The sequence below is a fragment of the Berghia stephanieae genome, chromosome 3, assembly GCF_034508935.2.
Source record: "Berghia stephanieae isolate SIO BIC M18660-M18661 chromosome 3, UCSD_Bste_1.3, whole genome shotgun sequence".
NCBI lineage: Eukaryota > Metazoa > Mollusca > Gastropoda > Nudibranchia > Aeolidiidae > Berghia > Berghia stephanieae.
Window position 1 is genome coordinate 61,572,004 of NC_088362.1, and position 135,000 is coordinate 61,707,003.

The window sequence follows — 135,000 nt, forward strand, 5'->3', positions numbered from 1 at the left end:
CCGTTAATTTGTACCACATGTCACCAGTTTGATGCAATTTCTATTTGCATATCTGAGGTGAGAGAGCGTTTCCTCTAGAGCTCCCAGCACATATGTGTGGCCAACGTGAGATCCAGGAATTTGCTGAAGCCTGTAAGGAGATTGGTGTACAATTTGTTGGACTTTGTTGTGGTAACTGCTCTCATTACATCAGGACTGTCGCTGAGGTAGCTGCCAAAATACAAGCACACACACATACACACACACACACACACACACACACACATGGACATACAAAAAGAAGTACAGAAATGTTTTACTTCAATAAAAAACGGATCCGTGAGGCACCCATAAAAAAGAAAAAAGAAAAAGAAGATGAAGAAGAAGAAGGAGAAGAAGAAGAGGGGGAGGAGGAGGAGGAGGAGGAGGAGGAGGAGGAGGAGGAGGAGGAGGAGGAGGAGGAGGAGGAGGAGGATGAAGAGGAGGAGGAGCGGGTGATGATGAGGAGGAGGTGGAGAAGAAGAAGCAGAAGAAGCAGAAGAAGAAGAAGAAGAAGAAGAAGAAGAAGAAGAAGAAGAAGAAGAAGAAGAAGAAGAAGAAGAAGAAGAAGAAGAAGAAGAAGATAAATAATTAGAATTACCAGGGACATGGCTGATTCTAACATGAGTGTTACGTTTTTTACCCCTTGTAAAGCGCTTTGAACACGTTTTGTGGATATTGCGCAATATAAAATCTCGATTTTTCTTCTTTTTTAATTCTCTTTTTCTTCCTTCTTTTTTTAATGCTATAGTAAAATCGGTTTTCCCCCAAACCAAAGGGACGTAAAAAATAATTTGCATAGGTGCTTGTGTGAAATTGTTATTTCTGTGCCCCCCTGTCTTTCCACAGGTGTATGGCCGGAGACCCGATGCAAGCGACTATTCGCCAGATATGTCCAACCATTACACCTACGGCGACCCATCCAAATTCAAGAGTTATCACACAGATGAACTCTATCGATGGGAGACAGGGGAATAGGGAAGAAAAGTCGTGACAAAAAAACAAAACACTATTACTCTTTTGGTTACTAAATCCTTGGGAGTGTGTATGTAACCAGAGGAATAATAATGAATAGGTTACGTAAAGGTGGCATAACTATTTCAAGTTGAGAAACTAGAGGTCAGGTAACGGTGAAAGATAAAGATCTGAACGAGTTGATAGGTTACAGAAAGAAAAATACAAGGAAAAAACATCCCAAGAAGTTTTTATTCTCTGTTGTCTTCTGGCACTTTCCTACTCACTTCATTTCTTGTTATTATCAACATAAGTGCCTGCTCCACTCACTTTTCTTAATTAAAAATTCACCCCAAATATCGGAGCATACTCAATGTCTCAATCGTTTCTGTTACATGTTTGTGTTGAGAATATTGGCTATTTAGCTTAAATGCTTGCCAACGAACTTCGAGACGTTTGTGTGTGTTGAACCCGTGACCTAAAGAAGTCGGGGAGAACTGGTTCTCCATAGACTAGAATTTGAAGCGACCTTTTAGGGATCGTGGATAGCTCATACGGTAGAGTACGATCTCCCCGGCCAGTCGGAGTTGTACCAGTAAGGTCGCGGGTTCGAGCCCCTATCGCCTCCGCGAAGTTTTTATTCTCTGTTGTCTTCTGGCAATTTCCTATTCACTTCATTTCTTGTTATTATCATCCCAAGAAATCCGTCTGCCTTAACTGGTGATTGATCCTCAGACTCTGAAGAATATAGGAATTAAAAAATTTCCCAACTATCAGGAACCTCTGTGGTGTAATGGTAGCACGTCTAAAGGTCTGAGGTTCGATCCCCAGAAGAGGCAGACTTTTTTCTTTCTTGTATTTTTCTTTCATGCTTTGTCTGGAACCTTTCATTCACACTTGTTCAGATCTTCATCTTACACCGGTGCCTGCTCTCTAGTTTTCAAAAATATAAAAATGGACCAACTCAAATGTCTTTGTCCTTGTCCTCTCGTGTTCAATGTATGTGTTGTTTGATGCACGCGAGGGATCACAGCGTAAAACGCGTACCCTTGTGAAGAATAAAGGAATTAAAATTGTCCTAACTATCGAGAATCTGTGTGGTGTGATGGTAGCACGTCTGACTGGTAATCAGAAGGTGTGAGGTTCGATCCCCAGTTGAGGCAAACTGATTTTTTGGGGGTAGACTTTTTCTTGTATTTTTCTTTCTTGCTTTGTCTGGCATCCTTCATACACATTGTTCAGATCTTTTATCATAACGATTTCAGTAGCACAGTGTATTGACAGATTCTCCGGATGAAGGGACGCAAAAGAGCGAGGATGGATGATCTTTATTGACGACCAGAATACCATCACTCTGAACATTATCATAGCTTGTCGCTCCAACACCGAACCCAATCCACATCATCTGGGGAGGAGACTCTTAGGTTTTTCCCCAACAGTTGAAGAACATCTGTCATCTGATCAAGCTGGTTTCCAGTTTCCACCCTGGAAGATCATGCTGTGACCAACTTCCTGAACTTGACACAATACATCTAAGATGGTTACGAGAATAAACAAATTACAGGGGCTGTGTTCGTGGACTTGACAGTTGCCTATTAAAAACAATTGAGCTTTTTTTACATAGCGCAATATCCGCTAATCGTACTAAAAGCGCTTTACAATGGGGTCCCTGGCCAACAGCAACATTTACTATTTAGGAAGGAACATGACGCCTGTTAGGCGATGTTACAATTTTTTCGTACAGAGACAATGCTGTTAACGACTAGGTACTCATTTTACACCCGAGTACGGTGAGAGAATGTGAGTAACGAGTCTTCTCCAGGACTCAACTATGCGCCGAGCAAGGCTCGAACCAAGGACCTTCCGATCCAACAGCGAGTGTCATCCCACAAGACCACATAGCCTGTGGCACAGTAAATCACAGAAGACTGCTCCTAAAGGTTGCAAGGATGACTCATAACACAAAAGTAGTTGCAATAATAAAATCCCCTATATCAAGCCAGCACTCTGACACAAAAAAATGAATTACACAATATATTTATCTAGTCCTTCGGAAGAGTGGATTTACACTTCCAATAACTTAGAAACCAGTTTTTTGACATCACACTTTTCTTCCCTATTTTGATACCAAATTGGGTAAATAAAGCTTGAGCTTTTATATAGAGAAATATCCACTAAACTTGCTCAAAGCGCTTTACAATGAGTCCCTAGCCAACAGCAATATTTAACATGAAGAACGTTACATGGCGCCTAACTGGCGATATTACATTTTTTTTCGGACAGAGACAACGCTGTTAATGCCCGGGTACTCATTTACACCTGAGTACGGTGAGGGAAGTGAGAATACTACAGAGAATACTTTAGAACCTTTTCCAAGGACTCCACTATCCGCCGAGCGAGGCTCGAACCCAGGAGCTTCCGATCCCAAAGCGAGTGTCATACCACAAGACCACATTGCCGTTGCATTGTCTGATCGCTATGTTAAGTTGTCTTGGTTAATTAATTCAGATCGTGCAAAGTGCTTTATTTTTGCGTTCTATCCAAAGGACAGCAACAAATTGTAACGGCCTATATAACCCTCTCCTTACCAACCATAGGAAAATCGTCAAATTCCTTACGATGCAACCGACATTTTTTTTTCATTCTGATTTCTCTTGTACATCACAAAATGTAAAGAAATGCTTTGATTACAGCTAAAAATACTAAACACTGTGTTGTATAGCTCATTTTGCTGAACAAATTCTTTATAGAATGTGCGTTTTACTTTTGTGTGTGAGTAAGAAAAGTTTATTTTAATGTTGGGTGGTTGTGAATCTTCGGGGGAAATTCTAAAAGTGGCTGGTAAGGACAGAGATAGATCATGGGACAGAAACCAGGATTAACCGACTCCATGCGCTTTATAGCTCTGAATGACCGTTTTATTTTGTCTGGTACTGCACAAAAAATTTATCCGACAAATTTTCTGCTTATTGAAATGCTATCGGTTTTTCTTTTTGTTTCATTGAACTTATTTTATGAATGTAAAGGGCCTATAGATCCAGTATATTTAAGCTAAAAAATCTAAAGAAATTGGTAGTACCAAGCTAAATTTAATGTATTTGGTTGCACATGTTATACTGATTATCATACTAAAAATCCACAAAAAGAAGTGGGAAAAGTTATTGATGGGTGTCTATATATCCCATCAAAATGCTTGTGATAGTCAGTGTTTCGGAATTGATTATATAGATAATATGCACTTGTCTTAGAAGCTCACAACATTGTCATCCGAAAGTATAAAAAGTATAACGGACCAACACACAAAACTATGTGTTACCTTAAACGTTTATAGTCTGATTAATATAGTTAGGTGAAAATTGTTCATAAACGCGGATGGCAAAAAAGTATAGCAAAGATCCGAGTGACGCCAACTTCATTCTATCTATAAATGATTTCCCCTTTAACAATGGAGGAGAGTGGGGAAAATGATAATGAGTTGTTTTTTTTTTCAATTCATTTTTCATTTAATTATTTATTTTATAGAAATGTATGCTGAACCACCTGGACACAGTATATTTTGATCTGTCTTCAGCCTTGCAATTCGCCCCCCCCCCCACCCCCACCTTGAATCATTCCCCCCTTCCATGTGAATTTGTCTTTGATTTCTTAATGTAGGGATGCCTAGTGCCCCACACTGAACACAATTAATTAATATTAGGGAATGAAGATATAGCAAGGTTACAGACTTTAAATAACTGGCCTAGAGAGGCAATGCTTCCTCGTCCTCAGGGAAATTCCACTCAGAAATCCATAAGATAAGAACTTGTCAGTGCATATTATATTCATTTTTTTTCCAAAACCATTTTTCTATACTATACAAACGAAACTTTTTGATTCGTAACAGTAACAGTTCTGATTTTCTTTTCTCATTCATAGCAAAAATATTTTTGTGTCAGTGCAAATGAAAGGGCAAATATATTTGATTTCAGACGATGTGTACTCATATGCAGGTCTGACATCCGAATCCACTGAGGGGCCTAGTTTAACATTTAAGTAATTTGTAATGGACAATATTATTTTGCGTTATTTTTTTGAGATGCAAAGTGAGTAAAAGCCACGGCGAGATATATGTCAGGGGAAATAATCCAAGAAGGTAAGCTTTAATAATTTGAATTATTTCCCTTTAGCATTTTCAGTCAAAACTTTTTCCAATGACACTGTATTACCTATATTATATACCTACATCACTCCATCGGGTTCACTGAATAGTTCAGTTGGAAGAGCCCTCGATTCACAGGCGACGTGGCCGGTACGAATTGAACTTGGATGCCGTCGACAACCCCCCCCCCCCTCCCCCCACTCTTTCTCTTCTGGCCCCATTCTCTACCCAGCGTTGATTGGTTAAGCTGGGTACATGCGATCTGACGTACCGTACTTTGCGTTTGCGTTTGACTCTGAAAGTAAAGATGACTTTCGATAATTATTTCCTTTTAAAACCACTTACATTTTCTACTCTGGAAAGGCGCGTATTTCAAAATTTGGCCAGAAAACTCGTCCTTCAAATATAGATCTATTTAAATTACCCTCAGGGCAAAAACTCTCAAACCTGGAACCTCGCTAGGTCTTTAATTAAGTCCCAGGTTTGAGAGATTTTGCTAAGATGAGGGTCACTCGAATGGATTGATATTTGTGGGACGGGTTTTCTGGCCAAATTTTGAAATACGCATGTTTCCAGATTTCGGTATTTAACTTGTTAAAGCGGGCAATGATAGACAATGAGATTTCTTTGGATGAAATTTTAAGAAATAATTGAAAACTTTTAATAGCTTCAAGAATACAATAAAGATTTTAATTGTTTAAAAACCAAATTGGATGAATTACAATGACAAATAAAAGATAAATTATTAAATTATAAAAACAAAAACCATGAAATAATAGTGCTCAACTTTTTGATAAAAGGAGCTATTTATTAAACGTTTCAAGTATAATTATGATCAACTTGTACAATATTGTTTTACAAATATATTAAGTTCAGTCTGAGGAGCCGTCGCCTTATATCTATAAAAACAAAGACAACACGTCACCTTAATTCATTTGTTGCCACATGGTGTTCGATTTTTTAACGGGCAACTGTGATTTAAATTAAATATTATCTTTTAAATATACACACACAAGTTCGGGCTAAAGGCCGGAGGTATGGCCTATCTCAATCTATCAAATTAATATATAAAGTGTTGCTATTGGTTCTTGGTTGTATATTTTTACATTTTTGTACATTTGCATATATTATGTATACATCTTCGCCATATATTCTCAACTGTGTGTTTATACATTTTCATGCATGCCACGTCTGTAAACGAATTTCCATTTTTTTGGATGAATAAAGTATTATTATTATTATTATTATTATTATTATTATTATTATTATTATTATTATTATTATTATTATTAAATTATTATCATTATTATTATTATTACTGGGTGGGGTTCCTGACCTCCCATAGTGGGCAGGGAGGTACTTGCTGTGTCTTCTATCCCCTATATCTGTTTTCCAACTTGCTTTCTGTCTTTGTCTTGGAATGGGATTACTTAGTTTTGTCCTGGCCCTGGCCTGAGTCCTACCTGGGAAGGAAACAGTCAAATGCATAGTTATTGTTTTGGGAGATGATATTTTTTTCCTTGTAAATAATCTCTCTGTTATGTATTATTATGTTTGTTATTTTTAATGTATAATGTAAGCATTTGAGTGTATTCCTCTTTGTTGGATTTTGTGCTTGTGTCCAGATGAGACTTATAGGTGATCTCAAACTAAGTACATTGATGGTTTGCTCTTGGAATCTGCATCTGATCCCTATTTGTTCCCAGTTTCCCTTTGTCTTCCTTTCTCTTGGGTGCTTTAATTGAAATTCTAGAACTTTTTACTATCCAATTTTCTTCTCTTTTACTGGCGCTGATATAATCTAAATGTGTTGCAAGCACCGTAAAACCCTTAAAAACAACATAAAAACAACAACAACATATTATATTATTATTATTATTATTATTATTATTATTATTATTATTATTATTATTATTATTATTATTATTATTATTATTATTATTATTATATTAATTATTATTATTATTATTATTATTATTATTATTATTATTATTATTATTATTATTATTATTATTATAATATTATTATTATTATTATTATTATTATTATTATTATTATTATTATTATTATTCATTATTATTATTATTATCATTATTATTATTATTATTATTATAATTATTATTATTATTATTATTATTATTATTATTATTATTATTATTATTATTATTATAACAACAACAACAACAACAACAACAACAACAACAACAACAACAGAGGACCGGGAGAAGATGGAGTATGCACTGAACTATTAAAATATGGGTCACCCTTTTTAGATGAACACAAAGCGGACATTTTCAATCAGACTTTCGAACATCACCAGAACCTGGATATTAATAAAGGGACCTGATATCAATACAAAGCCAGGAAAACCAAAAGACCCTCCATAGAATTTGAGACCAATTACTCTGCTTAACACAATTAGAAAATCGTTCACCCTGATCACACTGGATAGGATTAGACCGATTGTTGAAAATTATGTGTCACAGATTTAGGACGGAGAAAAGACTGCAGATGCAGTTTGGACCCACAAATGACTTGCTGTCATAACCCTGCCAGAAAATATCAAAATAGTTATAACTGGAATAGAGATGTCTGCCGTATTCGATACCATCAATCACCAATCCTTGTTAAAGATTATGAAAGGAATAGTTATGGAAGATGAAGTTAGATTAATAATAATAATAATAATAATAATAATAATAATAATAATAATAATAATAATAATAATAATAATAATAATAATAATAATAATAATAATAAAATAATAATAATAATAATAATAATAATAATAATAATAATAATAATAATAATAATAATAATAATAATGATAATGATAATAATAATAATAATAATAATATTAATATTAATAATAATAATAATAATAATAATAATAATAATAATAATAATAATAATAATAATAATAAATAATAATAATAATAATAATAATAATAATAATGATAATAATAATAATAATAATAATAATAATAATAATAATAATACTTTATTCATCCATAGGAAAATTTTTCTACAGACCTGTTGAGCAGAAATGATAATAAGTTAGCAAATGACTAGGTGGTAGAAGTATGGATAATGTGAAAGTAATAAAATGTGTAAATTGATTTGCATATTGAGGAGTATTATAAATTTGTGTAAATAAGATATATATATATATATATATATATATATATATATATATATATATATATATATATATATATTCGTGAGAAATTGATATATGTGAATCATATAGAGTGCTCGACAGTTAAGGAGCGCGAATTATATTTATTATCTCACCTTTTAAAAGATATCATCGCCAACAAATCTGTTACAGCCGGCGCAATGGATTGTTCGGGGCGGCTAAATAAGTTGCAGATCCATCACTGCACACCCATATATATATATATATATATATATATATATATATATATATATATATATATATATATTAATTGAATAATTGAATGCAAATCCGATTCCTTATACGTGAAACCTGAATAACGACCACAATAATCGGTGCCTCTGAGGATAAATCATTCCTTGCAACAACGGTACAGCACGAGGATACTGTTTGAGCCCTGCTTTAAAAGATGTGCATAAATCTGTACCTTCGGCCCAATTACGTTTTGAAAACGATCTCCCCATGGAAATTGCATATGCAGACAACATTGACTTTATTGCCCTCAAACAAGTTAGTGTAAAAGACATCCAAAACGCTTTACAAAATCACCAACTGTACGTTAATATTGACAAAATAGATGTAACAGTACTGTCAAGGAAGAAAGATGAACGGAGAGCCACGAAAAAAGTAGGATCATTGATAGAAGCCATGAATACTTTTTTCACCCGGCCTGGACACAAGAAATTTCAAGGTAGACCACCACTCACGTCAATTCACACAGTCCTGAATAGAGGCCTAAAACGCCTCCAAAATAACAAAGAATTAAAATCAAAAGAAGACCTTATGAAATTAGCATCCACAGCCAAAAGACAGTGAGCTGTGGAAGGAAATGACACAGATGATTAGAGAGGCAGTCGAGGCGTCCCGGTCGGATGATTTGGAAGCGAAGGGCCTTAAGTCAACAATAATAATAATAATAATAATAATAATAATAATAATAATAATAATAATAATAATAATAATAATAATAATAATAATGATAATGATGATAATAATAATAATAGTAATAATAATAATAATAATGATAATAATAATAATAATAATAATAATAATAATAATAATAATAATAATAATAATAATAATAATAATAATAATAATAATAATAATAAAGCAAGGACAGGCGAAATTAAAATCGCTCCTTGTTGAAGCACCGTTTACGAATCTTTCCCGTTTAGGAGATGACCGAATTCCGAATCAGAGCGGGAGAGCAGACGACAGAAACGACAGACGACTGTCGTAAAATGAAAGGAAATGGGCGAGGCAGTTTGTGTTGTGAAATTTTCGTAACGGTGTTTTTGTTGTGCTCGCGGTGAGAGAGCAAGAGTGATAACCTTCGATTAAGACTGACTATCTTTAATTTTAGACGAGGAAGTTAAGTGACCAACTGAGACAGGAAACAAAAAATACAAATATTTAAAACATACATTTTTCGTGGTTTTTAAATGGGGAAATGGTTCTTGGCGATTTGTGAAAAAAGGTAAGATAATCACAGAGATCGGGAGGGTAAAAAAAAAGTAAGAATAAGAGAGTCTCAAACAAGACGTCTTCATTCAGAGTACTTAAGGCTACTCTGGACATTGGCTATCTCTGTTTATGTGATTGTTTCATGTTTTAATTTTTAAAAAGTTGAGATATCCTACTGAGCATCATATTCATATTTATATGATGAGCCTGAATTCGTGTGTGATTGCTCACCTCCACTGTCACTGCAAGTGTCCGATCTTGGACTGGCCACCAACCGCATATTACTGTTCTTTATTATTCACTATCTAATCATAGCTTTTTTATATTAAAAAAAATTGCAATGTAATGTGTCTTGTAATGTGCGGTGTCTGTAATTGGCATGTGTGTTATTGATATTGTTACTTAATTTATTGATTTGCTGAAATTTTACGACACAAAAGTTTACAAGATATCTTCATGGCAGTGGCTATTTTTACACAGTCCTGTAAAGACGGTACTATTTTTACAGTTCTGTATGATTCAGTTTATATATCGCAAATCCATTCATGGTATTTCTCTTTTCTCTTAAATAAATCACGCACCTTGGCTCAGGCCTCCGCACTGAAGTCTGAAGTACTGCCTTGCCTCAGAAATGTCAACTTCCTGATCTAAGATCTGCATTGATAGGTCTTTTTTGAGGATGGAATTTATGAATATGACAGAAGACACCTCGCTGCCCCTCCACCCTTGCAATTCCTCTCTCATGAAACACGCAGTAAGCGTGAACATTATATTTTATTGTAATTGATAAGAGGAAAAATGCCTCAATAGTTTCTTTTTAAAAAATTAATTTTTGTCACAGATTCTTGTGATTGTTAACATTAGAATTAGATAGAAATGGCCTTCTTTTCTTCATTTTTTTCTGATGTAGCCTATTCACGAAATTTAATATTAACTTAATTGTGTTAGCAATGGTCCTTGGTTTCTCTTTAGTCCCTTATTAATATTAATTTTGTAATCCTGACATTTAGGTTGCGGCCATTCAGACTGAATATTAATATTATTCTGTGGTTATTCAGACTCAAATTCCAATGTGCATGTGCAACAGATTATTCTGACTCAGTCTGGATAGACTCTCGTGACTGTGCAGTTTTAAACAGATATAATTTTAATTATTGATAATACATAAAATCAAATCAAAATTAGCGATTTTAATAACTATCAACAGGCAGTCTAAACCCGCTTTTTTTTGATGAGAAAGACAAAATCTTAGAACTTGAAATCCAGTTAAAAATTTAAAAGAAAGTAGTTAAGACTCTTTAAAAGTTAGTCAGTAACATCATAACACAATGTCCAAACAAAATCAGGACAAAAATGTTTACATATTCTGTAAAGCTGGACAGTCAACAATCCCTCTACAGTCTGAAGCAAGTGTATGAGTTGAGTCAGAATCAAATTTCTTCTGAACTCTTTTTCTATTTCTTTAAATATCAGTTCCACCCTCTGCCCATTGCCTGCACTGTGTCTTCCATCCCGTGTCCCCAACCCCGTGTGTATGCGTACGCACATTTGAGGAAGGCTATTCAGACTCAATCCGAATTGCCACTTCGGACAATTTAAGTGAGCTTTGTCACTCCTATTAAAAAGACAATTCGGTTATGATGTTATGCTTTTAAGTAAGATACTCGCAATATCGACATTGAGAAATTCAGTCTTGCTGCTAAACGATTAATTGACGATGTTGATACAAAATTACATGGTGTATTTGAATTGGAAATGTTAATTGATTCACAAAATGAGTCCATGATAATCATTAACTGGATTGAATTATAACTCTTTAAAAAAATATTTTGTGTTATTTAATATTAAATGAATCTTGACACCCAGTTCCATTCATTAAAAAGTATATTTTTCTAACTTTACAGTTCTTCTCACTGGTTATCGCCTGTGTTGTCTTTTCTCAAGTAAATCCTTCCCCAAAAAAATAAAGGGATTATTTTGTTTATTTTTGTTTACTCTTTCAGTTCTGAGGTTATATTCACAATTCCATCTCAAAAAGACTGACACCTGATTGAGACAGCATGAGAATGACAATTTTAGTCAAAGCGATATTCGACGGCGCAGCATCTCAATTAAAATACCCCCCTAGGGCCAATTGAATATTCTGATGAAAGAAATGATACCATTGAGTCAATTTATAGTACTTTTGTAGAAAGTAGGATTGGATTTCATTATTGTTTTTGCCTTTCAAGACCGCCTGCACTGTTCGGCCATTTGCCAGTAGAACAGATTTTGCTCTGGCCGCACAGTGTGGTCAATGGCTGTGAGAGAATTAAAATTTGATAAGGATAAATTGCTAGATTAGAGGTAATGGTCCTTTCCCTACCACATGAATTTTACCCATTCATAGCAAAGAAAACGAAACTGCATCATCATCATTGCCTTTTTCACTCTGGGTCAGGGTATAGGCCACAGACAAGGTTTCCGTCACTCTCTATCTTGAGCTAACTTTTTAAAATCTCATTCCATGTCTTATCACTTCTCTGTATTATATCTTCTTTAACTCTTCTCCATGTTCCCCGTGGCCTTTCCCTTGATCTTCTGCCCTGAGGGTTCCAGTCCAATACTCTCTTTGTTTTAGTGGAGTCATTCTTCTAAGCGTGTGTCCAATCCACCTCCATTGTCTTCTTCCTATTTCCTCTCCCACTGGTTTCTGCTAAAGAAACTGCACTTAACCGTAATATAGTCATCCATCCTATCCATTGAATCGCAATATATGGATTTGAAGCTAATTACGGATTTTTATACAAGTACTATTTTGTGCAGCTTATTCCTAGCCGTGAGTTTTGCAATTTTAATATTAAATATGTTTCAAACACGCTAAACTCGTCTTTAATCTCGTACACATTATGTTGTTTCAAATCTGTTTCATATAGATCCCTTTTTTTCCATAAGCAATGGGTTCTGTATTGGTCCCAAAGACATATATAAGAATTTGATAATTGATGATTTGAATTTTTAAATGTATTTAATTCTCTTCATGTTTCCTTTTTTCTCAACAGAATGAAAGGATGATTTGAATTCCCAGGATTTTTCAATCTTATTTAGGATGCTGCCATTATAATTGCCTCAATACCTTGGCAATGTTGAATCTTGTTGGCTTACACCGCGTTGCCCTGGATAAGGAAGGAGTGTAAACATTTCTTGTGATCTGGATAATATTTCTCGATCAGTTGACATCTTCATCGAGGATTTTCATATATTGATAGGAACTATGTATTTTTCATCATCATTGTCATGGATTTATTATCCAGTGTCTCTTTTGCTGTTGAAGGTAAGTCTTGTTAACTCTAATCTTTAATGCAGAGAGTAGCAAGCAGTTATTACCAGCATTCAACTTTACATTATAAATGGGATAAATATGACATGATGGACCTTATTATAATTCACAAAGACTAATTTATATCCAAATATCCACTGTTCTCTAAATTTTCAGCATTTAGTGTCCATATCTTATATGCCAATAGAAATATAAGAATAAAGTTGTAAGAAATGTGCGGCTTGTGGTAAGACACTCACCTCCAGACCTGTAGGCCCTTGATTGGTTATTATGTCCCTAATTTTGGGATTGGACCGTTGGTGAGTTTTAATTCTGGTATCACTTTCGAGAAACTTGAGTTTAAAGGCTTAGCAGGTCAGACTTTATTTGATATTCATGAATATCATTTTTTAAAAGGCAGAACCTGATGTTTGTAGTATTTTTTTTCATTTAGACTCGACCTCCCCCCCCCCCCCCTGCAAAACAAAGTATTCAATATTCAATAAGTAAATGACGGAACGAATTACTCTGCGGTTATGCGGTCTTGTGGAATGACATTGGCTTTTGGACTGGAAGGTCCTGGGTTCGAGCCTCGCTCGGCACATAGTTGAGTCCTTGGAAAAGGCTCTTTACTCACATTTTCTCACCGTACTCATGTGTAAAATGAGTATCTGGCCGTTTACGGCGTTGTCTCTGTCCAAAAAATATCGCCTAACAGGCCTCATGTCCCTACAAACTTTTTTATCACCATGGATGTAAGAATATTGACTTAAAACATAGATGCCGTACATTATGTGAAAGGTTTTCAACCGTTTTGTTAGCTGCCATTTACAGGTCTGCCATCACTTGAATTCTAATAGCAGTTTTATCATAGAACACAAGTTCTTACCTCTCTTGTCATTTGTGTTCTTACCTCTCTTGTCATTTATCCATTCATCCATTCTTTTGTTCTACTTTCCACCTTTTTATCATCCCCTTCTCTATGGAAAGTTGAAAAATAAAAAAGCAAAAAACGAAACTTGAGCTTTTACATATAGTGCAATATCCACTAAATGTGCTCAGAGCGCATTACAAGGGGTCCCTGACCAACAGCAACACGTAATATGTAGAATGAGACATACATGACGCCTGTTGGGCGATATGAAATATATAATTTTTTCCGACAGAGACAATGTTGTTAATGGCCAGGAACTAATTTTACACCTGAGTATGGTGAGGGAATGCGAGTAAAAAGCCTTTTCCAAGGACTGAACTATGCGCCGAGCGAGGCTTGAACCCTGGGCCTTCCTATCCGAAAACGAGTGTCATACCACATCGCCACATAGTTCCTTGATTGATTGGTTCTCTAAATATGTCCATTTCCCCATCTCCTCCTCAATGTTGTTTTCCATGTAGTTCTCTATGTTTCTTAAATGACTTTGATAATGGCACATTCTATGTTTTTTTAAATGACTTTGATAATGACACATTCTGGTTTCACCCAGACCCCAGCTAGAGTTCTTCATCTGATAATGGGAAACAGTCAAATGTGTGTGTATTTACACGCTTGGTCAACAACAGTTTTAAAACAATATAAGTGTTGGTTGTACCAGATGTTCTAAAGTAACTTGAAAATATTGAAATATTTAGTGATATGAAAATCTATTACCTATATTATAGTATTTCTCTCTTTAGTATTCCTCTGTGATAATGTGGTCTTGTGTTATTACACTCGCTCTTGGACTGGAAGGAGTTCGAGCCTTGCATGGATAGTTGAGTTCTTGGAAAAGGCTCTTTACTCCATCCTTTCACTGTACTCGGGCTTAAAATGAGTACCTAGTCATTAACAGTGTTGTCTCTGTCTGAAAAAATGGTAATATCGCCTAACAGGTGTCATGTCTTGTTATACATGTTGCGTGTAGCTGTTGGTCAGGGGCCCTTTGTTTAAAGTGCTTTGAGCATGTACTGTGGCTATTGCTCTCTATAAAAGCTGACGTTTTTTAAAAATAAAAAATTCATATAGACTTAATCCAAGTCTTCAATTTTTTAAAGCTCTGTAATTTATGATTAACTCTGACTTAAGGCCTTTCGCTTCCTAAACATCTGATCTGGACGCCTCAGCTGCCTCTCTAATCATCTGTGTCATTTTCCTTCCACAGTTCACGGTCTTTTGCTGTAGATGCTAATTTCATAAGGTCTTCCTTTGATTTTAATTCTTTGTTATTTTGAAGGCATTTTAGGTCTCTATTGAGGACATTGAATTGACGTCGGTGGTCTACCTTGATATTTCTTGTGTCCAGACGGGGTAAAAAAAAGTATTCATAGCTTTATTAGCTGGTATATTTTCATCTCTTCAGAGTATATGCCCAAAAAGCGGTCATCTTGCTCTAGGATTTGAATGGATAAGGGTCTTTTGTTGCATTTTTCATACATGATCTATGATGATAAAATATTTTCACTTTTTAGCATCCAAATCACTTGGACATTTTACTGGTTTTACATGATTTATGACAATATCACCATAGCCACATTGGACCATTTGTACATTGTCTTTTACTACCAATAAATTGTCTTTTTCCCTTTTTTCAAAAGGTGAAATTACCAATTTGCATTTCCTACATTCATTGGATTTAATCCTATTTATTTATATTATATATTTGTTAATTTAATTTATTTATTATTATTATTATTATTATTATTATTGTTGTTGTTGTTTTTGTATATTATTATCATTGTTTATATTATTTTCATTATAATTGTTATCATGATTGTTATTAATATATTAATTATTATTATTATTATTATTAATTATTATTATTATTATTATTATTATTATTATTATTATATTATTATTATCATTTATTATTATTATTATATATTATTGTTATATTATTTAATATTAAAATTATATATTATTATTATTTTATTAATATTATTTATTTATTTATTATTTTATATATTATATATTATTATTAGTTTCTTCTTATTTTTTGTTGTTGTCATTGAATAACTTACAATCATGCTACATAATGGCTGACTGTGTACAAATTATATGTGTATTTCAAACTATCAGTTGCTGTCTTGTCCAAAATTTGATTCATATTGATCTGCTGCTATTTTTTTTTTTTATTTTAAAGCGTTTGAAAACGTTTTATAATATTATAATATTATTTACTCCATAGACGCGTCTCTATCTCTCAAACCAGTAACGGTTCATGACAGCTTTGTTGATTTCGTTGTCATTAAGGTTATAGAGTGTAAGATTACACATTGTGAAAAGTGTCTATTGTCGTGATAATATAGGTACAGTAATAGAATAGAAATGATTCATCAATGACGTGATACGGATTTGAAATGTGTGTCTTGGAAGGGGGGGGGGAGAGAGAGAGAGAGAGAGAGGAGAGAGAGAGAGAGAGGAGAGAGAGAGAGAGAGAGAGAGAGAGAGAGAGAGAGAGAGAGAGAGAGAGAAAGAGAGAGAGAGAGAGAAAGAGAGAGCAGTCCCCCATCGGCGTCCAAAAAGGGTTGTTCTCAAACGATTTAACAGTCACAGAAAGGTCAGAGGTTTAAAAAAAACACAAAGCCCAAAAGAAAAAGATAATTGCATTGGGACTAATGGACCATGTGTAGACTTCGTGCCTTATCCTGTACAGCTAGGATAAAATAAATACCAATATATGTATTATATTGTGTATACTTTGTAAGGTTGCCTTACCTCTCCGCCCCCCGAATTTACAGCGTACAGTTAAGATGCGTGTCTATTTACACATCTTAAGTTGAAGTACCTGTGATATTATTTACAGGGCATGTAATAATATATTACACTATAGTTGTCAAGGGTGTCGGATTGGGGCGAACCTCTAGTGGGGTTGTGGTTGTAAAAACTCCTTCTGCACAAGAATAATGATGGTGACACACGATAGTGGTGCATACAAACAAGCAAGTCGTGACGGTGATGCAGTCGTGATATTGATATTGGTTATGATGATGATGATGATGTCAAAGTGGAAACTAAGCTGCAAGAAGTTGTTTACTGTAAAAAAAAAAAAAAAAAAGAATGACGATTCGACTTAAAAAGCAAACAGACAACAAAACACAAACAAACCTAAAATCTAAAGAAAAAAAACAACTACTCGGCTTACAAAAGACAGTGTGTGTGTGTGTGTGTGTGTGTGTGTGTGTGTGTGTCGCTAAGGTTGTCAATTTTCCGTATATTTACGGAATTCGGTATGTTACAAACCCACAGTATGTTTTTCAATCACTTGCCGAACGGCAAAAAGTATAAGTACAAAATGTCTTTTTATATTTGCCTCCTGAATTGGCAACCCTGTATTGTGTTTCTCTGTAGACGTTAATATGAAAAAACAATGGAAGAAGTTGATCGCATATTATTTTGTTAAGGAATATAAAAAAGCTTTTCGAGGAATAATAAATAAATACGACTCATTCTTTAAGTGTTGGTCATGGTATTTTTCGGTCCTATTAAATCATCGCCCCCTCGGGTTTAAGTCGGTTAACACAGATAATTTATTTACTTCCTGATTAGCCGTTTACTTAAGTAGATTATAGTCGACTGTTTGTATCTATTGCCCGGCCGTTCATTCGACATCTCTCTCGCTTTCTTTTTCTATATATCTCTGTCTCTCTATTGCTGTCTTTCGATCTATCTTTTTCTTTCTATTTATGTCTCTCTCTCTCTCTCTCTCTCTCTCTCTCTCTCTCTCTCTCTCTCTCTCTCTCGTTCTCTATCTGTCTACTCACCTACTTCCTCTTTATCTCTCTACCCTTCCTCTTTCTTTCTTTACAACGGTCATACGATCATTTCTATTCGATCCATAATCTTTGCGACGTCATTAAAAAAAACAACAACAACAACAACAAAAATCAAGTAAAAGACATAAAACAAACAAGAAAACGGGGTACCGGGATTGTAAATTTGGCCTTTTTAATGCCACATTCCAAAAACTTGGCGTTTTCTGTTTCTGTTTATTTATTTATCTTTTTTTAATATTTTTTTTTCAGTTTTTTTTTCTATGGCCGTTTGTCATGGAAAATGGATTTGTTATTTTAGCATTTTTAAGCAGTATATTATAATCTCTTAAGTTTACCTATCTAATACACAACTACAATAATGGCACAGATTTTACTAATTTTCACTCCGAAACTAGCAAGGCGTCGTGTTTGTTGTTGTTGTTGTTGTTCTTCTTCTTCTTCTTCTTCTTCTTCTTCTTCTTCTTCTTCTTCTTCTTCTTCTTCTTCTTCTTATTATTATTATTATTATTATTATTATTATTATTATTATTATTATTATTATTATTATTATTATTATTATTATTATTATTATTATTATTATTATTATTATTAATATTTATTATTTTATTATAATTATTCTTATTATTTTTGTGTGTCTGTCTCTCTCTCTCTCTCTCTCTCTCTCTCTCTCTCTCTCTCTCTCTGTGTGTGCGCGCGTGTGCGTGAATGCCTTCGGTAGAGAAAGAGAGAGAGAGAGAGAGAGAGAGAAAGAGAGAGAGATGGGGGAGGGGGATACAAAAAGAGAAAGGATTGGGGATGTTGGTAATTAGTTTTACATCGAGTGTGCATCAAGTTTGCGAGTTTGATATATTTATTTTAGTATATCGACTGTCTGTGTCTTTTGAGCATTACCTACGTACCTATTTAATCTCTCCGTTGACGGGCGTTGATTAAATGTATAAAGACTGAATGCAAGCATATTATTTCTAATTACTGCAAGAGACAGCGACCATCAAGATTTGCGGCTTTGTGGTCTGACACTCGATTTCGGATCGGAAGGTCCTGGGTTCGATCCTCGCTCGGCGCATGGTTGAGTCCTTGGAAAAGGCTCTTTACTCACATTCTCTCAGGTGTAAAATGAGTACCTGGCCGTAACAGCGTTGTCTCTGTCCGAAAAAGATTGTAATATGGCCTAACAGGGGTCATGTCTCGTTCTAAATGTTAAGTGTTGCTGTTGGCTAAGGACCCCTTGTAAAAAGCCTTGAGCACGTTTAGTGGATACTGCGCTATATAAAAGCACAATTTAAATTTAATTTAAGATGTTATAATCTTAACTGCTATAGATAGAACGAAGTTGACGTCACTCAGGTCTTTGATATTGTTTTTAATTTTTTAAAATTCATTTTAAAATTTTTATTTTTTTAATTTTTTTGTGCCATCCATCTTTATGAGTAATTCTCACTAAATTGTATCAACCAGACTATATATAAACCTTCAAGGTTACACATCGTTTTGTGTGTTTTGGTCCGTTATACTTCCGGATCGCAATGTTGTGAGTGTGAAGATGGTTCGTAAGTGATTTAGTCACAATGATTTATAGTAGCAGCCTTTTACTGTCCTGCTGAAATATGACAAGCAAAAAACAAAACAAAAGCAATCAATTAGACATCAAAAAACAAACATAGAAAAATAAACATCAACAGCAAAAAATAAAACGATCGACAAAAAAAAAACAAAAAAAAAAAAAAAAAATCCACATTTTTTTTTTCTCGGAAGATTTTGACATTGGTGGACTCATTTTAATCAGTCGATAATTTGAAGTAACAATTTTCTGGCCGAAATGAAAAACAAAGTATTTGGGGTTGTGCAGCGGAGTATGGAGTATTTATCTTTTAGGAAATATGCATTCGTCTATTTTGCCTTGACCTGATCAGAAAGAAAGATATATATATAAATATATATATAAATATATATATATATATATATATATATATATATATATATATATATATATATATAGAGAGAGAGAGAGAGAGAGAGAGAGAGAGAGAGATTGTAATCTCTCTCTCTCTCTCTCTCTCTCTCTCTCTCTCTCTCTCTTTGACATATCTGTTATTCAACTGCACAAAATACTTACGACGCTGTAAATAATTGGACAAGACAGCAAGTGTAAACGGAGGAAGACTGCAGCGGGGGGTTGGAGCAATTTTAATCAGATTGTCAGTCCAGATACATCCTCCCTATGTCTACAGACATACTGTGCTTCAAGGGCAATTTATCCCCCCCCCCCCCTCTCTCTCTCTCTCTCTCTCTCTCTCTCTCTCTCTCTCTCTCTCTCTTTCTTCATTCTTTTAAAGCATATTATATATTTTTATCCCTGACACACCTCATTGACCACGCCTCTTGTCTTCAATTTGAGACAGAAAATAACAAAATAATCCTTTTCATTGCGATTTTGTGTGTGTTGCTGTGTGTGTGTCTAGATTGTAATTCTCTCTCTCTCTCTCTCTCTCTCTCTCTCTCTCTCTCTGTGTGTTTTGAATGTGCTAAGTGCATCACATGTTCTAAACGGATATTTCCAATAGGATTCAAATTCAATAGTCTGGCGTCACGTCCACCCAGCTATCAGCAGCTTGGTTCTAAACAAAGAAAATCTGTACTTTTTAATATTCATGCTGGCTAGAAATTTTTCACATGTCATGTGATCAGAATTTATAAAAGTCGAAACATGATCAGAGTTATAATGTTTTTCTCCTCTGGATACACTTTTATGCTCGTCGTAGAAGTATTTCATAAGGGCGTCCGCCATTGTTCCGATACTTTAGAACCAGTTACTATGCGTCATTACGATGGAAGTGACGTCACGACTATTGAAGCCTATTCAAAGTGTTTCAAATGGACACCAATTTTGCAGGTCGTTTTCTTTTTACTTTTACCGTCAAGGAGGAAGCGTGCAGGATGCGCCAGGGGCAAATTACTATAAGTATGTTTTTTTTAGTTTTATTTTTTTTTTACCGAGACACTCCACCTGGTCCAGTCGACAGAAAATGTTGCCCCGAAGGCTTGCCTCAGGGTAACGACATTTACTAGGGGGAACATCACTAAATATGTCGTCTGTGACAGATGCTGACTTGTTTGAAATTTCAGGGGAGTTAAATTTACTTAGGCTTTCTGCTTACTTATGCGAAAAATGCGGCTATCTGGTCTAGTGGTATGGCACTCGCTTTCGGATCGGAAGGTCCTGGGTTCGAGCCTCGCTCGGTGCATAGTAAATTCCTTGGAAAAGGCTCTTTACTCACATTCTCTCACCGTACTCGGGTTAAAATGAGTACCTGGTCGTTAAAAGCGTTGTCTCTGTCCGAAAAATTGTAATTTCGCCAACATACGTCATATCCCTTCCTATATTTTAAGTGTTGCTATTGTCCAGGGACCCTTGTAAACCGCTTTGAGCACATTTAGTGGATATTGCACTATATAAAAGCTCATAAAAAAAAAAAAATGAATGAAACGAAATGATCATCTTGATAGTGGTATTTTTCTGATATATTGGTGCACTGCGATGTCCATAACACCTTCTTTCTCTAACCTTTGTACAAATATATGCTTTTCTTTTTAATTCTCTAACAATGTGAAATTGAATGCAAGCTTCAATTTATCATCAAAACACGATGAATGAAACACTACAGAAAAGCAACATTTACATTACCCGTATTCTATTTGGATTCTGCGATTTTTGTAGAATCAGTTCTCAACATTTGACTGTTTTTATTCGGTTTCTCTAATACTTCAGAATTTTTTATTTTTTTAATTTTATATCAAAGACACGATTTTACCACCTATAATATATCAACAGTTCAGGTTCAGAAGCGTTGAGTGGTTTGTTACTATATTTCTTTACTTGGATATTTGTTTTTGTTTTTTTTTTTTGTTTATTTGTTTTGTTTTGTTTTAATTCTAAATACTTTTGGATATTTAAACGAAAATGTAATCTGAGAGACGACTGCAAGTTTACATTATCGGTATGTAAAATTCTTCTCCCCAAATGTCACCCCTTTTGAAAAGCAGTCTTATATTGTTTCTTATGTTGGGGTTGGCAGCCCTATATATTTGTATGTATTGCACCACTGGTCACACTAAAACGTGCACATTACAATGGGGTTCAACAGTCGTGACGTCACTTCCCCCGTAATGATGCAGAGTAACTTTAACTTAGTAACTGGCTCTAAACTATCGGAACAATGGCGGGCGCCCTTATGAAATATTTTCCGACGAAAGTGTATCCAGAAGAGAAAAACATTATAAATATGATCATGTTTTGACTTTTATACATTCTGATCACAAGACATATGAAAAGTATCGGTTTTCTTTGTTTAGAACCACGTCACCGTTGCTGGGCGACGTGACATCATACTATTGAATCCAATTGAACGTCAAAAGTCAAAGGCTCACCGACACTGTATTGAATTACCTTGTATTTATGGATAGAATGAAGTTGACGTCACTCGGGTCTTTGTTATTGTTTTTTTGCCATCCGCGTTTATGAGTAATTCCCACTAAACTATATTAACTTTTAAGGTTACACATAGGTTTGTGTGTTGGTCCGTTATACTTCCGGACGGCAATGTTTTGAGATTCTTAGCCAAGCGCATACTATCTATAGATGATGTGTGGATTTAAGATATGAAGAGATTAACATTTTTCATTGTTCGTTGAATGACCAGATCAGAGATGTTTGTAATGTCATCTTGGACATCATAGAGTACTATAAGTATTAAGCTTTGAGCTTTTATATTGCGCAATATCCACTAAACGTGCTCAAAGCGCGTTACAAGGGTTCCCTGGCCAACATCAACGCTTAGCATGTAGGACGGGACATGACGCCTGTTAGGCGATATTTTTCGGACAGAGACAACGCCGTAAACGGCCAGATACTCATTTTACACATGAGTACGGTGAGAAAATGTGAGTAAAGAGCCTTTTCCAAGGACCCAACTATGTGCCGAGCGAGGCTCGAACCCAGGACCTTCCGGTCCTAAAGCCAATGTCATTCCACAAGACCGCATAACCGCAGGGTAATTCATTCCGTCATTTACTTATTGACTAGTGAATACTTCTCGGCTAAAAGTAGGGATGACACCCCACCCCTCCCCTTTGAACTTTTATATAGAGCAATGTCCACTAAACGTGCTCACAGCGCTTTACGAGGTGTCCCTAGCCAACAACACTTTTTAGTCCACAGCTTCAAGCAGCTTTAGTTTCAATACTGCCTAATTTCATGTCTTTTAACCCGGTCTGTCTATAGTCTGGTCTCTTTCGAATGTCACCGTTTGTTTTTCATTATTTTTGAATTAAGTATTTGGGGAATTTGATTAATTTACGAAATAAAACAATAAAACAGAATGATATTCTACTTTGATGTCATCAATGCTAAATTGTTTCTCCATTGAGTCAGAAGTGTGACAGCGGGGTGACGAATTGGATTAAAACGAAGTCCCCCAATCTTTACTGAATTGATTAAAACCAATCCCTTCCTGTATCGAAAACCCTTTTTGGTTTATATTTTATTATTATTATTATTATTCTTTTTTTTTTTTTAATTTCGAGGCGATGATAGCCGTAGTTAAGTGGAAACATAGTGGAAGGGGTGGGGGGGGGGGGGGGGGGGGGGGGGGTTGCTGTAGTTGGGAGATCCCTAGTCATGTAAAACTGTCAACCTTATCAATCAAAACACGTATGGCTACTCCAGCCATCAATCAAACGCCCTCTTGACTTTTATTTATCCCAAAGCCTGTTGGATAATTCGTCCCGTCATTTACTTATTGGATATTGAATACTTCTCGGCTAAAAAAGTTTGAATGATCCCCTTCCCCCTTGATGAGAAAGACCGGGGAAAGGACGTGAATGTTACACTACATCAGAGCAGTTTAGGATGTTTTATGTCGTAATAGCGGTAGTTAGTTTTTGGTTTGTACGTCATGTTTTACATCTAAAAACTTTTTTTTTCTTCTTTTTTCTTTCTCTCTCTCTCTCTCTCTCTCTCTCTCTCTCTCTCTCTCTCTCTCTCTCTCTCTCTCTCTCTCTCTCTCTCTCTCTCTCTCTCTCCCCCCCCCCCCCTTCTGTTACAGCTTTTGTGCTCGACTTTCGGTATATATGTCACAGTTTTAAAAAAAAATCCACAAGGACTCAGTTATGCGCCGAGCGAGGCTCGAACCCGGGACCTTCCGATATGAAAGCGAGTGTCATACCACAAGACCACATTGCCGCACTTTGATGTCGATCATTATCCTAAATAACGATAAAGTAATTAAATCAAACAATCCTTTTTCCTTGAGCTGACATGTCGTAGTATACCATACAAGTGTCGCAAGCGCTACAAAAACCCTTAACCAGTTAACTTCACGCAGTCCCAGATTTGAGAGTTTTTTTTATGAGGGTCATATAAATCAACCGATTTATATTTGAATGCCGAGTTTTCTGGCCAATGTCTAAATACATGTTTTTTCAGAGTACGGCATTTATCTGGTTAAAAGCATATGAAAAAAACAAAACAAACCAAAATCCAAAGCGTTGAAACCGATCACCCACCATTCATTGTCATGACAATACTAGTTGCTGTCCCGTCGGTTCTGGAATAAAACAAATAATGCTGTATGATCGGCATGACATTGGCCTGCCTGCACATCGATTTTCAGGCAAAATTATTATTGCATGTCGTCATTCCATTCCACTGGGTGGGTGGCGAATAAAGCAAAAAGTCGATCCATGGATTCTGATTCTGATTCTATGAGTAGTGTAGGTGTTATAGGTGAGTTGAAGATCAACAAATTATTATTCTGTCAACATTCGCTATAACTTGAGTGGTGGATGGCTCATAAGGTAGAGCCACGCTCTCCCCGGCGAGGCGGAGTTGTCGTACCAGTAAGGTCGCGGTTAAGCCCAATCATTCTCTATCGCCTTCTGGCAATGGAGAGAAAGATAAAGGGGGTAAATGTGACTCATATATAAGGGAACATCACAAAACAAACGACGTTTCGGTCTTTTGCCTTTATCAAGTAAACACTAAATCTGATCTAATACATATATATATATATATATATATATATATATATATATATATATATATATATATATATATATACTTGTAAAAGGCCAAAGGCCGAAACGTCGTTTGTTTTGTGTTGTTCCCTTATATATGAGTCACATTTACTCCGATATCAATATCTTTCGCTCCATTTTATTGGCTCATTTAGGCATCTCTATTTTTTGTCTTCTGGCCCTTTCCCAGTCACTTCATTTCTTGTTATTATCACTATAACTACAGCATCGAGGTAAGATTTGGGTTATCAATTCTGATTCGACAAGTAGTGTAGGTATTAGAGAGGATTTGAAGATCAACAAATTATTATTTTGTCAACATTTACTATAACTACAGCATCGTGGTAAGATTTTGGGTTGTCAATTCTGATTCTACAAGTAGTGTGGATGTCATAGAGGATTTGAAGATCAACAAATTATTATTCTGTCAACATTTACTATAACTACAGCATCGTGGTAAGATTTTGGGTTGTCAATTCTGATTCTACAAGTAGTGTGGATGTCATAGAGGATTTGAAGATCAACAAATTATTATTCTGTCAACATTTACTATTACTACAGCACCGTGGTAAGATTTTGGGTTGTCAATTCTGATTCTACAAGTAGTGTGGATGTCATAGAGGATTTGAAGATCAACAAATTATTATTATGTCAACATTTACTATAACTACAGCACCGTGGTAAGATTTTGGGTTGTCAATTCTGATTCTACAAGTAGTGTGGATGTCATAGAGGATTTGAAGATCAACAAATTATTATTTTGTCAACATTTACTATAACTACAGCATCGTGGTAAGATTTTGGGTTGTCAATAATAGCGCAGTAGTTTATTTAAAAAAAATAAATAATAACGATAAGTATTGAAATGTAAGCTTATTCGTCCTTAGTATTTCATTCATCGTGTTTCGAAAAATCAACGTTTAATAAATTGAATCTTACTTTTCAATACACATCGTTATTTTTATCCTTAGAGCTTCAATCAGCAACATTTTTATTAACGGTTTTTAAATCAGTTAATTGTCATTCTGTGGAAAGACACGTATTTAGAAATTTGGCCAGAAAACTCGTCCAGTGTTTACAGTAATCTCAAAAAGATGGAATTTTATTTGTAAAAAAAATGTCGATGCGTGCGTTTTCTCAAATTTGGCTAGAATTTTTTTCTCGGTTCAGGAGGAATCATCGTAAAAAAAAACAAAACAAAAGAAAAATATTATTGTGATATCTTCCGACGTGTACATATTTGCAAGTCTGACATCCGAATCCAAGTTTAACATTGCTGTAATGGACAGTGTTTTGCGTCATATTTTTTTTTTTTTTTTTTTTTTTTTTTTGAGATTTCCAATGAGCGCATTAGGAATTGTGTTATCAGACCTGCAAATAAGTGCCCCTCGACGTCTTTCTTTTTGCAATTTTCCACCAAACCCCCTCCCTCCTCCCTCTCCCGGGAGACCGAATCCAGTGGATTATGAATTATGTATTAACGATGATAACTTGATTCCTTTGTCAACATTTGCCTTGATGTCCAGGAATGCTCTTTGTAAACAATGATGGGCTTAAATTTCAGCTCCAGAGACGAAAAGTAGGGACGTTTCGAGTTTCCCCTTTATATTATCAACAGACAATAAGACACAACACACATGGTCGTGGAGGATATTTATACTACGGAAAAACCTCGAGCATTTATATAGCGCAATATCCACTAAACATTCCCAAAGGGCTTTACAAAGGGTCCCTAGCCAACAGCAACACGTAACGTGTAGAACGAGACACCTTTTTAGACAGAGACAACGCTGTTAAAGGTCATGTACTCATTTTACACATGAGTACGGTGAGAGATTGTGAATAAATAACCTATACCAAGGACTTAACTTTACGCCGCTCAGAGTGGGACTGGAACCCTGGACCTTACGATCCGAAAGCGAGTGTCATACCACAAGATCACATAGCCGCAAATAGACGAAATATAGTATTATAGGTCCTTTTACACGTAGGTAAAACAAGTGCGGCTATGTGGTTTAGTGGTATGACACTCGCTTTCGGATTGGAAGGTCCTGGCTTCGAGCCTCGCTCGGCGCATAGTTGAGTCCTTGGAAATGGCTCTTTACTCACGTGTTCCCATCGTACTCAGGTGTAAAATGAGTACCTGGCGTTGTTCCTGTCCGAAAAAAATTGCAATATCGCATAACAGGCGTCATGTCTCGTTCTACGTGTTAAGTGTTGCTGTTGGCCAGGGACCCTCTGTAAAGCACTTTGAGCATGTTTATTGGATATTGCGCTCTATAAAAGCTCGTTTTTTTGTTGTTTTTTTTTAATTGTTTTTTTTTAGCTTTGCTTCGAGACGTTTTTTGACACTGCTCGCTGATACATGACATGATTTTTGATAGCCACCCTATAATAATAACTGGGGAAGTTTTCTATCAAGTGTATGGCAAGGGAGATAACGGATATCAGTCTCGTTGATCTGTATGACCCATAGATTAGTGAGAGGGTATGACCGCTGCACGGTTGGTTGTAAGGACCGCCGATTGTCTTTTATCAAGATAGTAGTCCCATCCTATGTCACTGTCCGCTCCCTAACTGTTTTCACTATTGATTTGTGTTACTTTTGTTTTTGTTGTCTTTCTTGTTGGTTTTATTTGTTCGTTTCTCTCGCGAAAAGGCCTCTTAAAGACATATTTCTACTTGCGGTGACTAAAAGGAGGGGGGGGGGGGGGGGGGGCAGGCACGGGGATTGCTACATTTCCCTGAGGTCGGGGGAACAACCATTTTTGCCTTTTTGTTTCGCCTATATCTTTTTCACTGCAATGCAATTTTATTGTTTCACATTGACCCTGGCGTAGATACTAGGTCAAATAGATTCTTCTTCTTCTTCTTCTTCTTTCTTCTTCTTCTTCTTCTTCTTCTTCTTCTTCTTCTTCTTCTTCTTCTTCTTCTTCTTCTTCTTCTTCTTCTTCTTCTTCTTCTTCTTCTTCTTATTCTTCTTCTTCCTTTTTTTTTTGAAAGGAAAACACATTTTTAATGGGGACAGGCCACACCCTCTCTCTCTCTCTCTCGCTCTCTCTCTCTCTCTCTCTCTCTCTCTCTCTCTCTCTCTCTCTCTCTCTCTCTCCCCCCCCCCCATCCCCTACTACTCTCCCATGTCAAATCATTACTCTGCTATTTACTCTAGGGTGATATTTACAAGTTATTTAGCTGGTTACTTCTAAGGTAAATCCCAGGCCTCCACTCCAATCGTATATTTAATTTTTTTCACATCCTGGAATTTAAGGCTCCCAATACGTCGTTTTAACCAGCTAACTGCCGTACTCTGGGAAAACTCGTAGATACCAATTTGGCCCGAAAACTCGTCCTTCAAATATCGATCAATTTAAATAACCCTCATTTTGGCAAAAACTCTCAAACCTGGGACTTTAATCAAGTCCTCGCGAAGTTCCAGGTTCGAGTTTTTGTCAAGATGAGGGTCATTTAATTCAAGCGATATTTGAAGTGAAGGAGGAGTTTTCTGACCAAATTATGGGCATTTTATCATAAACGCACAGCATGCTCGGGACCAGCGGGAAAGTTCCGTTTGTTTTAAATTACTTTTTTATATTTAAAAAAGAAATTGAGCTTTTATATAGAGCAATATCCACTCAACGTGCTCAAAGTGCTTTACAAAGGATCCCGGGCCAACAGCAACACTTAACATGTAGGACGAGACATGACGCCTGTTAGGCCATATTACAATTTTTTTTCGGACAGAGACAACGCTATTAACGGCCAGGTACTCATTTTACACATGTGTAGGTGGGAGAATGTGAATAAAGAGCCTTTTCTAAGGACTCAACTATGCGCCGAGCTAGGCTGGACCCCAGGATCTTCAGATCCGAAAGCGAGTGTCATACCAGAAGACCACATAGCTGCACACTCAAAGTGAGGTGGCCTGTTGCCAAATCTTGCCGATCGTTATCTCTGCACAACCGTACACGGAAGTTAAAAATCAGTTCATAACAATGCGGCCCGTCCAGCTCTTATCACATTACCATAATATAATGGTTAATTATTTTTTTACTCTTACTAGTCTCTCATCCAACAACCAGATACACAGTACAATATCGGGATATCGACGTGAACTGCTGACGTCATATTTATGGCCTTCGTAAACAATGGCATGTCGTATTATTACACACTGCCCCTCGATTGCCAGAATTTCCCGGGGATAAAATTGAGGTGGACAAGGAAGTTAAAAATTGCACTCAGGAAGTCACGCCCACCTGCAGTAAATTTTATTTATTAAAATACAGTGAATGACATAATCAGTCGGATTGTGAAAAAGTTTGAACTGAGATATTGCCAAGTTTAGTTAGAAAAGGTCAATTTAAAAAAAAAAAAAATCAAAAATGAGTTCTTGTCATAAATGATTAAATTAACCCTTTTTGTACAACTTCGGGAAATGTCAAAGCTTAATTTCACTTCTAAATGTTTTTACAGCTTGTCAAGTTAGTTTGAGAAAAGTTACTGGATACCTTTCCTATACATCTGACCATAACTTCATGAAAAATCACCCGATTTACTTCAAATAAAGATTAAAATGCCCTTTCCACCACCCTCCATCCAAATACTTATAATATGGTAACATATCTCTATCCCCCTCTATCTATCCATCCATCCATCTATCTTATATCTTTCATACAAACCCACTCCTAGAAACACACATGCTCAATAAACACACACACACACCTTCCCCCTTTCTCTCTCTCTCTCTCTCTCTCTCTCTCTCTCTCTCTCTCTCTTTCTTTCTCTCTCTCTCTCTCTCTTCTTTCTCTCTTTCTCTCTCTCTCTCTTTCTCTCTCTCTCTCTTCTTTCTCTCTCTCTCTCTCTCTCTTCTTTCTCTCTCTCTCTCTCTCTCTCTCTCTCTCTCTCTCTCTCTCTCTCTCTCTCTCTCTCTCTCTCTCTCCCTCTCTATCCGTCTACCCCCACCCCTTCCTATTTTATGTCATGCTTGGCAGAAAGAACATCATTTAGACTGTCAAGAGAAACATGTTCGGATTGGCGATCCCATCAATTTTTATACATGGGGTAAAAGCTAAATTGCTCATGTCTCATTGCGTCATCAGTCATTAGGTTAAGGAAGACATGCCTGTTTAATGTCTTTCCCAAGGGTGTACAATTTGTTTGTCTGGTCGATTTCAAACTCAGACATAAGCTCACTCAATATGGTCCCGGTAACCTTTAAAAAAACAAAACAAAAAAAACACACACACACACACACACAAAACAAACAAAAAAAAAAACCCAAAAAAAACAAAAAAACAGGGTCATATACTGAAGGGCAGAGGGTTCCAGTAGCTCAGTAAGTGATGAACTCGCTTTTTTTTTTTTTCTTAGGCAAGATCATTAACCCCCAATTTGCTCACTTGGACAACATGAGTAATTCCTGTTGACATCAGACATCTTGTTTGATGAATTATTTATATTCCTTTGTGGAATGCCTAGGCGACGGTATCTTATGATGTCATGATGTCGTGGCGGTAGGGTATAATTTAAAAAAAAATAATTAAAGACTCTGGGGCTCCATGGTCCTGCCTGAACTTGTGACTCCGGAGGACTACTTTGCAATTACCGGAGGGTTAGAGTCTATCCTGCCAATTCAGTTTTATTTTGGAATCTTGTTACACCCACCAGTTAACGTTTCAGGAGAAGTGATTGTGGCTTGTGGTGTCCGGGGTCCCTCAACTGAGAGGGTGCAAGAATAGCCAAACGCCAAGCCAGCGGGTCGTAAAAGGCGACTAATGGTGTGTGACTCCCCCTTTTCGAGTCACCTGGTCCTCCAGCCTGGGGGTTGTCGAAGGGTTAACACCCCTTTCATAAAACTCAAATTGTTACAGAAACACAGGCGGACAAATCATATCCTTTTTCTTAGCTTGGGCGACCGACGAGTTTCTGCAATGACAGAATTTATGAAGGAAAGTAGCTGATATACAGATAAGTGATAAGACATGGAACGAGATAAATAAGTTAGCTCATGATAGAGCAGGATCATGGCCGACTAGAGTTTATAGGTCATTGTTTATATATTTTCCAGTAAAAAAGTGATTTTAAGCAATATGTTGTATAGTAATGCTGCGACAAGAACACAGCGATAAGATTTAAAAAAAACAAATAACCCCCAAAAAACCCCAAAAAAACAAAACAAATCAAAACAATAACAAATATAATAACAATAACTTTAAAACAAAAACAATAAATAATAAAAGTAAAACATCAACAAAAATGAAAAGAAAATTCACTGTTCAATGTTTATCCATCCGTCCATCACTGCCATTTATGCGTTTATTTATTTATTTATTTATATATTCATTTGATCATCCCCGGTGTCATCCCCTGAACACCCTCTCTCCCACCGCCCTTTGGCATGATACCTAAAATACCCAAAATATATTCTATGAAGAGTAGAGAGAATGCACGGTTTTATTGGATGAATAATGCTTATGCCACTTACAAATATTTTTTTTACAAATTATTTATCTATTCCATTAAGATGTTAACAGCTGTCGTCTCCTCTTTCCCCCTAGGTCTCATTGTTATGGCCTTCCAGTTGTCTAGCCGACGTAAGGAATCCCGTGTTAAGCTCCACCACTTCCAGCATCAGTTTGAGTTTTGAACCCAACCCATCGGCCACCAACTACACAGCTACCTTCAGTGTGTTCAACAGCCCTTTCCTCAACGACATCGCCTTAGAACCGCCTTACAACACATCGGACCGCCTTAATGCCACCTACTATGCTGTATCGCCTGGATTGAATTATACAGTCAGTCTCTATGAGAATGGGACCAGCATGGATTCCATTGTCTTCAGCCAGTCTATATCCACTGGTAAATCCAATTGATTTATATATATATATATATATATATAATATATATATATATATATATATATATATATATATATATAATATATATTGTAAATCATCTCTCTGTTATGCTTTATATTATTATTGTTTTACATATATATATAATTTGTAAACATTTGAGTTTGTTTCTCTAAGTGAGGACATGTGCTCGTGTCAGGATGAGACATTTAGATGATCTCAAACTAAGTCCTTTGAGGTGTGCTCTTGGAATCTACATCTGTTATCTATTTGAACTAATTCCTTTATGCCTTTCTTTTTCTTGGGTACTTAAATTGTAAGTCTAGAACTTTTTACTATATCATTTTCTTCCTTTTTTTACGATATCATTTTCTTCCTTTTTTACTGGTGCTGATATGACCTCAATGTGTTGCAAGCGCCGTAAAACCCTGAAAAACAAACAAAAGTGTCTGTGATATTCCCGTCCTCCTTATCTTTTGTCTTTTTGTTCTTTTTTTTCTTTCCCATCTCTAGTGCCTTTGGCTCCAATCGACGTGAGAATAGAAGACAAAGGGACAAATTATCTCCTCATAGCCTGGAATTCTTACCAGAATATCACCTACTCTTCTCATCGGGTAAGACGACGCTGAAAAGGAAACTGGAATTGACGTGTTTTCATTATTAATACTTTTGCAAAGCTGAATTTCAACTTTGGAGTTAATTCTCAGTGACTTTTAGCTTTGTATTATTACTTAACTTACTTTCCCCCTAACCCTTTAAAAAAAATTAAAAAATTCCCTGTATTCATCCCTAAGGGGATCTTTTTCTTCAGGGTCTATTCCACGGGAAGACTAGAATAACCCAGGTGTCAGTACGGCAAAGTGAGCTAAGGGTAGGTGACTTGCTCAAGGCCACATAATGCGATGGGTAGTCAAACTCGGTACCTTTCGGGAACGAAGTAAAGACCATACCACTGAGCCACGCTGTCTCATAACTGAAACAACCAAAACAAAAAAACAAAAAAAAAAAACAAAAGCAAAGCCTCCTTCCCCCCCCCCCCCAACCAAAAAAAAAAAAAAAAAGCAAGAGTGAAAAAAAAAAAACAACAACCAAAAAAACCCCAACAAAATCAAAACAAAAAATAACAAGGGGAAAAAAACATTTTAAAAGATGAAGCAACAACAACAAATACAAAAGAGCAAGAAAATTACAGTGCATACAACACCCCCCCCCCCCCCCCCCCCTCCCCCCTCCATGAATGTACTCACACCTTTTAAAAATAAAGCCTGCACATCTATTCTTTCCCCACTATTCCCAGATGCGTTATTTTTTGCTTTAGCCAGCTTATTGCCAGTACAGAATACGAGTACTACACACACCTTAAAGTGTCCACAACTCTTAATGGAATTTGAATGTCAATATAAATTAAGCTATTTTTTCCCCCCTATTCACTCTCTCTAAACTATGTTAATTTTGGATTTTGCAACAGACATGGTTTTGCCAGACCAATGAGTTTACTTACCGGTTGCTGCTATTACTGCATTTGAGTCATACTCACATCTTTGATAAAAGCATACACAACTTTCAATGAAATATATGAATGCATATATAAATTAAGATCCACATTTCCTTCTTCACAATCCCTAAATCCCTTATTTTGAGTTTTTAAAAATAGATTTTTGCTTTCAACAGACCAATACGCCAACTTATCAGATTCTTACTGGTACAGGAAAAGAATATCACAATGCCTTTAAACAAAATAAAGAAACACAACTCTTGGTGAAATATTGGTGCCAAGATATTTTTTACCACTCACTCTCTCTAACATATATTAATTTTGGATTTTGCAACAGATATGGTTTTGTCAGACCAATGAGTTTACTTACCGGTTGCTGCTATTACTGCATTTGAGTCATACTCACATCTTTGATAAAAGCATACACAGCTTTCAATGAAATATACGAATGTTTACATAAATTAAGATCCATATTTCCTTCTTCACAATCCCTAAATCTCTTATTTTGGGTTTTAAAAGATAGATTTGCTTTCAACAGACCAATTGTGACCCATCATCTCAAAACAGTATTATGTCGGGATGAACCAGATACTAAAAGTAACGAATTAAAGCTAAACTGGTCAAATATTTGAATTATTGCTATTATCATTTTAAGATACGACATTCATTCTCTTCCATAAAACATACAAACTCATTGCAAGGCTGATATTTCTGACAATAAATTCAATTTTCAGCATCTTAATCATTTCGACATAATACCATTTTGAGACGAGGGATCACAATTTGTCAGCTTACCAGATTCTTCCTGGTACAGGAAAAGCATGACACAAAGCCTTTAACAAAAATTAAGAAACACAGCTCTTGGTGCCATATCGATGCCAATCAAATTTATATTATATGTCACCCCTCTACCAACCCCCCTTTTTGATTATATGATCGCCTAACAGGCATCATGTCATGTCTTATTCTTTATGTTACGTGTTGCTGTTGGTCAGGGGACCATTTGTAAAGCGCTTTGAGCACGTTTAGTGGACATTGCGCTATATAAAAGCTCCACGTTTTAACTTTTTTTGCTTTCTGTGTTTTCTACAGATTTGCTTTTTAGATTATGATATATTTTCCCCCTCCATCAACCCCACTTTTTTGCTTGCTCGATCTATATGATTTATTTCCCCCTTCTACCAACCGCCCCCCCCCCCCCCCTTTTTTTTTTTTTTTTCTTTCTTGATAAATATCCTTTTTTTTTTGTGCTTATCAACAGATATACTTTCGACAGCCCACAGAGTCAACTTATCAGGTTCTGACTGGGACAGAATACGAATCGTACACATTACGGGGGCTCCAGCCAGGATACTTGTATGACGTGTATGTCACGGCCATTGCTTTTGATTTCAAGGATGACAAAGAGAGTCGGTCCTCAATCTCTGTCTCTTCCCCTACCTGTAAGTTGTTAACTAGCAGCTTCTCTCTCTCTCTCTCCTCCTTCTCCTCCTCTCTCTTCTCTTCTCTCTCCTCTCTCTCTGCTCTCTCTCTCTCTCTCCTCTCTCTCTCTCTCTCTCTCTCTCTCTCTCTCTCTCTCTCTCTCTCTCTCTCTCTCTCTCTCTCTCTCTTTCTCTCTCTCTCTCTTTGAATTTTTAGTTATTTGTTCTGTACAAATAATTTGTTTTAGGTGAAGGCCTTCTGGATCTTGTATCTTCGTCTGGTAGGGAATTTTTTTCCACTTGTTTTTTAAAACTTTGGGCGAAATAATAATCTGCAAAAAATTCAAATATAACACTGGTTGTGAAAAGTTCCAGGAAATTTCACCGAGCTGATGTGGCATCTCTGTAGTTATGGATTTTGCGATTTTGATAGTTTTAACTTCACCTTACCTCCTCAGTGCCAGCCCCACCCACTAATCTGACAGCCAAAGCTGAAAACACCACACACATCACAGTCTCCTGGTTACCCCAGTCTTCATCATTCCAGGTTGGTTATCATTGAATATCAGTTGTCCTTCAGAACCATTAGTCACATGGATCTGCAGTTTATCCCGGTTTATATCGCATGAAACGGACAAAAAACAATTGCTTACTATCCTTTTGTTAGGAGGCTAGTCTATTGCAAAGTACTTTCCAGCAGATCTTACAGACCCAGCTACCCAATCACTGTTGGGTTACTTCCTCAGTGCCAGCCCCACCCACTAATCTGACAGCCAAAGCTGAAAACACTGCACACATCACAGTCTCCTCATTACCCCAGGCTTTGTCATTCCAGGTTGGTTATCATTGAATATCATCAGTTGTCACATGGATCTGGAGTTTATCCCGATTTCTGTCGCATGAAATGGACAATAACAATTGCTTGCTATCCTTTGATAGGAGGCTAGTCTATCGCAAAGTACTTCTTTCCAGCAGATCTAACAGACCCAGCTACCCAATCACATTTGGATGGGCAGGGAGAGGGGGCAGAAAAAAATTTCCAACTGCACTGGGGATCGATCATGGTCCCTTTGAGTGGGAAAAGAAAGTGCTCTACAAATTTACAAACTGAGTTATTAGCCATTGGGACCCATTTTTGCAACAGTTAACACAAAAAGACGTCGTTATTAAGTTGGGTTTTGTATTTTTGTTTTTGAAAGTTCTTTAGAAAAAATTTAGTTTTCATCAGTTTTTCTGAGTGAAATGATGAAAAATAATTCAAAGACAGACAGTCAAGCACTCAAAGAATAGCAAGAATAGCTCTTTAAAGTGTTTAAAAAGTGTGCACAATTTTGATAGACAGATCTCATGTTTTTGTTTTTTGTTTTTAAGAGTTTTACGGTGCTTGCAACACATTTAGGTCATATAAGCGCCAGGTAGACGGATCTCAAAGGAAAATTCCACTTGAAGATGAATGGTGGAATGTTTATTTATATATTCATGGAAGAGAAATTCTATCTTGTTGTCAATGGATTATGATAAAAAAAGTGTTTTTTAGATGGTACATATTCTTCGTAGATCAAATATGATATATGTAGACCTGAATGTTTGAAATGTAAATTTCCAAACTGACCATATAACTACCTGTTGTTCAAATTGTCAAAACTCGTGTTGTTTCCATGGAGGAAATCGAAAGAAAAAATATTGTCTGTAAAATAATGTCTATCCTCAGTTCATTGTTCCAAATGTATAAAAGGATCATAGTCTACAATCCGACATGCAGTAAAAGCTCTAGGCTTGATAGATAAAAATCTTATTTTTTTAAATTGAAATTATATTTATTTACTTAATTATTTTTTTATTCATTTATTTATTTATTTATTCATTTAGTTAATTAATTAATTGATTAATTTATTCATTTATTTACTTATTCATTTATTTTTTATTTATTTATTTATTTATTTATTTGTATATTCATTTATTTATTTATTTATTTAATCATGAAAAACAGGACTCGTTTGAAGTGATATATCTGGTCCAAGGGTCCAACACCACTGCCCCTTGTCAGGAGTCCCCATGTAGTGTTATACCAGGACCCCCTGCTGGCCAAGAAGTCATCGTTTTCGTGTCATCTGTCAGCCACGGAGTAGCAAGCATAGCAGAACAGATCAGAACCTCAACTGGTAAAACTCTTTGCTGCTTCTATTTCTGTGCGCGGAGTTCATCTACTTTTATTTATATATTTATTTGATTATTTTTGTATTTATTTGTTTATGTATGTATGTATTTATTTATTTATTTGTTTGTTTATTTGTTTATATGACTATTTATTTACATTTTTATCTGTCTCATTTTTTGGGGTCATTTTCAGCTTGATGGCCATTGCTGATAAGATTTTATTTATATTGTCATTTTTTTTTCCATCATATATTTATTTTTACATTTCAGTTTTAAGTCTTATTTGATATCTACAAAGAATAAAAACAGTTTAGTGAGCAGTAGCAACAAACAACTGCTGCAAGCTGCAGCCGCATACTACCACAACCAGCACGAGCACAAAAACAACAATATTAACAACAACAACATCAATAACAGTATCATTTGCTACAGCATCAGCTACTGTGACCACTACCACTGTGATCACCACCTTCACCATCTCTACCACAACAACAATATTAACAGCAACAACAATAACAATAACAACTCCTGCAGCAGCAGCTACTGTGACCACTACCACTGTTACCACCACCATCACCATCTCTACCACAATAGCAATATTAACAACAACAATAACAATAACAACTCCTGCAGCAGCAGCTACTGTGACCATCACCATCACTACCACAACAAAAACATTAACAACAACATACAGACTATACTATAAGATCAAAATCATGACCATTGACATTTTTCATTGTGCTTCTTCCTTACAGAACCAGATCCTGTGGCCGATTTGAAAGCCAAAGAAGGTGTCCGGTCCTTAGAATTGTCCTGGAAGGTTCCCGTCAACGCAGCCATCACATCCTTCCACATACGAGTGGTCAACATACCAGACAACTCAACCAGAGAATTTACCAAGGGGGCCACTCAAGGCGAAACCTTAGTCACATTCCCCTTGACAGCCTTGATAGGGGGTAGCGTGTACAAGGTTTATGTCGCCGCAGAGACGCCTTATGCAAGAGGAGAACCAAAAACAGATGCGTTCGAAACCAGTATGTTGATTCCTGCTATGTTGAATTGATTTATCAGGGTTATGATTTTATATATATATATGTGAAATATCATCCCTAAACAATTTATTTTTCTATCATAGTGGAGATTAAGCATTGTTGATGTCTTGTGTCCATTTCCTTTGAATAGAAAGACTGTGGTTTCAAATCCTGCTTGAAAATAGATAGAAGTAGCCACTTTAATAATAATCTCTATTTTTATGCGGAGAAGGGCATTAATTGAAACATAAATTTAAAAAAAAAAAAAATTACAAAGGAAGGCTTTTAAATTGAACAAAAAATCCAAAGCACTTTCATTTCTGGTTTAAAGGATATTTTGCTCAGCATCTTTTCAATTTTTTTTTCTTCTATTTTTTGGGGTTTTTTTTTCTTAAAGAACAGCGGAGCACGGTTTTTGACTGCTTTCGGTTCATTGTTTGATTGTTCCGCTTGCTATTTTCGTTTTAAGCAGTGTAAATTTGAGTCAAATTCCTGTAAACTGGTATTATTTTGATTAATGTTTTCATTCAAATATTTTCTCGTATTGGCATTGCGTTTTTTCTTCCTACGTTGATGTCACATGTTGAAAGCAAAATTGAGGATTAAATATTTGGATATTATGTTGTGCAGCTCACGCAAAGAGACCAAGATCGAGATTTTGTTCTGTGATTGGGTAGCTGGGTCTGTTAGATCTGGCAGAAATACTTTGCGATAGACTAGTATCCAATCCAAAGGGTAGCAAGCAATTGGTATTTTCCATTTCATGCTAAAGAAACCGGGATAAACTCTGGCTCCATAGGCCTATTTGCTCTGAAGGGACTACTATATTGTTCAGCTATGTTGTCTTGTCGTATGACACTCATATTTTGATCAGAAGGTACAGGGTTCTATTCCTGCTCTGAATGGCGCATTGTTGAGTGCTTGGATTAGATCCTTTATTTACATCCTCTCACCATATTTAGGTGTAAAATGAATACCTGGCCGTTAACAGCATTATCTCTGTCGGAAAAAAAATAAATTATAATATTGCTTAACAGGCATCATGTCTCATCCTACATGTTAAGTTTTGCTGTTGACTAGGGATCCCTTGTAAAGCTCTTTGAGTATGTTTAGTGAATATTGCACTTTATAAATACTCAAATATATTTTTTTTTAAATATAAAAATATGTACTCATTAACTTTATTACTTATAATCCTATCCTAGTTCCATCCTTTAATATGCAAATATATAATTACCTTTATTACAGTTCCAGAACCAGTGTCAGGCTTGAAGGGAATGCCCATCAACACCACAGCTTTCCAGTTATCCTGGAAAAATCCAAGGCATTCTGTCATTGATGAAGTCATTATTACAGTCGTCAAACCAGGTAAATATTTCTATGTAGTTAACAAGAGTAATCATTGATCATATTTTCTGATTTTTCTAAATTGTAAAGCATTGCTTAACTCTTTCCAGAAGGCCATTTTCAAAAATATCCCCGAACAAATCCTGACTGCACTTTAACATCATCTTGTGCCGTGCTTGGTAGTGCTGGAGGTCATGGCTCTACAATCCTCTCTCTCTCTGTTTTGTTGGGTTTTTTTTGGGTTTTTTTTTGTTGCTATGATGGTGCTGCTGTTTCTTTCCATTCCCAGCCAGTCTGACAGGGAATCCATCATTTTCGCTCTGTGTCTCCCAGGGGATCTCTTTTCTATTACCTTTCTGGTCATACACAGTTTTTCCAGGCCCTCTCGTCTCATCACATGACGTAGGAATTTTGCCTGCTGTTTACGTATATTGTGTCAACTACTTTTTTTTTATACACCCAGCCTCTTTCAGAACATCCTCATTTCTCTTTTTATCCATCCATGGAATACGGATCATTCTTCTCTTAGCTGGACTGATAACGACTCCTATACTTGTGAAGCATATGCTCCACCTTTGGAGCTACCAGGACCCGCTCCGATGATAATTTTTGAAAAATCGGACTATAAAAGACAATGAAAACAATTAATAATGGATAAAAAGTCTTGATTGTTATTTTTCAACATTTTCCTTTTCAGACAGCACAGTTCTAGAGATAAGGGAAGACAAAGATACCCAGAACAAAGAGGTGATTGGTTTGGTGCCAGGAGAAACATACCAAGTGTCGGTTGTCATCCATACACCTCTCACTCCTAAAGTCAGCGAGGCCCTCAATGTCACCATCATTACAAGTAAGAGGGAATATTAGTGAACGAATTAATTGTTGGTCTTATACTTATATTCTGTATGATTTAATATAAATAGAATTTAGCAAAAATGAGTATAGCAACTTCAGAATTAGAACAAAATACTCAAACAAGGGATATTTCGGGCTCAAAATGCTTCCTTCTTCAGGCAACAAATACAATAAAGTGGTTATGAAAAAAATAATTGAAGATTGGTGAGAGACTAGGCTATAGTCACTACAGATATATCAGTGCTGTTGATTTTTCTCGGATCTGAGGAAATCTGTGATTTTGTAGTCAGAGGAGGAATTACCTCCTTTGAAACGATTAACTTTCCCACTGTACTGGCAGCGAGAGACGATGTGTTTTGGAATAAATAGGTGCAGTTTCCTACTCTCTAGAAGTAAGAGTATCAACGATAATTTATCATCTCAATTGCTCCAAAAGTGGGGGTTAATGCAGTAAAAATGGGGCTTAAAAACAATTGTTCGAAATTCCCACCTTTTTCACGTTTTATTACCATCAGCACTGGATAAATGTTAAAAACAACAACAACTTTAGTTTTGAATTATATTATTTTGTGTAGATTAATTTGATTTCCATTAATTGAATTAAGAATGATAAATTACATATAGGTTACAATGAAGTACCATATTTATTTATCATACAATTGTTTTCATTTCAGAGCCCATCAAACCAAAGCTACTGTCCTCAATATCAGGGGAGAAAGTTATTTCTATTGTTCTGTCTCGTGAAGAAGAGAGTGGTTCTTTCTCTTCCATTCAAGCATCCATTAATTCTGGCACCATGTAAGTCATCATCATAGTGCTCTCTACATCATCATCATCATTGTGGCTTATCCCTCCTTGATGTGGCCTCCGCATCTGCTAACCGAAACAAGCTTCTGTCATGCGCCATCCCTTTACATTCAGTCACTGGCCTACTCATCCATTCGCTGATATCTTGTGACGATCTTCTTCTTGGTTTCCATTTCCCTCTTTTACCCTCCACAATACCCTCTAGAAATTTTTTTTCAAGGGTGTCATGTCTCTTGATATGCCCCCCAAAAAAGCAAGTTTTAGTTTCTGTATCATCTTGGTGAGATATGGCTCCTTATTGCCCAGGGACTCTCATATTTTGAGTAGTTTCCTTTGCTGTCCAGGGATTGCGGAGAATTTTCTGGTAGCATTTCATTTCAAATGTGTTGATTTTATTCTCATCTTTTTTTTTTGATTGTCCACGATTCACATATGGTAGAATATTTTATAAGTTAAATGCATTTTAAATGAAAAGATATTGACCGTTTTGTTTTATATGAATTTATAGATGTATTCATATCAGTTATGCCAATGAAAACATTTTATAATCAACACATATGTAATTTCAATGGCTTATGGTCTGCTATAGAGAGCCAATAGTACCGTGAATCTGGAATTTATCCTGGTGTCTATACTGTGAAATGGACACTAGCAATTGTTTGTTACCCTTTGGATAGGATGCTAGTCAATCGCAAAGTACTTGAATAAAACTGATGGCGTCCATGGCTTTCTAAAAACTTTAAAACAAAAATGTCTGTCTTCTTTATCAATCTGCTTGTACAAATCTTTTGTGTTTGTTATGGTATTTGTGATATGGCACATACCGTACATATTGCCACAATATTCCAAATTACTTTCCACAATAAGAATGACTGGGTGGGGTTCCTAACATCCCATAGTTGGCAGGGAGATACTAACTGCGTCTTCTATCCCCCTATACCTGTCTACCAATTGCTTTCTGTCTTTGTTTTGGAATGAGATTACTTGGTTTTGTCCAGGTCCTGGCCGTATACCCTAGCTGGGAGGGAAACAGTCAAACATGTAGAGAGAGTTTTGGGATATGATATTTTTTGTCTTGTAAATCATCTCTCTGTTATGCACTGTATTGTTGTGTTTGCATATTATATATAAAGATTTGAGTGTATCCCTCTTAGTTTGGACCTTTACTTGTGTGTGGATGAGACTTTTAGGTGATCTCAAACTAAGTACTTTTATAGTGTGCTCTTGTAATCTAAATATTTTCCTATTTGAACAAATTCCCCTTTATCTTACCTTTTCTTGGGTCGTTTAATTGTAAAACTATAACTTTTTACTATCCCATTTTCTTCCTTTTTACTGGCGCTGATATGACCTTAGTGTGTTGCAATTGGTGTAAAACCCTTAAGAATGAACAAAACAAAACAATAAGAATGTTGCTGCTTGAAGCTCTAAAAACTTATTTTAAAAAACAAAATAACTACAAAGTGAATTATGATAATAATGAAGTTAAGCCCGAGCTGAGCTTCGGCTTTGACATTAATTTTTAATGGTGTCGTTTTGTACATTTCCCCCCATGATTCCATAGTAAATTACAAACACTGAACATCATCACTGTTTTTGTTTTTCTTTCTATTTTGTTTTTTTGGCGGTGTCAGGCAAACAGCCACAGTGGATGGAGTAATCACCTTTGACAAGCTGACTCCTGGTACAAAGTATGCCTTGGACGCTGTCACCATGAGTGGGCAGGAGAAAAGTGATGCCATCTCTGTCACTCTTTACACAAGTAAGGAATATTTTTCATCTTTGAAATCTCTTAAAACTATTGAAAGAGAGATAAGGGGGGAAATCAAAAACTCATTCTGTTATTTATTTATTTTCTTTACCATTATTATTATGATTATTTTCTTTTATTTATCCCAAAAGATGAGAAAAAAAAAAAAGTGGGAACAGGCACACAGATATTAAAAATTATACAAATTATGAATTTATCTGGACAATAGTTAGGTATGCAAATTTTTTCCAAGTTTCATAATGTGAGAGAGAAAGGATTGTTAAAATCTAAGAATCAAGAAATGGAAAAATACAAAATTAAAATTACTCTTTAATGACCCCCAATGCAAACAGTTTTGAAAGCTCAAAGGGAACGATGTTTTCATTATAACAAGATTATAGAATCATGATAATAGCTCACAAAAAATGAAGTTCTGCATATAAGCATGGTCTTGCCCCAACCCAAGCATCTTCCTGATTCCAGAGGGCAATGCTTATAAATAGAGGCTACTGTATAGACTTCAGCATCCGTTTCATCCTGAGAATATTCTGTGTTGAGACAACTGGTACATTATTGTTTTTTTGAGGATTTTCTTACAGATTGAAATTGCAACTGATGAAGCAACGTTGATAATTAAATATATTATATAATTCATTTTCTATGATAGCTTCTTAAATCCAAAACACGTCATATTATTCTGCAAAGTAATAAACAAAAAAAATACCAAACATGGAACATTTCGGGCTCAAAACTCTTCTTCAGCTAAACATAAATACACAACTTAAAAACCAGTTAATAGATATTTGTATTTGTTGTGTTTTTATTTTTATTTTTTTATTTTTGTTGTTATTGGTTGAAGAAGGGGTTTAGTCAGAAACGTTCTGTGTTTGGTATTTTGCTGCTTTTTTTTGTTCGAAGCTTACTTAGTTTTGTTTCTTACCTTTTAGAGTCCACAGCTTCTAGCTTAGTATCAATTCATTTTCAATGAAAGCTCCTTGAAACCCAAACAAATATAATTCTAAATGTTCTATCCTAATATAAAATTTAGAAAATAAGAAATAAAATAAAAATACCCTTTATACATCCCCAAGGGGAAATTTGTCGTTAGGGTCTATCCCAAGGGAAGACCGGAATAACCCAGGCATTAGCCGCAGTGCAGCGCCGCAAAGTGAGCTAGGGCGAGGTGACTTGCTCAAGGCCACACAATGAGGCGGATAGTCGAACTCGGTACCTTTTGGGTACAAGCAAAGACTACACCGCTGAGCCACACTGCCCCCTTGTATCTTATATCATTTTGATTTGTGAAGAAATCGTTCAGATATACCAATTTTCTTTTTCTCATTGTTAAAATGTTTTCTGCTCTATTCTCCAGAACCGCGGCCACCTCAAAACCTGGATGTCCAGGTAGTCAACAGTACCAGCATTCGAGTGGTGTGGGGAGTGCCAGATGAAGGCGGATACGACAACTTTATTGTCACTGTGGAGGAAACAGAGGGAGGGAGTCAGCAACTGGTTAGTCAGTATAGCCTAGTGTTATAGAAGGAATGAAATTGACATCACTCAGCTCTTTGTTATTGCATTTAGACAGACGTTTTTATGAGTAGTTCTCACTAAATTCTATCAATCAGACTATAAACTTTTAAGGTTACACATTATTATTATTATTTGATATAGCTCCAGTATCCACAAATAGTGCTCAGAGGCGCTTTACTATAGTTTTTTTTTGTTGGTATCACATATGTTCATTCATTCGACTACAAAATCAACACAACAGTCACACACATATCTTGTTCGAACTTCACATAGAATCACAATAAGCAGAATGAAAAAGATTGTTTTTTCAATGCCGTTTGAAGACTGGTAGACTTTAACATTGTAGGGTTTTAGGTGGTAAAGAATTCCATATGATTGGAGCCGAAAATGCAAAACTATGCTCAGCAAACTTTGTTCTTGGGATGTTTTTCTCCATTAGCGAAGAACTGCCGGATCACAGAGATCAAGTTGGTTTATATTCCCTCACAAGACATTCAAGGAATTCAGGTGATGCATGGTGAAGGCAATTGTAAACAAAACATGTGATTTTCTATATTATTCTTTTCTCTATTGGAAGCCAGTGTAGTGACATAAGGACCGGTGTTATATGGTCCCAAGGCTTTGTCCTTGTAACTATATGAGCAGCTTTGTCATCAACTGTAGTCTGTTCAGCGATGTTTTTGGTAGACCGTACAGCAGAGAGTTACAATAATCCAAGCGGCTGGTTAACAAGGGCATGGATAAATGTTTTTATGTTTCATCATGAATAAAATTTCGTATTCTGCATATCATTTGGAGAGTGCCATGAACCGTCTGACAGCACTTTGTTATGTGCACGCACATGTCTAGGAGAGTATCAAAATAGAAACTAATGGCATTGGAATTTTTATTAACGGATTTGCTGAAGGACAGTTGGTCAATTGAATTTTAAAAAATAAATAAAAATAGATGTATAAGTAGATAAATGAAATTCCCTTTATTCATTCTCATGGCAAAATTTTTTTTATGTTCTATCTTGAGGAAAGATAGATAACCCAAGCATTAGTGACACAACTGAAGCAGTAGTGTCTTCATGTCGTGCAAACGTTTGATTGTCTAACTGAATTGAGTTGTTTCTTGATATGGTCTTTGTTTCCTGAAGGTGAAAACAACGTCTGAACTGGAGGTTGACTTTAATGGTATCATGGCTGGTACGACTTACAATGTATCTGTAGTTACGGTGAAAGGAGACCAGCAAAGTTCTGCCTTACAGGAACAGAATACAACAGGTAAGGACTTTGGAATGGATGGGTGCATGGGTGAGTGTATGTATGGATGGATGGGTGGGGGGGGGGGGGGGGGTATGGATGGATTGATGGATGAGTGTGTGGGTGAGTGTATGGATGGATGGATGGATAAGTGGTTTGGATTAAATGGAAGAAAATCTTCACTGAATGAGTGGGACGAGTTGTTTTTGTCACTATTTTTCTAATTAGAAATTTATTTTGTGTACTTATTTGCCAAGACTATCAGAGCTTTTATTTATTAATTTTTTTTTTGTATTTTTTTTTTTTTTTTACTTTAAAAAATTATCTATACATATATGCTTTATCTGTGCACTTTATGCTCTCTCTCTCTCTCTCTCTCTCTCTCTCTCTCTCTCTCTCTCTCTCTCTCTCTCTCTCTCTCTCTCTCTCTCTCTCTCTCTCTATATATATTATATATATATATATATATATATATATATATATATTTTTTTTTTTTTTTTTATGTTGATAGAAAAAAGCAAAACAGACACAAACTCTATTTGTTAGCAGCCATTGTTGTGCTCAGTTTGGTGTTCATGATTTAAGCCAAGAGTTTCATTCAAAATTCTTTTGTCCTTACCTTTTTAAAAAGAATATTTACATTCTGTAACTGTTGCTTCTTTTGAATCTGCTGTTCCTATTGCTCTTCCACTACCTCTAATATAATCACCACATGACATTACTGCTACCACCACTACTACTATCACTACTATTTCTGCGGTTTTAAATGGTTACAGAACTATAAAAAAAAACTTACAAACTCCATGTGACTAAGTTAGAGCCAAGAGCGCATAATAATCTGACATTTTTATCGCTTACAATGTTTCTATTCGTTTTTCAGTATTTTTCTTCTCTTTTCTAGTTCAAAAGAATTTTTTTAAACCTTTTTTTGTATTATTTATTTATTAATTATTTATTTATTATTATTATTATTATTATTATTATTATTATTATTATTATTATTATTATTATTATTATTATTATTATTATTATTATTATTATTATTATTTATTATTATTATTATTATTTATTTTTTTGGGGGGGGTGGGGGGGGCAACATTTTATAATTCATGAACTGTTTGAAAATGATAAAATGTCATGTTTAATACAGGCCTGCCAAGTTTACAGATTTTAACCATCAGTGTATACCAACATACACATATTAACAGGTCTGCTAACCTGCATTGTTATGTCCTCATGATTGTGATTGGAGTCACTCTCAAACCAATGCAATATATTCCACCATTCCAGCAATATAAATCAAGTCCATAATCGCACTCAGTTATCAGACCTATTGATATGGACATATAGGTATAAACTGATTGTGGCTACATTTTTTTCTTTCTTGAAATCTGGATCCACCCCCCTCCCCCTCCCCCGAAAAGAAACATTATTTGTTTAGTTTCATTACCTTTGGCAGGCCTGTCAATGTATTGTGTGTGTTTTCAATCCATCCCGTTGATTTCCATTATTTAATATTTTAAAATTAAAAGCATGTGTACAAATCAAATGTATGGAGTCTTGTGGAGGCTTGTGAACCAATGAGTCGCATTCATTCCTGCTCGACTTTTACTCCATTTTACCCTGATTCAAGCCCTTTTCCTTTCCCTTCCATCTAACAGTAACAGTCTTCTACCCCTTATCCTTCCTGATGGATTGAGTTTTGCATCCCGATCCCAAAATCCCATGTCAAATACAGTCACGTATTTATAATTTGAAACCTCAGTTCACAGAAATTTGTCAGCAACTTCATCATTATAATGAAAAAATTGAAATTTTTTTTACCCCAGCTCATAATTTGAGACTTCTGTTTTTTGAAATTTGGATTATAGAGATGTGACTGTAACCCAGTAGTGCCCAGTTGTTAACTGCTACCTGGTGATTGAATTATTTTAATTTCCTATTTATTTTTGAAAAAAAGAAAAATTCTGAACAATTAACGTGTCCTTTTTTTTTTTTTCTTCTAAAACATGGAAACATGTATTGGCTAAAAGACATTGTTGATTTTATTTATTCTGTAAAGGAGGAGACCATTTTTGATGATTTTTTTTTTATTTTGCTTTTTTTCATTTGTTTTTTCATCGTTGTGCAGCTTTGTGATCTAGTCGTATAACTATACTCGCCTTTGGACGGGTTGATCCCAGGTTCGAGTCCTGCTCTGAGTGGTACAAAGTTGAGTCCTTGGAAGTCTCTTTACTCACATTAATTATCTCACCATACCAAGGTGTAAAATGAGTTCCTGGTCATTAACAGTGTTGTCTCGGTCAAAAGAAATTTGTAATATTCCTTACACGTGTGTCATGTCTTGTCCTACATGTAAAGTGCTACTGTTGCCAACGGATGAATTGTGAAGCACTTTTATCATGTTGATTGTGCTATATAAATGCTTAAGTTGGCAGAAGTATCTCTGTGATTAGTGAAAGTGTAATCCAATTATTCTTGCCCACGACTAAATCCACAAACTCATATAATATGTCCAAACAAACTCAACTTCACCCAGCTCCCCTCAGCGTCTCAGACATCCGAGTCTCAATCAGAGGGATCGATTCCGTCACTCTGACTTGGAACCCTCCTGTCGGGTCGCATCTCAAGGGTTATGCCTTGACCTTTGACCTTACCAACGTGACCCTTCTGGAGCTGCCGGCGGCCACCACCCAGTACAAACTGGAAGGGTTAGAACCGGACACCAATTACACTATACAGATCTTCACCTTTGCCATACGGCCGGATGACGGTGTCAAACTGTACAGTTCACCCAGACGATTTAACTTCTCTACTTGTATGAAAAAAGATTCTTTGCACTTATTTTTTTTTTCTCTTTAAAAAAAATTTATTTATTTTTTTAAATGTTGTTTTTGATAATTCAATTTTTTTGGGATAATGTTTGGTCTTGCTCACGTTATATGTATATATGAGGCTGTCTGAGAACACCCGGGAAGATGTGGCAAGCTTTGATTCGAGATATGAGCCAAAATCGAAGATAAAGTGTTTCCCATAGCAACAAATTTTATTCAGAAAAAAATTCATAACTTGGGTTCTAATAGACATAGAAAGAAAATTTAAAGTGGTAAATGATCAGAAAGATGTGGTCTACACCACTGCATACATAACTCAATTTATGAAATTTGCGCATCTTTCCGGGTTTTCTCAGCCAGGTTTTTATAATTTTATTTATTTTGTGAGTATTTTATAGAGGTGTTGGGCACAGATAGGTAATGTTTGATTTGAGAATGTGTTGTTTTAATATATTTTTTTTTGGTTCCAAATGTTGTATTTTTATTTTAACATCATTGGTGAAGGTGCATTCACTAATGTCAAGGATTTCTAAAATTGATGTTGTTTTTTTAATTTTCAGGACGACAATTCAAATCGCATTAAAAGGGATTTTTATAGACAAAAAAAAAAAGCAAACCACCCCCCTCCCCCCCAGAAATAACAAAGAACAAACAAACACGAGACAAGAAAATAACCCACACGTTTCGTATGCAATTATATTTCTAAAACTAGATAAAACCATTTATTTTTGTTTTGTTTTATTTTATCTTTCCTTTGAGAACTTTGAATTTCATTTATCAATTTTCTATTTTCCTGCTTGTTTGCCGTTTTTATCAATAAGTCTAAATTTAGTGATTTCGACAGGACAACTCTAGATAAATTGCAATGTTAAGTTATTTAAATAGACCTTCTGCTTGGATTTTCTCACCTCACTCATGTGTAAAATGAGTACCTGGTCATTCACAGGATTGGTCTGGCCAAAAAAGTTTTATATTGCCTTAGGGGCATTATACCTCAACCTACATGCTAACTGTTGCTTTTGGTAGGAATCCCTTGCATAGTGCTCTGAGCACATAATTTAGTGGATATTGAGTGTATAGAAACCCAAAAGTTATTGTGCTTTTTTTTTTTTTCTTTTTAATCATCATCATTTGTATCTCTTAATTATATTGGAATAGAAGACTGTGTATTTTACAAAGTGTAATTTACAAACTGCAACTCTCATATATTATTTAGCCATCCCATTTGATCTTGGTAAGTAGTATTGATCTGAGTAATGGAACAAGTGCTTTCCTCTTTTGTTCAAGTGGATGGGTAAAAGTATTTTATGTTGCAGCTAGACGCTTCATCGGCTGTCGTTCTGAGTCTAATGAAGTTACATGTGTGAGGTTGTGCAAAAAGGTGGCTTTTGTTAGGCTTCGACAAAAATATCAAATTAAGAAATTAGGAAGCAGGTACCGATGTAAGATAAAGATCTGAACAAGTGTGTATGAAACAGTGCCAAACAACCCGAGCATGAAAAATATAAGGAAAAAAACAAAACACTCCTAGTCGAGGAAGACTAATTTTTTGGGATGGTATATTTTTTTGTGCGGCTATGTGGTCTTGTGGTATGACACTTGCTTTCGGATCAGAAGCTCCTGGATTCAAGCCTTACTCGGCGCATAGTTGAGTCCTTGGAATAGGCTCTTTATTCACTTTCTCTCACCGTACTCAGGTGTAAAATGAGTACCTGGCCGTTAACAGGGTTGTCTCTGTCCGAAAAAATTGTAATATCCCCTAACAGGCGTCATGTCCCGTCCTACATGTTAAGTGTTGCTGTTGGTCAGAGACCCCTTGTAAAGCGCTTTGGGCACGTTTAATGGATATTGTTCAGCTCAATTAAAAAGCTCAATTATTGTTTTTTTTTTTTTGTGTGTGTATTTTTCTTCCTTGCTATGTCGGGCTCCATTTCAAATACACTTGTTCAGATCTTTATTTTAGACATCATTGTTGATGAAATAAAGAACTATGGAAGATTATACCCTTTTTATCAGTTTTCTCTGGAGAATCAATCCAAAAACGAAAGGTTTGAAACCAAACGAATTGCCAGAAAAGCTTCTCAAACTCAAAATGTGATTAAAAAAATGTGGACAAAGATGTTGCCATATCGTGTGTGTGACCCACTGTCCCAATGTAGTTTTATGTCGGGGTGAACCAGCCACTGAAATCGGACTTAAAGATTTAAATTATGGAATTTTATTGGAATCTGTATGCTTCATTGAGAAGAATAGGTATTTATACAGTCGTGTCTCTCCAGTCTGGACACCTCAGTTCCCAGCATTTTGCCTGGATTACAGAGACATCTGGATAGTGGAATCAGTCTCTAAAAAATAAAAGTAGTCCTTCTGAGCCATGGGGCCGGTTTCTATAGCGTAAAACAGACAATAGTAATTACTTGCTACCCTTTGGATAGGACACTAGTCTATCGCAAAGTACTTTCCACCAGATTTAACAAACCCAGCTACCCAATCACTGCTGGGTGGACAGGGGGGTCAGAAAAAAATCTCGACTGCACCTGGGATCGATCTCGGTCCCTTCGATTGTGAAGCAAGTGCTCTACCAACTGAGCTAATAATGAGCTAATAAAACCCATCAATATCTAAAGTGTACAAATAAAGAAGAAAAAAAATTTTGGGACCTGTCTGGACAATGGAGACATCTGGATTGTAGAGAGACGGGACTGTAGTTCTATAAAAAACTTAAGTGTAAGTCTTAAATCTTGTAATTCTAAACGGTTTTGTTTTTTTCTCTTTAAATTCAATTGTCGGGATCTGGTTGATTCCGACATACAAGTACTTAGTGGTGGGCCATACATTTCTGTTTGCCAATAAAGCCATGACTCGATAAGAGGGTTTGCCATACCTCGTTGGAGTGTTACAAAACCTACCATTTGGCATAACCTGATTGACTATCTATATTCCAAAGTCTTTTAGTTCCATCATTGTGTGTGTGTGTGTGTGTTTTTCTTGGTACAAGAAACAATGCATGTTCCATTATTGATTTTGTTTTTATTTGTTAATTTCGTTGTTTTCAATTTTTTTCTTCAGTATTCTTTAACTATCTCTTTCATTCTTTACGATATGAATGATAACATTCATCATGTGTCCTAAATGCTGTGATTTTCTTTCTTTCTTCTTTTTTTTCTTTTTCTTTTTTTTTTTGGTCAGGCCATCAACATAAATGTGTTTCAATGAATTTTAATTTTAAACTACTAAAACTTATGGGCTGTGTAGAGTATTGAAAAAAATTTACAACAATGAATACAGCGATGGAATGTATAAATCTGTTTTCAGTCCGATGTGTTCCGTACAAAGTATTCTGCTCTTTTTTGAAGCTGTTTTATTCGCTATCTATTGTATTATTTGATAGAAGCCTGTAGTGTTTCCAGTTATTTATTAAAAATGTCTTAATCATAGTTTGCCAAATTCTGTATTACATTTCTTTAAAAATATCATTTTAGCTTCTTATTCTCATATTGGTGGTTTCATTTTTAGTATTATATGACGGTAGTAAACCTCAAAATCTTTAGAAGAATCCTTTGTTTCTGTTTAGTAAAGTGGAAATTGATGTTATATTTTAAAACCCATGTCATGTCATCATCATCATCATCATCATCATCATTATCATCATCTTCATCATCCTCATCATCATCATCATTGTTATCATTATCGTCATCGTCATCATCTTCCTCATCATTGTCATCATCATCACCATTCATCTTTATTCATACACTCATCATTTATGTAAAATTATGTGAACAATCTTTATCATCTCACAACACAAATAATTTATTTAAAAAATATCCCCTCATCGTTTTCATCATTTGCATAGCATCTATCAACCTTCTTCAATTCTTTGCCTTGGAAAGTTTAATAGTCTTTTCCTCCACACATTTCCATGTCAACCACCCCATCAACATCAGCGATTTTTGACGCATGATCAATCCCATTATAAAACTGCATGATATTTTCTACATCTATTTTCCATAAAAGTCTAGCTTTTTTTTTCTATTGAGAAAAAATATCTTGTTTTTCTTTTTTTATCAACATGCTGATTGCATGCACGTGCCCTGCTCCTATTGTATCGTAATTTGAAATGGTATGATGTATTAAATAAATCAAGATATAAAGTTAAATTTATATATAAAAAAAAGGTTGTATGGCATACGTTTGAGTTGTTATGATAATCACATTACTGTCTGCATCTTATGCATACAAGCTCAAAAGATAAGTTTAGGCCTCAGGCCAATCAATTGTTACTTGTTGGAAACATCTTAAAACAGCCTTTTTGAAATTCACTGATTATGCATGTCATCTTTTAGAATTAATGATTTCCATCAATAATTAAGTTTAATTGAATACTTAATGATTAAGTCTCGTCAAAAGATAAACATATCAATAAATAAATTTTAGAATGATTAGTGTCTTTCGTATAGAAGTTTCGAAAGCTGATACCAAGAAACTTTACTTGCCTTTTTAATTTTTGTGTTGTTTTTAAAATTACAACTGCCCATGAAATTGGTGATGGTTTTTATATTTTAAAAGTTATGCACGTTTCTTTTACCCTTATAAGATTTAACTTGATTTATTACACAAAATGTTGAGATTTCAGATCCATGTAATACCATTAAAAGAGCAAGAAATTTTAATTTTCATATTTTCTCATAAATTGTCATTCATAATGTATAATGCTTTCTTGTGCAGTTCATTTTATATTTTAGATAAGTGTATATTAAAAAATTATTTTAAAAATTAAATCATTGATTTTATTTTCATCGTTGAAATATATGGGTTTGTCATGAAAAATCTGTGGTAATATACTGTAATCATTCAGATACGAGTATGATTGATGTCGATATTTGTGATAGTCAATAACAATTTTGATTTCTTACAGTTACTTGAATATCACATCATGTATTGAAAGGACAATATTGTTTCCTAGTTAACTTTTCAGAAGATAAGATATACTTCTAGTAGCCTTCAAACATTTTAAAAGATGGATTTTTCACGGTTGTTTCTTCAATATCACATCATGTATTGAAAGGACAATATTGTTTCCTAGTTAACTTTTCAGAAGATAAGATATACTTCTACTATAAGCCTCCAAACATTTTAAAAGATTGTTATTCTTAACGTTGCTTTTCAAGCATATTTTGTAGTTAAATTCAAATCAGACTATTATTCTAAAACACCGTAAGTGTTTTGTTTCTATTTCTACTTCAAATCAGTCTTACACTTTACGTGTTATATTTCTACTTAGATCCCGAGTCTGTGGCAGCGTTACAGAAGGTGGACGCCTCACAGAATAGCATCACAGTCAACTGGACAGATCCAGCAGTAGGAGACTTCAATCTCTACAATTTGGGCATCAAGGAAGAGATCTCTGGAAGGGAGTCGAGGCCTTTGTTTTTACCCAGGTGGGACTTGTGTGTGAGTGTGTGTATCGACTTTTGATATCGTCATCTGGGATAACTTTGCCTCTGTGAATTCGGGGCATATTGATTAATCTTAGCTTTGTTGCAGTTATTATACCCGTTAAAAGATTTGCATTTTTAACAAAGGAAATAATTGCCACAAAACTTAACAATCTCTTATTGGTCCAAATTTCAAGAGGCAAAGCTACCCCAGTTGACGGTATTATCATTTATTGTGTAAAGGTCGTTTGAAAGGTGTTATGAGATTCTTTCACTTGAGGATTTCATAGAAAAGGCTAAATTTATCTCTACTGCAATCGTTATATATGCATGGGAAACAACCCTGTAATACTATTGCCTTGATCTTAATCGATTATATCATTGAGTTATGTCCTTTGAGCAGTAGACATCTGTTACCGTGTCGTTACTGTTGTCACTGTGTAGATCTTGTTGGCACAGATATGGGGAATGGAGTCAAAATGTTCTCTACCCGTTTATTAAGCATTACTTATGACTAGAACCCAACCTGGTTTACAATACTGGCCTGTAAATCTTCCGACTATTGACAGATTTCCACCAGTACTATTTTGCTCGATATATTCTGTTAGGTGCTGACATTTAAAAAAATAAAATAAATAAAAGTAAAAATAAAATTTGTAACGTCAAAAGACTGAACCAACAAAAAAACCAACAAAAACGAAAATTAATGAGTTTTATTTCTGTCTGAAAAAAAATAATAAATTGTAATATCGCCTAACAGGCATCATGTCTCATTCTTCTTGTTAAATGTTGCTGTTGGCTAGGGACCCCTTGAAAAAAGCTTTGAGCACGTTTAGTGGATATTGGGCTATATATAAGCTCAATTTATTTATTTTTTCAAAGTTCATACATTATTTCTCTCTTTCTTTCTTTTTGTTGTGCCAGATCTCAGACAAATTACACGTTTGAAGGACTTCTTCCTGGCAAAGTGTATCTGGTGGCCATTAGGACTGTGTTGAGATTGTCATCGGGGAGACAGAGATACGGAATCCTGGTCAGATTGAGGGCCGTCACTAGTGAGTATTTTTTGTTCGGGTCTTGATGTCAACATGGCAAAAATGTGTTATCGTTATAATAATAATAATAATAATAATAATAATAATAATAATAATAATAATAATAATAATAATAATAATAATAATAATAATAATATGATGATGATGATGATGATGATGATGATGATGATGATGATGATGATAATAATGATAATAATAATAATGATAATAATAATAATGATAATCATAATGATAATCGTAATGATAATAATAATAATAATAATAATAATAATAATAATAATAATAATAATATTAATATAATAATAATAATAATAATAATAATAATAATAAATAATAATAATAATAATAATAATAATAATAATAATAATAATAATAATAATAATAATTAATAATGATAATAATAATCATAATCATAATCATAATAATAATTAATAATAATAATAATAATAATAATAATAATAATAATAATAATAATAATAATAATAATAATAATAAAGATATATTACCCAAAGAAATGGAAATTCATTTTGGTTCACATTGGTGCCAATATAACAGTCAATGAAGGTAGAAATTCCTTGAATACATTGATATCTTTTTGCTGCTTTGTGGTGTAGTGGTAAGACCTCTGTCCTCTTACCGGTAGGTCCCTAGTTCTAGTCCTACTCTGGGCAGGCAGTGAAAAAGTTGAGTCTTTGGAAATGGCTATATACTTGCATTCTTCACTGTATTCAGGTGTAAAATGGGAACCTGGCAGTAACATCATTATCTCTGTAAATAAATATTGTAATAGTGCCTCACAGTAGTCATTTCTCGTTCTACATAAATTTTGCTGTTGGCTCAGGGTCCCTTGTAAAGCGCTTTGGTGAAATTTTAATTGGTTTTGCGCTGTATAAAATCTATCATTTTTAGATTAAATTTTTTTTTTTTGTGTGTGTGTAGAAGCAATCCATATGAACATGACCTCTTAACAAAGCCTTAAATGCATCCAGAATATAGTGATGGATTTAAATGATGTTAAAACTTGAGCTTTTATATAGCGCAATATCCACTAAGCATGCTCGACGCGCTTTACAAAAGAGTTCCTGACCAACAGCAACACGCAACATGTAGAATGAGATGTGATGCCTGTATGGTGATATTACAATTTTTTTTCCGACCAAGATAATGCTGTTAACAACCAGGTACTCATTTTACACCTGAGTATGGTGAGAGAATATGAGTAAAGAGCCTTTGCCAAGGACTCAACTGTACGCCGAGTGAGGTTCAAACCCAGGACCTTCTGATCCGAAAGCGAGTGTCATATCACTAGACCACATAGCGCACTGCACTATTTTTTAAAAACTCATTCTTTTTATTTTTCAGAACCATTCCCTGTTGACTCATTGCAAGTGTCCACTGTTAACACCACTGCCCTGCAGGTTACCTGGATGACCAATGATACCAGTACTCAAGATAGGTTTTTGGTATGCTCATTTGTTTTATGTTTATTGATATCGTTGTTATTATGCTGTTGTCTTTATCATCCTCTTCTTCTCGTATGTCTTTATATCTGGAGTCCTGTTTCGTAGATGTTGTTGGCTGAAGAAGGGTTTTGAGTCCAAAATGTTCTGTGTTTGGTATTTTCATTCTTTTTTGAAGCTGTTATATTCATTTTTGTTTATTATTTTTGTATCCTCATCATCATAGTAATTAACATATTGGTTTTACATTATAGAAACTTGGGATAATGGGCGAATGGGCAGTGGAGGTTGGGGGGGGGGGCGGTGTAGCTATCTTGTATGATTTTGTTATTAGTGTTTACCTTTTGCCATGAAATATCAAATGGATTCTAACACTCTTTGTCTCGATGAGTAAAATGGAATTGGTAATTAAATGATAACACAGAAACCACATGAAAATTACTCCGTAAAATACATGAGTAAAGAATGAAATTCAATTTTAAAAAATAAAATTACGCCCTTCTGCATGGCATTGTGAGATGTCATCGCTTTGGCATTCCATGATGGAATATAGAAAATCCATCAAATAAATGTCTGATGTTAACGGAATCAACAATGTTTTCCAAAGTGAGAAAATTTGGGCCACTTCGCCTAAGTTAGTACTTATTTCTCTTCACTTTTATTCAGATATGGAAATTAAAAGGTTTTTTTTTATTGTTTATACTATGACACAAACAGATAAGCTATGAAGCGGAGGGTGTTATCAAAACAACAGAGATGACGGCATCCAATAGCAGCCAGGATTATCAAGTGGCCATCGGTCAATTATTAAGTGGATCCAGCTATCAAGTACAAGTGGTGGCCATTCGATCCATCACGACAGACTCAGAGGACAGCCTTCCTGTCATCACTGAAGGATTCACGAGTAAGTTTGGAAAGAATACCATTACTCTTACTCTGTTTATTTAACATCCTGAAATTGTCAATAATGTGTGTGCTAAGGTGTGGCTAAGTGGTCTTGTGTTTTATTATTCAGACGAATAAATAGAATTTCACGAAGGAAATAAACTAAAAATGCCATATTTCTGATCAGTTTAACGTCACAGGTTATCCTGACATTTAGGTCATCCTGACATATTACCATATTGAAGCTTTGGGTTACGTCTGAAAGATTTTAAAAGATAAATAAAGAATAAAATTCCCTTTATTCATCCCATAGGGGAAATTTATCTCTTGGGTCTATTCTAATGGAACAACCAAGGTGTCAGCTGCAGTGCAGCACTGCAAATTGAGCTAAGTGAGGTATCTTGCTCAAGGCCACACAGCGCAGCAGGTAATCTAACTCAGTACCTTTCGGGTACGAAGCAAAGACCATACCCCTGAGCCACACTGTACTAGTTTTGATTATCCCCTTCAATTTATTTAAAATATCCTATGTCTTACTTCTTTCTTTCTAATTACAGAGCCTAACCCTATATCCAACTTGACTCTAGTGAGAGATGTAGACAGCAGCATCGCTGTGATGTGGACAGCCCCCTCTATGGGAGGCGTGGACGATTATCGTATCCGCTACAGATCGGTGCTGAGAGATCCGAGCTCCGAGTTTCAGATGAGCACCTCTTCATTGACCTCGAAAAGGCTGGTTGATTTGTTTCCAGGAGAAAGATACGAAGTGCAAGTAGTTGCCCTTAGACATGGGTTAGAGAGTGAGGAAGTGAATGGCTCCATTGTATTGAGTGAGTATGCTTGGTGTTTTAACTTGTAATTCTAAACACATCATGTGATCTCTATTTTAAAAAAAATAGAAATCTCCCTGTTCCTCTTTCCTTCATTCCTTCATTCATTCATTCATTCATTCATCCATTCATTCATTCATTTATTCATTCATTTGTTCATTTATTCATTCAATCATGTTTTGGTTGTGTAGTCTAGTGATATGACACTCGCTTTTGGACAGGAAGGTCTAGGGTTTGAGTCCAGCTCTGAGCGGCGCATAGTTGAGTCCTTTAAAAAGGCTCTTTACTCACATTCCCTCACTGTATTCAGGTGTAAAATGAATACCTGACCTTTAACAGCCTTGTCTCTGTCCTGAAAAAACAACCATCTCAAAACCGTTTTATGTCTGGGTAAATCTGATGCTTGAAATTGAAGCGAATACTACTAATAATAATACTAATAAATTGGAATTTTAACAGTGCATAGCGCATGACGATATTAGTAGCTGTAGAGTATAAAAAGTACTGAACAACAATGAATCTAACAGCATCAAAACAAAACTTAACTACCAAACACAGACTGTTTTGAGCTCAAAACCTTTCTTCAGCCAATAATAAAAATAGTAAAAATGTTAATACATTGCTTTAAATCTGATCTATACAGATGGCAGACGTTTTGATTTCCTATTTGCTGACTCGTCATGCCAAATTTTTCTCTGCTACTGGATTTTAAGTGATGTATTAACTTCTTAATTGTTTTTGTTCTTGACTGAAGATGGGTTTTGAGCCTGAAATGCTCCTTTTTTTCTAAAAGGAAAGGTATCTTGCCCTTTTTTAAAGCTGTTTTATTCATATGTGAAAGGATTGAAATTGCATCAGAATAATTCTGACATATTTTGAAATGAATTGTTGAGTATGCTCAATTATCACCTTTGAAATAAATATATATTTTTTTTACCGCTGGTGCACATGAATAATATTTTAAAATAACTTCATATATAGTTTATGACTCCTTTTATTTTCAATTTTTCCAGAGCCTTTAGCTCCTGCTTCATTTTTACAAATCAAAGAGAAAACCACTGAGAATTCAGTGACTATTCAGTGGAATTACGATGCTGACAGTTATTACTGCCAGAAGTGGGTAATTACCTACACAGATGGCAGCACCAGCAAGGATTTAGAGGAACCGAGGAGGGGTAGCGGCGTGCACACCCGGTTTATCACCGAGTTGACAGCTGGCCAGACTTATACTGTCACTATCAGGAGTGAAGTGTTCAACTTGACCTCAGAGCAAAAGACACTGGAGGTCACGGCCAGTAAGTTTTGGAAGGGATAGAAAGTCTTAGAGATGATGCTGGTCTTCATCATCTTTATCATCATCATCATTGTCATTGTCATCATCATTATTGTCATCATCATCATCTTTGCCATTATCATTACCACCATGAATATTTTCATCATGATTGTCATCGTTGGCATCACTAAAACTAAATATCCATTTGTAATAGGTCCTCAAAATTAGCTCATACTGTGTGATTGTAATGGGGGTTGTGAAATTCAGATTTAAAATTAAAAACAAAAACCAATGGAACTAGAAAAAAAAAAGATAAAAATCTAAAACAAAATAAAAAGCCCCCCAAAAAATATATATTTTAAAACTTTACAAGATAATAAGCTTCTATTTTTTTAGTTGAAGTCCTTTCCAGTGGGTTTTATTATGATGTTGAATACAAGACGATTAAGAAGAATGCTTTGAAATGCTTTGGGGGGAAAGCACCGTACAGATATAATTATTATTTATATTATCCAAAAAATTATTTCTATTTATCTTATGGAATATATAATCTATCCTCTAACAGAGCCAGTCATCAACACTGCCATAGATGAGATCTCAACCAGCAACGATTCCCTCAACTTTGCCTACACCGTCAAACCCTCCGACATCTTTGATCAGTTTGTGTTCACCGTCGACCCAAATCATACAGAGCCCGTCTACAGATTTAAGAACGAGACCCTCACCACTATGACTGTCATGGGACTTGAGGCTGGTACACACTATATGCTCTATGCGCGCACACAGAGTAAATCGGAGACGAGTATTGGATTCATCAGCATGGAGTTTATAACGGGTCAGTTTTATTGTGAAAATGATATTGAAATAACTTTTGCTGCTAGTTTTTTTAATTAAATTTTTTAAAATTTTTGTTGTGGTCTTTTTTTTTGTTGTTGTTGTGTTGTCGTTGTCATCATCAAAGCCATTGCCGCTGCTGTTACAGTTGTCAGTGTCATTTCAGATGTGATTTTTGTTGTTGTTGTTGTTGTTATTGTTATTTTTGTTGTTCTTCTTCTTCGTGTTGTTAGTGTTGTTGCTTATGTTGTTTTTGTCTTTGTTTGTGTTGGTGATCACACAGGTCGAGGTGTAAAACGTATACAGTATGGTTTCAAGACATGAAAGATAAATAGTGGAAAAGGGTATATGGGGCTGTGTCAATAGATCGATTTTGTATCCTTTTGACACTGGAATCTGGTTTGTAGATGCAATATTACACCTTGGGCTTTTCGCTCCTCATAACATACCATGTTATAAAGACAAAATGTCCAAAACAAAATTCTTGGAACATGCATTTTGCTTTGCGGCACCAACAATTTGGAATTCTCTCTCTGTCTTAACCAGAAGTGCTCATTCTTTTAAGTGCTTCAAGTCTAGACTGAAGACAGAATATTTTAGATTAACTTTTCTTTACTATTTCAAAATTTAACATTTAATTTTCTTAAAATTCTCATATCACCCATGACTTGTAAAGTGCCATTGAACACGATAGGTGAAGATTGGCACTATATAAATTTGATTTATTGAGGTCTTCTTTTTAAATCTTTGTTTTTTTTTTTGTTAGATCCAAACCCAGTGCCAGTTCAATTGAATCCCTTGGCCAGACAGATCACTGTGAATCTTGGAACGCAGCAAGGTGGAGCTGCTGAATACGTCATCTCATGCACACCGGACTGTGGGAACAAGACTGTGCCCGTCGGAACAAGAATGGTTGCCTTCGGATCTTTGAAACCGTTTTCTACGTATTTCTTCAAAGTCATCACCAAGACAATGGATGTCGGGGGAAAAGTGAAGGAGGTCACAAAGGAATATGAGAAGAAAACCGCGGAAGCAGGTGAGAAACCAGAACTTAGCAAGTTGGTAATGGTAACAATGATAATAATGATAATGATCAATCTCATCGATATTTGTACAAGCTCAAGTGATTTACAACTATATGATTTGTTTTGCTTTTATTTTAACTTCTTTTTTTTTGGTCATTTTTAACATATGTGTGGCTGGCTGAGAAAACCCAAAAAGATTGCGCAAATTTCATAAATTGAGTTATGTATGTAATGGTGTAGACCACATCTTTCTGATCATTTACCATTTTAAATTTTGTTTCTAAGTCTGTTTGAACCCAAGTTATGAATTTTTTTTCTAAATAAAAATTTGTTGCAATGGGAAACACTTAATCTTCAATTTTGGCTCATATCTCGAATCAAAGCTTGCCGCATCTTCCAGGGTTTTCTCAGCCAGCCACACATATGTAAAACAAAGAAAGAAAAAATTGTTTACTGTTTGTTGTTGTTTTAATCGTGAATGAAATATTGTTTAGGGTAACCAGCATCTCTCTCTCTCTCTCTCTCTCTCTCTTTCTCTCTCTCTCTCTCTCTCTCTCTCTCTCTCTCTCTCTCTCTCTCTCTCTCTCTCTCTCTCTCTCTCTCTCTTTCTCTCTCTCTCTCCCCCCCCCCCCCAAGCCCATCACTTTTATAATTTTTGACTATAACATTGTCCCTATCACAGCCCCATCACAAGTGCAAGCATTGACGGTAACAGCCAAGAGCATCCACTCGGTGAAGCTGAGGTGGCAGAGACCACTGGAGATCAATGGACTGTTAAGGAACTTCATCGTCTCATTCCGGGGAAGAGAGGAAAATTTTCCTAATGCTGTGAGTTATAGAGATTTAAATATAGTTGTTGGAATAAAATGAATTTAAATTGAGCTTTTATATGGAGCAATATCCACTAAACGTGCTCAAAGCACTTTACAAGGGATCCCTGGCCAACAGCAACACTTAACATGTTGTAAGACGAGACATGACGAAGGGTCACATATTATGTGGTACTATTTGAAATGAACTATGTTTCTCCTAAAGGAGAATAAGTGCAGCATTGTGGTCTAGTGGTATGACACTCACTTCGGATCGGAAGGCCCTGAGTTTTAATCCCGCTCTGAGAGGAGCATAGTTGAGTCCTCGGAAAAGGCTCTTTACTCTCATTTCTCACTACTCAGGTGTAAAATGAGTATCTTGCCGGTTATAGCATTGTCTCTATCTGAAAATTTTGTAACAATGCCTTACAGACGTCTTGTTAAGTGTTACTGTTGGCTAGAGACACCATGTAAAGCGCTTTGAGTACATTTAGTGGAAAATATGCCAAATAAAAGTTAATGATTTTAAAAAAATATTTATATTTTTAATGAAACAGTGTGAAGCGCATCGAGCATAATTAATCATTCGAAACATTGCTATATAAATGTTTATATTTATTTGTTTATTTTTATTTTTCATCTTTACACTTGTTTTCTTTTGTAACTTTATCAAGCAATGAGATCATCCGCAAATGCTCTCTCTGTCTATACTAATTTTACCCGTTATTGTTGTTTATTTTTCATTGATTAAAGGTCTAATGCAAATGTTGCGGCTTAAAGCTTGAAGATGTAGAAAACAATGCAAATGTTTAGGGAGTGATGTAAATTTCATTTACAAAGGAAAATGATACCGCTGTTTCTGGTTTTAAAGAACTCAAAATGATCAGAATTAGGCGAAATAAGTTAATCGAAATTTAAAGAACAAAACTCACTCTTCCCATTTAATTTTATACTAATTGAAGATGATCGGTCACATATACAAAATTTAAACATTCTCTTTTCCTTGTATTTTCAAAGTATTGATCATTACTTAACTGTTTTTGTTTGTTTTCTTTCCACCCTTTTCAGCCTATCCATGAGAACATCATGACCCTTGGACCGACACAGCTGAGTACGGATATACAACGTCTTGAGGCAGGCTATTCATACATCTTCCAGGTAAACTCGTTTCTCTGAGTGTAAAATAAACGAAAAGTTTTTGTCGCAGGTCTGCTCGTAAAATCACAACAAATTGTTTTCATTTAATGGTGATCATTGTCATCATAGCTTGTTGCTCCAACACAGAACCCACTCCACAGCATCTGGGGAACAGACTCTTAGGTCATGGTTAGTGCAGCTGGGCCCATCCTGGCATTCTCTAAGGATGTGCTCCATCGTCTGCTCTGGGCATCCACATGTACACAAGCTAGTCTCAGCCAGCCCCCACTTTTTCATGCTTCCAGCTGTTCTCCCAAGTTCAGTGTTACCCATTCATTCCTGGGGAGCTCAGTTCAGTAGGGCAGTTCTTCTCTCGGGTCTTCAATGGCTTCATTTGCATGATTGTCCCACTCCCTCCATGTGGAAAGTCTGTAAACAGCTGCGTGGTCAGGGTTGATGCTTTCTTCCATCATTTAGTGATAAAGACATTTTATTATAATTTTGGAATATTTGATTTATGTATCAGTGAATATAAGGCATTTCACTAATAACCTCAGGTCCCAAGTTTAAACCCTGCTGTTTGCATCTTGTTTTTTCCCTTGCTTAAGAAATTTAGCCCCTATTGCTCATTTTCCAATGCTACTGTGCGGCTGACACCTGAGTTAGCTCGAAACATACTCTAAAGATAAATTTTATTAATGTTTTTATGTTTTTATTTATTTATTTATTTATTTATTTTATAAAATAATAATTTTTGTTGTTGTTGTTGTTTATTTTGTTTTCAGGTGTTTGCAAAAACAGTAGCTGATGGACCATCTGCCCATGTTGACATCACCATGAAAACTGCTAGTAAGTCATTTTACTTATCACATGCCATGTAATGTAACAAAAGGTTTGTTCTGAATGTACATAAAAAAAAGAATGAAAAATGGTTACACTTTGGGCAAAGAATTCTGATCACTTCTTAGCGAAGACTAAAACAACAATCCACTATCACTATCACTTATCCTGTTCTTTAGATTTCCTTGAATTTGGTTTTGCAGATGTGGATTCATTGAAATACATTAGTCATTCATTCAGAAGAATTCTGAAAATCAATGTTTCCCTACAGTTCGTCTTGACTAATTCAGATCATCTTGTAATGTTGAGACGCCCAATAACCAATTAAAAAAATTCCCATCATATTGTGTTGATTGTAGGTCTTGCTGTTGACATTGCTTTGCAGATATTAAAGGAACAATGTTTTGTCTTTGTTTGAGTATGTATAGTACAGTTGTACTATTATGATCGTCGTTTGAACCTTTTCAAGTTGACTGTCTTAAAGTTCTGAAACTTAAAATTTTGAAATTTTAAAGAGATTTAAAAAATAAATCCATCAAAATGATATCTTGACATTAAACCATATATAGTTTTTTTTCATTCTATTTTTCTTTCCCTATTCTTTCAATTGTCTTGATTTTAAAAAAAAATTAACTTTTATATATAGCGCAATATCCACTAAACATGCTCAAAGCGCTTTACAAATGTTCCCTGACCAACAGCAACACGTAACATGTAGAACAAGACATGATGCCTGTTAGGCGATATTACAATTTTTTTCCAACAGAGAGAATGCTGTTGACGGCCAGGTACTCATTTTACATCTGAGTATGATGTAGAATGTGAGTAAAGAGCCTTTTCCAAGGACTCAACTATGTTCCGATTGAGGCTCGAACCCATGATCTTCCAATACAACACTGATACAACAATATTACTACTTTTTAAAGTTCATTGATTCCACTTGATGAAATCCTGATTCTGATAATCTATATCCTTAGGTCCAACATTCAAATCCAACATAACACCTGACAGCAGCAAACCCACTGAGCCAGACGCTGGCAAGGACATCTCCCAGAAGAGTTTCTCTCTCAAGTTCATCAATCCATTCAGCGCCGAGGCTGGTTATGTCAGGTGAGATTGCTGGTAAAAGGAAGGGATAATGGCAAGAGTAAGATATGTTATTGAATAGAGTCTAATCAGTTTGAGATTGTGAAAAAAGAAAAGAAATGAACGTGAGTTTTTATTCCCCGCAATATCCACTGACTGCCCTCAAAGTGCTTGACCCAAACCAACATGTTGGATAAGACATCACGTCTGTAAGGCATTTTTACAATGTTTTACACAAGATACTCATTTGACACCTCAGTGCAAAAAGAGAGAATATGAGTAAAGAGTCTTTTTTATGGACTAAACTTTGCACTGCCCTGAGGGTCGACTCAAATAAGAGCTCTACTAGTCCCATAGTGGTTCAATAAATACTCCAAAAAGGATGAAAGGAACATTAACATTTTGATATAGACTTTGGAAAAAATGTCTGTCAAATAATGCTTAGATCCTTTTTTTTTTCTTCTTCTCTCCTTCTTGATATTCAGATACTACTCAGTGATTGTCTCCCGAGATCCTGATGCCGATGACAGCAGTCGCACATTGCCAACCTGGGAAGATGCCAAGAAGGATAAAGATATTCTTGTCTATGAGGCTGTCACACAGTAAGTCCCCATCTGAAATCTGTGCAAACATTGGGGTTCCCAATAGCTCACATGTAAAGGGACTTAGATCGATCCCGAGTGCAGTTGAGATTTTTTCTGAACCCCATGTCCACCCAGCAATGATTGGGTAGCTGAGTCTGTTAGATCTGGCAGAACGTACTTTGCAATAGACTAGCATGCGATTACTATTTACCTTTTCACGCTATAGAAACTGGAATAAACTCCAGCTCCATGGGCCTGAACAACTACTTATAGGCAAACATTCATTGCCCCTGGGCTTTATAATTACACACTCTTACACTCTCTTCTATTCCTCCTAGGTTATTTATCCTTTCTTTGCGACTGTGTGTCCTTGTTAAGGTAAGGGACCATTTTGGTTTTGCCTGAAATGAATAACGCACTGTATAGTCACCTCAAGGTCCCGATAACTCAGTTGGTAGAGCACTCGCTTCACAGGCAAAGTGACCGAGACCGATCCCGGGTGCAGTCGGGATTTTTTTTCTGACCCCTCCTGTCCACCCAGCAGTAAATGGAAAGCTGAGTCTGTTAGATTTGGCGGAAAGTACTTTGCGATAGACTAGTGTCCTATCTAAAGGATAGCAAGCAATTGCTATTGTCCGTTTCATGCTATAGAAACCTGGATAAACTCCGGCTCCTTGGGCCCAATGGCTCTGAGGGACTATGTGACTTTGTGTCCTTGTTCAGGTAAGGAACCATTTTGGTTTTGCCTGAAATGAATAACACACTGTATCAACTACAAAAGACTTCTAGCTTCTATGTCATGGCACAAAACTGAAGGATTAGAGCTCAGCTGGTCGTTGGTTCTGATAAGTTAGTATGTAAGCCTGAAATGAATGATGATTTTAGGCAAAAAACAAACAAATTTCAAATCTATAATTGTTTTAACTTGTTTGTTATCATTCAATTACCCCTACATAATGCTAGAGCCTACATATGTTCATATTTTTGTGCATCTATATATATAAAATAAATTCACTCACATATTTTTAGCCGAAACAATCGTTTCTATGTCCTCCATTCCTACGGATTCTTTGGATAAATGCCAACTGATGAAATGGAGGACATAGAAACGTTTGTTTTGGCTAAAAATATGTGAGTGAATTTATTTATTTTTATATGCTCTAACCTAAATTATCGAGCACTCTCATACCTACAAGTACCCACCAACACTCATATATATATATATATAATACCGTTTTAAGAAAATGAACATGTAAATAAAATTGATTGATTATTTTCAGATGTACAGACTTCTTCACTGCTGGATCGTCATGTGGCATCAGTGGAACTTCCAGAAAGCGACGTGCTGTAAAAAACGACCTTTTGACCCGAGAATTTGTTGTAGGAGCTCAAACGGAATCGGAATGCCAGGGACAATCCTCTTGCAATGGTCCCTTGTCGGAAGGCACCACCTACTATGTGAAACTTAGGGGTTTTACCGCGTCAGGCCAGTATCAGGATACAGCTTACTCAGAGAAGATAAAGACAGGTAAAGATCAATATAGGTTTAATTTTTAGTATTAAGTTTATTATATAGTTTGAGGCATATGTGTATTTGTGTGACAAAACGTTTTTGTAAGGCTTCGACACAAACGACATCAGTGTTAATTTATTTTGAGGAACTATTGATGGATTTAGTTTTTATCCGTGCCTTCTCTGGGTTTAAACGCTTCGAGTCTGGTGTCTCGGAGTTATAATGCTTTAGAAGTTTTCAGCATTATTATTATTATTATTATTATTATTATTATTATTATTATTATTATTATTATTATATTATTATTATTATTATTATTAATGGAAAATAATTAAAAAATCAGAGATTTAGCACCAAGAAAATAGCTTGGATCATTGAAAAAAGTATGGACAAAGTTGATACTTTGTCTAAATATTTTTCGTCACTCTGAGAGGCTATTCTTGCTATTCTTTTCAAGACAGGCTCTAAAATCAGTGCTGCCAGATGGCCAGAGTTCTTTGTGACCAATTTCGACTTCATAATTGGCCTAATAGAACCTCACTCCACGTTGTCAGACACTACTAATACTCTGACACATCCTCCTCCCATCCCCACCCCCTTGAAAATTCATCAGTTATGATAAACCAAAAAAAACCCCAAAAAGACTAGAATAGGAAGAAATTATTTTTGAAATAAAAAAAAAAAATTAAAGAATGATAAATATTAAATAATATAAACCTGATTCGCTGTGGCCATCCGTCAGCCCTGTCTATAATTCTAGATCCCATATTATATTTGAACCCTGAGAAACTGAAAGCAAAATCGTATCTATGATTCTTGAATCAGTATTGATGTCAATTTGTATTGAGGCTGTTTGGCACAGACTCGTTTACTGTATATTTTCAATGGAGGGCTTGTTTGAATTTTGCTCAAGAATTTGGTTATATTATTTTATGGAATCAATTTAGACTATTTGAGATTTAGTCCATTTATGTAATGGTAGAATTTGATTTGATAACTTGTATGACAGAATTCATTCAATTGAATCTACAGATGGTTCACATGGTAAGGCGAAGCGTTTGTGTGTGTGTGTGTGTTAGTATCTAGGATGTTGTAGATTGTAGAGTGGACATTTTATTTTACTAACTGATGTATTGCTTACGATTAATATCCATTTTTTTTTCTACACAGGCTTTATACAAAATATATATGTGTGTACGCATCACATACACAAGACACATTCACACATACAGAGGCACATACACGCTAAACACACAAATAAAAGTGAAGTTTTCAGCTTATTATTTTTACTCACTGTGCAGGTGTGATCTAACCCCATCTTCACCCAATTTCAGTTGTCTAATTCCCTAGTTCAGAGTAATTTTAAACGCAGTCCCAGCTTGTATGTCATGATTTATTTAAATTGAAGATTTTGATGACAAGTGCTACATTTGAGACTGTGTCAAAAGGTCCTTTTCCCAACATCAACATCAATACAAAAAGAAACTACTGGAAGGATTTTGTTTGCATCAGGTTCTCGGGGCTAAATACTAGAAAACAGTCCAATCAGACAATGATAAAACAGCTTTTTAAAAACATTTTGGCCAGAAAACTTTAACCCTCATCACCGGCCATTTAAAACGATCCAGAATTCATCAAAAATTATTAACCCCAGGACTTCCAATTAACCTTTATTTCCTGGTAGATTTTGCTCCCACCTCAGGGAGAAACTCGATATTAGTGCTGCGAGCCCCTATTGTCATATCGGCAATCGTCTAGGTCACACATTATATTTGAACCACAAGAAACTGTGAAAGAGAAATATTATCAAAATTGTTTGACACAGACCCATATACTGTATATTTCAATGGAGGGCTTGTTTGAATTATTAATTCACTTTGCTCAAGAATTTGGTTATATTGTTATATTGTATATTTACTAACACTAAGTAATTCATGATAAAGTTTGTAATATTTCAAACTCAGAAAAATACAGGGGAGGTAACCTATGTATAGTTGTAACCCTTGCAGTTTGATTTGAGTGAGGCTTGCTGAGAATTGTTTGACTCAGTCACAAGAGTTTTAAAATTCGAGGAGTATAGCTGCTCTCTCCATCCATGTTGTTAATTGTTTCCATTGGTCACTGACCTGGGCCAGAGTTTTGAGGCTGTCAAGATCTTGTTGTGACTTTATGAAAAGGAGTACAATTTCTTAATATACCGAAGAAAATACAGGGGAGGCAACTAATGTATTGGAGTGCTATCTCATAAAATACCTCAGAAAATACAGATGAGATACTAATGTAACGGAGTACTTTTTTTTGTAACATATCGACCTTAGAAAATACAGGGGAGGTAACCAATGTATTGGAGTGCTATTTCAAAACATACCATCATTATAGAGACTTGAATATTATTGATATGTGGTTGAGTGTGCCTATGTGTTCTGGATTTGCTCTCTGTAAAGTTGGCGGCCATGGTTTTGGTACACACCTGTGACATGTTGTGTATAACCAACAATTTTATTTACATCCTCACCCCTTCACCTTCCATATTTTTTCCCCTCTGCTTTTATTTATTGGAGAGGTTTATCCGTTATATTTTGAAAAAGCATTACTCTATAGAGCTTTTTATCATACCAAGCAGTAGAAACAAACCTAATTCTGCATTTCGGTTTTTTAAATTCTTATTTCAAATTTTTGTTTTTGGCTTCTTTTATTATTTTTAAAAATATATTTTTGCAGGATTCAAATATGTAGAAATATCCTTTTTTTCTTTCTCTTGATTGATATTTTCACAGGTGGAAAAAGAAACAGGTGTATTATTTTCACTCCTCATTTTGGCTATTCACCTTTTATAAAAAAAAAAAAAAAGAAAAGAAAAAACATTAGAATCTCAGCGCTTATGATCTCAAAGTAACTTGTGAACTTTTGTCTTTATTTTTTTTTAAATAGCAAACAAAAGATTGCATTTTTTCAGTGCATATTTGCATCATTGAGCAACATGTTCTAGGTGCTATACAGTTTCCTTTTTTAATCACACAATGCAACGCATATGATAGAAGGACTTGCTGGATTTTAAATGCTAGTTCTATTTTCCAACGTGAAACTAAGCTGCTGTACACTTGGGAAATCTAAGCAGAATTTAACACCAATTTTCTTCGAGAGGTCTAGGAAATCGGGTGCAAGATATTTTTCCTATGGGCTTACCGTCAAGGGGATCCCAAGAGCTCAGTTGGTAGAGCACTCGCTCCACACACAAAGGGACCGAGATCGATCCCGGGTGCAGTCGAAATTTTTTTCTGAACCCCCTGTCCACCCAGCAGTGAATGGGTAGCTGAGTCTGTTAGATTTGGTGGAAAGTATTGTGCGATAGACTAGCGTCCTATCCAGAGGATAGCAAGCAATTGCTATTATCCGTTTCACGCTATATAAACCAGGATTAAACTCCGGCTCCATGAGCCGAATAGCTCTGAAGGACTACTTTTTACCGCCAAGTTTCTGAAGTACTGATTTAAACCCCAGGACTTAATGTAGATTGTATTCATCACATAGCCACACAGTGATATTATAAACACACTCCTATCTCAGTCGTATTCCTTCTCTAAGACACGTGTTACATTAGATTTCATGTGTCATAGTTGAAAATCAAGTAAATAAATCATTAGTCTTATTGGTGTTATGTGTTTAGGTAAAATACTTGCAACATCTACCCGACAGTTATAAAGAACCATCACACTCAACTATGTGTAATCTTTAACGTTTACAGTCTGATTGAAATAATTTAGTGAGAACCAGCCATGAGAATGGCTGTCTTAAACCAATAGCAAAGAGCCAAAACAATAACAAGGACCCAAAACAATAACAAAGAGCCAAAACAATAACAAAGACCCAAAACAATAACAAAGAACCAAAACAATAACAAAGAGCCAAAGCAATAACAAGGAGCCAAAACAATAACAAGGAGCCAAAATAATAACAAAGACCCAAAACAATAACAAAGAACCAAAACAATAACAAAGAGCCAAAACAATAACAAAGAGCCAAACCAATAACAAAGAGCCGAGTGATGTCAACTTTGTTCCATCTGTACTCATATTATAAAGGAGATTTTGTACTGCAATGAATGCCTCTAATCAGCCATTTATTATTTAAACTATCTTTTTCAGTGCATCTTTTTGATAAACTGTTGGAGGAGATCAGTCGTGTCTATGCTATGATGGACTAGAGAAAACACATATTATGTCTTCTCTTTTGAGTTCAATATATTTATTTTTCCACTTTACTTTATATTTTAATCCGACGTTTGCTAAGCCATTTCTATTCTGCTTTGCAAAAATATCCATATTCATATTGCTTTGAGCTGAGATGAAATGCTTCATCTTTATTTTTTGTTCTTTCTATCTATCTATCGATCGCTCTCTCTTTTCTGAAATGACTGTATAAGTTGTTTGTTTGCATAGGGCATGCCATTGATACGAGATTGATTAGCATGGACGAAATAAGCTTTATATCATGACTTGATTATGCAGTGTGGTTGTAATCTACAATCCCTCTGAAATATCTTTCTCTCTCTCTCTCTCTCTCTCTCTCTCTCTCTCTCTCTTCTCTCTTCTCTCTCTCTCTCTCTTCTCTCTCTCTCTCTTCTCTCTCTCTCTCTCTCTCTCTCTCTCTCTCTCTCTCTCTCTCTCTCTCTCTCTCTCTCTCTCTCTCTCTCTCTCTCCTCTCTCTCCCTCTCCCCCCCCCCTCTCTCTCTCTCTCTCTCTCTCTCCTCTCTCTCTCTCTCTCTCTCTCTCTCTCTCCTCTCTCTCTCTCTCTCTCTCTCTCTCTCTCTGCGGGTGGTTGGATGGGAGCATCACCCTTGAATCATATACCTATGATGTTCGCATGGGTGTACGATCCGATAGTGATGTCGTTTCTTCTTCTCTTTACTAGCCTATCCTGCTTCTTTGGTTTGTGATTGTATTTTTGACAGGGGATATTTTTTTTTCCTGTAAATCCTCTGCCTGTTTGTTCTTGGTTATTTATAATTTAGCTTATATCTTTAGGTTATGATTTTGATTGACATTTGTACTATTTTTGTTAGATTGCTTGTTTTTTTGTTTCAGCGGTCTCTCATATAACCTCAATTGTGTTGGAAGAGACCTAAAGCAACAAACAAACAAATCTCTCTCTCTCTCTCTCTCTCTCTGATTCATGTGAATGAGCAATCCAACAAATTGGTTCAACTGTGACCAATGGTTTCCCACTGGTATTTCTGATGTCAGGTTGAAATGGATGACAATTCGTGGATAAGAAAAAAACAAAATCATAAATATGAACGTTTTTGCTGTTCATTCACACCATAAAATTTACTTATCTCTCTCTCTCTCCCCCCCCCCCCCCCCCCCCCCCCAATGATTCTAAGCTGCTAGAAGCTGTGGACTGTAGATAGTAATTTTTAAAAAATGAATATAACAGCTTCAAAAATAAGAACAAAATACCAATCACTGAATGTTTCGGGCTCAAAACCCTTCTTCAGCTAACAACAAAAATAATGTATGAACATTGATTCACAGTTTGCATTCATGTTGAATTTCAAGAGAATTAACTCATTCAGTCCTAGCGATGTTTGCTACTTTTCAAAATTGGAAAAAATGTATTAAAAATGAGCATGTACATAGTTAGTTTTATTCAACTACCATTAATATGCAAAAAAAAAACAAACTAAAAACATTAGCTTTGATACTACGCCTATAATTTGTCTCATAAAAATGTAACAAATAGCCATGGGGTAAAAGTAACCCGGGTAAACTACGGATATAGTCGGTGTTAGGTTAAGTGATTTAAGTGCTTCATATCGTCATCAAACTCTGTATTAGTTTTTCTTGTTTCTCCCTTTTATTCCCTCTTGAAATTTCACTCTGTCGTTGATCATGTCGTAGCTATTTTATGACTTGATAAAGCTGATTATCTCTTTGTGTGCCAGAATGTGGTCAACTCATTTACAGGAAATGTTTAAAGCATGAATTATTTTCATAACCAGCTACTGGATATCCCACATTTTACCTCATTATTATCATCATATTGTCAATCATCATCGTCATCGTCATCATCATTATCATCACACATCATCATCATCATCATCATCATCATCATCATCATCATCTCCTCGACCAGAATGAGGGAGAGAAAGAAAGAGAGAGAGAGAGAAAGAGAGAGAGTGAGGGGGGGGGGAGGAATTTGATTTCATATTACTATTGTTGTTTATAGTTATGTGTGTATCATAAGAGATAACTGTATTCTTTTTTCTGAAAAATAAATATTTCTATGAGTTATCAACATCATCTCGAGAGCTGCTCTCTATTTTGATTTTTTTTTTCATTTTCGACAGGTGAGAGTTCTTCAAGTAGTGGCAGAATCATTGGTGGAGTAGTGGGAACCCTAGTCGCTCTGGTTGTTGTCGCTGTCATAGTTGCTGTTGTCGTCCTCAAGAAAAGACGACGGCCCAAAAAGGCAACTAAACATGCCGGCCCTCGTGCTAGCTGGGAACAATCGACCATGAACAAATTCAGGTTCTAGTTCTTGTCTCTTTTACAGTTTCAAGTTTCAAAGTTACTTTAACTCTCTCCTTATCAGCTATTTGCAGAATTTTACTCGAAACTTCAAACTCACCCAACACAAAAATAGATTTTTGAAACAGAATAGTAATGAGTATATTCTATATTTTGTTCAGAAAAATTAACTCTGCAACACATTGTCGAGTTTTTATAGCTGTAACTATAACAAAATGAAATTAGAGTAAGAAAATTGTTGGCTGCATCAAATGTAACAAATGTGATGATTTTCCTATGGGTGGTAAGGGGAGGGTTAAGGCTTTCGCCAATAAATCACACAATCTGATGGCAACATACATGAAAGAAAAAAATGCTTAATAAACCTAACAAAACAATATGGCAATACTAATAATTGTATTAAAAAATAGAAAGTCTTTATCCTTGTATGACTTGGGGGGAAAAAGAAATAAACGGAAACTGCGCAATATCCACCAAATGTACTCAAAGCGCTTTTCAAGAGGCCCTCACCCAACAGCAACATTTAACATGCAGGACGAGACATAGTACGCGTGAGGTAATATGACAATATTTTCCAACCGAGATAACACTGTTAACGGCCAGGTACTCATTTTACACCTTAGTACAATGAGAAACTATTAGTAAATAGCCTTTCCCAAGGACTCAACTATGTGCTGCTTAGAACAGGACACACAAACCCTGGCCCTTCCAGTCTGAAGTCGAGCATCATAGCACTAGACCACATAGCTGCACTTAGTTCATCTATATCACATTTTAAAAATAAAAACACAGAAACTCCTCAATTATTTCATGGAGGTAAATATTATGCTGCTAAAATGTATTTGTTAAGAAGGAAAAGGATCTGAGTCCTCTTTCCATCATTCATTTCTATCTAACTGTATTGAAGTAGATTTATGCTATGCATTTAGGTAAAATTCTCGCATGGCTGTCTAAAAACAGTAACAAAGAGCTGAGTGACGTCCATTTCATTCCTTCTATATTGTCATCTAATATTTTTAGTGTTGCAAGAAAGTCGAATGTATAGTTAGAGTTTTGGGAAATGATAATTTTTTTGTAAATCATCTCTCTGTAATGCACTGTATTATGTTTTATTTACATATTATATATGATTTGTAAATATTCATGTGTATTCCTCTTAGTGGGGACTTGTGTTTGTGTCAGGATGAGACTTTAATGTGATCTCAAACTTTGATGATATGCTCTTGGAATCTACATCTGTTCCCTGTTTGAACCAATTCCCCATTTGTCTTACCTTTTCTTGGGTGCTTTAATTGTAATTATTCTATAACTTTCTACTATCCAATTTTTTTTTCCTTTTTACTGGCACTGATATAGCCTTATTGTGTTGCAAATGCCGTAAACCTCTTAAAAACAAACAAAAACAGAATGAGGGTTAAGACAATTGTACAAAGAATAAGTGATAAATATGATACCATGAATAGTGCTGTTGCTTTTATAATGTGTTTCAGAATATTTAAGTAACTGAACTATCTTTTTATCTTCTTTTTTAAAAAAAATGATTTCAGTCGTCCTGTGAAGCTTTCATTCTTCACTGACCATGTGAGGAAAATGGCTGCCGATTCGGACTTCAAATATGCAGAAGAATATGAGGTAAAGGCTAAAAAGATTTACGTTCATGTATAGTGTTACATGGACCATTTTAAACTGATATGTGAGGCAGGATTAGAAAATCCGGGAAGATGCGGCAAGCTTTGATTTGAGGTATGAGCCAAAATCGAAGATAAAGTGTTAACCACAGCAGCAAATTTTATTCAGAAAAAAATTCATAACTTGGGTTCTAATAGACATAGAAAGAAAATTTAAAGTGGTAAATGATCAGAAAGATGTGGTCTACACCATTGCATACATGACTCGATTTATGAAATGTGTGCATCTTCTCGGGTTTTCTCAGCCAGCCACACATACATTTGTACCAGCTATGAATGGAAATTGTCAATAACTACTATAAAATGCATGTGAGTGATAACCCTCCTCTTTGCCAGGGATCACAAGCCAACATTTAACATGTAGGACAAGACATGATGCTGATCCTTGTAAGACACCATAACAATTATTTTTTTTAACACACACAACAATGTTAGAGGCCAAGTTCTCATTTTACACTTGTGGTGAGAGAATGTTAGTTAAAAGCCTTTTCCAATGACTCAACCTTGTGTAGCAACAGCTGGACTTGAACGAGGGGCCTACCAGTTCAATGGCGCAGCTCATGCCACAAGATCAAAACAGTAGCTCATGATGCCAGAAATTGTTTTAAAATTCATAATGATATACTATTTTGGTTGTTGACAACTTTCAACCTGTTGATGCTTGTACATGTACAATGTTTTGGTGTTTATTTGCCTTGTGTTTGAGGCTTGAAGAGAACTGTTGGCATGATACGTTTAAAACATTTTAAAATCCGACTCAATTCAATTCAGGTCATATGATAATTTCTCATTCTATAATTTTTAATCAAATCTCTGTTTTCAAGGAAATAAATTAATTTTTAATTCAAGTATTTGGTTCCTAAGGTAATGGTAAGGCATGGTAAAGTTGAATAATTTTAGTCGATAAACAAGCTGTCGAGAGAATTTACAACTTAGATATTTCTAGTGGGTTCATTGACACATTCTAAAAAATAATACCTGCTAGTTGTCAACAAAATGCACACACAATTTTTTTTCCCTTAGTGATCTTCTTCTATTTATTCATCTTTGTGTTGTCGTAAGAAACCCCTCGAAACAGAGGATCACATGACATTTTACAATGTCATAATCACACATCCAACTCTGCTATGTTTTTGTTTTTTTCATGCTTCCACATTTCAGATAAATAGAAGTATTAGATTATCAACTCACTCACTCAATCCTCTCCGGGCCTGCTGACACTTGAGCTAATGCAAGGGATCTCCACCTGGTCCTGTCAGCAGCTATTCTTGGGGCCATCTCGAGGAACAGACCTCTCTGTTTTAGGTCCTTTCCACGGTACGTCTCCAAGTCTCCTTGGGGCGGTCTCGCTTCCTCTTTTCCTGGGGTGTCCATCGCAGAGCCTTCTTTATGAATGTTTCATCAGCTCTGCGACAGACATGCCCCAACCATTTCCATCTTGTCCTTTTAATGAGACTCTCCAGAGACTCTACTGCAGCTCTCGCTCTCAGGTCCTCATTTGAGATTCTTAGATTATCAAGCCATTTTCATATTATTTTTTTATAGGATTTGAAGGAGGTTGGTCGTGACCAGCCCACCCTGGCTGCCGAGTTCCCCCCGAATCGTCCCAAGAATCGATTTACCAACATCTTACCGTACGACCACTCTAGAGTGAAATTGTTGCCCACAGACGACGAGGAGGGATCTGACTACATCAATGCTAATTATATGCCGGTAAGTCTGGTTTATACAGTCACTAGATAATCATTTTCTCAGATATTCCATTTTCTCAGGGGTTTTTTGTTTGTAGATAAATCTTTGTAGTAAACCTGTGTTTAAAAATATCCTAAAATTTAATCTGCATTTTACTCAATAAGACATGTTTTCCCAGTCAATATAATGGGTTGAAACCAAAAAAATTATTCTGGCAAGGCAGTTTTTTTCCAAAAATAAATCCAAATTTTGCAAGCTAAACACAGCAAAATTTGCAAAAAAAAATTGCTGTTAATTTTCCTAAAAACCCATAAATCACAATATGACAACCACACTTACTTTTTGGGAAGTGCTGTATAATAAGCCAACACATTGTGGTTTTAATATAAAAATGAATTTTATGAATGTGATTGGTTGACCACTCTATGACCTTGCCCGCTCTTCATTTCCTGTTTGAAAATTAGACTCTAGTTGTTGTTTCTCTCATGGTAACTTTTGGTTTTTTCTTTCACCAGGGCTACAATTCCAAGCGTGAGTACATAGCCACCCAAGGTCCTCTGCCAGCCACTAGGGATGATTTCTGGAGAATGCTGTGGGAACAATGTAGTCGAAACATTGTCATGTTGACTCGTTGCCAAGAAAAAGGCAGGGTAAGGACATTTTCAAAATTGCTTGATTATTTTTTTTTTTTTTTTTTTTTGGAATTACATCTTTTTTATTTTCTGTAATATAGTCAGTCATTCCTCAAAGCCACCACCACACCCATTAGAGGTCCTAACAACCCAGTTGGTAGAGCACTCACCTTACGACCAAGGGGATTGGTACAGATCTTGTGTGTAGTGGAGATTTTTTCTGCCTATCTTGCTTCTCAGTTCATCTACTACATACATTAAGAAGTTGTTTGCGGGTGGTTGGATGGGAGCATCACCCTTGAATCATATACCTATGATGTTCGCATGGGTGTACGATCCGATAGTGATGTCGTTTCTTCTTCTCTTTACTAGCCTATTCTGCTTCTTTGGTTTGTGATTGTATTTTTGACAGGGGATTTTTTTTTTCTGTAAATCTTCTGCCTGTTTGTTCTTGGTTATTTATAATTTAGCTTATGGTATCTTTAGGTTATGATTTTGATTTACATTTGTACTATTTTTGTTAGATTGCTTGTTTTTTTGTTTCAGCGGTCTCTCATATAACCTCAATTGTGTTGGAAGAGACCTAAAGCAACAAACAAACAAAAAACAAAAGAAGTTGTTTGATTATATGTTTATAAAATCGTTACATCATCAGGGTTTATTTTTTTCTTCTTCTTGCAGGAAAAGAGTGACCATTATTGGCCTAGTGATTCCGAGCCTAAATTTTACGGCGACCTACAGGTGGTTATTCTTAATGAGACGCACATGCCAGATTGGACCATTGTAGAGTTTAAGGTTTCCCATGTAAGTTGTTTTACATTAACCGGTTAACTGCCGTACTTCAGAAAGACACTTCTTTAAAAATTTGGCCAGAAAACTCGTCTTTCAAATAATGATCAATTTAAATGACCCTCCTCTTGGCAAAAAACTCTGAAACCTGGGACCTGTGAGGTCGAATGGATATATTATAGTTTTGAATGGTGTGCTTAAGGGAATAAATGAAGCCCTTTGAAGCACAATGAGCTTGGTAAATATATGGAATGTTCTATATAAGTATAAACTTATATTTATTTATTTATTTATTTATTTATTTATTTATTTATTTATTTATTTATTTATTTATTTATTTATTTATTTATTTTTATTTATTTATTATTTTTAAAAATTCATATATTTATTTATTTATTTATTCATATTTATATTTTTAAAAATTTTTATTTATTTATTTGTTTATTTCTTTATTTGTTTATATATTTATTTATTTGTTGATTTATATATTTATTTCTATTTTTATTTATCTTCCATTTCTATTCCCAGGGAGAACAATCAAGACAAGTACGACATTTCCATTACCGTGTATGGCCAGATTTCGGCGTTCCTAAAGACCCAGCTAGTCTCATACGATTTGTCAGAACAGTCAGGGAAAAGCTGATACGAGAGGGTGGACCCATCATATTGCACTGCAGGTCGGACAGCTTTTGCTCTGGAAAATGATCTAATTAAATATTTTTTTAATTTTTTTATTTGTGATTCACTATGTCAGTTTGGTATTATTTTGGAATGAACGAGATGATAGAAATTAAGAAGTAGTCAAAATGATCAGATTTGGACATTTAGGTTGTTTTGAAATACTAATGGAGAACCTGCAATATTTACATGGAAATATAGGCTATTACAGACAGACACATATCTATTTTGATTATTAAACTACTGCATTGTGGAACTAAACATAGAATGAGACAAATCTTTTGAGCCATCAACAATCAAACTAGGTCTGGTAATAAAATCTGTAGGTGCGTGCAAATGAATTTGGCAATAGGGCAGCCATATGGCGATTCCCAACATCAATAAATGACCAATCATTATACCTTTGCAGATTTTATGAATAATCATTTGAGTCAAACGGGTGATAAATTTACCCTTAAACAAAAAAAGTTTTGCAAGTTAGTCTACATATGAATCTTTAAAATATAGTTTTATAACGTTTATATTTGCCAGTGATTCTTTGCTCATGGGCAAAAATTTAACATAGGCTGTAGGCAACAATTTTAACCCCTAACTCTATTTTTTTTTTTTTAATGAATAAATACACCCAAAACTGGCTCTTCTGAATGAGGTCTTTTATTTAAGAATGTCTAAAATTCAAGAAGAACAACAACAACTACAAAAATAAACACCACCACAACAACTACTACAACTACATAATTAAGAACAACACCAACAAAAATTTACAATAAAGCAAATGAATCAAATGTCTAACTCCCCTTCAAATACAAAATGTCTTTACTTTAATATTATTTCTCTTTTCTGTACATTTTCCAATAGTGCTGGTGTGGGTAGATCAGGTACATTTATCGTCCTAGATCATCTCCTACAACTCATCAGAGAGAAAGACGAAGTGGACATTTTTAGCATCGTCTACAAACTTCGTAAAGAGAGGGTGCTCATGGTACAGACAGAGGTAAATCTTATTTTAGAGTTTATTTTCTCCTTTCTGTTAAAAACAGCTTTTACCCTTTTCTTTCCTATTATTTTTATCTATTGCACGTTTATATGAAGAGTAATAGGATGTATTTGATTGTATCTGTATTCATCTATAAGATAATATCATGTATTGAAATTATGAGAGAGAAGGGGGAGGGGGTATGGGATGGAGAGAGAGAGATAATGTGAGAGATGTATTTTTTTTTTCTCTCCGTTTTAGTTTTTGTTTTTCTTATTTGATATATACAATACTCACAAGCAATTTCTCTACACAATAGTAATTTTGAAAAGTCCAATATGAATAACGAGTTTTAATCTTGAGTCTTTATTTTCAAAGAGTTTATTTTACATTTTGATATTCTGATTTCTACACTAATTTCTTATGATATCTCGAAACCTTCAGAGTAAAGAAAAAGTACACTTTAGGACAGACCTGCCTACTTGAAAATCTAAACATTCGTAATTTTTGGAAGACAAAAATTGTAATCATTATAGTTAACTTTAAAAATCAACAGTTTACCATGACAAGGATTAAATACTCCAAAATCCTCAACAATGTACGTATTATGTCATCAACTTTCATTTTCAATAAGGTTTAGTTATTTAGAGATGCTCATGAAGTTCTGAAATTGGCGGCAAAATTTTGTAATTCTACACATTTTTATCGTAGTAGTAGGCAGGTCTGCTTTAGGATAACAATATTTTCACACTTTAAATGGTTTGATCTCCAAATCAACTGACAACTTTCATCACCTTGTTTTCAGCGTTTTAGGCCACGAGTTGAGTTACAAGAGTATTTTTCGCTTGTATGTTTTTTACTCCATCCGTTTTACATTCTTTTGTATTTTTTTCAAATCCAAAGATATGGAAATGTAACCTTGTCTTTTAAAAATGTTAAAATGCATGATTTGATGGAAAAGAAATCAGCTATTTGAAGTTGCAGAAACAATCAATGGATTCAACAGTTTGACAAAATATTTGGCTTATAACAACTTACTGAATGCTCTTGTGATGAATTTCTGACTCTGGGATTTTTCATTCTTTTTCTAAATTATGTTTTGGGATTTTATGGGCAGTAATGGTTTTTTTAAACAACTGCATGACTCTTTTTCTCCGATTTTCTTTTCTATTTATTTATTTATTATTATCAATTTTTTTTTACTTATAAGAAATGAAAGACTCAAGATTAAAGAATTAATTTTTTGATGATCAATATCAAACTTATTATTTCTTCAAGTTACTTTTGGAAATTTTTGGTGTTTTTTTAAATTTATTTATTTTTGTTTGTTGTCAATCATAATAATTATGCATTTTCATCTACTAACGTTAATGATTTTGATATTTACATATCTCTATTTTTAGGGTCGGTAGTTAATTCTTTGCCTTTCCCGCCATCAAGTGATTTAGATATAAATATTTTGGTAAAATTCTTGTTTCCATTTCATTATGCTAATTAGCTTACACTAGAAAAGATACCGAAACACCACACAGAATCCCACGTTTTTATCCTCGTGGGACTTCTTTCACGTAGGGTCCAGCAAAGTGGGAAATAGGGGCTAAATTTCTTGCACAGGATGCTGACACTGGGGCTTGAACCAGGGCCTCTTGGGTAGAAGTGCAGTGTCTTACGCACTCGGCCATCATGCTCCAGTTAAGGGCATTGACCCTTTAGTTGCACCCCCACACCCCACTCTGCACATATATTTCCTCCCTTAAAATTATCAACCATAAGAAATTCCACACCTCAAGTGTATCTGTTGTTTTTTTTCTGCTTGAGGACTTGATGGCAGCACGACTGTTGGGGAGTACTGCACTTCAAAACAGACTGTTGAAGAACAACACGTGTTTAAATATTATTTTATTACATCTTCCAGTCTGCAAACATTTGTTCTTAGATCATTTTATAATTTGAAGGAGCAAGAAAATAAATGTGTCATACTTAAAAACAAGGCCAAAACATAGGATATAATAATACATCAGAATTTTGTTTAGTAGGTCATAGGTCATGTCCATTTTAACACATCACATCGCATTTCAAACACATCGGACATCTTGGTATTGAACGATCCTTGTGTCTTCAATCATACAGACATGTTTTTTTTTGTTTTTTTTTGTTTTGTTGTATTTTTCCTTTTGCATGATAACTCACTTTAATAATATTTTTTTTGTATACTTCTTGAAGGGGAGGTTACATTGTTTTCAAATGTACTGAATGCAAAATCTCTATAAGTTGTTATTATAGTGTCATTGGTACAGTCCAATACAATGAAGTAGTCCATATGTCCCAGTTATTTTATGCCCCTTGTGCACTCATAGAGAAAGGTTATTAAAATGTCATTGTCTGTAAGATAGAAAGAGCTGCTTTCTTGAAATTTCAAACATTCATAGTTCCAAGGGGGAAAAAAAAAAATTCCCTTTGAACAGTGTAGAAATAAACAATTTGCTCTCAGCATGATCCAAAAAATGATCCGAAGTCCTGAATATAGGTTGTAAGCGGCTAAACTTTCCTTTTCAGAAAAATTTATGGAGTCAGAGAGTTGAATCCAGTTCTGTAGCTGGAGCCAAAAATTCGTATTTCTACAAATTTTTCGTCGTATTCGGCAGATCTGGAAAGGAAAGACTAACAATGATTTTTAAAAGTCATTTTTCATTTTATGTTTTAATGACATATTCAAACAATTTTTTTTTTTATATATACACACATCCTCAGTATGGAAAGCAGAAAAACAGTTTTGTTTGTTTTTTTACTTTTTTTATTTTATATTTTTTTCGTTAATGTTTAGTCCTCTTTTTTTTTTTTATTTCCCTCCAGCAACAATACAAGTTTATCCATGAATGTTTATTATGTGTACTAGAGAACCGTGAAAACGACACGACGTATGCAAACCTCGGCCAAATCAACGTGGGATTTGAAGGTAAGTTTCTGTCAGGTTTATTTAAAGAATTATTTTGTATATTTCTTTACTCTTATATATATTCTATTCATTCAGGAAAAGTTTTATTTCTTTTATCTTACTTCTAAATACACTATTGTTTTTAAATTTTGGTGTGTAGACTTTTTGTATATTATACTACACACGGAGAGCAAAAATTGTGACAAAACATTCAAATAAATTTTACTCTTTGTTTGAAGGCCTGGTACAGTCAAAGAGACTATCCAAAACATTCATTACTATAATCAAGCTTAACTAAGATAATAATAATAATAATATATAATAATAATAATAATAATAATAATAATAATAATAATAATAATAATAATAATAATAATAATAATAATGATAATAATAATAATGATGATAATAATAATAATAATAATAATAATAATAATAATAATAATAATAATAATAATAATAATAATAATAATGATAATGATAATAATAATAATAATAATAATAATAATAATAATAATAATAATAATAATAATAATAATAATAATAATAATATATTAACAATATAATAATGTAATTTATTTATATAGCGCCTGTCCCATACTAGCTCTAGGCACTCAATAGACAACGTTTAAATTTGTGTTGTTGAAATGTGTGCGTCCATAATTTCAGAAAAGAAGCAAGCTTTGGGTATTTAAAAATTCACTCATTTGACTCATTAAAAATGACACCTAATATGAAATTTAATATGTTTGACAAATCATTATACTAAAAGAATGGAAAAAAAACAATGTTTATTTCACTCAGTTGACTCATTAAACTTGACACACAATATGAATTTTGATATATTTCACACAGCCGTTTATTACACTAGAAATCTTTCACTTTAGTTTACTACCGCCTCACCCCCAATGGGAACGACCCACCGTCGATGACGGGGAGACCACCGTGTGGTTACGTCATAACAGATGTCCAGAACGTGAGAACTGGCCTATATTTATCCCTGCCAGTAGAATGCACCGCTTGGATTTCATTGTCAGTCAGGCTATAGGACAGATTTCGTAAAATCGTTCATTTTTACACTGCAATTGCTGACCATACACTTCTTCTATATTTTTCTATTTTATATGGATATAACGGCCACATTTTCATCTTCAAGACGCAATTATTTTATTGATATCAAGAAATGGTGAGTATACTTTATTCTTTCTTGAAAAATGTATATTTTTCTATTTAAAATTAACCAGAAAAATATTTTTAATTGTTTAAAAAATTCAAATTGATGTTATCTGAGTTTTGTTACCCTAACACATGGTAGTAAATATAAGAGTAATAATCTACTTTTAATATAGCATTTATTTCACCGATTTGTAATGACAGGTTTCTGCACAATAAATGTGTAAACACACCTTGTCTAATTCTTTGTTGGCTAACAAAATAGTCCCGTATGCAGACAAACTCCAGAGACATAAGAACACGAGTCCAATGGTGATGATAACGTTGTTGTTGTTGTTGTTTTATGGTGATGATGATGATGATGATGATGTTGACGATGATAGCGCAGTAATAGTAGTAATCGTAGTAGCAGTAGTAGTAGTAGTAGTAGTAGTAGTAGTAGTAGTAGTAGTAGTAGTAGTAGTAGTAGTAGTAGTAGTAGTAGTAGTAGTAGTAGTAGTAGTAGTAGTAGTAGTAGTAGTAGTACACACACACACACACACGAGAGAGAGAGAGAGAGAGAGAGAGAGAGAGAGAGAGAGAGAGAGAGAGAGAGAGAGAGAGAGAGAGAGAGAGTCTAAAACTCATGTACGCACATTTTTAGCACGGAACGATTTTTATTGCATTGAACTTTGAACCTATAACTTTCACACCGATTTGCCATTCCGTCTTCACGATTCGCACCTTCGCTCGATATTCTTCTACATCGCCCGTTGATACAGTCAACGGGCGTGAGAAAAGAGGGTAGATAGATATATTATGACATCATCAAAAAGCGATGTAATCAAAGGTGGCGGATGATTGTGTAACATCAAAAGCCCGGTGGACTGCGCTACAAGGCCGAAGTTTCGAGGGGATATGTGATTTGAGTGGGAGGGGCTTATTTGACTTTGCCGATGACCGACTGGTGGACGATTGAAATTATAATTGTCCTTTTTCAGCAGCCAATTGGAAATGGGTAATTGTAAACATCTGATTGGCACTCGATGGATAGAAAGCAGTTTGGAGGTCATGGGATGAAATTGCTGGAGAGGTGGAGTAAAGTTGAAATGAATTGAAAGTAATTTGGGGCGTTGTCTAGGTGACAAATAAGACTCTCGCAGAGCAGTGATAAATCCATTTTTTTGGCCGCAAATGCTACAGTAAACTTCTTTCTCTATCTTATTTTTGCTAAAAATATTTCAGAGTGGGTATATAGGCGGATTTCATTTTGAATAACGGGCATTTAGAACTATATTTTAAAGGAAAATTATTACGTTATTATTATTAGCAGGCATCTAGGCGATCACTATCGTATTATTACTAACAATCAATAATATTATTATAACTCTTATTATTACAAGTCTTCTTCTTCTTCTTATTATTATTATCATCATCATCATCATCATCATCACCATCATCATCATCATCATTATCATTATCAATAATAACTAATGATTTTTTTTTCTTTACTCAGATGAATGGTCATACTGAAAACAAGCATTGTCTCAATGCAAATGGACTCTGCCGAATAAGCTGTGAAAGGGCTCAAATGAGATATGTGGTTAAAAAACATTTCATGCAAACTGCTCCAGAATTAGCAAGTGAAGTTCCACCGGTGGATAAAAAGAAAACAGAACGTTGGTTGATTAATTAGATGCTGTTTCTGTGACATGTAACAATCAGCTGTTCCTTAAAATAATCGTGAGGTTTTACGTATGTTAATAAAAAGTATAAAGATATGTTAAGATCTATACAAATCTCAGAGGAATACTATAACTTATTTTTACCTATGATTGTCAATTTATTTAAAAATAACAGATCATTTTGATTATCTGATCATTAATCCTCTCCCCTCCCCCTTCCCGTCCTTTTCAATGCGTTTATCACGATTTTTTATTGTCAAAAAATGGATATTATTTATTTTTTACTATTTTTATTATTATTATTATTATTATTATTATTATTATTATTATTATTATTATTATTATTATTATTATTATTATTATTATTATTATTATTGTTATTGTTATTATTATTATTATTAATAATAATAATAATAATAATAATAATAATAATAATAATAATAATAATAATAATAATAATAATAATAATAATAATAATAATAATAATAATAATAATAATATTGTTATTATTACAGTGGTGATCAAGAGTAAGATAAATGCACTGATATTTTATGATTATTACTAGTATTAGTATTACATCGATATCACGTGTTTCAACTGATTCACAATGATCATTTCTGTTATCCACGATGCTTCGGTTGTTCAATAAGCAGACCATTTTCAACAAATTTCCATTTTAAATAGTATTAGCTATCTGGTCGGCGTCCTTTTTTTTTTTTTGTCGCAGCACTGGAGAGAGAGAGAGAGAGAGAGAGAGAGAGAGAGAGAGAGAGAGAGAGAGAGAGAGAGAGAGAGAGAGAGAGAGAGAGAGAGAGAGAGAGAGAGAGAGAGAGAGAGAGAGAGAGAGAGAGAGAGAGAGAGAGAGAGAGAGTAAGTGTGTGTGTGTGTGTGTGTTGGTGTACATAAAACTAATTTATGCAACGTTTTACCACGAAATAATTTTCATTTTACCACCTCAGTTTAATCTCTCATCAGTTCTCTCTGACAATTGAACTTTGAACCTATAACTTTAACACAGCTACGTCATTCCATCTTCACGATTCGCACCTCACCGCGATATTCTTTTATGTTGACTCGTGGTACAGTCAACCGGGTTGAGAGAAGAAGATAGACATTGAGTGACATCATCAAAAGCGATGTGATCAAAGCTGGCGGATGGTTGTGTAACATCAAAGACCAGTGACTGGTCTACAAGGCCTATCATATTCGTGGGTATGCGTGATTTGAGTAGGAGGAGCTTTCTTGACTTTGCTGATGACCGAATGGTGGACAATTGAAATTAGAATTGTCCTTATTCAGCAGCCAATTGGAAATGGGCAATTGTAAAAAGCTGATTGGACGCTCCATGGAAAGAAAGCAGTTTGAGGGACATGGAAGGACAGTGCCGGAGTGCGTGGAGTGGGGAGGAGTAAATTATATTGAATGAATTGATATGTAGTAATTTGGGGCGTTGGGAAGTTAAATAAAACTCTCGGATGAGGTGAGTCAATTCTTTGGCCGCAAATGATTCAGTAAAATTCTTTATTCTTTCTTTCTTTCTATTTTTAATTCCTTTCTGTCAGGAGGACATATAGGCGAATTCCATTTTTTGTTAAACGGGCATTTCGAAAGCTATTTTAAAGAGAAATTATTTCGTTTTTCCAAAATTAGCAGGCGTTTAGGTGATAGCCACTATATTATTTTCATGAAAATGATCATTATCATAATCATCATCATCATCATCATCATCATCATCATCATCATCATCATCATCATCATCATCATCATTATTATTATTATTATTATTATTATTATTATTATTATTATTATTATTATTATTATTATTATTATTATTATTATTATTGTTATCCTTATTAAGATTGTAATATTATCGTCATCATCATCATCATTATTATTATTATTATTATTATTATTATTATTATTATTATTATTATTATTATTATTATTATTATTATTATTATTATTATTATTATTATTATTATATTATCATTATTATTATTATTATATAGTTTAGATCTATACAAACGTCAAAGGAATGCATATTACATATCTTTTCCTAAGAATTGTCAATTGCCATTACTAAAACCAGTTCGTTTTGATCATTTGATCAACAAAGCCCTACAATTCGGTGATCACGCATTTTTTTATTGCTGTCAAAAAAGGATATTGCTGTACAGGTGAGCGGATATCTCAACAATGCTTCATTACAAAACGACTTTGATTATATATTTCTACTCTGTGAATATTGATGATTATTGCAGTATTTCTCATTTATTTGTATAAACTCAGATAACTATGTAATTTTTGATTATATCGTTTGAAGTAATTAAAATTTCTGACCCATTTTTATGGTTATTTCCTATAAAATCTATTCCCAAATGATCTACTAAAATTATATCGAATAAAAGTATGTAAATCACTAGTTATGACTCTAAAATATCTTATTGCAACATCTAATAGCCTCTTTACTACGCCACTTTGAACTTGAGAAAAAAATCATCAAAATAGGAAAAATTTCTCAGTCTCCATTTCGGCACAGGCCGTGACTCGCCGTCTGTTATGAACTGGCGTCCGGCAAAATTTACCTGTCGAACTAAAGTGAAAGCAGTAAACGGCTGTGTTCACAATTCATTATACTCTTATAAGGCATTTTACCATTAAATTTAAATTGAAAAAAAAAGATATTTTGCTCTTTCTCTTTAATTAATTTTTAAAAAATTATTTTTTTTTGTTTTTTTTTTAATTTATAAAAGTGTAGTTATTTTTTAACCATTTTGTACAGTGTGACCCACTGCCTGAAAATGATATTATGTTGGGATGGTGGAGAAGCTAAAGATTGAATCTATAGTCAAAATGATTAAACGTGGTTACTTTCAGTGTTATATTGTGGGGAAATGGGTGTCGTTTCTCAAAGGGAGAAAAAAAAAATGAAAATTTCAACTTTCTGTTCATTTTAACTTTAATATCACTCTTAAGGACATCGAGGTTAATCCTGCCATAATACCGTTTAGAGACGATTGGTCACAAATTATGAATAATTATTCTGTATTGGAACTTTTTTTTTTGTATGTGTGTGTGTTTGCTGGTTTTATCCTCTCACTTTTGTTTATTAATACATGTTTATATATATTGTACTTACTACCTTTTGTTTATAATTTGTTTTCATTCTCCCTTCACCTCATTCGTCCTAGATTTTGATGAGACTAGTTTAAATGACACCAATGGTAATCCTTGCATGCTGAACATGTATATCGTTACAATACAATTATCACAGCCACACCAGCCTTTTACCAGCGTTGTCTAATGATATCAACATGCCTTTTCCTTTACCTTACAGTTTGAGGAATTAATTTGGACTAAATTTTACTAATTGTTGTCCAGACCTGTCCTGTACTACGAAAAATTCGTAGAATTACGAATTGTTGGCTCCGGCTGCAGAGCTTCAAATGTGTCTTTGACTCAATAAATCTTATGGAAAAAGAAAGTGTCATTCAGGCCAAACCTTCATTTAGGACTTTGGAGAATTTTAAAATCAAGCTGAGGGCAAATTATGATTTGCAAAGCTATTTTTATTGGGACTTTTCTTTTTTCTTAGGGAACTACGAATTTCTGAAATTTCAAGTTGGCAGCCCTGGTTATCAAAACGATTTTCAGCTCCTTTCAATTTAAATAAATATATAAACTCATACAATGAATAAATAAGCATATGAATAAATAAAAATAGTTTACTTGGGGATCTTTTCCAGGGGAAGACTTGAATATCCCAGATGTTTGCCACAGTGAAGCACAAAAAAAATAAATTAAAAGGCCAAATTGACTAAATGAAGATCAGGGAAGGGGGGGGGGGGGGGGGGGGAATTGAACTGGGTGTGGTGACTTGTTGAAGGTCACATGGATCAAACAGGGTAATTGAACTCTGTAGCTTCTGGCAGTAAAGCAAAGACCAAAACCAATGTACCGTGCTGCCTGCTAGGGATGACACATTTGGCATTATGAACATGGCTGTTAAAATATGAAAAAGTAAATTATGTTGTGTGAAGTACACATTAATGCTGTGGAAAAACAAAAAACAATCTAAAATCCACTCTGAAGCTACAATAGGGCAAAGAAGTCATGACGTCACACCATCCTCTCTTCCGGTTCAAAACTCCTTGGAAGTGTGTAACCAGTCCTCTGGAGGACTAACAATGAATAGGTTACATAGGTATTTGACGACTAGCATATATTTAGACTAGAAAAATAAGATATCAACACTTTGAAACCAGAAGATCAGCTACACAAGGTTTGTTTCCAGTCGTCTGGAAGAGTGGTTTTACACTTCCAATGAGATTGGAACCAGTATTTTGTCACATCACCCTTTTGTTCCCTATTCGACTTTCCTACACCCCAGCACTCCTACTTCACCTATTCCAATTCCCACACCATGCAATCCCACAACCTCATATTTTCATGTAATTTTATTTCTTTTAAAGACAATATTGCACTCATTGATGATGAGAAAAATAGGGTATGAAGACGTGCCAGATGAAAACAGAGAATAAAATGTCACAGAGTCAGTGCCAAACTCAGGATCAAATTGACGCGACACCCTCTGCCTGGCCATGAGGCAGGGTATCGTGTCATGGGTTCCTGAGTTTGGCACTGTCCCCGTGATTTTTTATTCTCTATTTTCATCTGGCACACCTCCATACCCTATTTTTTTCCTCATCATTATTGATACAAGTAACTTTTTTAGAAATTTTTTTGCACTCATTATTGTTTTGTGAAGTATTTGTGAAATGGTGAACTTAACAAAAGAAAAGGAAAAAAAAACCCCCAGAAAAAACAACAAACAAAACTCATAAGCTTTAGTAAAACACAGTATGAACAAAAACTGAACTGAAGCATTGAACAAGGGGTTCCTACCCAAAATAAACACTGGACATATCATTTTCATATCTGACACCCATAAAAAAAAAAAGTAGTCCTTCAGAGCCATTGGACCCAAGGAGCTGGAGTTTATCCAGGTTTCTAAAGCATGAAATGGACAATAGCAATTGCTAACTATCCTTTGGATAGGATGCTAGTCTATTGCAAAGTACTTTCCACCAAATCTAATAGACTCAGCTACCATTCACTCCTGGGTTTACAGGGGGGGGGTCCAAAAACTGCACCCAGAATCGATCTCAGTCCCTTTGCGTGGAAAACGAGTGCTCTACAAACTGAGCTATCGAGACCCCATGACACCCTTAAAGCTCTATTATAATTTCTTTTGCGGCAGTGTCAACAAATGCCCTTTCACACCGGATTGGATTACTGTGATAAATTGTGAATAAAGAGCCTTGTCAAGGACTCGGGTTTGCACCAATAACACAGACCAATCTTCAATCTTCAATGGCTTGTATTTGCAAAAGGCCCCCCATGGGCCCATCACTGCAAATGTTCAGTTAAAGATTACTTTGACGAGCAAAGCATTCAAAACTGTTTTAAAAGTTTCCAAGCATTCAACGTTCGTTAAGTCCGGTGGCAGACATTCCAGTAATTTATTGTTCGTGGGAAAAAGCTGTGTTTGTATGTTATGGTTCTTGTAAATGGTTGGATGTATTTTGGTGCATTGTATCTACGTTTAGCGTACCTATCTGATTTGCTTTTTATGTAGTTTGGGATATGGTGGGTGAGTTTGGGTCGTTGATGATTTTGTGTAAAGTAACAATCTGGATACCTTGCACCGGTTTTTCAATGGTTTCATTCAAGTAACTGTAGGGAGGACGTCACAAAGTGTTATAGATGTAGTTAGCACTACCCCGCAAAGCCAGTCGTTTAGCACGGCCTAAATATTTAATCTGACAAAAATTACTCTTACAATAAAGGGACGTTCTGCTCAGAAAGTAACGAGGAATCTCTAGTGATGAGCACATTTCAGAAAAACGGTGCCTGATCTCATTGCATTACATCATTGTCTTTGCTAGATCTTCATTTTATCAATTCTAGTTATTTAGTTCAATACAATGGGTGATAAAGAGGAATTGGAATGAATAGGTTAGAAGTTGAGATCTCTTTCATCTACGATAGACATCATATCCTTGAGAAAGGCATTTTATCATGGAGAGAACGATAAAGGGAGTAAATGTGACTCATATATATAAGGGAACAGCACAAAACAAAGTTAGTTTCGGCCTTTGGCCTTTTTCAAGTAAAAACAACTTGAAAAAGGCCACTGGCCGAAACGAAATTTGTTTTGTGTTGTTCCCTTATATATGAGTCACATTTACTCCCTTCATCTTTCTCTCCATCTTATTGACTCATTTAGGCACCTCTAGTTTTTCATCTTACCATGCTTTACTGCTTGTATCCGATGTGAACAGTATTGGAGGTTCCAAGCATGCTTTGAAGTTTGTTTAAATCAATTTTGCATTTGTCACTTTGTTAACAATGCTAAAGCTATTTATATTTTGACATTACCTCTACTTTTTATTTTATGCATTTTTGTTTTTTCTTTGTTGGTTATTTTACATAGCGGCCAACTGTCCTTATAAAATCGGGACTGCCTCGATTTCGCAATCTGGAGAAAAGTTTTTTTTTTTGTTTTTTTTTTGTTTTAATTGGACTGTTTTATATAAATATATATATATATATATATATATATATATATATATATATATATATATATATATATATATATATAAATATATATATTATATATATATATATATATATATAATATATATATGGAAACGACCCTTTCATGTCCCAGGATTATGATTTTTTGACCAGCAAATTAAAACAAGAATTACAAAAGATACTAAACTAGATTATGCCATATAATAGTCCAAACATACTTGTGTTTTTTGGGTCGTGGAAAGTATTTTGCATAAGAATGTCCCGATCTCGCTTTTTGAAAAGTTGGCCAATATCATTTTATTTTTATTTTTTTTCCAAAGCTCAGCTTCACATTTTATTTATTCTGTTGTTTGATATGTACCCAATGTATAGCCTCTATCAAATTCTCCACCCAAACTCATTCCTCCTGGTATTATATTTCCATTAGTAGTTGACAGATCATTAACCCTCTCCTTACCAACCACAGGAAATTCGTCACATTCATTACGATGCAACCGACAATTGTCTCATTCTGATTTCTTTGGTACATCACAACATTTTAAAATGTAATTTTTGTTATAGCTATAAAAACTTGTGCGGGGATCCTGATAGATCAGTTGGTAGAGCACTGACTTCACAATCAAAGGGACTGAGATGGTTCCCGGGTGCAGTCGAGATTTTTTTGGACCCCCGTGTCCACCCAGCAGTGATTGGATAGCTGGGTCTGTTAGATCTGGTGGAAAGTACTTTGTGATATAATATTGTCCTATCCAAATAGTAGTAGGCAATTTCTATTGTCCATTTTACGCTATAGAAACTGGGATGAACTCCAGCTATATGGGCCATTCCGGCTCCGAAACTTGGCACTGTGTTCTTGATTAAGAAAATTCTATTTTTATATATTGGGTGGGTGTGAAGTTTCAGAGAAAATTCTTGAAATAGTTGGTAATGAGGGAGTTGACAATAATATCAACCTACTTTATACTTAGGACCATAAACATCCTATTGTCTAAAAGTTTCCAGTCATTAATCTGCATATTTTACAATTCCATCTTCTGTGTTGTGTTGTTATTGTTCCCATGGAATGCCCTTCAATGTCTGATAGAATTCTTTCAGAAATATTATTATCATTCAGAAAAAATCCAAGAAACTTACAGCTAAATATGGTGTTATCGTCATCATCGTCATTGTCGTCATCCTCACCACAACCACCACCATCAACAGTGACTTTATAATTATTATAACTTTTTTTCTTTATCTATTCTCATATCTTCCCTACCTCCCCCATCTCCCCCAATCACCAAAACAGATGACGAAGGAATTAATCTAGAAACATCTTAGAGGGAGCCAACTATAGACTAAATCATTGACACATCTGCCGTGTTCATCGTCCAGTCTTTTCATCTGTGCCGTCTCTCATTGCATTATACTGTGTTATGTGCCATGGCATGATGACAAGAGTACATCATACAGCTAACCATCTATATGCCAATTGTCATTGTTACATACTCCCATGTTTTGTTTTGGATGTATGTGGCATTCCAACATTTATTTTATGTGTGTGTGTGGGTGTGTGTGTTTGAGAGAGAGAGAGAGAGCGAGAGATGCTCTTTTGTTGGCCAAAAAAGAGATTCTCTTAATGCTAAATAGATGTACATAATAACACATATTTTTTTATAACTATGTTTGAGTACAACAGACAGGAGTGAAATTGCTGGCAGTGTTGTTCATATTATAGTGTTTAAAGGAAAACACAAAAACGACCAAACCAACCAACCATAAGTGTAATGACTGTATCACATGGGATTATGTCAGGGTGGACCAGATGCCAAAATAAGGGAATCTATAATTAAAATGGTCTGAAATTTTATGAGATTTTACTTTTTTTGTGCTCTAAGAACTGCTAAATGTCATCAAAAGAAGGAAACTCGGTTTTTTTCGGTCACAATGCCAAAACTGATGCACCCATATGAAAGATGTGGTACAGGAGAAAATGGAGGGCAAACAAAGAAGAGGATGACTTAGGCCTAACAGAGATGAATGGAAGAGAGTTATACGATGCCATCAAGAGACGGGAGGAATGGGCAGACATTTGTCATCACAGAGTGTGGGCAGCCAATGTCAATGAGGACGGTGCTGGATAGTAAGTAAGTGCTTGAAGATATAATAGCCATTGCTGGCAATAAAACAGGCACGTGCAAAAATCTCTCTCTTTTTTTTTTTTTAAATTAAAGGAAAAATAACAAACTCTTGTATCATATTTATGATCATAAATTAAATTTCCAGCAACTTCTTCAGGATTAGGGCAGCTGACTCCATCATCATGATGGTGACAAGCACTGCGCAGTGTTGTATACAATCAGCATGGCCAGGAATTGTTCATGGCTTGCTTCTGTCACGAATGATTTTAGCTTTATTTTGTAACTGTATCAATATTTGATCCCCTGGGTCACCCTGACATGATACCAGATAGAGCTGATAGGTTACATATAAATTCATCCCCAATTTCCACAGTTCTTGATTTCGAAAGATTTTATTTTTACCTGTCATAAAAGTACCAAAGCATTTAATTGAGATTCACATTGTTTAAAGAGCTCATAATAATATATACTCCACTCAATACGTGGCATTGATGTCCATAATCTATTCACCAGAAAAATGATGTCAATAAAAATACATTTTTCTGATATTTTCTCTCACAGCTGCCATTTTTATTTATGCACTCCCATTTTTCATTTCAAAACAATGATTTTGACAATTTCTCTTCTTTCTTTAAAAACTTAAAACATAGAGATTATTTACGATTATGTATGTATATGAAATATATATTTATATTTGCAAATCTCCCTTAATTGTTTGAAAATTATTGTTATTGTTGTTGTTGTTGTTTGTTTGAGATTTAAAAAAATGATATTAACATCAATTGAAATAGTAAAAAGTATGCATGATACTTAAGATAGTATTATGTATTGTTGGTATGATATTAGGTGTATCATCATTCTAATAAGAGTCGTGTTATTCAATACGAATATACATTTGCAGACTGCCTAGTACTACGAAAAATTCATAGAAATACCAATTTTTGGTTCCAGCTACAGAACTGTATAGGTTTCTTGACTCAATAAATCTTGTTGAAAAGGAAGGTTTAGCTTCTTAGAGCCTATATTCAGGACATTGGAGCATTTTGGACCGTGCTTAGAGCAAATTATTTATTTCTGAAGACTTTTTCTTTTCTTTTTTTCCCCTTAAAAAACTATGCATTTTTGAAATTTCAAGTCGGGAGGCAGCTCTGCATTTAGTAGTCCTATTGTCCATCAGGCATTTCAATCAAAATTCTTCATGATTGAGTTTTTGATGGAATCAAATTTTTGATGAGGTTTTTCAAATTTATTCTAGATCTGACATTTGGTTGGCTGGAAGGAAAAGCAGGCCGTCTCCCTTTTATAAACAGATTTTTTTCGAAATTAATTGGGCTGCTTTATTTATAGCATATGTGTCAGTGCATGACATAATCATTCGGAAGGTGAAAATTTTGGATTTGCAGTTTTTTGCATCTTCTAAAAGAATATGCTTCCCAGAGCATTTTAATCTTTATTTGAAGTAAATCGGGTGATATTTTAATGAAGTTATGGTCAGATGTATGGGAAAGGTATCCAGCAACTTTTCTCAAATTTCATACTTTTTTATCTTGACCGGCTGTAAAAAAATATTAAGAAGTGAAATTAAGCTTTGAAATTTCCCGGAGATGTACAAAAAGGGTTGATTTAATCATTTATGACAAGAACTCTTTTAAAAAAATACAAATTGACCCTCTAACTGAACTTGGCAATATCTCAGTTCAAACTTTTTTACCACCTGACTGATTATGTCATTCACTGTCACATATTATATTCACATCACCACATCTCACTTCATTCTCCTGACCGAGGTGGTCGTAGAGGAGACAAGAGATATGATTTGGCAGTATGGGCCCTCCATCCATCCATCCATCCATCTATCCATCCATCCATCCAGATTTGTCCCCAGCTTTCCTTATTTGTGTTGGGCTGCCCATCCTTGTCCATTCCTTTACATATATTATATTAGAACGAAGCCCTTTTCCTAAAAAAAAACTTATACATTTTTTAAAGATTAAGCTTAGACTTAAATAGTGAAAACAGGTGAAAAGATGAGTTATGAAATTGTTCTAAGAATCGTTCATTTAACAGAATGATTCTATCCATACTTCAAATGAAACAGTAAAATTAGTTACATAGGTGTTAGTATTTTATCATGCTAATTGTTGCTATTCTTAATGTTTTTACATAAGTAACTGACAATCTTTTTCTTGTTGTTGATTTGGTTGTCAAGGTCCTAATGTATTTGTCTGTGATATGATATAGATTATTATTATTATTATTATTATTATTATTATTATTATTATTGTTATCATCCTGTACATAGATGTATCATACAATATAATACACATATAGGTTATTTGTTGATATAATATATAAATCTGGCAATTGATAGCATTTTTTTTTCCATTTTGAATTGCATTATGTGATTTAGATAGAGACATTTAACAAATCTTTTTTTTTTTTTAAAAAGTGGTATTATAGTTTTATTGTTGACATTATTATTATTATTATTATTAGACTATCAGAAAAGTATCATATTATCTATTTCTTTTTCTGCTGCACTTTGACAGTAGTATGGAATCCCACTGAGTCAGTTTATTTGAAGAAGAAGAAGAATAAAGTGGCATTATTGGTAAAACTTGTTTAGTCGTTGTTTTGATTCGAGTCTCTAAGACACTATGGAGTAGAATGATTAAAAACATTTTTTATTAATTTATTGCTAATGGCCAGTGTATTTAAATCATTTAGTTTATGATTGAAATCAATTTTTAAAATGTTTTCTTTAGTGTTATGTCAATTTATTTTGTCACAAACTATTCCTGTCCAACAACCTTTTGTCAGGAAATGGTATTATATTTGGGTGAGCCGCATTTTAAAATAATGATTTAAAGTGACAAGAAATGAGAGATTTTAGTGTGGGGTTGTTTAATTGTTTGGTTTTTGTCACTCTAAGCAGATAGAATATTTATAGTCTTGCTTAGATAAAACACATAGAATGAAGACAAGTTTTATAGATAAAAAGAATGAAATAAATAAAATAAATTTCCCTTTATACATCCCATAGGGAAAATTTGTCTTTGGGGTCTATTCCAAGGGAAGACTGGAATAACCCAGGCATCAGCCGCAGTGCATTGCCACAAACTGAGCTAGGGCAAGGTGACTTGCTCAAGGCCACACAGACGCAGTGGGTATTCGAGCTTGGTACCTTTCGAGTATGAAGAGCCGTAGTTAACAAGTCAATTTTTCAGCAGCTAACTCACCCTGACTTAATACTGTTTTGATGTTTTGGTCACAATGTTCTGCCTTGCACTATTTTGGCAAACTGAATTGGACTCGGGGGAATAATCCTGTACAATAATTAATTTACACAACTCTTTGTCATAAAAAACAAGTGACAAATTTTCCAGGTATATTTTACGTGGAATTATATTATTATTATTATTATGAACCAAAAGCCTGTCTGATGATTACATTGTCACATTCCAAAGAAAGCAGATTTGTATTCTCAATGGCCTTATGGATTTCATGCAAAATGTTTATATTTATACACAATTCAATGTTCTAGTAGAAGAAACAAACTCTTGATTATTTCCTTAATATCCTACATTACATTGCATGCCATCTTTTCCTATAGTGTCTTTCATCTTGTAAAATTGAATGATAAAAATGTTGTTGGTGTGACGTCATTTCCTGATGTAAATTTGAATGAAATTATCAAACGGATGTGTGGATGTGTAGACTAGCTGTGTACATTTTATAGATAAAGGGGTTTATAGAAAGATAATGCTAAAATCTCTAATTTACTGTATTTAGAATTTTCAATCAACCCTTTTCACTTCTTTTCCTTTTAACTCTTAACATGAATAATGTCCTAAAAGATTCAATTCAGCTATGTCATCTATTCATTTATTCATTTGACCTTTCCATGTCTCTTGTTGTATCCTTGTTCTGGAATATAATCATTTGATTTCACCAAAGCTCTGTCTGCAGTCTTGCTGGGAGGGAGACAGTCAGATTAATTTACCTTGTGAGGTATGATATTTTTTTCCCCTTGCAAATCGTCTCTCTTCATCTCTTTATTTTTACAAGCTGATATGTACTGTGTAACCATCGGAGTTTACTCATCTTGGCAGGATCCTGAATTTGTGCCTGGATGGGACTTTTGATCCACCGTTTTTCCTGATTGAACCAGCCACCCTCTGTCTTTCCTTTTCTTAGATGCTTGTCTGGGCAAACCTCTGTCACCTTTTATAAAGTTTTTCATCCCCATTCTTTTTTAGACCTGCATGTGTGCCGACAATTGTCGGTTTTCCGACAATCACAGTCGTTGCGATCTCCCGGATCACTTATTTTTTTATTGCAAAAGTAATCTGATTGCGAGTGACGTCAATTGTCAGAGTGTCGGCGATCCCCAACTCGACCGGCGGCGAGCAGTCAAGTGCCGACGAATGGGCGTCGGATTGCCGACAATATTGTCGGCACTCTCAAGCGCTCGTTCGGCAATTATCGGGAAACTTCGCTAGTCTCCGATTTGACCGCAACTCTTCACTGTCTGAAAAACGAGAAGTGTGTCGATATAATCGAGCTTGCGCAGTTCGTTAACTTTCGTTTTCATACTTTCGGTATTCCATTCAAGTAACTTTTGTTTTTCAATTGAACGTTCCTACATTTCAATTTTATTCGCTCTATCAATCAACTTTCTGGATTTGTCGTTGTATATTTTACATTATTTTTTTGTTATTATGCCTGAACAATTCTTTGACCGTTCGTCGGATCTGAAGTCAGAGTCAGTTGAGAATGGTGTTCGAAATCTATTCAAATGGGATCTGGAAGAGAAAGACTGCACCGATGATTTTCTCTCGGAGTACGCAAGTAAGCCAGCACAGCCGGGTGCTGCATTTTTTTTTTTTTTTTGCCAGTGGATGATTGGGATGTTTATTGCTCTTTAGAGATAAGATCAATTATTCCAGGTTAAAAACTACTGTTGGGGGGGTCCTTTTACGGTGGCAAAGGAAAATCATTCATGTCATAAAGAGGCATTCTCAAAGTGAAAGTGAGTAACACAAGTACAAGAGAAAAAAAACAGAAAAAAAAACAACTCAGTTGTTGCAGCTGTTTTCACTGCTGAGACAGAGACTCGTCCTCTCTCCAAGCTTCACAAGGAACTCACTCAACCCTAGCCCTAACTGAAACTGATTCCAGTCTGTAGGTAGACGGGTGCCGATTAGCCATTGGACAAGTGAAGCGCAACTTTGGGTTAAAATTTGAATAACACAATTTCACATAATCACTGTTGCATTATTTTTCACAGTATATGAACGGCTCTGGTATCATTTTAAAGGGCAGAGATCAAGATTTCTTTTGATGTGATAGAAATCAATGTTGACATATTGTATCCAAAATTATAATTTGATAAAAATAACGTCATTTTAAAACTTTTTAAATCTTTTTCAAAATTGAGATAGCAAAAAAATAAAAGTGAAGGCATCTAGATAATTCATTTGTCTATGTCTACATCAAATTTCATAAAGATTGAAGACAGTGCAGTATGTTTAATGTTGACCACAAGTGACCAACCCTCTTTTTTTCTATGCTAAAATCCCGTTTTAATCAGTAGTCACCTTATCGAGAGGCTGTCCAGTGGGGGAATTCTCAATCAATTTTGAACTTTTTGTAAGAGTAAATTTAGAGTAGTAAAATCATCATAACTTTGGAACCGTTTATCCTAGATCCAAAAGTAAGGTATCTTATTAAATGGTTTTTAAAGGCCTATCTGTCTAGGTAAAAAAATAATTATTAATTTTTATTTTTGAACAAATATCAAACTACCACTCTACCTCCATGCTGTCCCTTCTCCCTATAAATATTTGGTACTTTTTAACATTTTAAAATAAATATATTCTGTAGGACAATCCAAAAGAAAATGTATATGACTAAGTACTGAGTTACAAAATAAAAGATCCGGTAATGCGATATGTGTGAAAAAGTTCAGACAATTTGGTAAGGACTCGCATGCAGGTCTATTTTATTAATGCTGGTGCTGTTGTGGCCTAAAAGTGTTTGCAAGTGCTGTAAAAACCTTTACAAACAAAACAATAGCCCCATTTGACAATCTGGAGAAAATTTTTTAAAACAAAACATAGGACTCTTTTGTGTATAAAAATGGCCCTTGCACTTCCCAGGATTATGCTTTTTTGACCAGCAAATTAAAACAAGGAACAGAAAAAAAGCTCTAAATCTAGATTATATGTGTGGCCGGCTGAGAAAACCCGGAAAGATGCGCAAATTTCATAAATTGAGTTATGTATGCAGTGGTGTAAACTACATATTTCTGATCATTTACCACTTTAAATTTTCTTTCTATGTCTATTAAAACTCAAGTTATGAATTTTTTTCTGAATAAAATTTATTGCTATGGGAAATACTTTATTTTCGATTTTGGCTCATATCTCAAATCGAAGCTTGTCCCATCTTCCCCGGTTTTCTCAGCCAGCCTCACATATTATATAATAGTCCAAATATACAGCTGTTTCGGGTCATGACGATATTGTGTATAAGGGTGTCCATATTTACCTCTTTGAAAAGTTGGCCATTATGCTATAGGATAGATGTGTTTTCTCTTTCTAATCTAATCCAGATGTCTTGGTGCCTTTACTGTTATTATTATATCATTGCATATATATTGTTATGATGATGATAGTGTTGATATGTGTGTGAGATTCCCAACCTTCCTTGTTTGTTTGGACGTTGGAAGGGAAGTTTTGTCGCAAAGGGATGGTATTTTAATGTCTAGTCTTTTCTTTGCCAGTACAAGCAATCTATCTAGCTGTAATAATCAATTTCTTCATTGCCAGTATAAGCACCCTATATGGCTGTAATCATCAATTTCTTCATTGCCAGTACAAGCAATCTATATACATGTGATCATCAATTTCCTCATTGCCAGTACAAGTCATCAAAGTATAATCATTAATGTCTACTTTGCTTGTACAAGCAATATAGCTGTAATCATCCATATCTTCATAATCACCCTATATATTACGCCGTATCACCTCATTCAAACGTTACCAAAGTCAATTAATATTTTCTTTCTCACATTGTATGAATTTCAGTATTAATTATTATAGAATGTGCACAGAATGTTCTAATTTTTCTTTCTCTCTCAACTTATCTTCTGTTTGTATTAGTCACCCATAGTTTTTCCATTTAAATACTGTAATTTGGAAAAAAACAAACTTGTATTTAAAGATTTGACCATAAAACTCGTCCTTCAAATATTGATAGACTTAAATGACCCTCATCTTGGCAAAAACCTGGGATAGTGCGAAGTCTTCATTACAGTCCCAGGTTTGAGAGTTTTTGCCAAGATGAGGATCATTTAAATCAATTGATACTTGAAGGATGAGTTTTTTGGCCAAATTGTTAAATTCCAATTTTTCCAGAGTAAGGCAATTCACTGGTTAATTGAATGTAAGGATAAAAAAGGTTATTTATGATAAGAATCTATTCATTGTTCAGTAAATTCTACTTAATTACTTGAGTTATTTGGTCTAGAATACTGTCTTGTAGAAAACGGAGGCTTTCAATGGTAGCATATCGTCATCTTCATCACAACAATATGTTCGTTTTTACATCGTAATTACTTTGTAAACATTAAAACCAAATAAAGGTCACTCAACCATCTGACAAAATAGATATAGGTATAATACATAATGTATATTTTCATAGTTGTCTTTCTACCTCTGTCTACAAGTCCTGTGTGCAATAAAACATCTGGATATTTGCCATCAGATCAAAGCTGGGAGTATTTATATCTAGTAACTCTCATTTATAAAAATATCTATATAGATCCAGGGTCCTTGTACAATATTTTGTATTACCAGCCAAAAGGAAGTCAGAGAATTATTTATATTTTACTATCGCGTTATTTTGTAGGAATTGATAGACGAAAAATGTCCAATGATATGTTTTTTTTTAGATTGATGCAGTCTGCAATTCTTTACACGCTCCAACACGCCTGTCCCTCGAGTTAACTTTTAAATGTACAATTAATACTTTACCCAAATAAATGTGTGGCTGACTGAGAAACCGGGGAAAGATGCGTAAATTTCATAAATTGAGTTATGTATGCAGTAGTGAAGACCACATCTTTCTGACATCTTTCTATTTCTATTAGAACCCAAATTATGTTTTTTAAAAATAAAATTTGTTGCTATGAGAAACACTTTATCTTCTATTTTAGCTCATATCTCGAATCGGATCTTGCAGCATCTTCCTGAGTTTTTCTCAGCCAGCCTCACATAATATATGTAAATTGTGGTGGGTGGAATTCCCCTTAGGCTTAGGGAACAATGGCCAAAATGTATGTCAATATTAATAATTGAATTAGAAGGGATTTTAATATTAAGGCTGCCAAAATATCTCCATCTAATTATCACCATGTTATTAATATTGTGATGGTAGACTGGATGTCACTATGTGTTATCATAAACATTTAAACCATCAACTCTGTCGTATGTACCTCTATTCTATCTCCCAACCCATCAGTCAATTCATTTTATTTCAGTCAGTAGTTTTCATATTTTTATCATTTATGTCAATCAAAACGCAGGATGGAGTCCCGACCTCCCATAGTGGACAGGGAGGTCGCATATCCCTTATCTGTTTTCCAATGTGCTTTCTGTCTTTGTCTTAGAGTGAGATTACTTGGTTTTCTCCTGGCCTTGGCTGGCTACCCTGGCTGGGACGGAAACAGTCAAATGTATAGTATTAGTTTTTGGAGATGATATTTTTTTGTCTTCTAAATTATATATATATATATATATATATATATATATATATATATATATATATATATATATATATATATATATATATATATATATATATATATAAAACAAAGATAATGACTTTTAAACATTTGAGTTTATTCCTCTTAGTGGATGGGGATCCTGACCTCCCATAGTGGGCAGGGGGGTACATACTGTGTCTTCTATCCCCTATGTTTGTTTTCCAACATGCTTTCTGTCTTTGTCTTGGAAGGAGATTACTTGGTTTTGTCCTGGCCCTGACCGGATACCCTGGCTGGGAGGGAAACAGTCAAATGTATAGTTAGTTTTGGGAGATGATATTTTTTTCCTTGTACGTAAATCATCTCTCTGTTATGCACTGTATTATGTTTTGTTTTTGTATTATATATGATTTGTAAACATTTGAGTGTATTCCTCTTAGTAGGGACTTGTGCTTGTGTTTGGATGAGACTTTTAGGTAATCTCAAACTGAGTACACTGATAGTGTGCTCTTGGAATCTACATCTGTTCCCTATTTGAACCAATTCCCCTTTGTCTGCCTTATTCTTCGACGCTTTAATTGTAATTCTAGACCATTTTACTATCCCATTTTCTTCGTTTTTACTGGCGCTGATATGACCTTAATGTGTTGCAAGCGCCATAAAACCCTTAAAAACAAACAATCTTAGTGGGGACCTGCGCTTGTGTCACTATGAGACTTTTTTGTGATCTCAAACTAAGTACACTGAGGGTATGCCCTTGGAATCTACATTTGTTCCCTATTTTAACCATTTCCCCTTTGTCTAACTTTTTCTAGTATGCTTTAATTGTAAATTTAGAATTTTTTTCACTCTCCCATATTCTTCCTTTTTACTGGCGCTGACTGACCTAAATTTCTCGCAAGTGCCTAAAACCCTTAATAAAAACAAAAACAAATATATATGTTGTATGTTCCTCTATTCTACCCCCCCCCCCCCCCCCCCCCCCCCCCCAGCCCTCACTTAATTCATTTACTTTCAGAAGCAGACGTTTTCATGTTTTTATCATTGAAGTGCATGCAAGTCAAAACTCATTTGATATTAGTCAATTTATGTAAAGTACAGTTGAAATGCATTTCCTCCAGTTGTGTCTACAAACTCTCCTTCTACTTAATAAATTATATAATATTCTAGTAGCACTGGTGTATCTGTAGCATATCAATCTAATATCTATCTTAACCCTTTAGGTACTACTCAATTTGGAAGAGCATATTAACTATCTCCACTTTATTTACTTTTCATGTTTTTACAAATAAAACTGTTTTCAAACAAGGGCCGATTTCCTTTTACACGTGTGGCTTTGATATTCGCAACTATCATCGTCATTGTCATCATCATCACCAGTAGCATCATCATCGTGATAATCACCATCATCACAGTCATCATCATCATCAATTACATCATCGTCATCATCCATCATCGGGTTAATGGAGCTATTGAATGAGTCTATGCAAGTTCCTTCAATTTCCCTTCAGCATCCACTGGGTGGAGTTCCCGACCTCCCATAGTGGGCAGGGAGGTACTTACTGTGTCTTCTATCCCCCAATATCTGTTTTCCAACTTGCTTTCTGTCTTTGACTTGGAATGAGATTACTTGGTTTTGTCCTGGCCCTAGCCGGATACCCTGGTTGAGAGGGAAACAGTCAAATGTATAATTATTTTTGGGAGATGATATTTTTTTCCCTTGTAAATCATCTCTCTGTTATGTAGTTATTTCGATTTATTCTTAACATATGATTTGTAAACATTTGAGTGTATTCCTCTTAGTGGGGACTTGTGCTGGTGTCTAGGTGAGACTTTTAGGTGATCTCAAACTAAGTGCATTGATAGTGTGCTCTCGGAATCTACATCTGTTCATTATTTGAACCTTTTCCCATTGTCTTACTTTTTCCTCAAGTCCCTTTAATTGTACATCTAGAATGTTTTTACTATCCAATTCTCTTCCTTTTTAGTGGCGCTGATATCACCGTCGTAAAACCCTTAAAAACAAAACAAACCTTCAGCATCCGGGAGGGGTGGGGGGGGGGGGGTGTCATCAGCTTTGTCCTGCCCCCTTACCCCCTTCTCATATTTTTAAAAAATTGTAAATCATCTCTTGGAATCCACATCTGTTCCCTATTGGAACGAATTCCCCTTTATCTTACTTTTTCTTGGGTGCTTTAATCATGTTCTAGAACGGGTTCATTTTCCCATTTCTTCCTTTTTACTGATATGACCTATAGTGTTCGCTTGGCTAAGAAACACACAACATTACCATTCGGAAGTATAACGGACCAACACACAAAACTATGTGTAACCTTAAACTTTTTTAGTCTTGTTAATGCAGTTTAGTGAGAATTACTCGTAAATGCGGATGACAAAAAGCAAAAACAAAGACCTGAGTGACGTCAACGTCATACTATCTATATGTGTCGCAAGCCCCATAAAACCCTTAAAAACGACAAACATCATCTCTCAGTCACTTACGACTATACTATTATTTACTCTATTTCTTTTATTATTATATTTTTTTGGTGGGTTTTTTATTTATATCTATACTTTGTTATATTTGAATGTATCCTTCATAGCTGGATCCTATAGGTCTTTGAGATACTGTCAGAATGGGCGCTTTGAATGATTGGTTGCTCACAGAATCTTCTGTTGTCTATTTGAACCAGCCCCCATTATCATAATTCTTCTTCTTTAGTGCTTTAACGTCAGATCTTGTGTCACTAAAAACAACCCCATGGATGGGTTGCTCTTGGATCTACTTCTGATCTCTGTTTGCACAAAAGCCGTTGTTTTCCTTTCTCTTGAATGCTTGGAAGTGCTGATCTCTTAACAATTTTGAGTGTTTTCTTCATATATTCCTTTACACTACTGGCGGCTGAAATCACCTTAAAGTGTCATAAGCGCTTTAAACCCATAAAACTGGGTGGGGTTCCTGGCCTCCCATGGTGGGCAGGGAGGCACTTACTGTGTCTTCTATCACTCTATCACTGTTTTCCAATTTGCCTTCTTGTCTTAGTTTTGGAATGAGTTTACTTGGTCCTGTGACACAAAGTTCCGTAAAACCCTTAAAAACAATAACAAACACATAAAACTGGGTGGGATCTTTTGGCCTCTCACGGTGGGCAGGAGGCGTATTCTCTCCCATTACATCTGTTTTCCGAGTTGATCTTTGCCTTTGTCTTGAAATGGGGTTGCTTGGTTTTGCCCTGGCCCTTGCCGGAGTCCTTGGCTGAGAGGGAAACAGCCCGATGTATGCAGGGACGGCTGGTAATAATGGGCAGGGTGGGCAAATACCAGCCTGTTTTTTTCAAGTTATAAGCTGTATTACCAGGTCCGAAATTATCTAATCTAAATTAGATAATTTCAAAAGTTACTACTTAAACTTGATACTTCGTACTGAAATCAATTTGTGTGTATTTTTGATAGATTGCGAATGACCATGCACCCCGTAATGCATAAACCAGGATACGCTCCTGTTCTTTTTATCAACCCCCCCCCCCCCCTCCCCTCCCCAACCACTCCACTCCGCCCACATCGTCATCTCATCGTCACGTCGCCTGACGGTGAACTAACTCCGATTTTTGCTGTCTGGCCTCTCTAGTACTAGGTCGGGCTAATTCAAATGAGCCCACCTTAATAACCAGTGAACACTGAATAGAGCTTTTGGCAAACGAACTTTTTCTTATTTATTGCCTTACTTGTGCTGGTACCATTGATGTAATGACTTTGGGAAGGTTCCAGTATTGAATTAAATTTATTAACTTACTAATATTATATCAATTTAGTATTAATTTGTGTTGTTTTTATATATTTGTTTATCCATTTAAATTATTTCTTTTTTTTTTTTTCTCGTTTTCTTTAAGTACTTCTCAAAACTCATTTATTTAAATTGTTTTCTTATTTGTTTTTTTGTTGTTTTTTTTTGTTTTTGTTTTTTTAACAAATTAATTTGTTAGTTCTTTTTTTTATTATTCTTAAAGTAATTACCGCTGTATTTTTATTGCCAGACTAAATAATTTTGCAAAACAATGTAATTTTCTATTGTATTTCCTCTAATAAAACAAAACATTTTATTCAAAAGTCACGACTAAATAAATATTAATACAACCACCATTTTGGTTTTCTCAACAATTGAATTAGTATACGAGAAATACTCTTCTGAGTAAGGAGAGAGTTGAATTCTAAGTTAAAGAGGAAATAAAGACGTTTAAAGGAAGGGTGGGCAGATTCCGTACTTGCCCGTCCTGAAGCTAATACATACATAAGATAGTTCGCGACGAAGAGGCGGGAAGCTAGGGGTTGGTTGGGGAAGGAGCATAGCACTCTTGTATAGATAGCATTGGGAAGGAGTAAAGATAACACGGTCGTTATTGTGATAGTATAACGAATGCATGAGGAGAGATTGATAACATTCTTTTGTCTTAATTGTATTGTGTGAATTATTGGCGAAAGCCTAAGATTAAATAAACTTTGTAATATCGTATGGTGGTAACCATCATTGTCGACGACATCGTGGTTGTCATCATCATCATCATCATCATCATCATCATCATCATCATCATCATCATCATTAACAACAACAACAACAACAACAACAATATTAACAACAAGTACAACAATCGTCTCCACAACTATCATTCTAACCAACAGCACCACCAAAACCACTATCATAATTACATCCTCCCTCACCGCCTCGTCTTCCTCCTCCTCCTCCACCACCACCACCACCGCTACCACTATTCCAACCACTACCACCACCGGCACAATCATTCTAACCACCAAGACAGCAGTAAAAATGATGCAATTTCAGCTCTGAATGAAACTCGAGTCATATCGCTGTTGTTGCTTCTCGATGAAAACTTTAAGGTTACTACATACTACTGAAAACCAGTAATGTAACAGAAATATTAATCTCGCCGTTGAGGGATTAAAGCATCTCTTTAATTTTTCGAGTGAACGAAATGGACTTCTATTGTCAAGGTGTTGTCACATTATGTCTCGTCGCTTTAGTTTTTAGTTGTATTCTCTTTCGTGATTATTTTTTGATTACGTTTGGAATAATTAAAATCTACTGGTATTGTCATTTCATTGTGAATGTGATTATTTGTGGTTGAAATATTTTTTTTAAAGGTGAAAAAAAAATTATAATTAAAAAATAAAATAAATAAATAAATAATAAAATATATATATATATATATATATATATATATATATATATATATATATATATATATATATATATATATATATATATATATATGACCGGATCATCTTTGCCCAACCACTGTAAATAGTCTAGAACCGCCACTGGATGTATGGTCTGTGGGAGATATTTTTTTCATTGTAAATCATCTCTCTGTGAACTGTTATATTTGTTGGTTTGACTATACTCTGATTTGTAAACATTTGAGTGTGTTCCTTTTAGTGGGATCCTGTGTTTTTGTCGATTTGAGACGTTTAGGTGATCTCAAACTAAGAACACTGATAGTTTTCTCTTGCAATCTACATCTGTTCCCTGTTTTAACTAGTCCTCTTCTTTGTCTTACTTTTTCTCAAGTGCGCTCTAAAAATTTATACTGGCGCTGAAATGCTCCCCCCCCCCCCCCTTTCCAAAAAAAAAAAAAAAAATAAAATTCCTTTTATTCTTCCCCATGGGGAAATTTGACTTTCTATTCCAATGGAAGACTGGAATAGCCCAGGCGTCAGCCGCAGGGCATCACCGCAAAGCGCGAACTCGGTACCATTCGGGTAAGAAGCAAAGACCGTACCGCTGAGCCATGCTGTCCCATGCATACAGTTCCATGTGTCGCAAGCGCCGTAAAACCCTTTTAAAATAACAACAAGAAAACATTACTGGCGCTAAAATGACCTTAAAGTGTCATAGATTTTTTAAACGCCGAACTAAAATCAACCAACCAACTAAATCACAGTGATAAACAAGAAAACGGAACACCTTAGTTTTCTGTTATATATGAATGTTTAATACCATTTTTGTTAAAGAAATAACAATACAATAAATATTAATACTCAAAGACATGAAATAATAATATGACGGTGGCCAAGACACGAGATAACGACGACGCTATGTACACACACATTAACAGTAGGGTTGTGTTAACAACCAGGCAGTGGTAGATGTGTCAAACTGATGCTAAGCTTCTAGAAAATGTGGACTGGAAAAAGTAATGGGCATAACGATAACAACTTCGAAAAAGAACAAAATACCAAACACGGAACGTTTCGAGGTCAAAACACTTCTTCAGCCAATAACGAAAACAATTTAAAAACCACATTAAATACATCATCTTGCAGAGAATCTACCGTCTATCTGAATTTAACGTTTTTATTGGTTTCGTTTTTGGCTGAAGAAGGGTTTTGAGTTCGAAACGTTCCGTGTTTGGTATCATGTTGTTTAATTAGGTTTTTTTTGTTGTTTGTTTTTGTTTTAAATCTGTTTATTCATTTTTGTTCATTAATGGTAGACATGGGACTTATTTTAAGTTCATTCGATATTTATTGATTTGAAACTATGAATCATAAAAAGATAATGTTCTATTTTTCACTAATCCATTTTCATAGACATAAATCAATCTAAAAACAATTAGTATAAACGGAAAAAAAGTGAAAGAAAAAATAACTTGAATTTGAGAGGAAACGATTTTTAAAAACCAAATAAATGCTTCTAGTCGGTTCCATTCCGTTATTTTAAATTTTCTTTCATAAATTAAAATTCACAGAAAAAATAAAAGAAATGTTTAATATGAAAAGTGATTCGATCTACACTTTGGTAGTAGATAGTCTATAACATGTGGACAGTGGAAAAGTATCAAGTTGTTTTAATAGAATCATAGGAAGATTATCTGCGACATGAACCGTTTGGCAATAATATGTATAGAACTTTTTATCATACTTTGCTCCAATTTTGAACTTTACATATCTAAATTTTTCTAACAAAATTCTCGAACAGTTTATAATCTAAGGTTAAGTACAAAATCCTTCCATATGAAAAATGGTATAGCATTGGTATTGATTGATTCATTTGCGAACTTTAATTGTCATTCGATTTTTATGCTTAGCTAATATTATATTATGTTACTATTCAAACATAAAAAAAACCCTCAATGCCAAGCTTGTCTTTGAGGTCTCAGTCTCAGGCTTAGGATTAAAAAAAAAGAATGGAATATTTTATATCGATCAATAAAACGTTTTCTGGCCGAAATATGTACAGAAAATATATGTTAAAGATAATACCACTAATAACAGAAATACATCAGTATTTATCATTGAGCATTGCCTGCAAAAAAAAATCCCTTGATAAGAAGAGTATCTACTAAAACAAAAGAATGATGCACAAAAGAAAATATTAATTGGCAAAATAAATCAGTTCAGATCCGATCTATTGATGCCATGGGTTTAGTCAAAATTCTCATAACATTCGCCATCCGATATATCGTACCAAGCCACAAACCGATGTGTAACCTTGAACGTTTACAGTCTGATTGATAGAATTTAGTGAGAACTGATCAATAAAATGGCTGTCTAAAGACATAAACAAAGAGCTGGGTGACGTCAATTTCATTCCTTCTATTGGATTACCTATTTGAAGCCATTTTGATGTCACCCTTAACAAATCATTATATTTATATTCAATGCACCACATATGTGATCAATCGTCTCTATACGGTAATATGTCGACTAGAACCCGGTGATCAAATTTGAACTGTCGGCCAGACTTTTAGAATTTGAATTAAAATAAAATGTCTCCATAGAAGACACTCAGGTTTGCAGTCTAAAATTAAAGAGATTTAAAAAAATTAATTCAATCTTGCATTTATGACATGTCATGTGAAGTTCAGTTTTGATGAAATAGTTCATTCCGACATTATACCACATTGACAGAATGGTTCACATATTGCCTGTTGTTGTTGTTGTTGTCGAACCCTTTGATACAATAACCACCACATTCTCGTTATACACAAATACAATTTATTTATAGTATCATAAATAATGACGATAATGGGAATAATGACAATGATAATGATTATAATGATCATGGTATAATAATAATGATGATGATGATGATGATGATATTTATTGTAATAATAATGCTAATAATAATAATAATAATAATAATAATAATAATAATAATAATAATAATAATAATAATAATAGTAGTAGTAGTAGTAGTAGTAGAATATTAAATATGATAGAAGGATTTTAACCATTATAAATCGAAAAGATTAAAACAAAAGAATGAATGAAATAAAATAGAATAAAAAGTTGAGAAAAGAAAGGGAAAAAATCCAAACAAACAAAAATATAACAGTCCTAATAAAAAAATATTACATGTTCTATAAGATAGCGGTTATAATGGACTATGACAATTTTAATGTTATAAATACATAAATTAATTAATTAATTAATTAATTAATTAATTAATAATAATAATAATAATAATAATAATAATAATAATAATAATAATAATAATAATAATAATAATAATAATAATAATAATAATAATAATAAAATTGACAATAATAAAAAAAAAAATAATGATGATGAATATATTCGACAATATGTGTGTATGTTTGGAACCAGCCTATGTAACGTATGGGTAAATTCAATAGTATTGCTAATAACCAGCGAGTACCTATTCATTTAGATGTGTATGAATTAAATGTGAAAAAAATATTGTTTCTCTATTCATGGAATCTGTTAACTTTAGAGATTCTGAGAGTACTACTCAATATATATATGTGTGTGTGTGTGTGTGTGTGAGAGAGAGAGAGAGAGAGAGAGAGAGAGAGAGAGAGAGAGAGAAGGGGGGAGGGAGGTGAGTGTGGGTATGTCTATGTCTCAACTGGAATGCTTTCTGTCATGAAATCTTCAATTCCTTCGTTTACAGTAGTGCTTAAATACATTTGATTATCTGTAATATGTTTTGTATGACCATATTATGATAGTAATATAATATAATAAGTACAATATTATTACTTCGTATTGAATAACATAATATTATTTTAAACAATGAGTATAATATATAATTGTATAACAATTTTCATTAGGCATCGACTATTTACACGACAAATGTTACCAATGCAAAATCATGTGAATGACGATATTTTATATTAACGGGAGGTAGATTTTGGCATGATAAAGAAATGGAAATGAAATTAACGATTATAGCTATAAAATAAGTGAATAAACTATTTTTTTTCCAAGATAAGTTTGAAGTTTGGTTCTTCTGCTAGAAAGAGATAATGATTAAGTCGTCTAAATAGACCGTTCTGCTTATCGTGACAACTGACGTGCAAATAGATGCACGTAAATGACAACAAATTTTACCATGGAAATTAAAGATAAGTATTTTATTTTAGTTCACAAGCCTATAAAAGAACGTACTTTGATGAAAATGTTCGGGAAAATGAGTATTTGATAATTAGCTGGAAATGTCCTGCTCCTAGGCACTTAAAAAAAAATATTATTATAATTTATGCATGAACATGGACATATTCAACCAGTGAGGAACTATACAAAACGAAAAAGAGTTTGCTCTAATTAATTTAAAGTCCATTTTAACAAATCATTAGAGAAACAAGAATATCTTTTTTAGATTTCATAAATGGATTAAACCTACTTAGATTATTTATTTATTTTATTATTTATTATTTTTTTGATAAAATCTGGATGCAGGAACAAGACCATTTTGAAGAAAAATATAATAGCAAGTTAACGATGACGTCCCCACCCTACAACAATCGACGAACGACGTGGATGAAAACGAATATCTGCCCTCAGTCTCAGGACATATCTGTAATCGTTAACTTGCTCATACAAGATAAACTAACGAATCACTAATAAAGGCATTGGATTCAAGTGTTTTCTTTATTATAAAGAACCAAAGTACGTCGGAAAAAATCATCTCCTCTTTTTTTTTCTTAAAGAATAATAAATATATGTTTATATTTACTACGCATAATATTTGGTTGTTGTGTTATTATAAACAAGCATCTGTTTAACAATAAGAAGAGTAGTAATAAGAAAAGGAAAAGTTTGATGATTAAATTATTTCATGAGATACATGAGTATAATATGAAGGAATATGAATCTATGATCTTTTGACAATAGGTGATGACTTTATTTGGAGGGGAGGGGGTGGGATTAAAACAAGTGCTGGTGAAAAATGTTCAGTGTTAACGATAACTGACTTTATGATAGAATGGAGTCGTAGACGCCCAGAAAGGAAACAAGAAGATATCGCATCCTTTGGACACCCACATTCACAAACCATCCCTTCCGCTTACATACGCATACACTCATCCAATGCATACAGACACATGTACATGATATATATATTATATATATATATATATATATATATATATATATATATATATATATATATATATATATATATATAAATAGATAAATATTGAAGAGTAAAAGAGATAGAACCACATCCAAACACAGATAGATGAAGAGAGTCAATAGGTAGGCGGGTGGGCGGGGGGGGGGGATGATAGTTATTTATAGGGAGCGATAAATAAGCTCAACCGCGATGATAAGGACGATAATAACAAAATGTGATGTAATTAGGAATTAATGTCAATGAGTATGAAAGGGACTCCGTGTGTGATTTTGATTTAAGTGACACTGACTGTACAAATAATATGTAAACACATAAACCACTCAATTTACAAGTATATTACACGTTGTATGTTTGAAGGAAATACAATTAATTGTACTGGCTTTGATGAATGATTGGATGCCAAATTCTCCATGTTTTGTTGGTGGAACAAAAGGTCGTCGTATGTGACTCGAGGGCAAAGCTATCTATATAGAGTAGTTCACTACTTAAGAGAAAAATACACTATAAATAAAAAAACAATAAATAAAATGTTTTTAAACTTACAAAAAAATGATTGTATAGACTTGAGTTTAATATTTATATCTCTATCATTGAATTGTTTTCACCATGACTCACTGCTGATTTTGTCCACTAAGGCAAACAACAACACTTTTTAAAAAAATAAGTGATAGACAAAAATGAGTTTTTGTGCCATGCGATCTATAATTCTTCAAATGAATCAATCTTTGCTTTTCCATCACATTCGGCACATAAATGACCTTTGATTGTTACAGCCTATTGAATGGACATAAATCTATAATATATCGTCACCTCGACACAATACCCATATTCGTTTCAGATCAAGCAAAAAATTCTAATCTCTTTAGAGTGATAAATTATGGAACAGATACTGGCATAAGACGAGGATATGAAAAGGTATGAGTGAAACATAGTGCGAAACAAAGCAAAAAGAAAATTCACCGTTACAAGATCAACCTGCTCATTGTTTCATACGGCTTTGTCCTGTATTGTATCAAATACGCTGTTTCAGATATCATTTAAGCTCTTTGGAGTATCACATTCGATATGATATTTTGATAGTAGATACGCATGAACTGAAACGTTTAGAATTTAAGACAATAATTTTCCATTTGTCTTATCAAATCAGATTTAAGTATTGAAGTATGGGGTAAATTATCTTACAAACAACTTACGAAGAATTGCAACAGAAGATTGCAACACTTATCGAAATCTTATCGTTAATTTAAATGAAAAATGATTAATTTCCAGAAAAAAATATAGAGGAAAGTTTACGAATACTAGCCTGAAATTAGGTGATTATCAACGAAATTCCATGGACTGATTTCCCATTGGGGATTTTACTGCTTACTTTATAAAAACACATTTTGAAAATTGTGGCCAGAAAACTCGTCTTTCAAAGAAAGATCGAGTAAAATGACCCTTAACTTGTGAAAAAGTTTCAAACCAGAACTTATAAGAAATTGAAGATTTTAGACCTATTGGCAAGTCAAGGGATCATCTTGATTCATATTTGACATAAAAGTTTTTGGGCCAAAGTAAAAAGAAAAATGATGTTTTTAAAGATACAACAATATACTAAGATATCCTATTAAAATATTTATTCTATCGTAGAACATACATACATATTACATAGATTTGGCATACATTTTTCATGTCAGTGTGTTTATTTACATGTAATAATGATGATGGTGAAGACGATGGTGATGATGCTGATGATGACCATGATGATAATAAAATAATGATAATGACAATAATAATAATAATAATAATAATAATAATAATAATAATAATAATAATAATAATAATAATAATGATGATGATGATGATGATGATGATGATGATGATGATGATGATGATGATGATGATGATGATGATAATAATAATAATAATAATAATAATAATATAAAAATCCTCATTTCTCCAATCTTCTGAGGCAATTTTGGTCTTATAAGAGGTATAAACAAATTTTTAATGTTATGATTAATGTAAATGTTGCGAAAAATATTATTTACAAATGTGCTGGTTGTTTTAGCAACAACACACAAAATATGGAGAGCATCTCCAAAAAAAAAAAAAAAAAGTGAATGAACGGCACACACGTCCCAGTTCAAACACAAACAAAACAACAAAGAATAAATTTTTGGCTGTTTTAAAAAAAATATTTTGTTTTAAACAACAAATTACAAAATTATCTACTCTGGAAAATTATTTTGATTAAGTTGTTTACCTTATCGAATTATTTATTAACCTGAGTAATGTATCTTTTAAAAGGAAAGATAAAAAATAAACGCACTTTTCAGTGTAATTATCGCAGCCATTTAACTATTATTACTCAATATTAACGATATAAAACATTAATAAAGACAGGGTAACGTTTGTTACAATTCATTACAGAATAAAAATGCGCAGTGCATTCTATTTTCTAAAAATTAAGGCTATGGATCTTTTTGTACAACAAAAATTTCAAAATCAGAAAGTGACAATATTTTTTTAAAAGAAACCAAAAAAAAAAAAAATAAAAAAAAAACCCAACAAAACAAAACAAACAAAAAAAAAACAAAAAAACAACCCAAAAAAAAAAAAAACAACAACAACATTAAAATGCTCACAAAATATAACAGAAAACTAAAGATTCCTAGCAATTTCCAATTTTACAACCATAACAATAATAGCACCAGCTAATCACGAGAAATTATTTACTCTGGCTATTTAAGACTTGAAGTTGAAATACCACGTTTTAATGGGATATATTCAATCATTAATCTCTTTGCGGTAGACGACGTCAGGCAGGGCGCGTGAAAGTTAATGAAAAGTAGGAATGGGATTAGCAGGGATGTAAATGCAAAGTTGAAAAAAATTCTGAAATTCTGCGAGCTCATTTCAATAGTCTAAACTCCAAGTGACACACCAGGAATGATGGCCTTGTGATTGTGACAACATTTTTAGGACTTTTGAGTGATAAGTCTCAGAATAAAATCTAAATTATTTTGTTTATGGATGGATTTTAATGATTTATGTCTCCTTTTTGTCAGGAGGAAATACCATTATTTGGTGTTGTTCATGCTTAAATCAGTGCCCATTAATTTAGTATTATCCTTATCTTTATGGATTAAACAGGGTTAAATTAGTTTGGGATACTGAAAAAAATCAGAATTTTGGAATTCTTAACTTATTTTCACTGCACGTAATCCAACACCTAAACTTTTATATCAAAATTATATTCAGGTCAAAATATTACCCCCAATGACTAAATGAATCTGACAATAATAAAAACTCGTACTCAAATTTCAACAGCCATATCATTACTAAGGCCAATTTTGAGATTGGAAAGATGGTCACCTCCAGATATTTATCATTTTCTCAGGCCCCAAACCCTTCTGCTAATAACAAAGGTAATAAGGAAGTACATTACAATTAAAATACTACATTAGGTTTAGAACCGTGTTAAAAGCCCTTTACTTTCAATAAGAACAAACAAATTTGATTTTTCCCCCACCACAGTCAAACGTTCGTGGCAGTCTCAACCAGAAATGAGACCCCATAGAAATTTCTCATAAAGACCAAGGCTAAGGAAATGTATCTTCAGACTCATTATGACTGAAATGAATTGCAACACACAGGAATTACTTACAGAAACAGAAATACATTCCAATTGAGCCTTAGGAAGAAAGTGTAACAACAACTCAGAACTCAGTCATGAATACTCGATATATATCCACCATCTTCTACTTTCGATTCTGCAGCCCATGTTTTGCTTCCGGTAAATTAAAAATAACCCTCCTTGTTTACACAACAGATGTGAATCTAGTTCCGAATTAAAATTAGGAAAATTCGGAAATTCGAACGCTATCAATCCTTAGTACTTCCGAATTAAAATTCGGAAGCTGTCGTGGAAATAAGTTGAATGGTTAAATACACGTATAATCATAACTGACACAACAGTAGTGTAAATTAAGTGTTTCAGTACATTGAAAATGGATATTCACTACAAATTCTCTATATGTACAGCAGTATCTCTTATCACAAGAGTTGTTGGTAGTGAGGTATTAAGAAATATTTAAATTGTTTGGGGAAGCTAGAAAATGTCTGAAAAATAGGAAATCCTAATAATTCTGAAAGATTTACATCCCTGGATTAGAGAGTAGAACGAACGGTAACATTGATAAAAATTGAACTTCGTTCCGAATAGGCACACGATTCAACACCGACGTGTACTTGTTAACTCTGTGCACGAAGGCCAAAGGCAATCGGCGATGTCTATTGTAATACTTGTTACCATTAAAATAAGGGTAATGTTTACATTCAAAGAAACCCTGAAATTATTTAATTTTAACCATGTAAAGAAATATAAACAAGATAGAGAGAGAGAGAGGGGGGGGGGGATAAAATTGAAGATGGTGCACGCAGGCCTCTGCCACAAAAAAAAAATTAAACATGGAGATAAACCACCAAAATCACTTTAGTTTGAACGATCCAGTTTAAACAAAGTGTGCGCAGTAACGCCGAGGGTCTCCATAATAAACTATAATATTATGATTTTTTTAAAAATCAGTGTAATTCTGTCAGTTGACTTAGAAGTATTTACTTATATCAGGACAGATTAAAATACATTTTTAAAAAATTTCCAGGTAATAGTAACGTCTGTGGAGGCTACCACTTCACAAATACTATTCCAGACATAAGATAAACATTAAAAAAAAATAAATAAATAAATAAATAAATAGATAAATAATATTTTTTTTAAAATAAGAAGAAGCAGAAAAGGAAAAATGACAATGATAAATAATAATAATAATAATAATAATAATAATAATAATAATAATAATAATAATAATAATAATAATAATAATAATAATAATAATAATAATAATAAAAACAGGAAGAACAATACCACGACAATAACTATAATCAGTACAGATAATAAAAAAAAAGAAACGAAAAAACAACTGTATAACACAAGGGTAAATATTTTTTAAACTTGAAACCATGATTATACTTTACCCAACATAATAGTACAATCTGTGTCCCATTTAAAGTATCCCAATTTGAAGGACGCTACTTGACAATCGTCACATCCTCCAACCCTCTAAACCGAACTCAATCAACATATGAAACAAAAAGTTTTCTCACAAGTAACGAATTCAATGTATTCAAGGCTGGATTCCGCAAGTCCCCAACCCCTCCCCATCCCCCCCGATGACTATCCCATCATGGGAGTGAATGAGTGAATGAGAATGACTTGATTTTATGGGCCACTTCCCGCATAATCTTTTCTTTTAATTTATGAAATGTAACAACAGTTTTCTTCAGTTATAAATTATTTTTTACTAGATAATTACAAAGAATTCTGTCGTTAAGAATAGATAAGATAGCTAAACATATTCTGAATGTGTGAAATGTGCCTTTATGGATTGGCTACAAGCAAGAGTCAAATGGTTATGAAATACCCAAATGCTACTAGTTTTGTATGGATTATCAGTTTACCATCTGTTCCTATTTCTGACACCCAGGTTGTGTTAACCATCAACATTTATAATCTGATTGATACAATTTAGTGAGAACTACTCATAAAATGGCCAACTAAAACAATTATCAAGAAGCGGGTGACGTCAACATTTTTCCTTCTATATATACATAAGGTTGACTATAAGCCTTGGCTCCAGTGATCTTTTTTTCTTTTGATGCTTTAAAATTTTTTTTGTCAATCCATTTATTGTAAATATTATCTGAGGTTTTGACATTTAGAGTTAATCAACTAAATATTGTGAATCAATTTGAATAATCAAATCATTTGATTGAGTTCAGCTGTGGCCGAGACGATATGGCACTCGCAAGTTTATAATTTGTCCAACAAATAGGTCAACATGTCCATCCATCAGTGAAGCAAATTCGCTCCTTCGTTACTTACACCAACAATAAATGTTGAGAGAAAACAACTGTAGCAAAATATAGAGATACAATAGTCATACAAAAATATATTAAGCATAGTAAAGCCTTTTTGTATTGATTAGCACAATGGTGAATTTTTTTTTTTCACTTTTTAAAAATTGAATACAGAAATACAAGGTGATTTAATAAAATGTTAGCATTGCATTGTGAGCATCTACGAACATTTTTATTATGCAACACCACTAAAATACAAATAAAATCTGATTATGTGCACAGTTCAATTCAACGCATTATGGGGCGTACACATGAAATGTTCAGATTTTATTGAATCACCGTTAAACGTCAAATCTAAAATGTGCACATTTCAATTGAAAGCATTATAGATCACATGAAGTGTTCACATTTTATTTATCGAATCACGCTAAAAAACGCATCAATAGACAACATATTATATGCTGTTACGCACAGTGTGATCAACTTTCTGGATATCAACACAATAAAACCAGCGAGTAATCAGCCTAGAATATGTAGAGGTTCTAGTAAAAAATATAATTACTATATAGATCATTTAGCTAAAAGAATTTATAACATGATTTCAAGTGATCACAAAGTAAATATTTTAATTATGATAAAATATTAACAAATTAGCAAAATAATACAAGAAGCAAATATTTAAAAAGCAATGGCCATCTTAAACCATCAACATCATAAAATGGTTTCAGAGTTTTCCACCAGAATGGACAAAATAATAAAAAAGATACAAATTAAGATCACATTTTACAACAGAGAATTGGGACTTGAATTTTATTTATCTAAATGAGTTTATTTAACAGATTTGGTGCGAAAAACAAATAACAAACCCGAATTAATAATATTTTTTTTTGTAAGTAATATTTATTTTGTGGAAAGACCAGAGTTAGATTTTTCTTTCAAACTCTGCATTTCTGCTTTTTGTGGTCATTCTTTTAAAAATTTGGTTGTATTTTTTCATTTTCTTATTGAGTAAAACTATTTAACACAACTTAGAGAATCTTTATGATTTAAATACCTCTTACTTGAAACAGTCGATTATAAAATTTGTTTATATAACTTTAACAAATATTTAATGTAAAATAAAGAGAAAAAAAACAATAGTCAATTTTTATAAATATTTAATCAAATAATAATTAGTTGTATTAAATAATTACGAATATAATTTGTTTTAAAAATACGATTATAATTAAAATCATTTTCAATAAAAAAGATTGTTTAAAAATCATAATATTATAATATTGAAAGTAATTTTCTCAAACATTATTTTGTTTTCAGAATCCATGTTAAACTTTTAATGACACATAGTTACATTTGGTCAAGTGCGTTTGAGTTTCTTGTAATGCATCATATCCTTTTCAAAATTCATAAGAACATTTTTGCAAGCAGCATAGAGAAATGATACAATACAATACAATAACATCTGACTAAAAAAAATATGTTCAAAATATAGATATAAACAAACCATTTTCGTGAAGTGTTAAATATACCTCAGAACGTAAGTTGTGCGCATTTATCTACAGTATTGCGTTCACGCCTGGCCATTAAGTAAAAACAAACAAACAAACAAACATATAAAAAGATATAAGACCAAAAATAAAGCAAGCAAACAAACAAACAAAAGACAATAGTCGAACTGCCCGTCGGTTCATGCAACACGATTTAGGACAGCCTGAGTCCTTTGTTAAAAATCTGAAAAGCATGTATGTTTGTGCATTCTAAGTTTATAACTTTTTGGAGCAATTCTCACGTTGCCAGGTTTTTATTACAATGTGGATTATACTTTTTGTATACGTACATTAAATAAAAATATAGAATATGATTTGAAATTAGTTCATATTAGATATAGAATATACTTTTAAAAAAAAAATCGAGTATGTATAATTTTATTTAGGTCTAAAATATATTTCTGATATAAATAAGGAGTTGTAGATCAATATACTTTGTTTTCTATCAAGAGTAATTAAAAACAGTAGAGCTTTTTGTTACAGTTTTTTTGTCTTTGTGTTACTGATCAAACATCATAGGATCATTTAATAAAATTTCAAAGTAAATATATGGTTAAATTTGAATAAATTCGACGTCAAAGTAAATGCATGACATCAAATTGTTTGATAAATGCTTTAATTTGAGTCTCAGATACAAAGAATACACAATGACAAAGACAATGTAATAATATTAAATTTGGAATAAATGATATGACGTAACAATAAGGTGAGCATTGTTTACAATTAACTGTCAACATTATTCAAATATACATGCCATTGTAAAATATTAAATGACCTTTTTTTTTCAAAATGAATCCTATATGCGTTTGCTTTATAATCAATTATTCTGAGTTTCATATTGATATGATTAATGCCAAAAGAAGATGGTGTTATGGGAAATACCGTATTTTACTGACATTTAGATTATTTTTCGATTTTACTTTGTTTCTTTTATTTTTAAAAAAATCACAACGAGAAAGTGTTAGCATTTGACAAACAAATGGAACTTGAGTTACATTTATTTTGAATTTTCACCTCTATGACTTTCTATTTTTTTAATGTTCATACAAAGTAGGTTGTTATTACAAGAAGAAAAGAAGAATTTTGATAAAATACGGTCAAGACAACTTTTAAAATAGATAAAAATAGTTTGATACATTTTAAATGGCAGTAGTACAACGAAAAGTCAAGTGTTATTTTAAAACGAAAGTTATATAATAAAACAATATAAAAGTATAAAGTATATTAAGGATTAATGACCTTATAACAGAAAAATATGAATTATTATAAGTATTAACATTTTCGCTGTCTTAAACAGAATAGAGTGTAACAATACGCTATTAAACAATGAATCTCTTCAAGAAATTCACAAAATCAAAAGTCTAGAAGATCCATAAAACGAAACACGAAACTTGGATCTAATTTTTTGACGTCGTGTGTTCCAAATGAATGCAAGGTCACCACACTCTGTTAAAACAACATCACTACAAAAATAGTGGTTGGGCATCGTAATAGACACAGCTTTCAGCAATCAATAAACTCGACTCTTACGTATAATCGTAATAACGATTATAAATTCAGAGTAGATTTCTTCACTTGCAAGTTAATTCTTCATGAATACAAGTCCGTGCATCAATCCACCAAAACTTGCTTACACAGCATCCTCTTTTTATACAGAGTAATTTGATAAAATATGAATATTTTCCGAGAACCCATTATTGTGCGCTTCATAAAAATGTCAAATCTAGAATGTGCACACTTCGATTGAACGCATTAAAGTACGCATGAGGTGTTCATATTTTAGTGAATCACCCTGCACATGTCAACCCTAAAATGTGCGCACTTCAACTGAACGCATTATAGGCCTAGACCTACTACACATGAAGTGTTCATAATTTATTGAATCACATTGTGTAAAATGCAGATTGAGCCAAACCAAAGAAGCAAGAAATCTCCAACCAAAAGCATCTTCCTCTAACACCGAGTAAATCATTGGTTTCCAATCCAGTTCCTTTATTTCTAGTGTGTACTCAATGTCTAATTTGATGCCAATGTTGTTTCTTTGGGTGTTTGGTGGTCTTGCTCCGTATGGCGACCAGCGTCATTACAGACATCGTCATCATCAACTGGAAAACAAAATTAGAAAGTTCTTGTTAAACATAATTTAAATACGAATTATTTAGAATATCCGTTTTTAAATGTGCGCATTGCAATAGCACAACACCCACTAAATATGCTCAAATCGCTTTAAAAGAGATCTTAAGCCAACGACAACACTTGGGATGAGGGAGAAGGCATGAAGTCGAAAAAGCGCTATTACAATTATTCTCTTTCTGACAGAGATATATTTATTTTAAACTCGAGATTTTATTCAGTGAAACATATACTAAACGTGTTCAAGGTGTTTTCCAATGGGTTTCAAGCCAACAGCAACATATAGCATGTAGTATTACCGGATAGGTACTCATTTTACATTTAATTGAGCACAGTGAGAGAATGTCAGTAAAGAGCCAAAGTTCAGCACCGCACAGTGAACAATGAGGGCCAAATTCCTTTCTCAATGCGAAAAACCCAGAGAGAGAGAGAGAAAGAAAGAAAGAGAGAGAGAGAGAGAGAGAGAGAGAGAGAGAGAGAGAGAGAGAGACTTACAATGGGTTTTGAACCTAAGATCCTTCAGGTGTCAGAACAATGCTTTCTCCACTCGGTCATCCCGCTCCCTTACTTTTTTTTTTTTTTTACATTATAATGATAGTGCTAGTTTCACGACCTTCCAATGGTGACATTTCTGACCTCCTACCGTGTTATCCTATTGTCTAAGAGGAGCTTACACAGGTTTAGTACCCTATAAGAACCCTATGAGTATGAGCCTTCTAAAGGAGCTCACCAATAGGATTCCACAGTCTGACGTCACGTCCGCCTAGCAACGAATCGGCTGGCTCTAAACAAAAAAAAAAATCCGTGCTTGGTCCGGGCAAGGAATAATTGGAAAATCGCTCAAAAAACAATTTTTATCTTAAATATGGTCCAGTGTTTTGTAACAGATTGTCTACACCAGTCAGAGAGTCACTCCTGCAAGTTTTACAGATTTCCAAATGGACAGGCAGACAAAAAATTGAAGAAAAAGTGGATCACTTTAGTCAGGTAAGCACGCACGCCTCGTCGAACATTTGATAGAGTTCGTAGTCCAGATCTAGGTCAAGTTCTAGCTTACGTAGACCTATATTTTATGATTAAAGTGTACAATTGCACGAAATTATAAATAAAAATACATTCCAAACTAGGTTTTTATTGAAGTTGAAGCAAAAATGATATCTCAATCGTTTTGATGTTAAAGTAAGGCTGATAAACTGAATGAGAGTTAAGTTCTACTGATAAGTGATAATTTTTTTAAAAGGAGAACAAGAAGAAAGAGAAGAAAATATTTGTTAAATCTTACTTTAAACTCGATACCTTTATGGCAAAATGAAAATAAATAAATAAAATAACGCAACCTCCCCCCCCCCCCCCCTCCCCTCACGCAGATATCTCTCTCTCTCTCTCTCTCACACACACACACACACACAAACACACATACTTTCCTCTTTTTTTTGGAAAGTTTCTCTGATTCTCTGCCATGCCTCCCCTCCCCGACAGCCGAGGTGGCAACTCTGTGTGAACAAAGCAAGATGGCGGCAGGGACCTCTCTCCTTTACCTGTGCCCGATTGTTGACACTCCAAAGTTTCCATCACCGCACTGTCCAGTACAGTACTGACTGAAATAAAGAGAAAACGCCAGTCTTGCCACACTCAACCCCAAGATCAACTTTAACTGTGTAAATTTAAGAATTCATATTTTTATATATACCTAGTCAAAATCATCAAAAGAAGTAATGAGGAAGTGCGACATTTTGCTGAATGTGCGATTTCATAAAAGACAGGCGAGAGACCCACCAGTAACCTAGTCTCTTGCACACCTTTGATTTATCATGCATTGAGCTGGTGTCAAACAAGATAGTCTAAAACAAAGTACTTATCAAATTAAATAATATACCCAATATGCCCAACAGAATTATTGTTTTTTTAAAAAATCTTTTCATTTCAGGAGAAAGGACAAAAGATCCAACATCATCATCAAGAGTGTGTTCTTGTCACTTCAGAGATGGTGACAAAGCCAACCTCCCTGAATGGTTTGACAGAAATAAAAATAAATTGTTTCCACCAGAGCCAGAAAGAAAGAAAAGAAAAGTGACACAAGGAATTCCCATCCCATCTCAATTGGCACCAACATCAAGAAGTCCACCACCACCACCACCACCACCACCACCACCATCATCATCATCATCATCATCATCATCATCATCATCATCATCTGCTCAACTCTCTTCATCATCATCACAAAGTCCCACCTTTAAAAAAAAACAGATTCCTCATCATCATTATTTTCCTCCTCATCATCATCATCAGTATCTTCTCCCTCATCATCATCTCAACTCTCGTCACCATCATCACAGGATTCCATCTTTAAAAAAAAAAACAGATTGTAGAACAAGTGAGGATATTTTAAATAGAACAACAAATTTAATTCAAGAACAAGAAATTACAGACAAAAATAAGGAAATAGCTAGCTTTAAAACACCCAACTAAGTTAGATTCAACGCACTTACACTGTTTCAAGCCTTACAGAAAAAGTTCTTCGAATGGAGACAGGTGTACATTGTTTTAAAATATTTAATATTATTGTTCAATATGTTGAGTGCTTTAGAGGTAACATTATTTATTATAGCGGATGGGAAGTTCAGGAAGAGACAGTTGCATTAAAAGACCAAATTTTCATTATTACACTTATGAAACTTAGACAGAACTACGCTAACCTTCATATTTCACAATTGTTTAGCGTTAGTGAAAGTACTATAACAAATATTATACAAACTTTTATTATGTTTTACATAAGCCATAAGCTTCTCTTTGAAAATGTTATGAAGGTTACATGCCCTTCTAGACATAAAAATAAACTATCAGCTCCATCATCATTTTTAAGATTTCCAAATTGCAGAATGATCATTGATTGTACATATGACCAAATTGCTATTCCTAAAGAAATAGATAAACAACGGTTAACTTATTCTTCTTATAGGTCCATGAATTCTGTTAAAGCTCTTGTTGGTCTGAGGCCAAATGGTGTGATAAATTTTATTTCTAAACATGATCCAGGGTCTGTCTCGGATAAGGTCATTGTACAAAATTGTGGATTACTAAAACTTTTAATTTTAAGCCCTGGAGATTTAATTTTAGCAGATAAAGGTAATAAAGGTAAAACCCCATCCTGATTCAAGATATTTTACCTCAAGGAGTAACTGTAAATATCCCTCCCTTTTTACATAATAAATTTACTGAAAATGAGATTTTATTAACAAAAGAAATTGCTTCATGTAGAATTCATGTTGAGAGGGCGAATGAAAGACTGAAAAATGTTAACATCCTCTCATATATTCCAACCATGTTAAGAGAAACATCTGATATTATTTTTCAATTTGTTGCAGCACTTGTCAATCCCCAGTCTCCTCTTATTAAGGAGACTGCATTTTGTTAGCTTTGCCATTTATATTGTACAACACACATATTTTGTTCATCATCATCAAATCACCATTCAAAATAATGGTTTTGTAGGTCCATACATGATTTTACATGATAAACATGACAAATTATGGCATTGTTGTATCAATGTATGTTCAATGTCATTAACATTGTTAAATAAAACCACACAAATTAGTTTTGGACTGAATCAACCCAAGGCATCATCAAGATAGATCTGTGGAAGTAAAAGAATAAAAGATTCAAATTTAGAGCTGCGACCATGCTCAATAGGCAAAAAACAAACAAACTAATAAAACGTCTGTTGTGGTCTTGTGGTATGACACTCGCTTTCAGATCAGAAGGTCCTGGGTTTGGGCCTCGCTCGGCGCATAGTTGAGTCCTTGGAGAAGGCTCTTTACTCACAATCTCTCACCGTACTCAGGTGTCAAATGAGTACCTGGCCGTTAACAGCGTTGTCTCTGTCCGAAAAAATTGTAATATCGCCCAACAGGCATCATGTCCCGTCTTACATGTTAAATGTTGCTGTTGGCCAGGGACCCCTTGTAAAGCACTTTGAGCACATTTAGTGGATATTACGCTGTATAAAAACTCAATTAAAAAACAAAACAAATAAAGTGATTCTTTCATTCATCTTGCTTTGTTGATAAGGGGGAAACCCTAAACGTCCATTTTATCTGTTTTCGTATATTAAATTGAAGTTCACATTCAATTTCACAATGTTATTGATTTCTTCGAGTTTCAAGCAGCAACATTTACATTACACCTTAACCCAATAGGAAGTTTAGTTTACCGAGACTAACACTGGTCTAAATAAATCCTTTATTCAGCCCATAGAGGAAATTTATCTCTTGGGTCTATTCCCAGGGAAGACTGGAATAACCGCGGTACAGGGCCGCAAATTGAGCTAGGGCGAGGTGACTTGCTCAAGGCCACACAGTGCAGCGGCGGGTGAACGAACTCGGTACCTTTCGGGTACGAAGCAAAAACCGTACCGCTGATCCACGCTGCCCCACATGAAGTATGATAAAATGTCTAGCGTGATTGGTGATTGTGATGCTCATATGAGTATTATAATAAAGGTTACAACACGATACTAAATAGTATGTAGTTGACTATAGTCAATAGCAACGAAAATTAGCGAAGCAAGACTAAGACCTCAAAGACTCAAAGTCCGTGGTCCATAAGATAAAAACACAATAATTCAATGACTCCCTCTCTCTCTCCCTAACTGAAATCGAAAGTAAACAGTTAAATCTTTCCATTGGATATACTAAATCTGCCTAAACTCAAAGTAAACTGATTATTGTCCAACAGTAGTTGTACGGAGATGTGGGATTTTGAGAGTGAGAATGAGAAGACGAAATGACTTACCTTCACAGAATACTCTTTATTCTTCATGCTGGCTTGAACTTTGCCGAACATCAAGCCATCTGAGTAAGTGAAAGTCAAAACATGACCTGACTGATGATGATTTTCAACTCGCGAGATACTTTTATGCTCATTGGAGAAGTATTTCATAAGGGCGGTGATGGAAATAGGGTTCGTGTCAGCCATTTTTCTCGACTGTTTAGAGCCAGCCGGTTTGTTGCCATGCGTTGCTGCGCAGGATTACGTCACGACTTAGGAAGCCTATTCATGGAGATGATTAAAGCATGGAATGATAATAAGGTCGTACTCTGAAATAACACGTTAAAAAATTTTGCCCAGAAAACTCGTCATTCAAATATTGATTGATTAGAACTACCCTTATCTTGTCAAAATTTATCGAATACATTTGGACTTTAAGAAAAGCTTCTCTGGTGTCCCAGTTTTGAGCGTTTTTGGCAAGATGAGGGTAATTTTAATCGATCGATATTTGAAAACGAGTTTTCTGGCCAAAATTTTAAAACGTTTTTTTTTCAACGACAAAGTAGTATGTGTGGGCGTGACTTTTGTCGTGAATGGAAAAGATGAATGAATGGAGAGATGCATACATAGCATAATAATAATAATAGTATGCGTCATTCATAAATTATACGAAACAGGCAGCAGCCTCTTATGGTTTCACACTACTATGTTATGACGATCGACCCAATCAGCAAAGTCCGGTCCGCATTCGTGCACCGTCGCAAACCCGCCGGGTAGCATCGTCACAACACACCGTTCGATTAAATGCTCTGCCGTCTCAGGTTCTTGCCCACAGCGAGTACATGTTGGACAGGTAGTAAGACCCCACCGATGAAGCGCACTGGCCGTGAGGCAGCTCCTCGACCGAAGCCGATTCGCAGTCACCCAGTGTCTCCTCTTTCTGGTATCAAAGCCTGGCAACTTCTCACCAAGCTTAGATGAGGTTACGTCCCCGCCCCCACGAGGGATTGAATTCGTCCAAACCGACTTCCATCTCGTATGTGTAGCTCTAGACTAGTCAGGGATTCTGCGTACAAGGGTTGCCGGGACTTTTTTCGGCTTGAAACGGGGGCGCCGTCCATTATGCGCATCAGAGGGGTATCCCCATTCCCTCTCTCTTTGATCTACGAAACAGGAAACAGGGGTCCGCTCGATTCCGTTTATCAGGAATAACCTAGGCGTCAGCCGCACTGCAGCGCCGCAAATTGAGTTAAGGCGAAGTGGCTTGCTCTAGACCACACATAGCAGCGGTGGGTGATCGAACTCGGTACCTTTCGGGTAAGAAGGAAAGACTGGATATCACTATTTATTATCTGACACGTTTTTTAAAAAGACAATGATTGTAACAAAGTATAAAACTGTTAATTCAGAAAAGTGAGTGGAGCAGGCACTTATGTTGGTAATAACAAGAAATGAAGTGAGTAGGAAAGTGTCAGAAGACAATAATAGAGAATAAAAACTTCGCGGCGGCGATGGGGGGCTCGAACCCGCGACCTTACTGGTACGACAACTCCGGCTGGCTGCACTGCGGCTGACGCCTTGGTCATTCCAGTCTTCCCTTGAAATAAGCCCTAGAGACCAATTTCCCCAATGGGATGAATAAAAGAAATTCTATTTATTTATATCTATATCTAAAAGTGTGTATGCGTGTGTATACGTACCGCCATTTTCAGACCGCCGGACCTTAAAGTCTTCAGTCTCCAACAAACCACATTCATCTACCAAGTGGTTCTTGGGCGATACGTTCTTCACATCTTCGTGCTGTTGCAGCTTCAAGTACGCCTCGATCGTGTCTGAGGAGGAGGAGTCCGGTTTGCTGTTGCTGTCGTCACCCTTCTCAACATTGTCACTTCCGGTATCGTTGCTGTCGCTGCTGTTGTCGCTGTTCACGCCTTCATCCTCGTGTTTGATGCTACTGGTGACGCTGCTACTGCAATCAATGGACACGGGGCTTTGGGTGTCTGCAAGAGGACTTTCCTTGTCCATTTCGATGGCGGAGTCGTCCAGCTGGATGTCCAGTTTTTGACTTTCCCAGTGATCAGAGGAGGAAGAGGTTGAAGGAGCACCGTCGTTGTTATCCGTACTGGAGTCTGATGCCTCGTCTTGGGCATTGTCAGTTTGAGTTTCTGGACACAAAATAAAGACAAATAAATATGAGCAGGCTATAGATAGAATGAAGATTACGTCACTCATGTCTTTGTTATTGCTTTTTGCCATCCGGGTTTATAAGTAATTCTCACTAAACTGTATTAACTAGACTAAAAACGTTCAAGGTTACACATAGTTTTGTGTGTTGGTCCGCTATATTTCCGAATGGCAATGTTGTGAGTTGCTTAGCCAATCACATACTTACTACCTATAGGATTTTTATTGAATTTTTAAATTGAAGAATCCACAAAACGTGCTCGAAACGCTTTATTTACAAATTTTTGTTTGTTTGATTTTTAGAAGCTTTACTGCACTCGAGTCACTTTTAGTTCATTTCAGCGCCAGTAAAAACGAAAATATTAGGCGCCTATGCCGACTGCAACTCTTGACATGCAGGACAATACATGAAGCCTGCAAGGCGCAAATATAAGTTGTTTTTTTTTTACAACATTGACAACTCTATTTGCGGCTAGGTATACATCATATACCTCTATATAGTTTATAGATGAATATATATAACTATACACATGTGTATGATGTGCACCTAGCCGCTAAAGAGCCTTTTCCAAAGAAAAAAAAACCAACAGCAGTACTCGACCAAGAGACCTACACTTCAAAGGCGAGTGCCATACCATTTAAGCGGAAATGCGAATTGATTTATATTAATATAAATAGAGTTGAGATAATTCATATCGTCATGTAAAATGATATAGTGACTGTACTGGATACGAGAAAACAATGACTTTATAAGCGGATGAAACAAATCATTATAATTAACTTTAACCCGTTAACTCCCATAGTCTGGAAAAATTCCAAAAATTTGTCCAGAAAATTCTTCCTTCAAAGGCCGATCGATTTAAATGATCCCCGTGTCGACAAAAACTCTTAAACCTGAGACTACGCGAAGTCATCATTGAAGTCCCAGGTTTGAGGGTGTTTGCCAAGATAAAGGTCATTTAAATCGATCGATATTTGAAGAACTAATTTTCTGGTAACAATTTCAAAAACGAGGTTTTCCATAGTACGACAGTAATACGGTAAAAGACAGAAGCTGTTTCATTTGATAACCCCAGATAATTAATGTCTCGACCATCCTCTTAACTGGAGTGGCAAAAGCAGCAATCGTAAATGATGTCTTTTAAATAACAGGTATTCTCTTCTTCTTCTTCTTCTTCTTCTTCTTCTTCTTCTTCTTCTTCTTCTTCTTCTTCTTCTTCTTCTTCTCCTTCTTCTTCTTCGTCTTCTTCTCTCTTCTTCCTTCTTCTTCTTCTTCTTTTCTTCTTCTTCTTTCTTCTTCTTCTTCCTTCTTCTTCTTCTCTTCTTCTTCTTTCTTCTTCTTCTTCTTCTTCTTCTTCTTCTTCTTCTTCTTCTTCTTCTTCTTCTTCTTCTTAAAGGCCGATTCTTGTTCGATAAAGCCATTCAAATAGCTCGACGGAACATTTCTCTGGTTTTCATCAAACACTCTTTTACTATTGTTCAAATATATTTTTTGGCGGCTGTTGATGATGATAATGGTGATGATGATGAAGATGAAGAAGAAGAAGAAGAAGAAGAAGAAGAAGAAGAAGAAGAAGAAGAAGAAGAAGAAGAAGAAGAAGAAGAAGAAGAAGAACATAGTGATGATGACGACGACGAAGACGACGACGATGATGATAATGATGATGATGATGATGATGATGATGTAAATTATGATTTAACGGAAGTTAACAGCAACAGTTCTTACCAGTCTCTTCAACGCGGGACGCAGCTTCATCAGCAGATTTCTCCTCTCCCAGCTCAACATTGTCCTTGTTACCGTCTACACTGGGTTCAGGTTCTTCAGAAGGCGCAGAAGGCGTTAGAACCTCGTGTTGCTCATCGTCGGCAGACATAGCAGTGCACACCACCTTATATTGAGAAGGTGTGCATTCCTCTTCTTCTCCGTCGTCATCCGGTTCTTTTTTTTCATCCCCCGAAGACTTCATTGAAATTTCTGACACTGTAACCGTGACCTCTTCAAGCTTATTAAGTACACAAACCATTACTTCCGGTTTTTCAGGAGCATCAAGAATTTCATCATTTTTATTCTCTTCAACATTTTCAGATATATTATCTTTATTCACATCAGCAATTTCTTTAATAGATCCTTTGCAATCTTCCTCTTCTTCTACTAATACTGGCGATGGAATTTCTGTTTCCTGTTCTTCTACCGGAACTGGTGTTGAGTCAAAGACTTCCGCTTGACTTTCTGAAGAGGATTTGTTTACCTCAAGTGTAGGAGGTACTTGTTCATTGTCTCCAACACTCGTTGATCGAAGTACGATGCGTGCCGTGGAAACCAAAGTTGGTGATTGTATCTGTACATCTTCAGCATCATCGTAATCTTTGGTCTCGGCGTTGTCACAATCTTTTCTAACTGAAGACTCATCTTCAGCGCTTTCACTTTGATTAATCTCAGATTTCAATTCATTACAAACAGATTCAACAATTTCTTCTCTATTTTCTTCTGAAGATATTGCATTGTCTATTGAGGGCTGTGTCATATCTAAGGACACTGTTTGAGTGTTTATTTTTTCTATGACTTGTTCTGACACTTCATCAGTTATCGCACTTTCTGACTGTGATTCAGACGATGATATTGGCGAAGAATCGTCAAGATTTTCAGTTGTAATATTTGAAATCTCTGTATTTGGCTCGTTATTAATGGAAGGGTGATCATGTGTTGACTGTGATGAAATATCATTATCATTTACAACATTATTAGAGGCATTATTAGTAACAACACTCGAAGACACTTGCTCGTCCGTCGTGTTGTCTTGTGTCTTTGGCAAGGAATCCTGACAAGAAATATCTAACTCAGAATCAACAGGTAAAGAGTCATTATCATTGTGTTCAGGGAGGGGTGACGGGTTCCTTAACGGATTATGAGCTCCAACCGTCACTGGAGAATATTGCTCCACCGGCTTGCGCGGCCGTAGCTTTCGAGGTGGAGGCGTTACATCCATCATTTCTACTCCTTTTGGCTGCGTAAGAGAAACCCGCTTGTCCTCGGACCCGCTGTCCGACGCGCTGCTGCTCTTTTTCCTAAGAATGGCGGTTCTGAGCCTAGGCCCTAATAAAATCTTTTTCAAGACACCGGAGGATTCACCCTTTTCACCATCCGAGGTGGGGGTGGTGGGGTCACTGCAAGGAATGTCATTTGATATGGGACTAACGGGACTGGATTCCGGACTAGCACTGTCTGATGGGGACGATTGGGTGCTGTTGTTTTGATCTGATTCGGCGGGACACGTCAGATTGGGCAGGGGTTGGACACTGGCGTCGACAGTCAGAGATTCACCGACTGACGGGTCAGGGAGGGATGATGACGTGTTTTGGTGTGAATCGGCTGATTCGTTTGGAACAGAGCCTGTTTGCGTGGAGGACATATCTGAATTTGCCTCTAGGCTAGCACCAGACGGGCCTGCTGAATTGTTGACGTCAGCGTCTGCTTGTGAGGACGAGGAGCCCGGTGACTTTGTTGTTTTGTCCTTTTTAAACCAGTCACTGAACCTTTGAGAAATCGTTGACTTTCGGTCACCCTTTCTCGAAGTTTTACTTTCTCTGCAGATTTTTGTTCAGCCTTTCTTCGTTTCTCTTCTTTCAATCGTTCTTTTTCTTTAGCCTTTTCTTCTTCTTTTTGTTTCTTCAATCGCTCTTTTTCTGCTTTCTCTTTTTCTCTTTGTTCTTTCGTATGTTTTGTCTTATGTTTCTTATCCGTTTCAGTGTCCGTGTGAGTAGCATCCGTGTCATTTTTGGGTTCATTTTCCGTTTCGTTTGATTTTTCCATACTTGAATCAATCTTTGAAGTCTGACTTTCCTCAACTTTAATATCGTCACTTGTCTTGATATTTTCCGCTGCTTCGTTTTCAAGGCTTACATTAGTCAAACCAGTTTCACTAATGGGTTCCTTGTCATTTTTGTCTTGGGCTGCTTGTTCAGCTTCTTGGGTTGTTTCAGCTTCACAAGTATTGTCTGCATCCTCTTTAAGGCCATCCACTTCATCTTCGGAGGGCTGATATAAAGGATTGGAAGTGTTTTTACTTTGTCGACTTTTTCCATAACAATAACGTCTTCCACTACCTCATTTAAATCTTCTGTCGTTTTCGGAACTTGGCTTAAATTGAATGTTGATGGGATATCTGCATTTATGATTTCTGTCTTGTTCTCCTTATCCTGCTCATCCGTGGCCTCGGGTTCATTCTTCACGACCTCCACCTGAACTTCGATGGGTTCTTCATGCTTCTCTTCCAGACTGCTTTTATCGTCTTTATCATTCTCAATATCATCGTGTTCATCTTCTCCTTTGAATAGAACTGGCGTCATTTCCTTGACAGGTGCTACAGAGGGTACAATCGTGTCATCTTCCACCTCTGGTGGTGACGCTTCAATTGATGACGTAGGAGTAGATTCGTTTTCTGGAGTAGGTCTTGGAGATTCGATGACATCGACAACTGGAGTCAGAGAAACATCAAGGCCGACACCCGAGAGGTCCTCTGGTTGTGAGTTTTGATTGGAAGCTGAGATATTTTCTTCCGTCGTATCCTGCTCTGAGATGTATCTCTCACGAGCAATGTTGATAGAATCGTTGACAATGGAAGAAGCAATTTCGTTGATATCTGATGTTTCCTTTTGCTTTTGAGTCTCTTCAGTTGCTGGAGACTCTACTGGCTTAACCGGATCTTCCTCTGCAGACGATTTGCTGGGGCCAGGTGACGTTACAGGGACATCTGGTGCTTTGGTCGATTTCGGAGAACTTGGTTTCTTTGATTTTTCCTTCTTAGAACTCTTCTTTTCTTCTTTTTCTTCTTGCTGCCCTGTCGTTTGTCAGACGGTG

General features: G+C 34.8%; 4 protein-coding genes and 1 long non-coding RNA gene across 11 annotated transcripts in view; 3 read left to right on the forward strand and 2 right to left on the reverse strand.

The window, feature by feature from the left end:
* LOC144969611 (betaine--homocysteine S-methyltransferase 1-like) overlaps positions 1 to 2,055 on the forward strand; it is a 15,758-nt gene extending 13,703 nt beyond the window's left edge. Inside the window, exons 7-8 of the mRNA XM_078908753.1 lie at positions 58 to 206; positions 868 to 2,055. Of these exons, the coding sequence (XP_078764879.1) occupies positions 58 to 206; positions 868 to 996 (278 nt within the window). The 3' untranslated portion in view covers positions 997 to 2,055. The remainder of the gene's footprint in view (positions 1 to 57; positions 207 to 867) is intronic.
* Positions 2,056 to 9,495: 7,440 nt separating this feature from the next.
* Positions 9,496 to 94,507, forward strand: LOC144968140 (tyrosine-protein phosphatase 10D-like). 7 transcript variants are annotated; one of them, XM_078906155.1, is made up of 40 exons: positions 9,502 to 9,765; positions 12,794 to 13,065; positions 31,428 to 31,728; positions 32,238 to 32,338; positions 34,481 to 34,661; positions 35,099 to 35,187; positions 36,631 to 36,802; positions 37,553 to 37,831; positions 39,077 to 39,196; positions 39,873 to 40,025; positions 40,705 to 40,828; positions 42,472 to 42,599; positions 43,960 to 44,099; positions 45,262 to 45,388; positions 47,907 to 48,185; positions 53,483 to 53,639; positions 54,561 to 54,691; positions 56,054 to 56,154; positions 56,869 to 57,055; positions 57,594 to 57,866; positions 58,880 to 59,161; positions 59,705 to 59,974; positions 60,740 to 61,009; positions 61,681 to 61,826; positions 62,876 to 62,965; positions 63,730 to 63,793; positions 64,762 to 64,894; positions 65,356 to 65,472; positions 66,735 to 66,982; positions 68,000 to 68,011; positions 73,317 to 73,497; positions 75,045 to 75,129; positions 76,731 to 76,898; positions 77,393 to 77,527; positions 78,191 to 78,313; positions 78,827 to 78,975; positions 79,835 to 79,970; positions 82,806 to 82,908; positions 83,557 to 83,574; positions 93,613 to 93,781. In XM_078906155.1, exons 2-40 carry the CDS (start codon positions 13,006 to 13,008, stop codon positions 93,642 to 93,644), a joined length of 5,865 nt encoding a protein of 1,954 aa, XP_078762281.1. In that variant the 5' UTR covers positions 9,502 to 9,765; positions 12,794 to 13,005; the 3' UTR covers positions 93,645 to 93,781. The 7 variants fall into 7 exon arrangements, with proteins under 7 accessions (XP_078762284.1, XP_078762285.1, XP_078762281.1 ...); XM_078906153.1 differs by lacking the exon at positions 83,557 to 83,574 and adding an exon at positions 88,916 to 88,948; XM_078906158.1 differs by lacking the exons at positions 47,907 to 48,185; positions 83,557 to 83,574 and adding an exon at positions 88,916 to 88,948 and having other exon boundaries at positions 9,496 to 9,765.
* Positions 94,508 to 123,945: 29,438 nt separating this feature from the next.
* Positions 123,946 to 125,322, forward strand: LOC144968143 (uncharacterized). The gene is made up of 2 exons (XR_013644534.1): positions 123,946 to 124,178; positions 125,119 to 125,322. It is a non-coding gene; the product is annotated as an uncharacterized LOC144968143 (long non-coding RNA).
* A 250-nt stretch (positions 125,323 to 125,572) lies between these two features.
* Positions 125,573 to 134,893, reverse strand: LOC144969307 (uncharacterized). Its single transcript, XM_078908415.1, has 7 exons — positions 134,886 to 134,893; positions 134,247 to 134,724; positions 133,820 to 134,178; positions 131,869 to 133,676; positions 129,659 to 130,123; positions 127,983 to 128,041; positions 125,573 to 126,825 (listed from the first exon to the last, which is right to left on the reverse strand). The coding sequence occupies exons 1-7, from the start codon at positions 134,891 to 134,893 to the stop codon at positions 126,799 to 126,801; spliced, it is 3,204 nt and encodes a 1,067-aa protein (XP_078764541.1). The 3' UTR covers positions 125,573 to 126,798.
* LOC144968142 (uncharacterized) overlaps positions 133,790 to 135,000 on the reverse strand; it is a 60,509-nt gene continuing 59,298 nt past the window's right edge. Inside the window, exon 6 of the mRNA XM_078906160.1 lies at positions 133,790 to 135,000. This exon is cut by the window's right edge and continues 77 nt beyond it. Within this exon, the coding sequence (XP_078762286.1) occupies positions 134,991 to 135,000 (10 nt within the window). The 3' untranslated portion in view covers positions 133,790 to 134,990.

Coding starts and splice junctions, on each gene's coding strand:
- LOC144968140 (XM_078906153.1), top strand. CDS start 13,006: ATGTATTTTTCATCATCATTGTCATGGATTTATTATCCAGTGTCTCTT. Junction 77,528..78,190: donor GTTGCCAAGAAAAAGGCAGG/GTAAGGACATTT, acceptor TTCTTCTTGCAG/GAAAAGAGTGACCATTATTG. Junction 82,909..88,915: donor AATCAACGTGGGATTTGAAG/GTAAGTTTCTGT, acceptor CATTCGTCCTAG/ATTTTGATGAGACTAGTTTA.
- LOC144969307 (XM_078908415.1), bottom strand. Junction 133,677..133,819: donor AAAGAGAAAGCAGAAAAAGA/GCGATTGAAGAA, acceptor GATTTCTCAAAG/GTTCAGTGACTGGTTTAAAA. Junction 126,826..127,982: donor ATAAAGAGTATTCTGTGAAG/GTAAGTCATTTC, acceptor TTACTTCCACAG/ATCTATCTTGATGATGCCTT.